This window comes from Heterodontus francisci, chromosome 3 (genome assembly GCF_036365525.1).
Source record: "Heterodontus francisci isolate sHetFra1 chromosome 3, sHetFra1.hap1, whole genome shotgun sequence".
In the NCBI taxonomy this organism is placed as follows: domain Eukaryota; kingdom Metazoa; phylum Chordata; class Chondrichthyes; order Heterodontiformes; family Heterodontidae; genus Heterodontus; species Heterodontus francisci.
Window position 1 is genome coordinate 107,158,856 of NC_090373.1, and position 123,379 is coordinate 107,282,234.

The following is a 123,379-nucleotide window of genomic DNA, read 5'->3' on the forward strand; positions in this document are numbered from 1 at the left end:
GATGATTGTCCCACCAAAAATGTAATCTATCTTTTCCCTTTCAGACGTTGACCAATATTTGCATTTGCAGCACTTTACTTATTTCAAATTTGCAGTTTTACTTTAGGTCCCTACAATTTTAGGAATTCCTTTTGTTCTTGTAAATTACATTTTAGCACAGATTTAGGGCTGGATTTTAAGAGCCCGCCGCCAATCTCGGTGGGGAACTCAAAAAATCTGCCAAAGAGCCGCCACAATCTTAAGTGCGCCAGCTCATTTAAATAGCCATGGCGGCCCATTCCCCTTCCCCTCCCAATCCTGTGGAGGGGTGCAGGCTGTCAGTCCCCGGCAATGACGTAAGCTGCCTGTGCGGCAGGCGCTGGCACCATTTTTAAAGGGCAGCCAGCCCTCCCGACATATTTAAATTTTTAAAGAAAGATCCCCCAAAATTAAATAAATACACTTCTTATGCCCCTTTCCCATCCCCCAATACCAATTACAATAACTATTTTCCCTTTGCCCCCCCCAAAACAATTACCTTTTACATCTGACCTTCCACCCCAAACTGCACAAAGTTTAAGGTTCAACCCTTCCCACCATCCCCTACACCCATTCTGTGTATTTGACCCCATTCCCTCCCTCCACTTCCGGCACCGACAACCTTACCTCCTCGCCGCTTTCCACCAGTGTGGCACTGCATTTCCCCGGATGGGGATCTTCGGCACGGGAGTGCTGACCACTGCGCCGAAGATCTCAGCGGGCCCTCAAGATTGTAGGTAAGTGTATTTAAATTGATTAATTTTATTGATTTGCATATTTAAATTATGGTCCCTTCACCCAGTGGACGGGGGCCGCCACGATGCCTCGCCGTCGGCGGGAGTATTCAGCTGTGTCCTGCCAGCATCGAGGTCTGTGGCAGGCCTCATCTGGAGTCATCTTCAGGACCTCCCCCCCTCCCGCCACAGATCACGACATCGAGGGCTTGTTAAAATCCAGCCCTTAAAACCAGTGCAGAAAACAGAAATTAATTACATTTACTCTTCTTTCTGTTGCGATGTTTTCCCTTTGTTTACTTTGTCTGCTAAAAAAAAGCCTGCTCTGGTGTTTCCATATCTAAATAAATTATGCAAAAATAAAATCAGAGTCAAATAAACATAATTTTTATAAAGTGATGCTTTAATGATTTCCCAGCCATTGTAATGTTTTAAATTTACAAAGTATTTATTCCAAAGTCTTAACCAGTAAGAAATACGTTGTCCAAGTCATTCCAAATGGATAGGCCTGTGTGTTTCACTACAGTGCTATCTTAGAGATGTGTTCATTAGAATGCAACCCATGTACAAAGCAGTCTCAAAGTTGCCGAGACTGCATTTTTCCCAGGCTTCCTCAGCGCTAATCGTAAAGAATAAAGAGGTGGCAACTACTGTGTAGCATCCATCGTCTGATGGTGATGTAACTGGCAAACTACATACTGAGTGGCTGCAACCAAACTGGTCATGCTCAGTCCACTTGAGGCACAATCCGCTTAGGACTAAATCAGAACCCAGCTAAAGGCCTTGCACACAAAGCCAGCTGAAGGAAGGTATTCATGGACTGTCAGATCTGCAGTGAAGCATGAGACTTAAGGATATCCCACCAAGTGTGCAGTCTTTGCCCACTCTTCAATGACATCATGTGGGAAACAGATCAACAATCCTTGTGTACATAGTTACAATAGACTGAATCATTCAATTCATCACACTGTTTTCACTTCTTAGGCTGGCAAGGAATAGTGTAAAACAATACTGAGGGAAACAAGACGCACATTAGAATAATTCTGATAGTCCAGATTTTGGCTGGTTAATGTGTGCTCAGTCCTTTTACTGATGTTTCCCTGAACAATACTGAGTTATCCAAATTTAAAATAGGAATCAGAATTTGACTCTTCAGCATTTAATTAATCAGGATTTACAGCAGAACAAATCTACAGCAATCTTTGTTAATGAGGATTACCATACTTGGTCAGGTGGGGTTATATTAGTTCATTGACAGCATCAAGCTGGGATTTGAAGCAGTGAGCAAGGAGACCAAAGTGGGTTGGGGTGCGGGGAGATTTTATTTCTCTGCTGTTGATATTTCACTAACATTTTGTATAACTTGATGAATAAAATATTCAGCGTCCTTCAGCTCAGCACAATGAACCTGTGACTAGAGTGCCCCAGCATCAAAATGTTTGACCTGCTCTTGGCTTCTCAACATGCAGATATTAGTTTTTTCATTCTTATAAACAATTGTCTTCTTGAATGATGTATTTTTTGACTTTCAGATCCATGTACTGCAATAGTCCCTTTTGTTTGGCTTTAAGATTTTCAAAAGAAAATATTTATTCACGCTTCTATATTTGTACAATTTTTTTGTATGTAAGTTATTTAAAAATGTCATTTCACAGAATGTGCTTTTCGTATCTCTGATTATTGACTTGCAAAGTACTTGGAATTGAAGGTGTTCTGTAAGATTGATTAAAGCAAAAGTTCTCCAGAAGAACCAAAAACAAAAATGAAATTAATTTTATAACCTAAGTATCAAGATGTTAATATTTGAAACTCAAATTTGCTGTAATAACTGGTGGTAAAAATTACATAAGCAACATCAAGACAGTTACTTTGAGCAAATCTCACAACATCTTTTGTAAGCTACAATGAAACAACTACAAAAATCCATTCAGACTGCTATTTGCTCACTTTGTCTTTTGATATGAAATGGACTTTGAGCAAAATAGTGACTACATTTAAAATTAAAAGCATTGTTAAACTAACTACTAAGTAAAATTTAAATAATAAGTACCAAAAAGATATAATTCTGTGATTGAATGAAGTGAGCAACGGGGGGATGAATGGACACCCCGGGGGCTAAATTGGATAGTCACCAAAAAGGGGTGCGGAGGATCGCAATGTGCAATTAACCGTTGATTGCAAAGCAAGCAGCACGGCAACTTTGTGCTGCCTGCTCATTTCATGATTTCAGCATCAAGATAGTGCTCACTATGCTGTTAATTGGCTGCATGGATAGGCAAGGGCCCAATATCATGTGGCTAGCACTACTTAAAGCCAGTCTGCACTGCTTAAAGTTAGACTGCACCCCTTAAAGGGGAGATACATTGTGACTAGAGCAGGTGCTAGCAGTCGTGCAGGAAATGAACCTGACCGGGAAAACATTGACTAACGGCATAACATGGGAGAGCATGGACACCCAGGTTTTCAGATACTGCATGGGAGACCTTGGATGAGGAGGTGGAAAGTAGGAGCGATATCCTGCATCCTCAGGGCACTAGGAGGCCCAACAGACAGATGCTGAGAAGGCAGTGGGAGTAGAAGGCTTTGGAGGGCAATGCCAGGAGTCAAGTCCCAAGGACTTAGTTGCAGTGCTGTAAGAAGTTCAATGATCTCACACGAGAGGTCAAGGTCAGTGAATGCATCTTCAAATGCCATATCCTACCAACTGTGCTACTAACCTCAGACACTGCTCAATTCATCACAAACCTGTCACTCACCTACCAACAATCAGAACTCATTACTGATGTTCGCCACACTCTCAAATACTTAGCATTGCTGCAAATCTCATACCCACATCTCAAAGCTTGAACACATGGCTAGCTATTCTACCATGACAGCCACATCACCCAGATTACATGACACTCACAAGACAAGGTGGGGCACAACCAGAGGTAGCAGGAACAAATCAGAGGGGGACAGGCATTCCCGCATGTCTTTAACTTCCCAAAGTTGATGGTGCCGGCTATAATTGGGATGGCCGTTGCTAAGGTATCTGGCTGAAACTATCAATGATGGCGGTATCCTCATCCATTGTCCTCCTTCTTATATTCCACCTCCCCCCCATCACACACTCACTTCTGATTTACAAGCTTTAGATGGTGTAAACGTGCATCTCTTATTTTCCACCCTCCCCGCACCTTAACCTTAATTTTTTATCATTTATGTTTTCAGACAACCAATATCTGCAACCTGACCAGGCAGTGGAGGATCAGCAAGAAGACAGTGATAAGGAGGATGCACTGTCACTCGATCTGATACTCGTAGCCACCAGCTCAGATACTGACATTGCATAGAAACATAGAAACATAGAAAACAGGAGCAGGAGTAGGTCATTCGGCCCTTCTGGCCTGCTCCGCCATTCAAAAAAGATCACGGTTGATCGTCTAATTCAGTACCCTGTTCCCACTTACTCCCCATATCCCTTGATCCCTTTAGCATTAAGAAATATATCTATCTCCTTCTTGAATATTTTTCATGACATTTGCGGTAGAGAATTTCACAGGTTCACCACCCTCTGAGTGAAGAAATTTCTCCTCATCTCGGTTCTAAATGGTATACCCAGTATCCTGAGACTGTGACCCCTGGATCTGGACTCCCCAGCCATCGGGAACATCCTCTCTGCATTTAGCCTGTCTAGTTCTGTTAGAATTTTATAGGTTTCTATGAGATCCCCTCTCATTCTTCTAAATTCTAGTGAATATAGGCCTAGTCAATCCAATCTCCTTATACGTCAATCCTGCCATCCCAGGAATCAGTCTAGTAAATGTTCTTTGCGCTCCCTCCATGGCAAGAATATCCTTCCTCAGAAAAGGAGACAAAAACTGCACACAATACTCCAGATGTGGTCTCACCAAGGCCTTGTATTACTGCAGTAAGACATCCTTGCTCCTGTACTCAAATCCTCTTACAATGAAGGCCAACACACCATTCGCCTTCCTAACTGTTTTCTGCACCTGAATGCTCGCTTTCAGCGACTGGTTTACAAGGACATCCAGGTCTCGTTGCACCTCCCCCTTTCCCAATCTATCACCATTCAGATAATAATCTGCCTTTCTGTTCTTATAACCAAAGTGGATAACCTCACATTTATCCACGTTATACTACATCTGCCATGCATTTGCCCACTCACCCAACTTGTCCAAATCACATTGGTGCCTCTTTGCATCATCCTCACAGCTCACATTCCCCCCACCCCCCAGCTTTGTGTCATCTGCAAGCTTGGAAATGTTATATTTAGTTCCCTCACCCAAGTCATTAATATATATTGTGAATAGCTGGGGCCCAAGCACTGATCCCTGCGGTACCCCACTAGTCACTGCATGCCACCTCAAAAAGACCCATTTTTATTCCTAATCTCTGTTTCCTGTCTGTCAACCAATTCTCAACCCATGCCAGTATATTACCCGCAATCCCATGTGCTTTAATTTTGCACACTAACCTCTTTTGTGGGACCTTATCAAAAGCGTTCTGATGATCCAAATACACCACATCCACTGGTTCTCTTTATCTATTCTACTAATTTATGCTTTCCAGGTGTTCTGCTATCACATCCTTTATATTAGACTCTAGCATTTTCCCCACTACTGATGTAAGGCTAACTGGGCTGTAATTCCCTGTTTTTCCTCTTCCTCTTTTTTTAAATAGTGGGGTTACATTTGCCACCCTCCAATCTGTAGGAATTGCTCCAGAGTCTACAGAATCTGCGTATAATATAGAAGATAGCTTAGAGTCTGGACCTGCATGTGGTGAGGCACTGGACATGAGTGGCTGAAGTCAGGGCAGGGGGCAAGGGTAGCACAGGTGACAGCTCACCACAAGGTGAGGCAACACATGGATTCTGCTGCAGAGGACTCAGATGAGCACCTCAATGGGGCAGCCTACAGAAGAACACTGATATGTATACACGACAAAATGCTTGGTGTATTGGGAAACCTGCCAGAAAGCTAATGACAAGAAGCTTGGAGGAGTCCAGCACCAACTTGGCACAGGACTCTGCCAAGAGCTTGCAGCCCATCTTCTCCAGCATGGAAGTGGCCATCAGCTCCATTACTACACTTGTGGACCCAACCATGATGTAGCGTCAGGTGACCGATGCCACAGCTTCCATTGCAGCCCAAGCAGTTTCGACCAAAAGTCTGAGTGTTGCAGTGGGAGCTCAGACTGCTGTCATGCAAAGACAGCTTCCTACCATGCCACAATTCTGCCATCATGGCTATGGATTACATTGTATAAAGGGGCTTGCAGGGTGTCACAGCAGTGTAGAAATCTGTCCTGCAACAGGGGGAGTGGCAGTGGCTCCATCGAGCACAAACCTGCTGCCCTTTCTCAGGATCCATGTTTCCACCACTGCCACTCTGCCAGGGGTCTTGCTTGGCCTGTTAGCCTGCCATTGCTCATGCCAAGATGATGCAGTTTGAAGCAGGGCCTTCTTGGCCCTGAGCTGCACAAGGTTGTCCTCCAAAGCCATCTCCACCACTGAAAGTCAGGCGCCTTCCTTCAGCCTTGCTGCAGCCTCTGGGGAAGCACTGCATAGGAGCATTAGGACAGGCAAAGGCGCATGAAACACAGGCAACAAGTGAATGCACAAAGGTAATTAATTTTATATGCAATATGGCATAACTTAGTGCATCAGTTTGGTTTGGAATGTGCAATTTGTGTTGGCTCTCTGGGGTAGAGAATGCTAAAGATTCACAACCCTTTGAGTGAAGGAATTTCTCCTCATCTCAATTCTAAATGGCCGACCCCTTATTCTGAGGCTGTGACCCCTAGTTCGAGACTCCCCAACCAGGGGAAACATTGTCCCAACATCTATCCTGTCAAACCCATTAAGAATTTTAGATATTTCAATTAGAACATCTTGTATTCTTCAAAACTACAGAGAATGGATGCCTAGTCTACTCGATATCTCCTCATAGAACAATCCCCTGATCTCAGTAATCAGTCTAGTAAGACTACGCTGCATTCCCTCTAAAGTGAGTATATCTCACTGTAAATTTCCACAGATCTATGAAGGAGCAGGACAGGACAACAAGATGGTTAAGAAGGCAATGGAATAATTGCCTTTATTAGCCTAGGTATAGAATATAAGAGCAGGGAGGTTAGGCTGAAACTGTATAAAACATTAGTTAGGCCACAACTTTTTACTGTGTGCAGTTCTGGTCACCTCATTACAGAATGGATGTAGTTGCACTAGAGAGGGTTCCAGAGGAGATTTATGAGGATATTGCCAGGACTGGAAAAATGCAGCTATAAGAAAAGATTGGAGAGACTGGGGTTGTTCTCCTTGAAACAGAGGAGGCTGAGGGGAGATTTGATTGAAATGGATAAAATTTTGAGGGGCCTGGATAGAGTGGATGTGAAGGGCCTATTTGCCTTCGCAGAGGGGTCAGTAACTAGCGGGCATAGATTTAAAGTGACTGGTAGAAAGATTAGAGGGGAGATGAAGACATTTTTATTTCACCCAGAGGGTGGTGGGGGTCTGGAATTCACCGCTCAAAGGGTAGTAGAGGCAGAAACCCGCAACTCATTTGAAAGGTGTCTGGATATGCACCTCAGGTGCCATGACCTGCAGGGCTATTGACCAAATGCTGGAAGGTGGGATTAGGCTGGATGGCTCGTTTCTTGGCCGGGGCAGACATGATGGGCCAAGTGGCCTCTTCCTGTGCCATAAACATTCTATGATTCTATGATCTTTCCTTTGGTAAGGAGACCAGAACTGTACACAGTACCCCAGGTGTAGTCTCACCAAGGACCTATACAATTATCGTGAGACTACTTTACTCTTATACTCTAATCCCTTTATAATTAAAGCTAACATACTATTTACCCTCCTAATTGCTTGCTGTACCTAGAATCATAGCATGGTTACAACATAGGAGGTCATTCCCCCTGTAGTGTCCATGCTGGATCTCTGGAACAGCAACTCAGCTAGTCCCATTCCTCAACCCTTTCTCCGCAGACCTGCAAAATTTCTCTCTTCAGGTACTTATCCAATTCCCTTTTAAAAGCCACAAGTGAATCTTCCTGCACCACACTCTTAGGCAGTACATTCCAGATCCTAACCGTAAAAGAAGATTTTCGTCATGTTGCCTTTGGTTCATTTGACAACCACTTTAAATCTGTGTCCTCTGGGTCCTGGTCCTTCTGCCAATGGAAACAGTTTCTCACTATCTACTCTGTCTAGACCCCTCTTGATTTTGAACACCTCTATCAAAGCTCCTCTCAATCTTCTCTTCTCTAAAGAGAAAAGCTCCAGCTTCTCCAATCTATTCACATAATTGAAGTCCCTCATCCCTGGAACCTTTCTCGTAAATCTTTTCTGCCCTCTTCCTAAAGCTTTCATATCCTTCTTAAAATGCGGTGTCCAGAATTGGACACAATAGTCCAGTTGAGGACAAATCAGTATTTTATAAAAGCTGGTCATAACTTCCTTTCTTTTATACTCTATGCCTCTATTTATATAGTCCAGCTTCCTTTATGCCTTTTTGACCACTTTCTCAAACTGCCCTGTCATCTTATACTCCCAGGTCTCTCTGTTCCTGCACCCCCTTTAGACTTACACCCTTTGGCTGGAATTTTACAGGAACAGACTGGGAGGTGGGGAAGGGCATAACAACAGGTGGAAGGTGGGTGGGTGCCCAGCCCATCCAAAAGACTTTTGGATTGCCTCTTATGTTAGCTGCCAGTCTTTTCTCATATTCTCTCTTTGCCTCTCTTATTTCCTTTTTCACCTTTTTCTTTTTTGGGGGGAGATGGTGATGTAACAGTATTGTCACTGGACTAGTAATCCAGAGGCCCAGACTAATACCCTGGGGACATGGATTCAAATCCTAACATAGCAAATGTGGAAGTTAACTTCAACTAATTAATAAAAAAATCCAGAATTGAAAGATAGTCTCAGTAATGGTTCCACAAAACTATCATCGACAAATGTAAAAACCCATCTGGTTCACTAATATCCTTTAGGGAAGGGATCTGCTGTCCTTACCTGGTCGGCCTACATGTGACACTAGACCCACAGCAATATGGTTGACTCTTAATTACCCTAGCAAGGCACTCAGTTATCAAGGGCAATTAGGGATGAGCAACAAATGCTGGCCTTGCCAGTGACACTCAAATCCCATGCAAGAATGAAATAAAATCCCCTCTGAACTTTCTATATTCATCCAGGTTCTCACTTGTATTATCAACTTGACGTTTGTCATACATGCCCTTTTGCTGCTTCATCTTTCTATCTTTTTCATCATCCAGGGAGCTCTGACTTTTTTTTGCCCGACCTTCCCTCTTGTAAGAATGTACCTCGACTGTACCCGCTTGTTAACTTGCTGTGATTCGTGCACAAATACGTCCAGCTTCCTCTGAATCCCAACATTTCCCAGTCTCTCACGGTTGAAAAATATTTTTTTTTCCTATTTTTCTTCCCAAAGTGGATAACTTCACACTTCACAACATTATATTCTATCTACCATGTTCATGCCCATTCACTTAACCTATTTGTATCCTTTTTCAGCCTCTTTGGGTCCTCCATGCAGTTTACTTTCTCATCTATCTTTGTATTGTCAGTAAACTTAGATACATTACACTCAGTACCTTTATCTAAGTCATTGATAGAGATTGTAAATAACTGAGACCCTAAGCACTGATCCTTGTGGTGTCTCACTAGTTGCAGCCTGCCACCCAAAAATTACTAGTTTGTTCCTACTCTCTGCCTTCTTTCCATTAACCAATCCTCAATCCATGCTAATATAATTATTCCCAATCCAAGGAGTCCTAATTTTGTGTAATAACCTCTTGTCTGCCACTTTATTGAATGCCTTTTGAAAATCTAAATACACTCCTTCCACTTATCTACCCTGCTGGTTACAACCTCAAAGCAAATTTGTCAAACACAATTTCTGTTTCATAAATCTGTGTTGACTCTACAAAATTATATTTCTAATTTTTCAATGGCTCTGTTATCATGTCCCTAATAAGAGATTCTAGCTTTTTCCCTATTACTGATGTTAGGCTAACTGGCTCATAGTTCCCCGTTTTCTCTCTTACTCCCTGCTTGAATAGCAGGGTTACATTTGTTACCTTCCAATCCACAGGGATCATTCTAAAAGTTAGGGAATTCTGTAAGATTAAAACTAATACATGCACTATCTCTGTAGCCACTTCTTTTAAAACCCTAGGGTGTAGGTCATCAGATCCAGCAGATTTGTTGGCTTTCAGTCCCGTTAATTTCTCCAGTACTATTTATTTACTGATACTAATTTCTTGAAGTTCCTTGTTCTCACTCGGCCTTTGATTTCCCACTATTTCCAGAATGTTTTTTGTGTGTTCTACAGTAACAGATACAAAGTTTCAATTTTAACCTAAAAAATGGGTGAGTTTTGGCCAGGTGGTGGAGGGAGGCAATTAAAGTCTGAAAAATCTGTTTGCCGACTCAAACACACCTCCAACCCACCCATTTCATGCTTTAACTGAGGCTGGAACTTGGGCAGCAGCCAACCTGCTCCATGGAGGTGGGCTTGAACTTTAAATATGATAATGAGCCTGTCAGCTGTCATTCAGGTTTTCAGCTTTAACTGTTATCGGCCAGGCTTCTCGAGCGTGGGGAAACCTGGCAGCTTCACTGAGGTGAGGACTCAGTGGATTCAGGAGTTAAGTGCTTTCACATTTACCATGACTGTTGTCTGGTTACTTCGCATTGAGCTACATGATTCTCTGCCTATGGTCACACACCAGCTGGCCGCTAAAGGAGTGGAATCCCTTTTGGTTGGGGTACAGGGCAGAGTTGGCATGCAACACCCCAAAAACAATGTGCGTGCAGGTAATTGTACCCTGCACCATGGAGAAGCCTGCAATCCTAGTGAAGCCACATGCTCGCTCTGCTTGCTTCTCTCTGCCAAGACAGAATGAAGTGCAGTTAGCTCTCAATGAATAGAGAGCCTCAGTGCTCCTTTTCACAATTGTTGACAGCAAACTGCAAGATGTTGTAAATATCTTCAGCTCAAGCCTGGAAGCAGCCAGGCACATAAAAGTTAATTGCTAAGATCACCTTCATGGCCACTGGCAATGCAGTCCTTGCCCTACCTTACAATTGTTGTGCCTTCTGCAGGTGGCAGATTTCAGTGAGAATATCCTTACTAAAGCGCAGATATTGCATACTTTGTTCCTCACTGAGGTTTACGTAGGAGAATTGCTCTCTGAACACCCTGGATGGATATGGCCTCCTGCTGAAAGCCCTTCTCTTACTCCTCCTCTTCCTCCCTCCTCCAGGAACTTGTCCTGCTCTGTGTGGCCTCAGTTCATTCCCTATGCTGTACTCCAAGGGGAATGGTTACTATTGCACAGGTGTCTGGGAGCCTTGAAGTCAGGATAAAGTCCTTCAACATCTGCCACACCATTCCCTATAGACGTTTTCACCATTTAACAATTATAGAAAGCAACAAACACTTGTAGAATCGAAGCAACAGCCCAATAAAATCAACCAGCAACAACCTGGTAAGTAGTTGGTGGGTGGGGTGGGGTTGGGGGAGGTGGGTTGCTTCCTGCTGCTGAATGCGTGTTCAGTTGTGTGAGGTTAAAAGAGGGCATAACTGGAGCACTGAGCTCCAAAATGGCACGCTGGCATCAAATCAACGTTGTACACTGATTGACGTCATGATCTGCCTGCTTTGCATACCTCTGACAGCTAATCATTGTGCGCACGCACTAACACCCTCACTAGCATGGCATCTGGTGCAACCCATTCCCAAAAATATTTTCACATGCTACGAGTGCCATTTTAGAGGTCTAAGGGCTTTTGTAGCAACCCCCCCCAAAAACAAAAGATGCAAATGATCCCAATTTCGCACTCCTCATATTTTATGCAGATTTCCAATAAACCATAATCAATATTAAGTTAGTGGCAATCTGCAGTTTCTTCAATAAGATAACTATACCAGTTCTGTGAGCACCTAGTGTTGGGAACTCAACAGGCAGGTGGAGAAGAAGTGGAACAGTAAATGAAGATACACAAGAGTTTAAGTTGAAGTGATGAAGAAGCTTTGTTCTAGAGTAAAAATCTTTTTATCAGCAATGTTTTATAATTTATGACTGCTGACTACAACCATCTCCATCCCCATTAGTAACCAAGCTTACTTAGCTGACCAAGAGGTTATTTTCGTTCAATCTGTCTCATTAAGAGCATTGTGAATTTCTTAGGCTGACTTGAATGAAGATTAATCAGTTTGCAGCACAACAGGCAGCTGTTATTCATACTTCAATAGTTACTTTTTGGCCCAAAGTGAGGACAATAGGAATATTGTATTTTGGAACTAATGGTGCTAAATGAGGATAACTTCCTATTCCAAATAGTAAAATATCAAATAAAATTATATTTTTGTCTAAAATACTAATTATAGATTAAATAAACTACTCTTTCCTTTTAATAATGTTCTTAAAGTGTTTGATGTTAAGGGTGACACCAAAATAATTAGGTGATTGAATGTGTGGTAAAGTTAGTTACTGTTATATTTATTCTAGTTTCCAGAATAATCTGTTTAATTTGACAAAAGAATGTTGCTCTGCTAAGCTTCTTCAAGTGATATGATATTAGTTAATAGATGGGATAGACCAACATTAGACCGCATTTAAATACCCACATCAAGATACTAATTGAATAGTAGTTTGTTCTGCAATTTACAGTCTGCCCATGACTATGTGGCCTGTTTAATCATATCCTCTCTAATTCTATGTCTGGGAATACTGTAGCTCCGATTAAACATTTTCTCCACAACAGTATCAAAATGCATAATGGAGGGAATTTTCTTTGTTCGGTTGCTATGGGTTTTTCCTTGCCACTGTAATGATATTTCTTGGCTCAGTGTATATTTTAATTCCTTAAGAAAACTAGCTGCCCTATATTAAGTTCTGATCTGTTCAGCTTCAGCTTCAACTTACCAATTTATACTGAAATTGTGACATAGAGACTTTCTTTTAAAATAAGGAAATGACTTTATTCCTTGTAGACAGAAGACATGAAGACATTTGTGTTTGTTTGAGTGAAGAACTCAGTTGCCCTGTCTGCAGGGCAGTGGGAGTAGTGGGATTTGCACAGTTTTGTGACATTTTCTTTTGTCAAAGGTCTCGGTCTAACCTCTCCCACAGCTTAATCTTTATAAAGCTCAGACAGAAGCCAGTGCCGTGCATACAAATTAAATGCAGAGCTACTTGGCTGTGAAAATGACTGTACTTCACCAAATTGTTGCTATTGAGAATTTGTACGAGCTATTTAATAATTGTAGCAATGAAAATAGAAAAATAACCAGATCTTTATTAGATTTAATAAACAGATCATCTTGCTACAACATATACTTATTGTTTTCTCTTTTGCCCAAATTCAGAAAAGATAAAATGAAATAGCATTGATTTGGAAGCTGATGAAGTGCCCAATACATTAATATGGAAGTGAAGTGGTAATGACGCATACGAAGCATGAATGAATGTTTGCATTATGGCCCACAATTACCAGAGAATCCAGAATCACAAGACAGAATAGCATTGTTCCATCATAAACATCACCCAGCTTTGGTTCATTGCTGAGATTGAAAACCTTTTTATATGGATTTCAGTTTTTTGTACTGCCAGGTTGAAAAAGACAGGATGAATGTGACAGCAAAAGGCTGGTTACTATTTGCAGTGGGAGAATTAATGTATGGGAGAGATGAGATCAGTAGGTCTGATAGTCTTTTCCTCAACTTTTCTTAAATTCTATTTGGACTACCAGAGCCCTGTGATAGGGTTTGGGTTGCCACACATGAAAGTCCATATGCTCCGTTACTGTTATCAGCTGTACTACAATGTACCACAACCTCACCTTGCTGAATATTACTGGACCAATTACCCCACTCCCAGCACAAAGTGGCACTCACAAGTAGCAGCACATCATTCTAGCAATTCCTTGTGATGCAGGCCTGTGCACACTCCTCTCTGCTGGCCCATATGTTTTTATCCATGTCTATTTGTTTCTTTTTGTCAAGAAAATAACACCAAGTTCTAACAAAAGTGCTAGAGCAGCCCTAGAACAGTATATGCCCAAAAATATCTATTATATAAACTGCATTTGGTTTATGAGCATATGAATCTCTACTTTTTGTTTTCCTTTTCACCATTCAGCTGAAGCCAAGGTGAGTGAATTACATAGTCCCACGGCTCCTTGAAACTAGCACTAAAACACCCACCAGAAGGCATATAAACCAATGCAGCCATGATGCCTCCTCTACATTTCTCTACTGTAAGAAATGTAAGAATGTAAGGAAGCATGGAACAAGATCATGTTCAACCTGCTCCATCTTGAATTTAACCCAGTTAATTTCCTGAGAAAAGATCCAGTTTTTCTCTTCTTCTAAAGTTAAGTGAAATAAAATTCCAGAATCCTTGCTTGGCCTTGCAATCTACATTATTCATCATAAACCACTTGCTACCCAGGAGTGATTTTCTTTGGATCCACTAACTCAGCAGCCACCACATTCCACACAGAATTAAATATCTCCATTATTAAAAAAGATTGAATGTTACATTTTTTCTTCAATGCTCACTCAACATACAAATAAAATGGGAGAGCATTGTAACATTGTGTCCTTGTTGGTTATCATACGATCATGTACAGAGGTATGACATGAATATATATCTGTTTTAGTGTATTAATATGTAGGCATAGCAGACAACTGTGGTAGAATCTTCATAAGATACTTGATATCTTCTACTCCTTAAATCGATGAGATGGGAACCAGGAATCACAATTTGCAGAACTGGTAGGTCATTTTGTATGCATCATCATTTCAAACGAATTGTTTAAAGAAGCATATTCATTCCTTCTGCTAAACTTTTAAAATAATTATTCTGCATGACCTTTTTTTTTCAAGGAAAAATGTAAGTGGCAGAAAAGTGTTACAAAAAGATTAGAAATGTTAATCCCTCAAACAAGATTACTAATCATGGGTGTTCTCTCCAATACAATCAGAACCTGGAAAATCCATTGATGTCCTAAAACATTCAGGATAGGTTTTTTGACATTAACATGGTTTTCCTTTATGGTTTCAAACAAGACATTTCCTATTTTAATAAATAAGCTGGGTAAACTTTTCAGTGAGATAAAATACTGAAATCCCAAGTAAAAAGATAAAATGGAAAATACCTCTCCATTCTTGTGTAGATGGTTAGAAAATCTCCTTGGTGATGAAATTAAGTCTTCATTTTTAATACACTGGAAAATGCAGGAAGCACACGAGAGATTTACTAATTAGTTTTTTCATTACCATGGGGATTTTCCTAGCAGCATGTATAGAACATATAAAGGCTCTGTTTTAAATTTGTTCATGGATGAATTCCTATCTAGCACTGTCTGAATAATGAGTAAGTTCCTTACTACTATTGTGATTGTGGGTAACAGAGTGTTAAGCAGTAAGGTCTTATTTTATGACCTGAACTTGGGTTGTTCTTGTATTGTTGCTAGGGTTGTCAAAGGTTTAAAATACAGGACTGCCTAGTTTCAGACACAGGAAATATTCAGAAGCTTACTACTTTCTTACAAAATCCATCTTGCAGACTTACTCACATGCCCACTCTTAACCTAATTAGTTGTTTAACTGCAGCACTGATAAAGTACGAGCCATGGTAGGTTTTAATTTTAATACACATGGCACAAAGCTGTGTTTGTTGGGTGGGCATACCAAAAATTTTGGCATGTACCCCCCACAATTTTCCATCCATTAAAAAATAACATAAATTGCTGATATGTGCTTCTGGTCATATAGACCTCTGTGTCAGAACCACTAAAGACAATATTTACCCCACTGAAGCTAAAGGAATATCTCCAAATTTTAAAACAGATGTTCATGTCATGTTTTCCTTCATTAAGACAAATGAACATCTACACTCTTTTTAAAGTAAATGATTCCTTCATTATTTTTCCATTCACATACATTATTAGCAGTCCTGTAATATGATTACACTGTAATGCCAACTCTCTTCACTTCCTAAAACTAATTAATATTCATACATAGTTGTATCCAGAAACTTTAATCTCTTAACATGAGGCTTTCTGAGGTTTTAGTCTCCTGCTTAGATCTTACTCTAGCAATTTTGCTTTTGTATCCCCTAGGAAAATAGAAAATTTACGGCACAGGAGGCTATTCAACCCAGCATGTCTATGCCAGCCGAGAAAGACCTATCCAGCCTAATCCCACGGTCCAGCTCTTGGTTTGTAGCCCTGTAGGTTATGGCACTTTAAGTGCATATCTAATTTTTTTTATGCGATTCGGGCTTCTGCCTCTACTATCTTTGCAGGCAGTGAGTTGGAGACCCCTAACACCCTTTGGGTAAAATAAATTCTCCTCAGCTCCCTTCTAATCATTCTACCAATTACTTTCAATCTATACACCCTGGTTACTGAACTCTCTGCTAAGAGAAATAGATACTTCTTATACACTGTATTTAAGCTCCTCATCTTTTTATTTACCTCAATTAAATCTTTCCTCTCCCTCCGATGATCAAAGAAAACAACCCCAGCATATCCAATCTTTCCTCATAGTCAAAATTCTCCATTGTTAGCAACATCCTCATAAATCCCCTCTGCGTCCTTCTCTGTTGGTCTTTAATCTGGCAGGTAGTGTAAAGGAAGCAGTTGAGTCAGATTCTTTGCAACTCCTGTTTAAAAAAAAAGCTCTTTCTATATGCACTTTCCTGAGAGGAGCAAGTGTCCACCATGGGTTTCCCATGACTTGCCTGTGGTGAATGCTTCATTTCTGCTGGGCCGTGAGATGGCCCTGCCACCACTGCCAGAATTCTGGGGTCTAACTTAGCTGGACAGTTACCACTGTCCTTTATTTGTCTCTATTGTGGCCCTCTGAGGTGCCTAACTGAAAAGAGATGATGAAAGATCTCAATCCTCATTCAACTCTTCTTCAGCCATATTTCAGGCTACCTCTAGTGCATGATCAGGGAGCTGTGTAGTGACAGACCCTTAACCATCACTGCTGCTGACCCAGCCAGAGTATTCAGGATACAATGGGATTTTTTGACTTGAATACTGCCAGTGGACACCAATATTATCTTGGGTTTCCTTCAGGTGAGGGAGTAAGAAATGGGTTGATTGATGAACATGTCGGGGGTGGTGGGAGGCACTGCTGGAAAGGCAGATCAGCCCCCTTGATAGAAGGCCATTCCAGGCTGTAACTATTAGTGTTTCTGGGTTTATCAGGCCATCAACCACATCGGGTTCATGCTGACATCCATGTGGCTAGACGGTAGGCAGGCCGGGGTGAGTAAATCCCTGGCATGGTTATGTCCTTCCAATTGACACCTCAGGCTGGATTTGACGCGTGTTTTGAAGTCGGCGGTCCGCCCGCAGGGAACGGCTGCCGCTGAGAATCCGCGATATTTCACGCGGGGGCTCATTTAAATGGGGGGGCGGAATGGCATAGAGGGGGCGACCATTCCATACCTGGGAATGGCATTGGGTGCCACCGCGCAGGCATGGGCGCCATTTGTACTAGCAATTTTAATTTTTAAAGGGAACATAACCTTTAATTTAAATACGAATAGTAAAGTACACATCAAAGCCCATCTTCCACCCCCCCCCCCCCCAATCATCAACCAATAAATTTATTTCCCTTCCCTTCCCCCCCGAAAATCCATTTTTGTCGGTCCTGAACTTTATGATCTTTGCCTTCAACCCCTTCCCACCATCCCCTCAGACAATGGAATAAGTTTCTTCTGTTCCCCCCACCGACCTGAAAATTAAATTCCTCCCCCCTCCCCACCAGTGTCTTGCCTTGAATCCCCAAACAGGGATCAGAAGGCAGGGGACTTCTGGCCACCGGCCGGAAAATCAGTGTGGGACGGCCGCCCGGTCCAGGTAAGTTAACTAACATGTATTTGCATAAATTTTATTAGGCGGTGTGGAGGGGTGGGGGGAGGGCCGCTCCGAGCCCTCACCGCAGCCGGTAAAATGCAGCGGGGTCTTCTTGGCCTTGGGGATTGTGGCGGGCCTCTCCCGGTAGAGTTTTCCGGGCTTCTCCACCACTTGCTAGTAAAATTCAGCCTGGTGTTACAGGCCAAGTCTGCAGTGAATTGAAGGCCTACCTGTCTCAAGCCTCATCAGAAACTCATCAGCAAGTGAGATTCTGAGTAGTGACCTGAATTCCTGGCTCTGCTGGACCTCTTGTTCCTGACTTGCATTCCACGATCACTAACTGTGGTGAGTATTTTTGGTCCTAATATGATTTTGATTTTTTTTGTTCATTACACAAGTATTTTACACAGTCATTTTTTTTTTGAAAATGGGCAGTAGAATGTAAGAGTATAGAAAAATTGGAAACAACCTCAAAGATATGGGATTCACACAGACAAAAAAATGTGATGCAATTCATAGCATCAGCCATGTAGACACAACAATGATGAAACCCTCACTAAAACACAACTTTTAACAGCATAGTAGTTCCATTTTAGCCAAGTTTTCGAAGACAGATGCTGTTCTCTAGACTTTGTTTAATTCTTATTCAACTTTACCAGGACACCATTTGATTTCTATTTTTATCTGAGTTGACTCAGAAAGTATGCTGTATTTGGTGTTTTGTTTTATTTGTATCTAGGTTTATCAGGACAATATGCTAATCCCCATGTTTTGCACAAGATAGAGCAAAACGGGAATGTTTTTGTGCCTTTCTGCATTGTAGTGTAGGTAAATAATGTCAGTAAATAACATGTGTTTTCATATTTTTTCTCCTTTCATTTTTAATTTGAAATATTAGATAATGTGCTGACTGATTAGATCGGAGATAGGGACATGAGTAAAGGCTAAAGATGAAACAAGAGGTTTTATGCTGGGTTATTGAAAATTATGAGGGTGTGTATGTCTGTCTGGTAGGCCATGTGGAATTTTGAATAGGCCACATACACAGGAAAAACTTGCCCAAGGTGCTTGGTCTCAGCACTCATGGCTGAAGAATCACAAAATTTGGCAGGGGGTAGGACTTAAAAAGCGGCACCTCACTGCTAAGTAAAAGTTGAGGTTCGAACAGTAAAGTTCCCTAATTATGATGAGAAACAACACATACTAAGGGCTGAATTGTATTCGGGCCCTGCGCTGTGCAGCGGTGCCCTTTAAACTCAGTGGGGTGCCCGCATTTAGTGGCCGCTGCAGAGCCCCCACGATATTACGCACAGGGGCTCATTGCATCACTGTGCTGAGTCACCCACCCGCCCCCCCCCCTCATATTACGTGGGGAGAGGCGGGACATTCGGCGCTGTGTAGCAGCCGTTGGGGCCCTATTTAAAGCCCCCCAGCACCTGCTTCAAAACAGCTGTCAAAGAAATGCTTACCTGACTGCTGAAGAGTGGGGCTGCTGTCAATCTGGCAGCAAAGCAGAAAGTGCTGGGGAAACTCTGCAGGTCAGGCAGCATCTGTGGAGAGAGAAGCAGAGTTAACTTGACCAAGTTCACAGACCTGAAAGTTAACTCTGCTTCTCTCTTCACAGATGCTGCCTGACCTGCTGAGTTACCTCAGCACTTTCGACTTTACTGCCACATACTTACCCTGCTGTGTCCCAACGTCCTGTGAAGTTGCGATCCTCTTCTTCCACTCAACTATAACATTCCTTCTTGTAGGCATGCCGCACCTGGGTGAATCATCTTAATTTTGCACATTCCAGGATGTGAGACTTAAATATACCATAAAAGGCAAATACACAAGAGAAATAAAGCCATAATTGAAGAATAATTATGAGCTTCTAATCATCTGACTGTGAAAAGCTGCAGACTAATATGCATTTGGAATCTGCATTTTTTTCTCTGCTAACTGTTATGTGAAAATACATGTAACTGCAATTGAACAATCGCTGTTAAAAACAGGAAAATATGTTCATATTCTAGCAGCATTGCAAACTAGAAATATAACACCAATAATTATGATCAGCTGCTGCAGAAGCAAAATGTTCGTGAACATGTGTCAATGTGTAATAGTTGAAAAACCATGACAATAGCACAGATTTCCTCACTAGTCCTGCATTGGTTTTCAAACATGTGCAAGACAAACCTTGCAGCCAGAAGTTAGAGCAGTTACACGGTGGAGTCACCTTTGCATTTAAAGGACCACACCAAAAGCCGAGAATGGAAGAGGAGTGCTCTCGGGTGGCCCCACAGTTCATCGATGCCTCCCTGCTCACTCTCCTCCAGGCAGTGCAGGCAGGATGGGAGGTCCTTTTCGCAAGTGATGGTAAGAAGAGGCCCTCCTGCCTGAACAAGGAGATGGCAGAGAAGGTGAATTGCCATAGGGCCATCCACCATCACAGGGTTCAATGCTGGAAGGGGATGAATGAGCACTCCTCCAGCCAGCCGGGGCCCGCTCGGCCTCGTGTGCACAGGGTATGAGCGCCAAAGTCATCCACAGCCAAAGGGCAATCAGATCAGCAGCCTTCCTCCAGTCAGGCTGCTAACGCAGAGGTTGCACCAAGAAGACACAACCTCTCTGTTTACAGAGATCACACTGACACAAATGAGAATGCACGGGTATCACAGCAATGTAAATACATCTTTCACTAAATGTTCTTCACCAACATGTGTCCTTTTCTCTGTGAATGGTGTGCGCCAGCATGTAGTGCCAATGTCACATCCCTTTACACCGTTGGCCCTTCAGGAGAGCCAATGTATGCAATAACATCATTGCCATCCACCATTACGGATGCAGTGATATGGACATTGGCTCAGTCAGCTGCTGCCTCTAATGGTTTACACAGGGATGCTGTAGATGTGGACTGGTGCACAGCAGGTGAGCGAGGGTGATGTGTGGCTTGCAGAGCTCATGTCGGTTCCTATGGAACAGAAAGCCTTTGTCTGATAAGCCACAGCCATACATCCCTAGCTCACTGCTAGCCTTGCGTGCAGAGCCTGGGTGCATCTGCCCTCCCATGAGTCTTTCATGTTGAAGGTCCTCAGCGTCCTCATAGTCCGAGGAGGAATCCTGTTGATGTCTCTCCTCATCATGCCAGGCCTGGCCCCTGTTGGGTGCGTAGATTTGCAGAGCAGCAAAGAAAGGAGCTGGCCTTTTCGGCCCGTAGTACAGGGCATCACCCTATCCATACAGGCATTGGGAGCGCTCTTTCAGCATGCTGATCTCCTGCTCAATGGTAGTTCTTGTAGCTCAGTGGCTGGCGTTGTATCTCTTCTCTGCAGCAGTGGTGGGGTCTCTCACTGGTGTCAGGAGCCATGTCTTCAATGGATCGCTCTTATCTCCAAGAAGCCACCCCTCCATCTGAGCCAGTTCAGTGAACAGCGCTGGTAGCTGGGATTGGCGCAAGGCCCAAGTGTCATGGCAGTTGCCTCAGAAGCGGTCACAGATTTGCATGAGGCATCTGCGGTGAACACATAACAGCTGCACATAGATTGAGAGGATTCCTTTAATGGTAACATCTGCAGGTGGTAGCCTGGCGGGAGGCCTGATGGCCACACGGGTGCAGTCTATGAACATTAAAACCTATGGTTCTCCGGCAATTATGCCAAAACCGACGGCCCTCTGGGCCTGGCTGTGAGAATCCATCCTGAAGCAGACATACTCACTGGCCCTCTGGTACAGGGCATCCCTGATGCAGCAGTGCACTGCTGACTGTGTGACCCCATGAAGGTCTCTGAAATGCTGCATAGGCGTCAAGCTTGAGAACCGTTGCCACTATGAGGACCAAAGGCATAGGATGTCCACCGAAGCCCATGGGCAGCAGGTCGTTGTTGAGCAGAACACAGAGATGTGTCACCACCCTCTCTATATGCGCAATTGCCTCTGAAACTGGTGCTCTGACATCCAATAGCATATCATGTGGGGCCTATAGATGCACGGCAATCGTAATGGCGAGCTCCCCTTGGGGGCTGCTGCTCATAACCGGGGGCCTCTACGTGGATTGCACCTGCCTGTTGATATTGCCTCTGGCGTATACTGATCCTTACGAGCAGAGGATCACACAATGTAGGATGAGCCATACCTATTTCTATGCGATAAATAAAGTTGAACCCTTCATGTATTCGAAGGTTCCTAACAGGGCAGGGATTGGGGCTTTCCTGGATTAACTATGTGGCGTGCCTTGGCATTGCCCATCTTGGCTAACACTCCGAATGGCACAGCATGACCACATCGAGATCCTACTAACTGAATCGATTGCCCCCACCATCCATATAACCTTGATGCTCCTACCCTTTCTGGAACCCTCCCCACACACAGAGAGCCGTTGCTCCTTCACAAACACAAACAAATGCAGAGCGTACATTGTTTACGGAGGGAGGGTACACAGTCCCTCCTTTCATGCCTGCAGAGCTTTCCCACCAGATCCCCTCCCTCCTCCCTTTAAGAATGCAGAGTGAGACCCCTGTAATCCGCCCCTCCTTCCTCCCTTGCAGTAGGTAGACACCCCTGCATTCCCACCTCCCTCCTCCCTTGCAGTATGCAGAGTGAGACCCCTGTAAACCCCCCCTCCTTCCTCCCTTTAAGAATGCAGAGTGAGACCCTGAAAACGGAATTTACCTTCTGTAGCGAAACCTTCTGCCTCTGAAGACCCATCGGCTTTTCTGTTCATAAACAGGACGGCACGTGGCGGCCTCACTTTCAAAGTAAAATCAGGAAGTGTGCAGGACAGGTGGCGGGCTGCATAATCTGCACAGGTAAGTGTCGTTTTACATATGTTAATTAGAGTGGCACCGCAAAGGGATTGGGGGGCCGCACCAAGGTCCCTTCACTGCTGGTAATATGCGGCGGGCCCTTCTCGATGTTGCGGGTCGAGGTGGGCCTTTTCCCGCAGAATTTTACCGGCTCCCGTGCCGCAACGCATGGCATCAAGGGGCCTGTAAAATTCAGCCTTAAGGGTTAGATTAATCATGGAGGTGGTGACAAGCATTTTTCTACATGCTTCAAACTGAGCTCCAGCCAAATTCCAGTGGACATCAAGGTCAGTTCAGCCCAGAATTTTATCACCTCTGCTCTTTCCAGACTGCGACAATAGTTATTAGCAACATCAGTTAGCCTGCAGTCCACAGCTGCTTTAAGCAAGTGACTTGTGTATTGCCTTTGCAAAGTACCACCCCATCTCCAACCTCTCCTTCTTGAACGTATTGTCACCTCCCAAATCCATAACTTCAATTTTCCCACAATTCCATGTGTTACGACCGAGGCGTATTATTATTATTATTACTCCACTTACAATTGCACGTCGTGAGCTTTGGGTTATCCCGCACAGAGCCCCAATTATATGTTCTAACCGAGGCGGGAGGAATGCACAGTCTTTTCTACTTCCACTTCTCCACAGGTCCCAACATATATTTAAATGTTTACCCCGTTACCGATAGGGTCAATCGCATACTCTACTCTTTATCCCCAAATATGAAAGTTTCTTTTTTATCTTAGCCCCTCACACACATACACACACATATATCTTGCCCCTCTCCCACCCCCCCAATAACCACAGAATTAATTAATTGCACTCTCCCCCCCCTAGACATTTACCTTGTCTACCTGACCTTCCCCACCCCCATCAAAGCGCATAAACGTTACATTATAACCCTTCCCATCATTCCCTACACCATAAATTCTATCCTTTGACCCCGCTCCCCCCCCACCCACCCTGCACTGAGAAACTTACCTCCTTCCCCTCCCCACCAGTTCCACCTCAGTTCCCCTGATCGGGATCTGAAGCCACGGGAGTGCTGGACAGTGGCACAAAGATTGCACTGGGACAGCCGGTGGGAGTGTAAGGGTAATTAATTCATTGATTTTAATTAATTTGTATATTTAAATGGGGCTCCTGTCACCGAGCGGCAGAGGGGCCGACATGAGGCCTCGCCGCCGCTGGCAATATCGAGCCAGGCCTTCCTGGTGTCGGGGTGCATGGCGGCCCTCTCTCAGAGGCACTGTCCGGCCACCCACCCCACCACGGATCATGACGTCGGGGGGTGGGGGGGGGGGGATGGTTCTGTAAAATACAACCCATCGAGTCTTGGATGAGCCAACATTTTCTCCAATTAAACATTGGGAAGACCAAGACCTTTGGCCCCCACTATATACTCACTTCCCTCGCCTCAAATTCTTTCCTCCTCTCTGGCTTCTGTCTTAGGCTGAACCATATTGTTTGCAACCTCAGCATCCTATTTGATCCTGAACAGAACTTTCAATCCTCTCCATCACAAAGACTGCCTACTCTAATCTCTGTAACATTGCCTGTCTCCATTCCTGCCTATGTTTATCTGCTGCTCAACCCACATCCATGCTTTTGTTACCTCCAAACTTGACTATTCCAATACTCTCCTGGCCAGTCTCCCATCTTTCACCATCCAAAACACTGCTGCCTACATTCTAACCTGCCCTAAATCCTATTCACCCATGTGCTCACTGACCTACATAGGCTTCTAGTCCACCAATGCTTCAATTTTGAAATCTTCATTCTCGTGTTCGAATCCCATCCCAGACTTCTTGCTCTCTACCTCTGTAAATTCCTCCAGCCCTACATCCCTTCAAGAATCCTGCGTTCTTCCAACTCTCTGGCATTCTCCACTCTCTTTGCCTTATCACGGGTGGCCATGCCTTCAAAGTTTTGGGCTATGCCACTCCTTCAATATTCAGATGGTGTGGGAATTTCGGCAGTGAATCATGCAGGTCAATGCCCAATATACTGGCATCAGTCATGATGGCTTCATTCTGCTGTAGTCAGCTGTGCTATCTGCATTTGAGTCAATGGCAAGCCAAAGGGAGGCTACTGGACAACAAAGGCTATCTGCTGACCACATGGCTCAAGACTCAGTGTGCAACCCTCGCACACTGTGCAGCATTCGTACAATGAAATCCATGCTGCCACTGGAAATGAGATAGACCAGACCGTTGACAATTCCGCTGCCTGGATCTCTCTAGAAGAGCCCTACAATACTCAGCACAGCAGGTGTCAAGATTCCTGGTGGTTTGCTGCATGCTGCACAACCTCGGCATCATGAGCAGACAGCCCTTGCCACCAACTATACACCATGCAGCTAAACAGGAGGAAAAGGAAGAAGCAGAGGAAAAGGGAGGAGACAACCTGCACAGCCCCTTTTTGGCTCGGCTGCCTGTGAACAACTCATTTGACTCTTCTTCTCAGGCAGTCCCTTGGGAACAAGGATTACTTTCTTCCACTCCAGGGTTGTGATTCCTTAGGTGACTGAATAGTCCAATTCTGGATCCGCACACTCTGCAACATGTGGGGCAGGTGGTATTTGATAAGGTGAGTGAATGGGATGCTCGAATTTCCGAATGTTCCTTCCGCTGTTTGCACTTGGTTGCTGCCTGGGCATGCTGACATTGTTCGAACTGGCTGGCACCTTCGCGGATGCTTCATCTCCAGTTTGGGCAGTCTCAGGCAAGAGATTCCCACGAATCAGTGGAAATGTCACAATTTTTCAGAGAGGCTTTAAGGACATCCTTATAGCATTTCCTCTGCCCTCCTGGTAGCCTCTTGTCATGTTGGAGTTCTGAGTAGAAAGCTTGTTTTGGGAGTCTTGTATCAGGCATGCGGATGATGTGGCTTGCCCAACATAACTGACAAGCCATGACCAGTGTCTCGATACTGCGGGTGTTGGCCTGAGAGAGGACACTGATATTGGAGTCCCGCCACAGAATTTGCAGGATCTTGCGGAGGCACCACTTGTGATATCTCTCCAGGGCTTTGAGATGTCTGCTGTACAGTGTCCATGTTTCCGATGCATACAGGAGGGCAGGTAACACTGCGGCCCTGTAGACCATGAACTTGGTGCAAGGTTTGAGGTCTTTGTCACCAAACACTCTTTTCCTCAAATGACCGAAGGTTGCGCTGGCACAGTGGAAGCGATGCTGAGTTTCATCGTCGATGTCTGCCCTTGCTGAGAGGAAGCTCCCAAGGTATGAGAAGTGATCCACGTTGTCCAGTGTTTTGCCATGGATCTTGATAGTCGAGTGGCAGTGTTGTGCTGTGGGAGTAGGCTAGTAGAGGACCTGTGTCTTCCGGATGTTTAGCTTAAGGGCCATTCTTTCATATGTCTCCGTGAATGTATCAACGAGGGTTTGAAGCTCGGTTTCTGAGTGTGCGCATACGCAAACATCGTTAGCATACTGAAGCTCGATGACAGAAGTTGGAGTGGCCTTGGTTCTAGACTGGAGGCGACATAAGTTAAATAGTTTCCCGTTCGTCCTGTAGAGTAGATCTACTCTGGCAGGGAGCCTCATGGAGTTGAGGTGGAATGTTGCGACAAGGAAGATGGAAAAGAAAGTTGGTGCGATGACACAGCCTTGCTTGATCCCAGTTTGTACTCAGATTGGGTCAGTGGCAGATCCTTTGGCAAGGATGCATGTCGTCGTGCAGCAGGCAGAGGATGGTGACGAATTTCTTCGGGCAGCCAAATTTGCGGAGAATGATCCGTAATCCCTCCTGGTTGATAGAGTCGAAGGCCTTTGTGAGGTCAAAGAAGGCCATGTATAAAGGTTGCTGCTGCTCCCTACATTTTTCTTGGGGTTGTCTGTATACATACTTTTTTTCCCCTTGCATTTTGCTGATGCTTCCAATTCAGGAACGCCTTGTACTTGCAATTTAGTAGCTCCTGGTTTTTCTCATCAAACCAGTCTAGATGTTTCCTGGTCGAGAAACCAAGAATATCTTCGCAAGTGCTGATTATCATAGCTTTGAGAGCAGGCCAGACATTGTAGACATTTTTTGACTCCTGTTCATTGAGCATCGCCAGGTTGCTTGTAAGACGCTGTCTGAGTAGGTCTTTCTTCGTAGAGTCTTTGATACCATTGACATTGATTTTCCTGCGGCAGTGCTTCTGCTGCTGTTTTTGGACTGGGTTTATGGAGATAGTAGCGCAGATTAGACGATGGTCTCAGTACCTTGCTCTACGACAGCGAGGCCTGGACAATGTATGTCAGCCAAGAGTGACATCTCAATTCATTCCATCTTTGATGCCTCCGGAGAATCCTTGGCATCAGGTGGCAGGACCATATCTCCAACGCAGAAGTCCTCGAGGCGGCCAACATCCCCAAAATCATAACAAACACCCTATTTTGTCAGACAGACAAATACAAGACTTCATGGCAGCGCCCTCACTCCAGGCATTGGCATTTTCTTGACTATATCATCGTCTGAATGGGCCAAATTTGGCCCTTAGTACACCCTACTGAGCTAGCGGCACTTGAGATGGCTTGGCCATGTGAGCCGTATGGAAGATGGCGGGATCCCCAAGGACACATTGTACAGTGAGCTCGTCACTGGTATCAGACCCACCGGCCATCCATATCTCCGCTTTAAAGACGTCTGCAAACGCGACATGAAGTCCTGTGACATTGATCACAAGTCGTGGGAGCCAGCGATCGCCAGAGCTGGCGGACAACCATAAAGGCGGGGCTAAAGACTGAAGAGACTTAGCTGTTGGCAGGAAAAAAGACAGAAGTGCAAGGAGAGAGCCAACTGTGTAACAGCCCCGTGAACCAACTTTATCTGCAGCATCTGTGGAAGAGTCTGTCACTCTAGAATTGGCCTTTATAGCCACTCCAGGTGCTGCTGTCTCTTGAGACAAGGAGGCCAAAGAAGAAGAAGAAGAAAAAGCGCGGATTAGGCGCAATGCCTGGAGCGAGGGTGCTGCCATGAGGTCTTGTATTTGTCTGTCTGACAAAATAGGGTGTTTGTTATGATCAGGCCATGTTCAAGGCATTTCGTATGAAGAAGGACTCCATTGGTGTTAGCCCTTCCAACACCTTCCTTGCCAATCACACCTTTCCAAAGGTTTATGTCCCTCCCAACTCTGGCATTGAAATCTCCGAGGAGGATCAGCTTGTCTTCCTTGGGAACGCGGGACAGCAAGTGATCAAGGCTGGAACAGAATTCCTCTTTGGCCTCATCGGTTGCTTCTAGGTTTGGGGCGTACGCGCTGATAACTGTGATGTGCTGTTTCTGGGTTAGGGTGAGCCAGAGGGTCATGAGACATTCGTTTATCCCACAAGGGGGCTCGCTGATGCGGTCGGCAAGTTCATTTTTTATGTCGAAGCCAACCCCGTGGAGTCAGAGCTCTTCTGGTTTATGTTTCCAGAAGAAGGCGTATCCACCATCTTGTTCCTGGAGCTGGCCTTCTCCTGCCCACCATGTTCTACTCAGGGCAGCGATATCAATGTTGTAGCAGCAGAGTTCTTGGGCTATGATAGTAGTGTGACGTTCAGGTCTGCAGCTGCTGGGGTTGTCCATAAGAATCCTGATATTCCAGGTCCCAAAGTTCATTTTGAGTGGGTGGAAGATGCCTGTGCGTGGATTCTTTTAATGCCATTAATAGCCATTGCACACTGACTACCGCATGGTCCAAGCGAAGCAAGGTCTTTGTCCAATGGCAGAGATGGCTGATAAGATTAGAGACCAGGCTCCGCTACACAGACAAAGACTAATACATATACATAGCCAGCATGTCCAGTTGGCAAGTCCGGATGCAGGCCATGTGGGTCTGTATCAGGGTGTTCTTGAAGGGGCAGCTGAAAGCCTGCTCTACGTCTACCAGCTCCATGAGGGGTCCCGGGGGACCCTCGTCACTGGCTTCGGGGCCTTTGTCTTCCTAATGCTCCGATATGTACGACAGGACCATGATGGATCTTTGTCACACCCTGCTCCTCACTGTCGCTCTCTGTCCTGCTCTGCTCCTGACCCCTTGCTCTTCGTCCCCATTCCACCACTAATGACCAAACCATCAGGTAAAGATCCACTGACCCGTCACAAAGGTAAAGACTCTTCCTTTACAAAGGTGGCAGCTGTTATCTGGGGCATGATATAGGGCTTTGGTTTTAAAGGGATAAAGCCTCTGAGCTGCAAACGAGGGACCTGGAGCTTCGGTTGCAGCCGAGCGGAAGCTAGGGGTCACCAGGCTACTCAAGCCTGAAGGTAAATCAGTCGACGGCTGTGCAGGTCTAAGAGCCCTCAGCACATTCTCTCCACTCCAGAGGTCCGGTGCGGCTCTCTCCCCTAAGGTAGGCCCGAAGCCTGTGGCTTGCATATCCTGACTCGCACCGCTCTGACCATTAGGAGCAGCAGCGAGGACCCCGCTTCATTCGACTACATTACCAGTAAAAACAACCCCAATTTCCATACACCAACAGTCTCAGCATTTACTTTCCTTCTCTGCATTAACCATCACAATGTCCTTTTTCAAAAAAAAAATCATTCACAGGATGTGGATGCTGCTGGCAAGACTAGCATTCACTGTCCCCAGTAGCTGCAGCAAGGCTACTGGAAAGCTGCTGAATTTCACTGGAGAAAACTGCGGATGGCTTTGGAGGACGACCTCCAAGCCCAGCTTCCGACTGCATCATCTCAGCATGGCTGGCAGTGGTCTGCGCAGGCTGGATAAGAGGTAACAACAAGGGCACTGATGGAGTGGTAATGTTGGGAGGACAAATGCCATCATATTTGTTGCGTTATTGCTTTTATGTAGCAATGAGTAACCAAACAATCTTGAGTGGATTATAAACTGTGGATTTTTTATTTACATAGCAACACATTTACAAGAGAGCTGTCTCTCAGGTATGACTAGGTGTCTTGCTCAACTCCAAATAACTGATCACATGCTGAATGACATCACTTCCCATGATGCTGTGTGGAGTACTTACACTGTTAAAGTGATATCAGAACATCCCCCTTTCCTAAAACGGAAATACACAAAAATTAACTATGTACATAATGCAATGAAAAATATTTACACATGCATTGACTGTAGTGTTCTTTAATTGAGAGTCTCTGAACCATACCGGTGATCAACTGACTCAACCTGAAGTTGTCACTGTGTAGCTTAACGGAGAACTAGATTTATCAGCTTTCTTTACTTGACTTTTGTGTGTATTCTGACAGTCATCCTGTGCTCGATTGTTACGTTGGTCATTTTCTCTTGCTATGACCTGCAGATCTGAGTGTGACCATGTTCTTGATGCAATCGGATCGTCAGCGATAGTGTTATTAGCTAGTTCTTTTAGTGGTTGCGATTCCTTCTTAGCACTGCTCTCGTTGGGGGTAGTTACTTCATAAGATCACAGTTCGTTGCAGACTTTGGACACTTCTGCAGGGAACCACAGTTTTTCTAATGGCTTTTCTACCCTATCTGTAATGGTGGTAATTCTACACTCACGTGTTTATCGTGTGTCATCTTCACTTCTTGTTTTGTTATGAGTCTATCTTGTATTGAGGAGGATTTCATGACATAATGACTTGGAAGTGTTCTCTTAACCTTTCTTCCAAATATGATTTCTGCAGGGGATGGTAGTCCTGTGCCAATTGGTGTTGTCCTCAGGTGTAACATGGCTACATGTAGATCCTGCTTCATCTCACAGCATTTTATAATCAACAATTTAACTGTATATACCATTCTCTTTGCTTGGCCATTTGACCTCGGGTAAAATGGAAAAGAAGTGATATGGTTTACAGCTCATCTCCTGCATGTGTCGTGGAATGTTTTGGCAATGTATTGCAGACAATTGTCCCGTACTATCTCTTCTGGGGCACCAAAAAATTGCACTGATGGTGTTGGCAACTGATATGCTTGAAGAGTGCCTTAATTGATGTATTACCAGAGATTTAGAGTAGTAATCGGTGACCAACAACCAATCGTCACCTTTGATTGTGAAGAGATCGATGGTTATCCTTAACCAAGGATGTGACTGAATGTCGTGAGGAAGGAGTGGCTCTTTATGCTGGCATGGTTAGTGCTGCTGGCAAGCATCACATGACTTTACCACTTGCTCAATGTCACTGTTCATACCCGGCCAGTAAATAGTTGTAGGTGGGTGTAGAAATTATAGGGTTGTAATAGTAGGTGATTTTAACTTCCCTAATATTGATTGGGACTGCCTTAGTGCTCAGGGATCAGATGGGGAAGAATTTGTTCAGTGTGTCCAGGATAGTTTTCTGAAGCAGTATGTGGATGGCCCTACTAGAGAAGGGGCTATACTCGACCTCCTCTTAGGAAATGAGGCTGGGCAGGTGGTTAATGTGTCAGTGGAGGAGCATTTTGGGACCAGTGACCATAACTCTATTAGCTTCAAGGTAATTATGGAAAAGGATAGGACTGGTCCTCAGGTTGAAGTCCTAAATTGGGGGAAGACTAATTTCGATGGCATCAGACAGGAACTCTCAAAAGTTGAATGAGAGAGGCTGTTTTCAGGTAAAAGGACGTCTGGCAAGTGGGAGGCTTTTAAAAATGAGATAGCAAGAGTTCAGGGCCGGCATGTTCCTGTTAGATGGAAGGGCAAGGAGGGCAAGTTTAGGGAACCTTGGTTGACGAGGGATATTGAAGGTCTGGTCAGGACAAAGAAGGAGGCATATGTCAGGTATAGGCAGCTGGGATCAAGCGAGTCCTTCGAGGAGTATAGGGGATGTAGGACTACACTTAAGAAGGAAATTAGGAGGGCGAAAAGGGGCTGTGAGATTTCCCTGGCAGATAAGATAAAGGAGAATCCTAAAAGATTCTATAAGTATATTAAGAGTAAAAGGGTAGCTAGGGAGAGAGTAGGTCCCTTTAAGGATCAGTGTGGCAATCTATGTGTGGAGCCACGGGAAATGGGCAAGGTCTTAAATGAATATTTCTCGTCCGTATTTACCGTGAAGAAGGTCATGGAAGCTAGTGAGTTCAAGGGAGCTTATCAACATTACAAAGGAGGAGGTGTTGGAGGTTTTGAAGCGCATTAAGGTGGATAAATCCCCAGGGCCTGACAAGGTGTATTCTAGGATGCTATGGGAATCAAGGGAGGAGATTGCTGGGGCCCTGGCAGAGATTTTTGTATCATCGTTAGCCACGGGTGAGGTACCGGAAGACTGGAGGATAGCTAATGTTGTGCCTTTATTTAAGAAGGGCAGCAGGGATAAGCCAGGGAACTACAAGCCGGTGAGCCTAACTTCAGTGGTGGGAAAGTTATTGGAAGGGATTCTGAGAGACAGGATTTATATGCATCTGGAAAGGCATGGTCTGATTGGGGATAGTCAGCATGGCTTTGTGCGTGGGAAATCATGTCTCACGAATTTGATTAAGTTTTTCGAGGAGGTGACGAAGAGGATTGACAAGGGCAGGGCGATGGACATTGTCTACATGGACTTTAGCAAGGCCTTTGGCAAGGTCCCGCATGGTAGGCTGGTCCAGAAGGTTCGAACACATGGGATCCAGGGTGAGCTAGCAAATTGGATACAAAATTGGCTTGGTGATAGGAGGCAGAGGGTGGTAGTGGAGGGCTGGTTTTCAGATTGGAGGTCGGAGACCAGTGGTGTGCTGCAGGGATCGGTGCTGAGCCCTCTGTTGTTTGTCCTATATATTAATGACTTGGATGTGAATGTAAGGGGCATGATTAGTAAGTTTGCAGATGACACCGAAATTGGTAGTATAGTGGACAGTGAAGAAGGTTGTGTAAGGTTACAACAGGATACAGATCAACTGGGAAAGTGGGCAAGGGAGTGGCAAATGGAATTTAACGCAGACCAGTATGAAGTGATGCATTTTGGAAAGTTAAACCAGGGCAGGACATATACAGTGAATGGCAGGGCCCTGGGGAGTGTTGTTGAGCAGAGAGACCTTGGGGTGCAAGTACACAGTTCCCTGAAATTGGCAACACAGGTAGACAGGGTGGTGAAGAAGGCGTCTGGCATGCTTGCCTTCATCGGCCGAGGCACTGAGTACAAGAGTTGGGACGTCATGTTATAGTTGTACATCACGTTGGTTAGGCCGCATTTGGAGTACTGTGTGCAGTTCTGGTCGCCGCACTACAGGAAAGATGTGATTAAGCTAGAGAGGGTGCAGTAAAGATTCACAAAGATGTTGCCTGGTTTGGAGGGCTTGAGTTATAAAAAGAGATTGGATAGGCTGGGTCTGTTTTCCCTGGAGCGAAGAAGGCTGAGAGGGGACATGATAGAGGTATATAAAATTATGAGAGGCATAGATAGGGTAGATAGCCAGAGTCTGTTTCCCATGGTAGGGGTGACTAAAACTAGAGGGCATAGATTTAAGGTGAGAGGGAGGTTTAAAAGGGATCAAAGGGGTAAATTTTGCACACAAAGCATAGTGGGGATCTGGAATGAGCTGCCAGAGGAGGTGGTGGAGGCAGGAACAGTAGCAATATTTAAGAGGCATCTGGACAGGTACTTGAATGAGCAAGGCATAGAGGGATATGGAATTAATGCAGGCAGGTGAGTTTAGTATTCTTAGGCATTATGGTCGGCATGGACGCGGTGGGCCGAAGGGCCTGTTTCTATGCTGTACAACTCTATGACTCTGTGACTCTATAGATGTGTGCGCAAGTTTTCTAGACTTCTCAACACCCATAGGGCCTATTTGTAACTGTGAGAGGATGTCAGGGCGAAGCATCTGCGGAATTATTGCCTGCCTGCCTTTGAAGATAACACTGCTAGAAATTCCCAACTCATCTCGGTATGGCCAGAAAGATCTGAGCTCCGCAGGAACCTCTTGCATGCTGTCAGGCCATCCTTTGATAATGAGTTGCCATAGTGTCTTCAAGACTGGGTCTTTTGAGGTTTCTTCCCATAATTCTTCATACTTCTTCTGCCTGAAAAACATCAAATTGATCTGGTATATATCCTACAGCTCGATGTCAACCTCATTAACCTTGATGTCTAGTGGAACATCTTCGCACTTTCTGGGATTAGGTAGTCTACATAAAGCATCAGAGGTCACTGAAGAGATAAGTGTGAATAAGTGTGAAACCTTGTGATGTGCTAATGTTTCTCTTTCAATATTGGAACGGTTGGCCTGTGTGGGGGATAGGCTTTTTGAACCGAAAGCGATTGGACGTCCGTCCTGCAAAAAACGTGCTCCCAGGCCTTCTTGCGAGGTATCTACTTTGAGAATGATATCCTTGTTGGGATCTTGTTACTGCAAACATACATCCATCATGATTTCTTCAGAAAATTGAGTGTGTGCTGGTAGTCCTCATGTCACAGAAATGGTGTTTCCTTTCTGAGGAGTTCCCGTAGAATCGAAGACTTCACAGAGAAATTTGAAATGTAAGGAGTTAAGAAATTGAAGAAACTGAGACATCTTTGCAGGTCTTCTTTGTTTTGTGGGCTTGGCATGGACTGGATATCCTCTATCTTGCTGGGATCCAGTCTAATGTCTGTGTCTGAATAAATGGAGGCAAAAGAAGTTAATGTGTCTTGTGTTTATGGCACATTTCTTACTCTTAAATATGAGGCCTTCTTTCCTGGCTCGCTCCATGAGTATGTGTAAATTCCAGTCATATTCTTCTTTTGCAATGCCCACGACTGCGATATCAGCGATACACATACACCCTGGCACATTCTCTGCAATGTGATCCATGCATTGCTGAAACAAATCCTGGCTTACAAATATGCCAAAAGGCCTATGCAAGAAGCAATATCACCCAAATGGAGTCCTGAAAATCGTCAATTCTTGCGAGCTTTTGGAGGGAAGAACCACCCAGTACCAATGCTTTGCAACTAATTTTGAAAAAAACTTGGCCCTTGCAAATTTCCGATTCAGCTCTTCTAGTGTGGGGATTTTGTGAGGACAGCATTTCAATGCCTTGGTTAGGCTTCTGGGGTCCAAACAAACCTGGATGGTGCCATCCTTTTTAACTACAGCTGTTATCCAGCTACACCAATCTGTGCGCTGTGGAACACGCCAAATGATTCCCTCCCTCTTCATAGTATCCAGCTGTTTTCAGCTTGTCCATAAGATGGACGCTATCTTTCCTTGGCCGACCTATAGAAGGGACCATGTCATCCCTCACATGTAGAACAGCTTCTCCTTTGAAACTTCCCACTCTGTCGAAACGGTCTGGGTCCATTCTTTGTAAATCCTGGATGGACTTGATAGGATTGATCCTGACTTGGTCATGTGTCTTCAGTACACTACTGATCCCATGGATCATCACAATTTGGAGCTCACTACATGTCAATTGTTGGACCATCTGTGTCGACAATGTAGAAAACTTGTTGTAACCAAACCGAGGTTCCAGACTTGCACTTCAGCTCTCGAGTGCCTATGTATTGTACGCAGTGAGTCTTGTCTTTGTTAGTTTGCCAGGTACATGCCCTTCATAATTCACAGCTGCAAAATGTTTGTATTTGCCCCTGTATGAACCTCAAGCCTTAACGTGTGTGGACCACTTTCCTCTAGGCACACTATGTCAATGGTTGTGAATGGTTCCATCTGTGTGACCACATCCATTTGGTGCGTAAGGGTTACTGTGTGGAAGGCTGGCTCACATTCAGCATCATGCTATTCACAATACTGTCAATCTCATGGACATTTCTGCATTTGATTTAGCTTTTTGAAGATGTATCCCTGTTTCTTCCAGTAGGTGGTGGTTGCTTCTTATCAGTTCTTGGTCTGCTGTGACTCCTGGCCAGTCTTATATTATTGAAACTCTTACACAGCCTTGCCCAATGCTCTTTCTTGCCACACACCTTGCAGTTGTCCATGAAGATGAGACAATTCTTTGGTTGGTGCATCAGGTCACACTTGCCACATATCTTGCCTGGCTGAGGTGGCCTGGTTACCTCACCTATAGCTGTAGTACCAAGAACTCGTATGCACTAACTGCTTGCAAGAATTGCTTCAAACTTGCTGCCTTTCTCCATCGTTCCCTTTTTCCTTATCCAGTAGCTCTTTTTGAAAAGTTTCTATCAGGATAGATGCAATTACCAACTCCAATGCACTCTGATAATTCCACCTCTGAGAAGTCACAGAGCTTACCCTTTCTCAGCACCAGCTCACGAACTGATCAATAGTCTCTCTTGATTGCTGCCTGTATGACATCAGCTCCAAGTGATGAATTCTGAAATTAACCCTGACCTTGAGCTGGTCCTCTAACCTACACCATAGTTTTGCTGGGTCCTTCTGCTCAGCTTCAGAGAATCCCAAGGTATTAATCCGGTATAGCCTGTCGTTACCTATTTTGATCTTGAAGGCTTGTTTTTCCAAATCCGTGACAGACAGATCCAAAAAACACAACTTAATTCTTTATTTAAAAAGTTGAAACTCGTGGAGGTGGTTTTGAGCTTTCCAGTTCATGGTAGGTTATTTAGTGGGCACTGTGCTAAATTCCCAGTATCAAAATAGCAGTTGGAGCTTTCCCTATTAAATTGCAGCCTCTACTGCATTTGATTTTTTTTTCCCTAGGCCTTTCCCTGGAGGAAAAAAACTTGCAGGTCTACTGTATCTGTAGCATCAAGTTTTGGCCATAGCCAGAACCTGTGCCTGCTGTGTGGGCTTTCTGCCTGCGATTGGGGAGGCCCCGCCAACGAAGCATTAACGGGGGGAAACGCCCGGCGCGTAACGGCATTGCCAATCCGCAGCCTCGACGAGAACCGATCTTGCTTGCTGTTTCCAAGCACAATTCCACCCGATTCCTGCTGGTTTTTCCAGCCACCATCGATGTGAACAATCCCCTTTGTGTATTTACTCTGTCCTGAGCACCCAATACATGGAAGGTTGTCAAACCTGTCCGTGCCGAATCGCTGCCGCCGACCCCGAGGAAAAGTTACACTGCCCTGTCCATGCTGGATCACAACATGAGAAGTCGCTGGTCTCAACATCATGCTCAAGAAACCGAAACACTGGTATCTGCAGCCATGGTGGCAGCAGTCTGAGACTGAATGGCAGCAAGCTGAGCTTGTTTGACAGCAGTCTGAGCTTCCATTGCAGCACCCAGCCTAGACATTGGGTAGTTTCTGCTTTTACTGCAATGGATGCTGAGACATTTTAAGATGCTGTTATGACCAGGAAAGAAAGGGGTCTAGGGGTTCCCTCTCAGCCTTTGCCTGGTTTGACCATAACACGGTTTAATTTTTGAAACACCATGTTTTTATCTCCCCCTCAGTGAATTCTTGGTCACTGCTCTCCGACTGTAAGGCCAAGAAATCAATGAGACAGGTTTTCTTAGATTTAAACAAGAAAGGTGGAAGTTTATTCACCTTAAAACTCTAATTTGGTTAAAACGAATATGAATGTGCAACACAACCATGCTAGCATGCATACGGCATATGCAATAAACACACACACAGATAAAGACAAAAAAGTAGAAAGAATAAAAGGGAAAAGTTTGAAGCAATAGCTGGGATTTATTTACTGTCCTTTGAGTTCAATGTAGACTCTTTGATTGCAGTTAAATCTTGCCGTTTCATTGGGGTCCAGTGGACACTTTCAAACTTGTTTTGATGTAGGAGTCTTCTCTCTTGAGGTTTAAGTGTCTTCAGAGGATCTGGAAATTCATGAGAGAGAGAAAGAACCAGGCAGGAGAGAGGCTCTTTCTTCAAGTTCAGTTGCAGTCTGACCCAAACTCTTCTGTGAGCAGTTCAAAACCAAACCTAACCAGCAGGTTAGTCATGTGACAAGCTGTTTTTTTAAACAAACTCTCCTGTGGTTTTGTGGATTCCTTTCATCTTAGCAGACACCGACAGTGGGGTGTGGGGTGTGGGGGTAATGGAATGCTGGCTTGTTCCACATTCAATGTCTGGTGATCAAAATCCATTTGGGTTAATTGGATCAGGGAGCCATTCTATCGTCTCTCCAGGCAACTGACTCTTGGTATCCAAATTTTTCCAGCCACTGCTGATCTCTTGAAACAATTCATCTCTTCAGTCCAGCAACAGTTTAAAATTAATGTTTCATATGATGAAATTGATATGCCTCATTCTTGGCCGGTGGGGTCTTCATGACAGCTCCACACCCACCGGAATGTAATGCAATTTTTAGAAGAGCATTTCATTAATAGGGACGAGAGAGAAGAGTAGGTACAGAAAAACATGCATGCATCTCTCTCATTCATTCAGAAATCCTAAAAAGTGTTACTGCCAGTCCTTTCTTGGTAGCAATGCTGCTTTAAACTGCCTTTTTTGGCATCCCAATAAACATGTGATTTTTGGGGAAGTTTTTCAGTTTACACATTTCCATGACTGCCTAGGGCGAGTTTGTTCCTGTTGAGGTCTGCACGGGGATGGTTAAATGTAATTAGCCCTAGATTGGAGTTCTGCTCATGGGAGTCGGCAGTGGGTGGATCCAATCTGAACTCTCTTTCAGTGCTTTGATGAATCACGCTAGGGCTTTCCACCTTAGGGGATGGTTGGTTCCCTTTTTTCCTGACTGTGGGGGGATGGATTCCTTGATAATCTTCCCTTTGTCCTCTGGGACACTCCTCTTGCAGGTATTTGTCCAGATTCTACTACACCCCCCTGCAGCACTTCAACTAGGTGGGGCATCACCCACACAGTTTCTCTGCCTTCTTGAGGACATTGTTTGTCTCTGCAGGTTCCTGTAAATACTGTTAGCAACTCTGGTGGGGTGCTTCCGATGTCTGCATTTACATAGGAAGATGTGGGGTCTAGCTTTTCAAACATTTCGGGGTTCGTTGGCCAGACAGTAGGGGTTTTAATTTGAGATTCCTCCCGGACTTCCTTTGACCTGCCCCCTTTATCCCTTTTCTGCTTTTCTCTCTAACCCTTTGCCAGCCTTGTGCCTGCCTGTCCCCTTTTGTTCTCAGCAGGGGTCCCTTACAATTCACCAGCCATCTGCTGGAGGGTCCTCCAACACCGGTACAGGACCTAGGTGTGCAGATTTCACTGTAGGTTGGGGTTTCCCCTCAACCTGGCACATGTGGTAACTCCTACACTAGTCCACCATATCTTTGTGGAGGTTTGGCCAGTCAAACTGCTGTCTTATGCGGGCTTTGGTTTTTCGTATACCGCCATGTACAACCACTGTAATCTCATGGTTTTTAATATTTCTCTCCGGTACCTCTGCGGCAACAGTAACTGGTGAACCGATGTCCATTCCTTGCTCTCAGGTCTATGAGGAGAACTTCACTTCCTCATCAGTACCTCATTCTTTAATTAGCAGCAACCAGGGACTCCCTCTGCTTCAATTTCAGACTGGGCACATTATGCTAACCCTCTCAATACTGGATCGGCTCGCTGAGCCTCAGCTAGAATTCATCTAATTCATTCCCTGGATCTTCTAACTTTCCAAAGAAAGTCTCAGACAGACATACCTCATGGTCATCTACCTGCAGTGCCAATTCAGTCTCCTCTGGGGGAACTGGTTTGATCATGGCCTGATTCACGGCACATTCAGGGAAACTGCAGGGGACCATCTCCTGCCACTGCCCTGTCTCTCTGACCACCTGCGGTCTCTCTTTCACTACTGGGGAGGCTACCACCTTCGCCCCTGCCAGATCATTACCTAGGAGCAGGTCAACCCCGTCCACAGGCAAACTAGGGACAATCCCGACAGTCACCGGTCCCGAAACTAGGTCGCACTCCAAGTGCACTTGGTGTAAAGGCACAGGCATACACTGCTCTCCAATACCATTCACTGTACTCTCTGGGGGCAAGGTCAGGCCTTTTTCCAGTAAAAGGGAACTAGTAGCCCCTGTGTCCCTAAGGATTACTATGGGCTTGTTTGCCCCACTCGAGGGGATTACTCCCGCTTCAGACACAAAATCCTGATAACATTCAGGAATCCTATTAAATTTTCCTGCACTTGCAGCCGTGAGCTTCCTGGGTCATATTATTACTTTAGTTAAAGTCACAGCTTGTTCTGCTGTGCTTTCCATCAGGGTCCTTTCTCCTTTGTTGAGCGGGTGTGTCTGATTAACCCTACAGGTTTTCCCTTTAGTTTCCAGCAGTCAGCTCTTAAATGCCGTGCTTTATTACAATGGAAGCACACAGGTCTCCGGGTCTCAGTCCTACTTATAGCATCTTCCCTTTTGGCTGGAGGGCCCCCTGTGGCTCCTGCTTTTCTTTCCCTCCCAGATCTGTTTGAGCTTCTATCACCTTCCCACCCTCTGTCCTTTTCAAATTTGTGGTGGTGACTGGGAAAGGTTTTCCCCTGGGGAACCGACTTATAAATGAGAGCAGCACTTCAAGAGCCCTCAGCCACTGGTCAAAAGCCAGCTGCTTATTTCTCTCAAACTCCAGGTAGGTTTGATCAGCTTGCTTCTAGAGGGTTCTAAACTTGTGGCGATAGGCTTCCACTACAAATTCATATGCCCTGAGGATAGCATTTTTGTCAGTTCATAATTTGTTGAACTCTCATCTGGCAACATGGAATAAACCTCATGGGCTTTTCTTATTAGCTTGCTTTGGAACAGGTGAGTCCAACCTCAGCTGGCCACTTTAACTGCCTTGCAAGTTTTTCAAAAGATACAAAAAAAGGCTTCCACGTCTCCCTCATTGAATTTTGAAATTAAATTTTAACAATTCGATACCCAGCCCTGAATTACGATCCTCCATATTGGCTATGCTTTCACTGGGGTTACTCTGTTGCCCCCTAGTTAACTCAAACCACCTCAGCTCTTTCTCTTTGCATTCCTTTTGGAAGGCTCTCTTTCCCTCTCTCCTCTTTCTTTCTCTCTCCTCTTTCTCTTTCCCTGTCTTCGAATTCAAATTCCCTCTGCTCCAATTGTAGCTTTGCTAGCAATACCCTGTCGAAGTCTATTTCTAACCCTGTTTCTGCTTCTTCAGATTCAAGGGAACAATAATTGGCCACTGGTCTTCGGAGTTCAGACTTTCTAGCATTGGCACGGACAGTGACCCACACTGCTCAGCCATTTTTCTCAACTCCTCCAGAGACAGTGCTTTTAACTTATGCCAAGTTACTTCGCCCTGGCTTGGAGAGTTACTGACTTCAGTCGCAGACATGTTAGTATTCTAGCACATACAACCCCCCCCCCCCCAGAAAAGCTGTATTGAAATCTTTTCTCTTTTTTGATTGAGATCAATTTGGCTTCCTGCTTCCAATTTTCTCGATTGTCTGTGGGTCAAATCCTGGAAGCTAGCCCACAAATTTCTGTTACAACCAGGTGAGAAAGGGGTCTAGGGGTTCCCTCTCAGCCTTTGCCTGATTTAACCGTAACAGGGTTTAATTTTTAAAACACCATGTTTTTAGCTCCCCCTCAGTGAATCCTTGTTCACTGATTTCTTTGCCATTACAATTATAGAGCAATCAGACAGGTTTTCTTAGAGTTAAACAAGAAAGGTGGAAATTTATTAACCTTAAAACTCTAATTCAGTTAAAACGACTACGAATACGCGATGCGACCATGCTAGCGTGCACACGCGATAAACTCACACACAGATAGAGACTGAAAAGTAGAAAGAATAAAGGGGAAAAATTTGAAGCAATAGCTGGGGTTTATTTACTGTCCTTAGAGTTCAATGTAGAGTCTTTGACTGCAGTTAAATCTTGCCATTTCATTGGGGCCCAGTGGACGCTTTCAAACTTGTTTTGATGTAGGAATATTCTCTCTTGAGGTTTAAGTGTCTTTAATGGATCTGGAAATTCATGAGAGAGCGAGAGCGAGAGAGCCAGGCAGGAGAGAGGCTCTTTCCTCAAGCTCAGTTGTACTCTGACCCCAACTCCTCTGTGAGCAGTTCAAAACCAAACCTGGGCCAGCAGGTTAGTCACGTGACAAGCTGTTTTTTAACAAACTCTCCTGCGTTTTTTGTGGATTCCTTTCATCTTAGAAGACACCTGCAGTGGGGGTGGGGTGGGGGGGGGAATGGATTGCTGGCTTGTTCCACATTCAATGTCTGGTGATCAAAATCCATTTGAGTTAATTGGATCATCTCTCCAGGCAACTGTCTTAGTATGCAAATTTTTCCAGCCACTGCTGATCTCTTTAAACAATTCATCTCTTCGGTCTAGCAGCTGTTTAAAATTAATGTTTCATATGACAAAATTAATATGCCTCATTCTTGGCAGGTGGGATCTTCATGACAATGCCTTCATTGATCTTGATCAGTGTGAGGTCAATGAACTTTTTGTGACACTGTATCCAGCTCCTCAGAGCTGGATTCCTGGTATTGACCACCATGACTATCTGGACCCCTGCCTTCTGTGCATTTGTCTCTAGGGCCTCTTATGGATATAGAGTTCTCTCCTTCTTTCCACCTCCTCGACAAAGCCCTCCACTGTAGCATCTGAGAACTTTGGAGCACGCTCTCAAGTTGTGCCATGATTCAATCTTTTTCCATGTCAGACTGACCTGTAAGAGGACTTCCACCACCTGCTCCAGCCACAATGCACATCGCCTTTAAGAGGTGCAGGCCACAATTAACTCGTGCTAGCCAGCCCTCCCAATTTTGGGCCCCCTATTAAGCCACTCAAAAGCACAGTTAGGACTGACTGCTCTACCATCAGGTTATTGTGCATCATGTAAGATTCTGGGAATTGGCCAATTTAGCACCTTGGTGTCTCAGGAGTCTTCAATGTGATTGAACACAAGCTGTTACTTACCCCACCCACACCGTTCCCAGGACCTTTGTAGAAGGCACTGTGCTGAAATGACTCTCTAATGCACGTTGCTGCACAAAAGTCCACTAAATGTCAGGGCAGCTGCATGTTTAATGAAGGGCAAGAGCAAGAGCAATTTAGCTAGTCCTATTCCCCCTTTCCGCATAACCCTGCAATTTTTTTCCCCTTCAGGTACACATCCATTTTCCCTTTGAAAAAGGCATGTTTGAATCTGTATCCACCACCCTTTCAGGCAGTGCATTCCAGATCGTAACCAATCAGAAGATCTTCGGAAAATCATACCATGAGTAAAAGATAAATGTTCGTTCCCCACTTACTGTGCAGAAATTAGAACATCACATCCCACAGTGAGCAGAGTAAAGGCAGCCTCCATTCCCTTCTCTGTCCCAAATAAGCAAAGATTCAGACTATTCCAAACTAAGCGGAAATAACATCTCTTCCCCACCACTGACAATAGTACAATTCTAGACTGAACAAGGAAGCAACTTCCAAAATTATGGAAGCTAGGGTTTGGTGTGTAATGGTTATACTACAGGATTAGTAATTCAGAGAACACAACTTCAAATCCCATCATGGCAATTATGAAACTTTGAACTCAGTTTAAAATAAAGAAACTAAAACTCTGTATCAGTGAAAGTGACCATAAATCTGTAGGATTGATGTAAAAACCCAACCAGTGAAAATAATTTCTCTTTATCTACCCTATATGTTCCCCTTGATACTTTAAAACTTCTATCAAATCACCACTTAAACTTCTAAACGTCAGTGAATACAACCCATTATGTAACACCATTCCTGTCTAAGTTCTCATACAATTGCCAATCTTCAATTTCAAGAGGTGAAAGTTGACCAAAATTGAAAAGGAATCATAGAACTAGTAAATCATTGAATCATTGACACTAGTAAAACTATTTCAGCTTCACACAGGAGAAAGTTGTTCATAATGTACAAATAGAAGACATCAGTGTTTTAACCCTTTACAGGGATGAGGCAACTCCTCTGAATCTGCCACAGGTGGAGAAGTTGGTGGCCCTGTAGCTGCAGTGGGTTCGTTCACAGCAAATTAATTTGTTGCAGTTGTAACCAACTTCATGTGCATCATATCTGTTGCTATTATTGTTTGTGACCCCAAATGGATCAGAAAAGGAAACGGATACCATCATTTTAATGTGATTCTTTATTTAAAGTACCACAAATGGAACAAAATACGAACGACTGCTAAAGGCGGCAAAAATGATAAGCCACCTGGACCTGCAACAGCAGGCAAGACCACAAAACAATCTCCTCACTTGGTCATTCATCCCCTCACCAGTGCTCACCAGCCCAAAGAGAAACTCTTGGGATAAATTAGATAGTATGGATGAAGAATTGTCAGAGTGTGACACAGAACAAAAGAAAGCCAACAGTGGAAGGGGAACCCAAGTTCCTGAGTGGAGGCCACAAACAGTCAGCCCCTGCTCTGGAGCATGCAGACAATAACCTCAGAGGTCCTGCAAAGAAGAGAAGCAGATCATCACACAGGGATGAATGCTCTGCATTCTGTCTCATACAATGTATGGCATATGGCTGCGGTCAAAGCTAATTCATTTCTGTTCTCTGTTGATATGAGATGCCTGAGGCAATGCATCCTGGACCAACTGGCAACTGCAGGAACCTTTGTATCCATTCCTATAGTCTCCAAAACCACTAACCCTAATATGGAAGCATTTACTAAAGCTTTGGGAGCCCAAATAGCCATTGACGAATACTAGATTTCACCATATAACATCGCAGAAGGCTTAGGGGATATCAAACACACATCTCAGGGATTTAAGGATCTGAGTGATTCCATTAGGTCTGCTTTCCCACAGATCAGTGAAACTGATTTTGCATCCTGTATGGTAGCAGGAACCTAAATCTGAGGAACCTGCTCTCCTTCACGACAGTGACACAAGGAGAGCTCTTTGGGCTGTTCCTTCACAAGTGGGAGTAATTATGCAGACATAGGCTGCTGAATAACCAAGCCCAGAAAGGCATTCTGCCATGGGTCCATCTTAGGATTCAGCAGACCTGAAAGGAGGGCCAACTCTGTCCAAAGGGGCTCCCCGTAAATGTAAGCTGTTATCCATATAATACTCCCCAGTCCCTGAGCTGGCACTAAGAAATAGTATGCAAATAGGGCAAAGGAAAGACCATAATCTTTACAGCATCCAACTTCTATCCTTCCCCTTAAATTTTGGGGCCTATATATTTGAAAAACTATTAATGAGATATGGTGGGTTAATTTAAATATAATTCCTACATGATTGATGAGAATTTCTCAACCGCTAGTGTTTCTGCTGACTTGTTTTCTCTGTTGAAGAGAATACACATTGCTGTCCGAGATGCAGATGAACCCTGCCACCTAGATAGATAGATTCTATTCAGAGCCTTTAATATGCACTCTGGAGGCAAGGCATTATTCATATGATAATACTTCTTGATTGCAAATCAAGTAGAAGCCGCTTAACATGACCGCCCCAATAGCAAACTACTGCAAATGCTGGATATACTCAGGTGGTCAGACAGCATCTGTGGGCAGAGAAACATAGATGACATTTCAGGTCAATGACTTTTCAAGTGGAAGAAGTTAGAGATGCAAGAGGTTTATGCAAATAGAGAGGCAGGGAAGTGGGTGAGGGAAGGAAAAAACACAAGGGTAGGTCTGTGATAGAGCGGAAGGCAGGAGAGGTTAAATGATGAAAGGGATGATTGTGCAAGACAAAAGGAGATGGTAATCGGATAAAAGCAAAATACTGGAGATGTTGGAAATCTGAAATAAAAACAGAAAGTGCTGGAAATGCTCAGCAGCTCCGGCAGCATCTGTGGAGAGAGAAACAGAGTCAAATTTTCAGAACACTGATGATAGGTGTCATGAACACATGCTATGCTGAATGATTTTTTTTAAGCCATCGGCTGGAAACCTGCATTAAATTTTTTTAAAAAGGAAAAAAAGAAAAAAAAAAAATGACTGCTAGCAGCTAAAATGGCCACCAAATTTGCATCAAAATCCCTCGATTCCACTGCACTGAGAGGGAATTGGAATGTCTGGCCAGTTCACCCCACCACCGACCCCAGAACAATAACTTGAGAAGTTTGGAGTACCTCACCTGGCCAGTCTCCATTAACAAGACATTAAAGGCAATCTTGGGACATTAAACAAGTGGAAATGGACCACTCAAAGGTAATCACTTGAACAATCGGACCCTATGGAGAGAAGGGAAGTCCTAGACATGAACTAATTAAGTTGCAAGAGGAAATATATATTGAGCCATCATGTGACAGGCCCACCAATGTGTTTTAGGCTTGCTTTTCTCCCTCTGCAGCAGACAAGCAACTGGGGATGCTGAACAGAGTAGATCCAAGTGGGGTCTCCCTCTCTCCCCACCTCTCCCCCAACCCAGTCCTCCTGGCAAGTTTCGAATCCTGCCTGCTGGCCGTGACCACCTAAGTCTATCACTGCTGCAGACAGAGACCCCGTGAAGGAACTCATCCACATTCCTGTTTTCCAGGAGGACTAGCAAACCTGCTGGCTACATCTACCAGTTGGAAGCCTCAGGACGACCGAGTTCATCCGGAAGACAACCGAGTCACCAAACCCTGTACACCCCTTTTTATTGCTCTGGACTCCTTCCCCACTCTGAAACCAATTTGTGTATGTGTCTGAAAGTTTATTTATTTATTTATTTATTTGAAACAGGCCATTCGGCCCACCGAGTCTGTGCCGACCAACAACCACCCATTTATACTAACCTTACAGTAATCCCATATTCCCTACCACCTACCTACATTAGGGACAATTTATAATGGCCAATTTACCTATCAACCTGCAAGTTTTTGGCTGTGGGAGGAAACCGGAGCACCCGGCGAAAACCCACGCGGTCACAGGGAGAACTTGCAAAATCCGCACAGGCTGTATCCAGAATTGAACCCGGGTCCCTGGAGCTGTGAGGCTGCGGTGCTAACCACTGCGGCATAGTTTATTATTTTACTTAGATCAGTTTAGGTACAATAAAGCTAACCTCTTTCTTTCTTAAACTCAATTGGTTATTTTATGCTCATAGCACGGAAATAGTGAAAAACTTGCTGAATTGGCAAGTACGTTCACTTTTAAAAAGAAATAAACCCCGTTGCGGTCAAACAAGGAGAGGGAAAAGAGGGGAGCCCTTCCACCCCTCCTCACCTGATCATAACAAAGGTCACAGATCTGAAACGTTGACTCTGTTTCTTTCTCCACAGATGCTGCCAGACCTGAGATGGTAATGAGACAAGTAAACAAACAAAAGATGTATCTAGAGGTTGCATCTCTAACCTTCCCCAGTTCTGCTGAAAGGTCATCGACCTGAAATGCTAACTTTGTCTCTTTCTCCACAGATGCTGAGCTACTGAGAATCTCCGGCATTTTCTGTTTTTAATAACATGACTGTCTGTTTTGGACTGAAATCAAATCAATGGAAGATAAAATTTGAGTTAATGTACAAAGGGATTTAAGTCTAGCATCTGGGTGGAGTTCAGGAAACCAGCATTTCAACTTAATAAGCCTTGTTTAACAAAAGGCACCAATTTTTTGTATCTCAGTTTTGAACTTGAATGGGTGTATATTGCTAGATCTTCAGTTCCTCTAAGCCCCATGAGTTAAAGGCTGAGTTACATTAAGGACAGTGATTCAGGGTGAGCATTACAAAAAGGGTTAGTGAAATGTAAGGCTTTATTGTTATTATTGTATTCGAGGAAGTTAATTTCCTGATTTCCTGCTAGTCTACTTTTTACTTTTGTTAAACCTGTTTGTACTTTATAGCCAACGTCTCGCAGTCAGATAATGCTACTATCTAAAGGTTATATGCACAAAAGACAGCTCTCATTATTTCAATGAGCACTCATTACAGTAAGAAGGGCTTCTGCTTGCCTGATGGGCAATGTTAATACTGTGCATATAATGTCAGAATCCCATTCCTAAGGAAGAAGGCTTGCTTAAAGGTGCGCTCTTTGGGCCACAGCACAAGTGAAATACCTGTTGAAACCTTAAAAAGACAAAAGAAAGAATTTGCATTTATATAGTGCCTTTTCCCAGCCTCAGGACATCCTAAACAGCGAATGGACTATATTTATGTATGGTATTGAAGGGTTTTTGTATTTATGTATAGTCATTGTTGTAATGTAGGAAATTGTACAGCCAAATGCACACTGCAAGGTCCCACAAACAGCAAGGTGATAATCACTAGATAATTTGTTTTAGAAATGTTGTTTGAGGGATAGATGCTGGCCAGGACACATTGGGAGCACTTCTTCCTATAATGCTATGGATCTTTTACGTCCAGTTGAGAGGGCAGACAATACCTCAGTTTTAAAGCTCACCTAAAAGGTGGCAGCTCTAACTGTACAGTACTTCCCGAGTACTATGCTGAACAGAGATTAACTGCGCAAGTCTCTGGAGTGGGACTTGAACCCATGGCCTTCTGACTCAGAGGTGAGAGTGCTACTGAGCCAAGACTGACACTTCATTCGTGTATCAGGAAAAGAAGGCTTCCTTGCAGATGTTGAGAATACTTTTAAAAAGGGATGCAAGATTCTTGGTCTTATAAATAGAAGCATAAGAGTATAAAAGCAAGGCAGGTATGCCAAATATTTATAAAGCAGTAGTTAGGACCCAGCTACAGTACGGTGTTCAATTCTTGGCACCACACTTTAGGAAGGATATCAAAGCCTTGGAGAGGGTGAAAAGGAGATTTACTAGACTGGTAGCATGTTTGAAGGATGTCAGTTATGTGGAGAGACAGGAGGAACTGGGGTCGTTCTCCTTAGAGCAGAGATGGATAAGGGGAGAACTGACTTTGGTGTTCAAACTAATTGAAGGGTTTTAGTAGAGTAAATAAGGATACACCGTTTCCGATGGCAGAACAGTCAGTAATCAGAAGACACAGATTTGAGGTAACTGCCAACATGAGGAAAAAAGAATTTAGGTAGCAAGTTATGGTTATCTGGAATGCATTGCCTGAAAGAGTGGTGGAAGCAGATTCAATAGTAAATTTTAAAAGAGAATTTAGATAAATACTTGAAGTGGAATAATTTTCAGAGCTTTGGGAAAAGATTGGGGGAGTGGGACTAATTGGGTGGTTCTTTCTAAGAGGTGGCACAGGCATTATGGATGGAATGACCTCTTTCTGTGCTGTATGATTCTTTAGTCTTTGATCCTCAGAATAGGGAATAACCACTGAAGTGCTTAAAACATAGCATTTTACAGTAATAGAGAAAAAATGTTGCAGTAAAACAGGAAGAAGGAAAGCAGAATGATGGAAAAATAAAAGCAAAACAGAATCAGCAGAATACAACAAAAAACAGGGAGGAAGAAATGATAAGTAGGGAAAATCAATTTTAAAAAGAGCAAAAAAGTAGTCTGCCAGGAAATAAAAGAAATAAAGTTTTTTTTAAAAATTGAAATAGAGAAGGAATACAGTTCTCTTAGGGTTCAACACAATCTTTTTCCTTGAAACAGTCCTACTTTAGTCCCCTTAAAATGCAGTTATTATATGAAGTGTGATCTAAATATCTTATAGCACATATCTGTTTCACCTTACAAAAGTCTACACATTCCACGCTGGTATTATAACTGACTAAGTAATGATTATAATACATTTGGAATTTCTCACGGTGTGACGCTATGAACTGATTAGTTAAATTGTACAAACATTGTGGTTGTATATCTTTTATGCCATAGGCTACTGTCATGATGTATTCCAGCTTCCAGTCAGGCTGCTTCTCCTCATTGGCTTCGGTAAGGTTCAAGTAATACTGCCAGAAATCCTGCAAGAAAAAGAATATTTTCTCCATTATATTACCCGATACATGTCTGATTTAATAACTGCTTTTATTTGAAAAGTTAGTTTAGATCAGACTCCTGACTATGTGGACAGACTATTTGAACTAAGGAAAATAAGAGGTCATGGGTATAAGTTATGTAAGCACAGGAGTAGGCTTTTCTTTATGCCAAGGGATACTGACAATTGGAATAAGTTACCAGCTCACGTGGTTAGTGTGGATTTGTTGCAAAAGTTCAAAAAAAGGAGCGGCATGAATTCCTTGCTGTAGTATATATCACTTTGTACAAAATGTACACGGGATGTAGGGTATATAGCTCATGGTCACTGATCTCCTGGAAATTATTTTGAATATTTTTTGAGAAAGGGAGATAGGAGAAGGAATTTCCCAGACTTTATTCCCTGAATTGGCCTAGATTTGTTTAAAATCTTTTTTTTTGCAACTCCCACCAGAATACCCGATTATATGGGAATTATATTAAAAACAAGAAATGCTGGAAATACTCAGCAGCTCTGGCAGCATCTGTGGAGAGGGAAGTAGAGTTAACATTTCAGATCAGTGACCCTTCTTCAAAACTGACAAATATTAGAAATGTGAAAGATTTTAAGCAAGTAAAGCAGGGGGTGGGGCAAGAGGTAACAAAAGAGGTGTTGATAGGACAAGGTCACAGAGAATAACAGACCAGAAGGTCATGGAACAAAACCAAACGGTATGTTAATGGTGTGCTGAAAGACAAAGCGTTTGTACAGAGAGGGTGTGAATTGACTGTAAAGCACAAAGCACTCCAAGCACAAACATTAAAATTAAAAAAGAAAAATAGAAACAGTGGGTAGGCACAGTAGAAACAAACAAAATAATCACATGGTCCATCTCCGACACTTCTCTTCCCTTCCTCAACTTCTCAGTCTCCACCTCTGGGGATAGGCTGTCTACTAATATTCATTATAAGCCCACCGACTCCCACAGCTATCGCGACTACACTTCTTCACACCCTGCCTCCTGTAAGGACTCCATTCCATTCTTCCAGTTTCTCCATCTTCGATGCATCTGCTCTGATGATGCAACCTTCCATGACAGTGCTTCTGATAGGTCTTCCTTTTTCCTCAACCGAGGATTCCCCCCCACTGTGGTCAGCAGGGCCCTCAACCGTGTCCGGCCCATTTCCCGCACCTCTACCCTCACCTCTTCCCCTCCCTCCCAGAACTGTGACAGCATTCCCATTGTCCTCACTTTCTACCCCACAGCCTACACATCCAAAGGATTATCCTCCGTCACATCCAGTGTGATGCCACTACCAAATGCATCTTCCTCTTCTTTCCCCTGTCAGCATTCCGAAGGGATCATTCCCTCCGCAACATTCTCGTCCACTCCTCCATTATCCCCACCACCTTCCCACAGCACCTTCCCCTGCAATCACAGGAGGGTGTAATACCTGCCCATTTACCTCATCTCTCCTCACTTTCCAAGACTCCAAACTCTCCTTTCAGGTGAAGCAGCGATTTACTTGAACTTCTTTCAATTCAGTATACTGTATTCGCTGCTCACAATATGGTCTCCTCTACATTGGGGAGACAAAACGCAGATTGGGTGACCTCTTTGCGGAACACCTCCGCTCCGTACGTAAGCATGACCCCGAGCTTCCAGTTGCTGGCCATTTCAAACCACCCTACCCGCACCCCATTAAATGCTCACATCTCTTTCCAGGGATTGCTGCAGTGTTCCAGCAAACATCAACGCAAGCTCGAGGAACAGCATCTAATTTACCGATTAGACAGGCTACAGCCTGCCGGAGTGAACAATGAATTCAATAATTGCAGAGCATGATGCCCCCACCCCCCCCCCCCCCATTTTTATGTTTAGTTATTTTTTCTTTGGTTATTTTATTTGAGTTTTTTTTTAGTTTGGTTAGTTGTTTCTACTGTGCCTACCCACTGTTACCATTTTTATTTAAAACATTTTAATGGTAGTGCTTGGAGTGCTTTGTGCTTTACAGTCAATTCATACCCTCTCTGTACTAACGCTTTGTCTTTCAGCACACCATTAACATTGCGTTTGCCTTCTGGACAGTTATTCTCTGTTACCTTGTCCTATCAACACCTTCTCTTTTGTTACCTCTTGCCCCACCCCCTGCTTTACTTGCTTAAAATCTTTCACATTTCTAATATTTGTCAGTTTTGAAGAAGCGCCACTGACCTAAAACGTTAACTCTGCTTCTCTCTCCACAGATGCTGCCAGACCTGCTGAGTATTTCCAGCATTTCTTGTTTTTATTTCAGATTTCCAGCATCTGCATTATTTTGCTTTTATTATATGGGAATTATGATGCTTAGCTGTGTCATGACTGTTTGTGACAGACTTGAAGGACCAGCTGGTCTTGTCCAGTCTGAGTTTGCATGTTAGTAGGTTGGATGCAGACGGTGAAATAAAAGGAAGTAAATGCAAGCTCGAGAGGAAAGAAACAGAAACAGACAAGCAACACAAAGATGACAGAAACACCTAAGAGGCATCATATATTCTGACTTACTGGTCCTTAAAGTGCTCCAGTTGTGATGTGGCAGATCGTGGGTCAATGGAGGGAACATAATTGCATGAGGTGGATGTGCAAAAGCACCGCTGTGAGTGCACTTCCTCAACCTCCCCTGATTTTTGCCATGTTCCTCGTGCCCTCATGTATAAGGGAGCCAATAAGAATTTTTCTTTTTTTAAATACCATCTTTCTTCAATGGTCATTGGCCTGGCTTCGACCAGTAAGGCCCATTTTTGTCCACCTGGAGGCTGATGCACTTCAAACCAATAGCCATAGAGAGATATGCTGAATCCTGACTGCGTTACTCTGGCAAGAACTCACAGTGTAGGGATGCCTCTCCCCTTACTCTATCCCACCACACCCACAACATTTTTCTTGTAATGGAAGGCAGAGGTGGTGCTATTGTGTGGCCCTGGGAACTCAAAAATCTTCTACTGGCATGTAAATAGCAAGTGAGCAGAAGGAGGTGGGTGGGGCCTATTAGGGACAAAAGATTAATGTATGCTTAGAGGTGCAAGGCAAGACTAGAATATTTAATGAGTATTTTGTTGGTGGCGCTGCTCCACACACCACTGACCACCTCCAGGCGCTTACCCATTGTCTCTCGAGATAAAGAGGCCAAAGAAGTTGTATTGGTGTTTATTACGGCAGAGGATGCTGACAAACTTTCATTTGAAGCAGAGATGGTAGAGGTAATGGATGGCATGAAAATTGATAGGAAGAATAAACTGGAAAGGCTGGCTATGTTTAGGATGGATCAGTCGCCTGGTCCGGATGGCTTGCATCCCAGGTTGCTAAAGGAAGCCCGAGTTTAGATAGTGGAAGGGCTCTTCCAATTTCCCCTAGATATGGGTGGGGGGAAGGGGGCGCAGGTGCCAGAGGATAGGAAAGTGGCAAATGTGACAACCTTGATTAAGAAAGGGTGTAAGGGCATTCGTATTAACTATAGACTGGTCAGTTTTTAACATCAGTGGTCGGTAAAGTTTTTGAAAATATAATCAGGGAAGAAAATCAACAGGCACTTGGAGAGATCTGAGTTAATCAAGGAGAGCCAGCACAGATTTGTAAAAGGTAGATCATGCATGACTAAAATTCAATTTTTGATGAAGTAATGGAGAAGACTGATGAAGGGAAATCAATGGATATTGTCTTGATGGATTTTAAGAAAGCGTTTGACAAAGTACCACATAAAATGCTGCTTAACAAAACTGATGATCATGGAATCAGAGGGTCGGGCTCAGATTGGATAAAAATTGGCCTAAGGAGAGAAAACAGAAAATCATGGTAAATGATTGTTTTTGAGACTGGAAGATGGTAGACAGTGGTGATCTCCAAGATTCAATGCTAGGATCACTGATTTTTTTTGATATATACACAATTGATTTGGATATTGGAATAGAGTAAAGGTTCAAAATTTGCTGATAATACCAAAATTGAAGGCTAGGCTGACAGTGAGGATGATACCAATCCACCGCAACAGGATACTGATAGGCTAGCAGAATGGGCAGCCAAGTGGCAGATGGAATTTAATACAGAGAAATGTGATGTGATAGAAGAAGGGATAGGAAGAGGCAATACAGACTAAATGGCATTTAAGAGTGTACAGGGACACCGGGATCTGAGGGTTCATGTGCTTAGATCTTTGAAGGCAGGACATACTGAGAGAGTAGTTAGAAAAGCATATGGGATCTTGGGGTTCACAAATAGTGGTACTGAGTATAAAAGCAGGGAAGTTATGCTGAACTTATATAAAGCTCTGGGTAGGCAACAAAAAGAGTATTGCGCCCAGTCCTGATCACCACACTTTAGGAAGGAAGTGAGTGTCCTTGAGTGGATTCAGGGGAGATTTACCAGAATGGTTCCAAGGATGAAGGTATTTAGCTACAAGGTTAAGTTGGAGAAGCTGGGATTGCTCTCCTTAGGGCAAAAGAGGTTGAAGGGAGATTTGGTAGGTGTGTACAAGATTATGACAGATTTAGATAAGGTAGACACTGAAAAACTGTTCCCATTTGCTGATGGTACAAGGACTAGGTGACACAGATTTAAGGTTTTGGGCAAGAGATGCAGGGGCGATGTGAGGAATAACATTTTTTACACAGCGAGTAGCAATGACCTGGAACTCGCTGCCTATGAGGGTGGAGGAAGTGGAGACAATGAATGATTTCAAAAGGAAATAAACTTACATGGCTATGGGAATAGAGTGGGGGAATGGGACCAATTAGAATGCTCTACAGAAAGCCAGCATGAACTTGGTGGGATGAATGGCCTCCTTCTGTGCTTTAATTACTCCATGACTCTGTCACGCTAACAGAGGGAACAATGGTGAAATATGAAAAGAACTGGAGGAATCATGAAATAAAAGTAAACTGTTGAACTAAGCTACAAGAAAATGGACACTTTTCAACCGGCAACATGGAGGGAGAAGTCCCCCTGCCATGACCCCCGATGTCAGAAGACTGGTAAAATTCAGCCCAATATATTGCCATGTAACATAGTTTGAATTGGCTTCTTGCAGTCAGCATTGCAACAGGTGTTCCATTTCTGTTTCTTTAAGCTTGATCTAAGAGCATGAAGAGGAACAAAAGTGGAATGTTGGAACTTGCTGGCTGGACATGCTACCTAGCTTTTTTCCTTACCTTCAGGGCCTTCTTAAAAAAAAAAACATCCTTCAATGTGTGGCATAAGTGTCTCCATCCACTTAAGAGCTAGGACCTTGCTTTAATATTCCATCCAAAGGTGGCAACTTTGGCCATACAGCAGTCTCAGTACTACTGTACCTGCCTAGATTATGTAGTCAAATCCATAATGCTTTGAATCCACGACCTACTGCCTCAGAGGTGCTACCAAATGAGCCAAGCTGACACTATAGGACCGGATATCAATAAAGTTTCTGTTCAATAGTATCTAGTATAACGTCTGTAAACCTATATAAGTATCTTAGCCTATAACATTAGATTAGATTAGATTAGATTAGAGATACAGCACTGAAACAGGCCCTTCGGCCCACCGAGTCTGTGCCGAACATCAACCACCCATTTATACTAATCCTACACTAATCCCATATTCCTACCAAACATCCCCACCTGTCCCTATATTTCCCTACCACCTACCTATACTAGTGACAATTTATAATGGCCAATTTACCTATCAACCTGCAAGTCTTTTGGCTTGTGGGAGGAAACCGGAGCACCCGGAGAAAACCCACGCAGACATAGGGTGAACTTGCAAACTCCACACAGGCAGTACCCCGGAATCGAACCCGGGTCCCTGGAGCTGTGAGGCTGCGGTGCTAACCACTGCGCCACTGTGCTGCCCTTGGCAATTAAGCAGTAAAACATATTTTGCTGATAAACGACTTTGTTTTAAAAAAAATTAAGATCGAGACAGCAATTAGGGTTTAAATTCTGGAGGAAGCTAGAAGACATTGTTCAAGTCATATAAAGTGACCCTGTGATGTGGGGAAGTGTGGCATGTTCTTTACTTTGTATCATTACATGAAGATAAGTTGTACTGATTGAACTCAGTGAAATTGATTGTAACTGTTGTACTGTTACGTCATGTGAATTGAAGCAGCTTAACAATTTGTGTCAAGCCTCACTTCAAGTGTTTACTTGTTCTGCCTTCCATGAGATTAAAGAGGCATTTGTGCAAGAAACATGACCACACAGCCCAAATACAAGGGGGTTCTTTTGCTATGCCCCTTGGTTGTGCCATCAACCAAAGAAAGATAGTGCAGTGTGACTAATTGCCATAAAAGTAAGATGCTCAAGCCACTTTCTGGATCAGCCGACACCACCGAATCAGGAAGCAGACCCAAATTTGCAACAGTGCCTCTATAAGTACAGTGACAGCAAAAAGCAACATTTAAAAATCTGGATATGTCCTGAGGCCGAAATTGAGAGATTCTACTGATTCATTGTTTCGGGAAGGCTCTTCAAATTGTGTTTATTTTCTTTAGTGCAGAGGCATATTTTAAAAGCATTTCCATCAAAAAATTATTTAATTTGTCAAGGCAGTAACTACTGTACACCAATAAACTGTTAAATGGTTCAGTAGAGTTTCACAGTGCCATTTTCAGTGATTTTAAATCAGGTTACTCACAGGTGGAGAACTGGATACTCTTATTATAATGCTTATTTTTGTTGATAAACTCATTTTCAGCTGGATTAAAAAAAAACTGTGCTAGGTTACCACTCAAATACGAAGAACACTATTTAATGGAAAGCAAAAGAAACAATTATGTTCTATTACACTGCCCAATTGTGCTGGTACATGGAAGATTTGACCTTTGTATTTATGCAAATTAATATTGGCAGAAACTTGAAGCCTAATCCAAACAACTCAATCTCAAGCAGATTTTGGGAACAATTTCTTGATTGTGCCCAAAGCAGAAACACTGATGTCTTAAGTTCTTGCAACCAACACTTACCAGCAAGCTGTAGTCATTTACGTCATACTTGTACAAGCGTAATCCTGGGTTATTGGTTACACCGATCAAAACACTTCTGTGTGGAGTAATAGCTGGTCCCACAAATAAAGAGCTAATAGGATTCCCTGGTGAAGAACAAAGAGCAGAAAATAAAAGAATTGAATTGTTAAAAAATTTTGCAACATTAATACTTATACTTCTAAAATATACTCTTTAGGTTATTAGCATACTTTGAGATCTAAAACAATGCAGCAACTAAATTGGATAGCTCCCGAAAATGGGAAAGGGGATAGTGATGCATCATTAACTCACACTCATTGATTGAAATATAGGAAACACCTCAACTTCATGTTGCCTGCTCATTAGAATGATTGCAGCTAGCCATGCTGCTCATTGGGTGCTGCATCAGCAGGGTGTCCGAAATTGTAACTTGCCAGCACCACTTAAAACTAGCCTGCACCTCTTAAAAGCGAAGATGCATTTCAGCTGCAGCAGTCATGCAGGAAGTGAATCTGATCTGGGAAACAATTAAATATGGCACAACATGGGAGAGACCAGGCTCCAAGGTTTTTGGTGGCTGCCCTGTAGCTGTTGGTGGAGGAGGTGGAAAGTAGGAGAGGTAGTGTGTATCCGGGGGGGGGCCAGGAGGCCTTCCAGAAACATGCTCTAAAGGCATTGGGTGCAGTTAGCCATGGAGGTTAATGTCAGCATTCAAGCTGAGGACCTGGATGCAGTGCCACAAGAAGTTCTTTGATCTCACACAAGTAGTCAAAGTCATTGAATGCATCTTTAAATGCCATATTCTACCAACTGCACCACTAGCCTCAGCTACTCAATTCACCACATTCTCATCACTCAACTACCAACAATTTCGATCAATCAGGACTCATACCTAACATTCATATGCTCTACTGCACTCTCACACACTTAGCACAGCTGGAAGCATCACACCCACATCTCACAGCTTATGCACAGTCAGCTTTTAAAAAAAATTTGTTCATGGGATGTGGATATCGCTGGCAAGGCCAGCATTTATTGCCCAACCCTAATGGTCTTGAGAGAGCATTGGTGGTGAGCCACCTTCTTGAACCACTGCAATCCATGTGGTGTAGGTACACCAACACTGCTGTTAGAATTTTGACCAAGTGACAGTAAAGGAACAGCAATATATTTCCAAGTCAGGATGGTATACGACTTGGAGGGGAACCTTAAGGTGGTGGTGTTCCCATACACCTGCTGCTCGCCGACTCGGAGGGTGCTGTCGATGGAGCCTTGGTGAGTTGCTGCAGTATATCTTGTACATGGTACACACTGCTGCCATTGTGCACAAGTGGTGGAAGGAGTGAATGTTTAAAATGCTGGATGGGGTGCCAATCAAGCGGGCTTCTTTGTACTGGATGGTGTTGAGCTTCTTGAGTGTTGTTGGAGCCGCACTCATTGAGACAAGTGGGAAGTATTCGAGCACACTCCTGACATGTGCCTTGTGGATGGTGGACAGATTTTGAGGAGTCAGGAGGCGAGTTACTCACCGTATAATTCCCAGCCTCTGAGCTGTTCTTGTAGCAGTAGTCATATGGCTGCTCCTGTTCAGCTTCTGGTCAATGGTAACCCCCAGGAAGTGATTAAGGATGATTCAGCAATGGTAATAACATTGAATGTCCCAAGGAGATGTTTAGATTCCCTCTTGTTGGAGAGAGTCATTGCTTGGCACTTATGTGGCGTGAATGTTACTTGCCACTTATCAGCCCAAGTCTGAATGTTTTCTAGGTCTTTCTGCATGGAGGTACAGACTCCTTCAGTATCTGAGGAGTTACAAATAGGACTGAACACTATGCAACCATCAGCAGACATTGCCATTTCTGACCTTACGTTGGCAGGAATGTCATTGATGAAGCAGCTGAAGATGGTTGGGCCTAGGACACTAGCCTGAGGAACACATGCAATGATGTCCTGGGATTGAAATGATTGGCCTCCAACAACCACAACAATCTTCCTTTGCGCTCAGTATGAGCCCAGCAAGTGGAGAGCTTTTCCCTCAATTCCCATTATATTTTATTTCATTCAGGCCCCTGGATGCCACAGTCAGTCAAATCCTGCCTTGCTGTCAAGGTAAGTCACTCACCTCACCTCTGGAGTTCAACTTTTTTGTCCTTGTTTAAACCAAAGCTTTAATGAGGTCTGGTGCCGAGTGTTCCTGGCAGAACCCAAACTGAGCATCGGTAAGTGGGTTATTGGTAAGTGCCACTTGACAGCACTGTCAATGACACTTTCCACCACTTTGCTGATGACTGAGAGTAGACTGACAAGGCAGTAATTGGCCAGATTGGATTTGTCCTACTTTTCATGGGGACAGGACATACCTGGGCAGCTTTGCACATTGTTGGGTAGATGCCAGTGTTGTAGCTATGATGGAACAACTTGACTAGGGACGTGGCTAGTTCTGGAGCACAAGTCTTCAGGACGACAGCTGGGATATTGTTGGGTCCATAGCTTTCACTGCATTCAGTGCACTCAGCCATTTCTTGATATCATGTAGAGTGAATTGAATTGGCTGAAGACTGGTATCTGTGATGCTGGGGACCTCAGGAGGCTGAGATGGATCATCCACCCTGAAGATGCAAATGCTTTAGCTTTGTCTTTCACACTGATGTGCTCTGCTCCCCCATCATTGAGGATGGGGATGTTTTTGGAGCCTCCTCCTCCAGTTAGTTGTTTAATTGTCCACCACCATTCACAACTGGATGTGGCAGGACTGCAGAACTATGATATGCCATGTTGCTTGTAGGAGCTTAGCTGAGTCTATAGCAAGCTGTTTCTGCTATTTAGCATGCATATAGTCTTGTGTTGTAGCTTCAGCAGATGTAGATATGCCTGGTGCTGCTCTTCAACCATGACAGCCATGTCACGCAAACAGACTGCACGACACTCACATATACCTCCTTATCTTGCAGGTCGAGGTGGTGCATAACTAGAGACAGCCAGGGCTACCTGTAGAGTGACAGGTACGCCAGCATGTCCTAACCCCCTTGGAGGAAGCGGTGCTGGTCACTATTGAAATAACAATTGCTGAACCCATGGCCACTGGTGGGACTGAATACCTGAAGATGACAGTATTCTCATACTTAATCCTCCTCTTCACAACCAATTTCTTCCTCGTCTCACAATCTATTGATTTACAAGCTGCAGGTGCTGTAAGTATACTCCTTTACTTTCCACCCCAACTCCAACTCCCTTAATATATTACCCTTGTGCATTTCTCCTTTCAGATACACATGTGCAATCTGGCCAGGCAGTGGAGGAACAGAAAGAAGCTGATGGGTATGCACATTGAAATTCTTGGTGCACTGGGAAGATTGCCAGAAAGCCTGTGGTCAACGTCCAGGAGCATGGAGGAGCTTCGTACTAAATTGGCACAGGGCTTTGCATAAAGATTGGGGCCAGTCATTTCCAGAATGGATCTGATGATCAACTCCATCCACTACCTTGTGGATCCAACCATGATGCAGCATCTAATGGTCTATGTCTCAGCTTCCACTGCAGCACAGGCAGCTTCCACCAGGAGTCTCAGATTGAAGTCACGGAGGCTTAGCTTTCTGCCAATGCAAGCTCAAGACTGCAGCCAACATGGCTATGGCTCCTCAGCAATCTTAGTTATTTGTTGGAGGACAGACTGCTGTGAGACCCTGTAAGTTCCCTTTGAACACTGGTTTGCATAGCCATGACAGCAGTCGAGTGCACATTCTTCCACTGCAGTATTCAGACTTTTGATGGAAGCTGCATCTGCTGCAATAGAAGCTGAGACATCAGCCATCAGATGCTGTATCATGTTTGGTTCCACAAGTTTTTAATGGAGTTGGCCAACAGTTCAATTTTGGGGAGGGCAGCTCCAAGCGCTGCACAAAGTTCTGTGCCAAGTTGGTGCCAGACTCCTCCATGCTCCTTATTATTGAAAGCAGGCTTTCTGGCAGGCTTCCCAATGCACCAAGCATTTTGTTGTGTACACCCATCAACCTTCTTCTGTAACCTGCCAGAAATTCCTCGTCCGAGTCCTCTGCAGCAGAACTCTTTTGCAACCTCACCCTCTGGCGAGCTGGCACATGAGCTTTCCCTGCCCCCGTCCTGACTGCAGCACAATTGTGCCCGGTGCCTCACCACATACAGGTACCACCTCTATACTATACTGTAAGATATGCTCAGTGTCAGTATCTGAGCTGGTGGCTGCGAGTGTGAAATCAAGTGATAGTGTGTCTTCATCACCACTGTTTTCGCAGTCTTCCTCCACTGTCTGGGCAAGTTGCAGAGGGGATGGACACAAAGATCCAGTTCCAAGGAGGTAAGACCCGCAAAACAGGATTGACAGACAAAGCATCTGATCTCTCGAATAAAAACAGAAAGTGCTGGAAATACTCAAAAAATCAGGTAGCATCTGTGGGGAGAGAAAAAGAGTTAACGTTTCAGGTCTGTGACCTTTCATCAGAACTGGCAAAAGTTAGAAAGGTAATAGGCTTTGAGCAGGTGAGAGGGGACAGCGGGAAAGAAAAAGAAAAGGGAAGGTGTGTGACAGGGCAGAGGGCAGGAGAGATTAAATGACAGAGATGTCATGGAATAAAAGGCAAAGTGAGCACTAATAGTAGTAGAAAAAGACAAAGCATAAGTCCAGAGTGTTAACAGCTGAATAATGAACAGCTCTGTCCAAAAGAAAAACATGAAAAAACAAGTTTAAGACAGGCAATGGTTAAAAAATTAAATTAAATTAAAAAGTAAATAAAAATAATTTTTTTTAAAAAAAGGCAGTCCTGCTCTGAAATTGTTGAATTCAATGTTGCGTTCTGAAGGCTGTAGAATGCCTAATCGGAAGATGAGCTGCTGTTCCTCAAGACCCACTTCCCGCACTTCTACCCCCCACCCCTTCCCCCCCCCTCCCAGAACCGCAACAGGACTCCCCTTGTCCTCACTTTCCACCCCACCAGCCTCAAGATCAAAAGGATCATCCTCCACCATTTCCACCACCTCCAGCATGATGCCACCACCAAACACATTTTCCCCTCCCCTTTCATCATTCCAAAGGGGCTATTCCTTCCGCAACACCCTGGTCCACTCCTCCATCACCCCCGACACCTCGTCCCCTTCCCACGCACCTTCCCATGCAATCGCGGGAGGTGCAACACCTGCCCCTTTACTTCCTCTCTCTTCACCATCCAAGGCCCCAAACACTCCTTCCAGGTGATGCAGTGATCTACTTGTACTTCTTTCAATTTAGTATACTGTATTCGCTGCTCACAATGCAGTATCCTCTACAATGGGAAGATCAAACGCAGATTGGGTGACCACTTTGGGACAAACCTCTGCTCAGTTTGCAAGCATGACCCCAAGCTCCCAGTCTCTTTCCATTTTAATTCACCACCCTGCTCTCATGCCCACATTTCTGTTCTTGGCCTGCTACAGTGTTCTAATGAACAGCAGCTCATCTTCCGATTAGGCACTCTACAGCCTTCTGGACTCAACATTGAGTTCAACAATTTCAGAACATAATTGCCACTTCATTTTTTTCAATTTTTATTTTATTTTTTAACCACGTGCCTGTCATAAACTTTTTTTCATGTTTTTGCTTTTGGACAGAGCTGTTCATTATTCTGCCATAAACATTCTTTCTGGACTCATGCTTTGTGTTTTACTATGACTATTAGTGCTCCATTGGCGTTTTATTCTGTGACATCTCTGTCATTTAACCTCACCTACACTCTGCCCGATCACACACCTTCCCTTTTGTTCTTCTTCCCCCTCCCGCCTTTCACTTGCTCAAAGCCTATTACATTTAAAACTTTAACCAGTTCTGATGAAAGGTCACAGACCTGAAATGTTAACTGTTTCTTCTCCACAAATGCTGCTAGAATTGCTGAGCATCTCCAGCACTTTCTGTTCTTATTTCAAACTTCTAGCATCTGCAGTATTTTGCTTTTATTTATCAGATCTCTCGACATGTGTACCAGGAGGCTCATATTTTCATGACAGGTTGTTGCTGACATCTGCAACATCCTAGAACAAGATGTCCTTCACAGTGGGCAGGCATTGTCAGCGGCTGTCAAAAAGTCTGTCACTGGAGGCCCCCCCACCGACTCCCCCACCTCACCAAGTCTCTGTCTCTCCTGAGATTGTACACGCTCTTCCCCTGCAAAGAGAGAAAGCAGAGTTATGAGCTTTAGAAATGGCTTGGGTGGATAGGATGTAATGACAACATTCGTGGAGGGTGACTATGAGACATGGGTGCAAGAGGACATTAGGATGATGATGAGTGTTGGCTGTTCAAATAGGAATGCGAGATGCGTGAAGAGAAAGGAATGAGTGGAGCTGCAAGGTGTGTTGTTCTGAGGAGTGTTGTGCAGGAGAATGCTGGGAAAATCAGAGTATGGTGCTTGGTATCTGAAAGTGTTATACCACTCACCTTTCTTGCCCTCCTGGTGCTGACTTCCTCAGTGACTTCCATCCATGCCTGCTTGGTTGGAGACTGTCTTCTTCCTCCCATCGTTGGCAGAACTCACTTCACTGCAGTCCTTCAGATCTCACAGCAGGACCTCCAGCTAAAAGTGGTACCTTCCCAGGTCTCCTCTTCATTCCTGTCATTGATGCAACCTCAAAGATCCATGTGAAATTAAGCCTCTGACATCTGCCGGGGTCCCTTTAATTAGAAATCTTTCATTTGACAGAACCAGCACCCTCTCTGATGGGCCAGGGAACCCAGAAATGGGATGCTAATGCCATAGTTCAGTCAAAACACCATGGCAAAGTTCGCTCCTTCACCATTTGGGCTCCCAATATACGACTGGTCCCACCGTTTCGGCAGGGACTAAGTTGTGAAAATTCCACCTTTGATCTCTATCACCAGAAACCTTTGAGGCAAGTTTGTGGATGCCAAATATGACATGATTGAATACAGCTTTATTGTTCTCCACTGTCTGATATTCCATTTTCTGGGCTTAAAGAATAGCCAAATGAACAAGTTAACAGAGAATCAGCAGACCCACAGAACCTATATTCCAGCAAGGAATCGATGCTTTCCTTAGAGGAGGAGAAGGGGACTGGGAGAAAATTGGCAGCAACAGGGGGAAGGAAAAAAATAATCTATTACCTTGATTATCGAGAAGGACCATTATGCTGTCCCTGTGAGTGTGACCAAAAAACTGTCCAACAATGATATCACTGTATTTGCGAAGAATTTGTACCAGCCTCTCATTGTCCTTCTCCCTTATTGCAGTGGTGCTCACTGAATCTGGTAAGTAGCCTGGAGGAACATGTGCTATGAGATAAACCTGGGGAAAAAGTATATTAATTGATGAGAAATGGAATCCTGTTTGGCACAATGTCTTTATTTAATACTCCTCATTCAAAGCTCCTGCTTATCCCCAATACATAGGAGGCATTTCTAGCCCAAGCATTAAAGAGTTGGATCTTTAAAGCATTTGTGTTCTCCAGTTCTCCTCCTCCACCCACCATACAACCAAGAGAAGCCAAAATGTTTCTGGTTGTATCTGTATTTGTTTTGTATGATTCTTTTTGATAAATTTCAATATAAATTTGACCCCATTGTATAAATGGTATCCAATATTCTGTTAATACAAATATTTAATTAGCTAATCTGTTTTTAAAAAATTTACAATTGCCTGGAATTTATATAGGGATTCTCCCAATATCAAGCCTTTACTTTAGTGGAACCCAGGAGAAAATGTATATCACTAAACATGACAGATAATACTGTTTTTCCAGATTTTTGACCAATATTCCATTGAAGTTAGGGCACGACATCAGAAGAACTTTGTAGAAATCCTCCCTAATGACGTATTTGTACAAACTTGTGATTTATGGCCAAGCCAAATACTTTGCCCTCAAGTAGCTTGCTGTATTTACAAGGGCAGCTCATTAAAGGAAGCATCCACTATTACAGATGATGATGCATTCATGTATGATAGTGGTGTCATCAGTTCTCTTGCCCCAATTTCATTTGGGAAGAGAAACCTCCATCTGCGCTAATTTCCCATCAGAGCCAAGTGTGTTATACGTGTCTACAGATGTGGTTTGTGGGTAATAGTGAATTGGCAAAGCATTATTTATGAAGTCAAATTAGCAGGTATCACTCCACGTCTTCATTTCTGCCATCAAGTAGGAGGTGTCCCATTGATGACAATAACTGTGTGTGCAAGTGTATGCGTGCGCGAGTGTGAGAGAGGGCGAGAGAGTTGGGATGGGCGGTGAAAGAGTGCAGAGAGGCATGCAGGAAGGATGTACTTCCAAATGAATAGTTAACTGAAATGTCCACCAGATTGAGATGGGTTATTTGCCACCGCTGCTCCAGTTTAATGCACACAAAGTGGGTGGTGGGAACATCAGCCCATTCTTCTCAATTTAGCCACCTAATTTACACCACAATAGCAGGTGGTGACTATCAGAAAAGCCAGATTGGTATACCAAAGTTGAATCAAGATTTGACTGTCTAAACAGGTAGAAATACCATGTCAGTTTTTAAGGTTAACTTTCTGATTATGCATTGCCAATGGGCAACTTCACCTGCCTGTTAACACACATCAGAAATTCAGGCAAGCACTGTACATGATGTTCCAATATGTACTCTCAGTAGGTACAGTTCTTCACTGACAGTGCAAAGTTGGAAAATTACCCCTTTGTGGTTCCTATTGCTGATAAACTCTTATTCTCATTCAGCTCCTATTTTGCGACCAATGCTTGCAATTGACAAGAATGGCAACAACAACAAAAATAAGTTGCATTTATATCATGCCTTTAACAGAGTAAAACATCCCAAGGTGCTTCACAGGAGCGTTATCAAACAAAAACTGACACCGAGTCACGTAAAGGGATATCAGGGCAATGACAAAAAGCTTGATCAAAGAGGTAGATTTAAAGAATACCTTAAAGGAGGAAAGAGAGGCAGAGGGGTTTAGAGCAGCAATTCCAGAGCATAGGGCCTAGGCAGCTGAAGGCAGAGTGGCCAATAGTAAAGCTAATAATATTGCTGATCTCAAGAGCCCAGAACTAGAAGATCACAAATATTGGCAGGTTATCGAGCTGAAGGAGAATATAGAGATAGGGATGGATGGGCCATGGATGGATTTGAAAACAAGCATGAGATTTTAAAATCAACGCGTTGCTTAGCTGGGAGCCAATATAGATCAGCAAACACAAGGGTGATGCGACAATGGGACCTGGTGTGAATTAAGATATGGACAGTAGATTAATTTGATATGTTCATGGGATATAAATGTCACAAGGCCAGCATTCATTGTCCACCCCTAACTGCCCTCAAGAAGGTGGTAGTGAGCCACGTTCTCGAAACGTTGCAGTCCACGTGATGTAGGTACAGCTACAGTGCTGTTAGAGAAGGAGTTCCAGGTTATTGACCCAGCAACAGTGAAGGAACAGCAATATAATTCCAGGTTAGGATCGCAAAGGACTTGGAGGGGAATTTGCAGGTGGTGATGTTCCCATGCGTCTGCTGCCCTTGCCCTTCAAGATGGTAGAAGTCATGAGTTTAGAAGGTGTTGTCGAAGGAGCCTTGGTGAGTTGCTGCAGTGCATCTTGTAGATGGTACACACTGCTACTACTGTGCGCCAGTGTGGAGGGAGTCAATGTTTAAGGTGGTGAATGGGGTACTGATCATGAGGGCTGCTTTGTCCAGGATGGTGTTGAGCTGCTTCAGTGTTGTTGGAGTTGCACCCATCCAGGCAAGTGGACAGTATTCCAGCACACCCCTGACTAGTGCCTTGTAAATGATGGACAGACTTTGGGGAGCCAAGAGGCGAGTTACTTGCTGCAGAATTCCCAGCCTTTGACCTGCTCTTGTAGCTACAGTATTTATATGGCTTTCTAAAGACACATTGTACAGCGAGCTCGCCACTGGTATCAGACCCACCGGCCGTCCATGTCTCCGCTTTAAAGACGTCTGCAAACGCAACATGAAATCCTGTGACATTGATCACAAGTCATGGGAGTCAGTTGCCAGCGTTCGCCAGAGCTGGCGGGCAGCCATAAAGACAGGGCTAAAATGTGGCGAGTCGAAGAGACTTAGTAGTTGGCAGGAAAAAAGACAGAGGCGCAAGGGGAGAGCCAACTGTGCAACAGCCCCGACAAACAAATTTCTCTGCAGCACCTGTGGAAGAGCCTGTCACTCTAGAATTGGCCTTTATAGCCACTCCAGGCGCTGCTTCACAAACCACTGACCACCTCCAGGCGCATATCCATTGTCTCTCGAGATAAGGAGGCCCAAAGAAGAAGATGATTTATATGGCTGGTCCAGTTAAGTTTCTAGTCAATAGGGGAAATACATCGATGGCAATGCCATCAAATGTCAAAGGGAGATGGTTTGATTCTCTTGTAAAATGGTTGCAGCACAGACGGAGGCCATTTGTCCCATCACTTTGTGCTGGCTCTCTGAAAGAGCAACTCAGCTAGTCCCACTCCCCTGCTTTTTCCCCGTAGCCCTGCAAATGTTTTCTATTCAGATAATTATCCACGATGGAAAGTGACGATTGAATCTGCCGCCATCACACTCTCAGGCGCTGCATTCCAGATCCTAACCACTCACTGTGTAAAGACATTTTTCCTCATGTCATCCTTGGTTCTTTTGTCATTCACCGTAAATCTGTGTCCTCTGGTTCTTGACTCGTTTACTAACGTGAACAGTTTCTCTCGATCTACTCTGTCCAGACCCCTCATGATTTTGAACAGTTCCAACAAATCTCCTCTCAACCTTCTCTTCCCTAAGAAACAGTCCCAGCTTCTCCAATCTATCCAGATAACTGAAGTCCCTCATCCCTGGAAACATTCACATAAATCTTTTCTGCACCCACGCTAAAGACTTCACATCCTTCCTACATGGTGGTGACCAGAATTGGATACAATATTCCAGCAGAGGCCGAATCAGTGTTTTATAAAGGTTCGCCATAACATCCTTGCTTCTGTGCTCTATGCCTCTATTTATAAAGCCCAGGATCCCCTATGCCTTATTATCTGCTTTCTCAACCTGCCCTGCAACCTTCAACAATTTGTGCACATAAACCCCCAGGACCCTCTGCTCCTGTGCCTCCTTAAGAATTGTATCCTTTATTTTATATTGCCTTTCTTAATTCTTCCAACCAAAATGTATCATTTCACACTTCTCTTCATTAAATTTCATCTGCCACGTGTCCACCCATTCCACCAGCCTGTCCACATCCTCTAGAAGTCTATCACTATCCTCCTCACAATTCACTATACTTCCAAGTTTTGTGTCAACTGCAAATTTTGAAATTGTGCCCTGTATACAGAAATCTAGGTCGCTAATATATCAAGAAAAGCAGTGGTTCTAATACCGAACCCTAGGGAACACCTTCCTCCAGTCCAAAAAGCAACAGTTCACCACTACTCCCTGTTTGTCACTCAGCCAACTTTGTATCCATGCTGCCACTGTCTCTTTTATTCCATGGGCTTCAGCTTTACTGGCAAGCCTGTTATGTGGCACTTTATCAAACGCCTTTTTGAAGTCCATCTACGCCACATCAACCACATTACTCTCAGCAACCCTCTGTTTCTTCATCAAAAAGCTAAATTAAGTTAGTTTATCACAATTTGCTTTTAACAAATCCTTGCTGACTTTTGCTAATTATCCACATTAGTGGAGATAGTCATTGCCTGTCACAAGTGTGGCGTTAATGTTAATTGTCACTTAACAGCCGAAGCTTGAATGTTGCCCAGGTCTTGCTGCATGCAGGCACTAACTGCTTCAATATCTGAGGAGTTGCAAAGGGAACTGAACACTGTGCAGTAATCAGTGAAGATCCTCACTTCTGATTTTACAATGGAGGGAAGTCATTAATGAATCAGCTGAAAATAGTTGGGCTTAGGACACTACCCTGTGGAATTCCTGCAACAAAGTCTCAGGGCTGAGATGACTGGCCTCCAACTATCACAACCATCTTCCTTTTCGCTCGGTATGACTCCAACCAGTGGAGAGTTTTCTCCCCAATTCCCATTGATTTCAATTTTGCTAGGGATTCATGATGACACACTTGGTCAAGTGTTGCCTTGATGTCAATGGCAGGCACTCTCACCTCATCTCTGGAATTAAGCTCTTTTATGCATATTTGGACCAAAGCTGTATTGAGGGCTGCAGCCTAGTGGCCCTGGCAAAAACCAAACTGAGCATCAGTGAGCAGGTTATTGGTGAATAAGTGCCACTTGATAGCACTGTCAATGACATTGTCCATCATTTTGCTGATGATTGAAAGTAGACTGGTGGCAGTAATTGGCCAGATTGGATTTGTCCTGCTTTTTGTGGACAGGATATGGCTGGGCCATTTTCCACATTGTCAGGTAGATGCCAATATTATCACTGTACTGAAACAGCTTGGCGAGGGGTGCACTTAGAGCTGGAGCACAAGTCTTCAGTACTGCAGCTGGGATGTTGTCAGGGCCGACAGCCTTCGCTGTGTCCAGTGCGGTCAGACATTTCTTGATATCATGTGAAGTGAATCGAATTGGCTGTAGACTGGCATTTGTGATGCTGGGGACCTCAGAAGGATGCAGAGATTAATCAACCACTCGACACTTCTGGGTGAAGATGGTTGCAAGTGCTTCAGCCTTGTCTTTTGCACTGATGTACTGGGCACCCCCAGCATTGAGGATGGGGATGTTTGTGGCGTCTAGAGCTGGATGAACTTAAGTTTATGGAGGGTGGAAGATGGAAGACTAGCCAGGAGTGTGTTGGAACGGTCAAGTCCAGGCCTGGATGAGTGTTTCAGTGGCAGTTGAGCTGGGGAAAGACAAAGTCAGGCAACAGTACAGTGATGGAAATAGACAGTCTTAATGATGGTGCAGACATGTGGTCGGAATTGCATCTCAGGGTCAAATATGACACTAAAGTTGCTAACAGTCTGCAAATTTAATGCAGTAACCATATCTTGTAGAAGATGGTGAAATAGACAATTCAGTTTTCATTCAGTAGGATAGACAGGGTAGATGCAGCTAACATGTTTCCCCTGGTTGTGGAGTCTAGAACCAGGGGACACAATTTCAAAATAAGGGGGAAGTCACTTAGGACAGAGATGAGGAGAAATTTCTTTACTCAGAGGGTTGTGAATTTTTGGAATTCTCTACCACAGAGAGCTGTGTAAGTTCAGTCATTGAGTTTGTTTATAGCAGAAATTGACAGATTTCTAAATATAAATGACATAGAGGATATGGGGAAACTGTGGGAAAAAAGGCATTGAAGTGGATGATCAGCCATGATCATATTGAATGGCGGGGCAGGCTCCGTGGGCTGAATGGCCTATTCCTGTTCCTATGTTCCTATCATCATCACTTCCCAGAGTGATAAAGTTCTATTTCTCAGCAACAGATAGAAATGTTAGCCCAATTTGCAACATGTTTAATTCCTCCCCAGAAGAAACTTTTTCCAGGTCATTTGACTTAAAAAATATATATATTTCATCAAATAGATGCCAAAATTTGATGCCGATGTCAAATCCACTTCAGGCTACTTCTGATCAGATTTGTTCCTGAGCAAGGATTATTGGATTTTTGTTGTTGTCTGTCTTTATACTTTCAAGGTAAGTGTTACTCATTTTAGCCAGTAAGGTATCCGTGAAATTCATTCTTTAACACATTTTGCAAATTGTGCAAACTTCCAACATTCCCTGACTGCTATTCGAAAAAGGCATTGTATAAATTATTTTACAAATAATTAATACAATTAGAAATACTTTCAAAAACTTGAAGAAATTGTGGAAATTTACAAAACAAATATAGGAATGCAGTGTTTTTGGAAAGTTTATTTCTCTCATGCTGTGGAACATCTTGTGTTGTGACTCATTTGCAATGCAAAAGAAATGAACGGAAGCTCATGCACGAAGGCCATGCATTATAGACACAATATGGGAGATCATGTGGACTCCCCGGCTGCAAAGGTTTCTTAGAAAAAGTAATAGACTTGCTTTTCCCAGCAAACTGATGGTATATGGATACTTTCAAACAAAAAAAAATTGTTGCAAGCTTAATTTGTACCTTTTAATGTGCAAAAATGGTAAAAAAAACAAACAAACTTGTATTTGTTTAGTGCCTTATCATGTCCTCACAACATTCCAAAGTAGTGCACAACTAATTGATAACTTTCTGAAGAGTATACTGTTCTTATTACATGGGATCATTCACATTCATCTCAACAAGCAGACAGGACCTCAATTGAAGTCTCATCTGAAAGACAGAATTTCCAACAATGTAACGCTTGCTCAGCACGGCAATGAAATGTCAACAGTAGGCTATATGCTAAAATTCTTAATGGATCTTGACGCCACAACCTTCTGAGAAGTCAGTGCCATTAACTGAGCGAAGCTGTTAAATATTTATAGTGAGTTAATTTACAAATAAATTTAATATTTATGATTATGATATTAAAATAGCAATGAAATCACAGGAGAATTGTCAGATTGTGAGTATTTTTTGGCCTCAATATATAATCTGCCTCAAATATTTGAAATTCATATCTTGTTTGAAGATTGTTAAATCGATTTACCTTCTCTTTGTTTTGTTGAGCTTTCTCCAATGTATCTTCAAGCCACACAAACTGCCCTGCAGGGTCTGGAATTCTCTCAGTCACTTTATTGGGACTATAGTACAAGTTTGTGTTTAGGCTGATTATCCTGAGGGTCTGCTGGGTAACACTACAATTAAAGACCTGGGTGTAGAACCCACCTATAGTAAAGAATGTACAGTTTATATAACAAAAGGATTTAGATTAAAAAACCTCCAAAAAACTAAATCAATTGACAGACGAAGCATTATTTTAATAGAAAAAACAGAAACCTCACTAATGCTGGACTTTGAACACAAAAAAAAATGGGAGAGTGGAATGCACAGTGACGCAGTGGTTAGCACCACAGCCTCACAGCTCCAGCGACCTGGGTTCTGTTCTGGGTACTGCCTGTGTGGAGTTTGCAAGTTCTCCCTGTGACCGCGTGGGTTTCCGCCGGGTGCTCCAGTTTCCTCCCACAGCCAAAGGCTTGCAGGTTGATAGGTAAATTGGCCATTGTAAATTGCCCTTAGTATAGGTAGGTGGTAGGAGAATTGAGAGAAGGTGGGGCTATGGTAGGGAATATGGGATTAATGTAGGATTAGTATAAATGGGAGGCTGATGGTCGGCACCGACTCGGTGGGCCGAAGGGCCTGTTTCAGGCTGTATCTCTATGACCATTATTGTGATTTTGATTAAATTAATTCAGAATGGGGAAATATTGTGCATTAGGAAACAAACTGGAGGAACTGGAAGAAAGATTACATACAGATACAATTAATTTTGAAGTATTCCCTCTCCCCTTTTACGATGTTGTTTCTAGGAGTCAAACCAATAACCTTCTGCTAAGGCATTTTGTATCAGTTTGCTATTAAAGTAATAGAATTGATGAACTTCTAAGACAGACAATACAACAGAGGAGAACTAAAGGGGTAAAGGAACTGTTTTTAACCAATAGCCAGCTTAGAGTAAACTTAACATACTTTTGACTTTGGTCCAGAAATGTTACTATTTCTGAAAGATCAATTCTGAAAAAGGGTTTTCATGCACTGCTTTAAGCAGCACATTTTTAAAAAAATTCTTTCATGGGATGTGGGCATCACTGGCAAGGCCAGCATTTGTTGCCCATCCCTAATTGCCCTTGAACAACTGAGTGGCTTTTGCATGATATGATTTGATTAACTGTGGTATTTATGTTGCACTGAATGGAAATGAGTTGGTCCACTATAAACAGTTTGATTCTACATTTTAACGAACATGGGTGGGGGGGGGGGGGGGGGGGGGGTCGTGTGCAGGGGGAGCGGTTACTGAATTCAGCATGACTGGGTTTAGATTCTATACTCTAACTTGTTCACAGAGACTGTTGGCTTGGGCACTTTTAAACTGCATTCATACCACACTACTATTTCTACACAAAGTGGTTTTGAGTGTACATCAATACAAAAGTGGGATATAATTCAGAATAGAATCAAGTGCATTAAAGCCCTCAGGTGAGACACCCCTCCACTATGACTTCTCAGCCAGTTAGGAGGTTCCCAAGCATACAATATAAATTCAAAGTAATTCATGACAACGCTACTTCATCGGAGAACGTCATCAGGATGCGCCGCGTTCCGCACATGCGCAGACGGTTTCATGCCCGTTGCGCATGCGCAGCGGTCCGACTCTCCAGGACTGATTTGCGCATGCGCAAAGGACGCGGTACGCGCATGCGCACACATTCTATTCATCTCTGCGCATGCGCTGCGGTCCAACCTGCCGGTCAGGTTGTGCGCATGCGCAGATGACGTCATCGCGTTATTTCGTCAACCTCCCGACGCGCCAGTTTGGCCTCTGCGCATGCGTCAAAGCTTCGGCGCGGCTTTTTGAAAGTGGAAGGAGCGGAGGTTTCGTCGGGCACCTTATCTGAATTATTTATTCGTTTTGGAGACTTGCTTCATTTTTATTTGACACAGGAGATTGTTCCAAGGTAAGTTGCTCTGCCTTTGTAAGTTGCTCTGAAAACATTTCCATTGTCTGGGCCACCGCATGTTCTCCAGTCCCTGTTGTGAGTTGCTCTGAAAACATTTCCATTGTCTGGGCCACCGCATGTTCTCCAGTCCCTGTTGTGAGTTGCTCTGAAAACATTTCCATTGTCTGGGCCACCGCATGTAGCAGGATGAAGGCACAGTGACTGTGATTTCTGGCGCCAAACAGTACACACTGCAGATACATGATGGCCAGGCTACCTGCAGCTGCATCTTCTCCATTCAGATTTTGTTGCCCTGCAAACGTGCTGTTGTTGTGCAGAGGCATCTGGGTCTGCCTTTGGACAGGCTCGCCCCCAATTGTCGCTGGCGTGCATCTCAGACACCAACGACGACAGGCATGGCTGCTGCCATTGTGATTACAGAGGAACAGCCAAGGCCCCTCAGCCACAATGAAAAATACCGCTTGCTTTCAGATCAATTGTACCAGCTGCAACAGGCCGTTCTGCAGAGTGGAACGGCAGCATTCATGAGGAGACTGGACTGGCTGCGGCAACAGACTCTCCGCTGGCAGCAAGGACTGGCTGATGAGATGGAGCCATTTACTATGCCCAACAATTGCCCGGAAGCACCTTCGGATGGAGGTGGCCGCGCGCTGGACATCAGTCACGTGTCACAAACCCTGGATCCTGAGCGTCTCACCCCCTGGCCTAATGATCTGATGGACCATACATGTGCCTACCTGTCCAAATCTCCACTTCCCCTACCTGCGGTACCCTCTCCTTGCTGCTCAGTTACACAGTCACCTGCTCCTACACCCATCAGGGCAGTGCACATGGACACACAGTTACCTGCTCCTACACCCATCAGGGCAGTGCACATGGGCACACAGTTACCTGCTCCTACACCCATCAGGGCAGTGCTCATGGGCACACAGCCACCTGTTACCCCATCCGACGTTGAAACAACCATGCAGAGCCTTGTGAGACTCCGCAATTGCCAGTTGCTGCCTGTCAAGCAGAGAGGGCGTCCAAAGGGGTCAAGCACTTGGGGAACATTCAGCAAGAAGAGACTGAGCACTAAAAGAAACAAGCATGCCGTGTCCAGTGGTAGCAGAAATGTGAATGCTCTTGCTGTGAACACAACTGGTGATAGTCGTAGGCAGGATTAAATGGGAATGGATGGAAAGACGCACGAGTAACATAACCACTGGCAGGGAACTGCTGGGCTAAATGGCCAGCTTTATGTTCATAGCCCAAAAGAAATGTGCTTCTTTTCCAGCACCCTCACATCATTCATGTTTTCCCTGAGAGCAGCATTGAACCATCACGAGATAGGGGCAGTAACATCATCCTGCCTCCGACAGCTGAGGTGGGTACTAATTGATTCATTGGCGGTGTTATCAGTACATGCCTTTACCGCAGAACACAAAGCATGCTCAACAGTAATTTCATTGGAGGGAGGGAAGCTCTGACACTGATGTTCTTTCCTTATTTTCTTTCATGTAAAACGTGCCCTTGAGAAAACAATCCTTGACATTTAAGGACGGCATTCAAGCAAAGGAGGCAGTGCGGGAGAGGACGCAAGGATGTGCTGATTCCTGCATCTGAGGTGGGTAATAAGTGCTTCATTGGCGACGTTATCAATTGGTGCCTTCACTGCAGAACTTAAAAAGGTGTGCACAACAGTAATTTCAGTGGATGGAGGGAGGCAAGCTCTGACTCTGATTTGCTTTATTTCTTTTCATGTAAAACATGCCGTCGAGAAAACAATCCTTGAGACTTAAGGTCAGCATTCAAGCAACGAAGGCAACTAGATCATGCTGCGGAGCTCATCACGATGTGGAAAGGAACATTGCATTTATGGATGAATTGGGAATGCACATTGGGATGCACTTGGGGAACATTCACCAAGAATAGACTGAGCTCAGACTCTTGTGACTTTGCCTTCTTCACATGGACAATACAGTAGTGGAATAGAGAGCCAAGCTTTTATTCACCACAAGGCTCTCCAGGAACAATCTCTTCAGCTGTGCATAGCAGAGAATCGGCCTGTCTAACGGGAATGCTGGACACAACACTCATGTATCCATGCACAGCAGTTCCTCGGATACTTAATGAACTTAATAAAACTTTTCAATAATTAAACCCAGAATTGTTGAGGTTTTGTTTTGCATGCTATTTCCCCGACTTTGCAACTGCACTTCAGATATTCAACTATGGTAGGGGGGCAGAGGGAGGGGTGTTTGAAGAGGGAGAGTGCGGGGAGGGGTGGGGAGAGGGAGCATGCAAAATGCAGGGACCAAACAGTTGCAATGCCTGAAGTACTGAGGAGAAGTAGAGAAAGCAACTGGGTAGGGGAGAAAGCAACTGGATTGGGCATCCGCAGCTGGAGGGAACGGCTGAATGGAGAGGGCCGGAAGCGAGAGGCCGTAGAGAGCCGCGGGGAGCGAGCGTGCGAAGACCTTGGTGTCACCGGGTCCAGGGACTGGCCAGTAAGTCTTTTGCTGCACTCCTCTTCCGTTCCGCTGCTCCCCCCCCACTCTCTCCCCTTCCTCCCTCTCCCCCCAGCTCTCCCCCTCCCCCCTTCCTTACCCCTCCCTCTCCCTCATTCTCCCCCCCTCCCTCTTTCTCCCCCTCCCTCTCCCTCTTTCTCCCCCTCCCTCTCCCTCTTTCTCCCCCTCTCCCCTCCCTCTTTCTCCCCCTCCCCCCTCCCTCTTTCTCCCCCTCCCCCCTCCCTCTTTCTCCCCCTCCCCCTCCCTCTTTCTCCCCCTCCCCCCTCCCTCTTTCTCCCCCTTCCCCCCTCCCTCTTTCTCCCCCTTCCCCCCTCCCTCTTTCTCCCCCTTCCCCCCTCCCTCTTTCTCCCCCTTCCCCCCTCCCTCTTTCTCCCCCTTCCCCCCTCCCTCTTTCTCCCCCCCTCCCTCTCCCTCTTTCTCCCCCCCCCCCTCCCCGGCACCGCTACCGCTGGTCTCCCAGCGCTGCTCTCCCCGGCCCCCGCGCTGATCTCCCCGGCCCCCGCGCTGCTCTCCACGGCCCCCGCGCTGCCTTTCCCGGCCCCCGCGCTGATCTCCCCGGTCCCCGCGCTGATCTGCCCGGCCCCCGCGCTGATCTGCCCGGCCCCCGCGCTGATCTGCCCGGCCCCCGCGCTGATCTCCCCGGCCCCCGCGCTGATCTCCCCGGCCCCCGCGCTGCTCTCCACGGCCCCCGCGCTGATCTCCACGGCCCGCTCCACTCTCTCACTCCGGCCATTGTATTCTGCCACGTGTTTGTTAGGTTTCATCTCTGTGATTTTTTGAATAGCGCCATCTTTAGTCCTGGCAGCTGCAACAGTCGCAGGCTGTGACGTTTTCGTGGCACATGCTGTATCTGCGCATGTGCCAAAACAGCGCCACCTACCGATCGCGTTGTCAACAATTGCGGTCATATAAATTACACACATATGAATCAATCAGATGACTGTAGAGGGAGGTGAAAATGGTTATCCTATCGATTCAGTGTCTTGTTACTAACAGTACTCACACATCCGAGGACCATTACAAATGTAAGCTCCACTGTACACTGAGACAAAGCACCTAAACCCCACTTCACTAAGGCACGTACATCATTGGTACAAATAAACTGATTTGAACTTGTAATGTAGTTTGTTTTTTGTGGTTTTGTTTTAAAAAATTAACCTGAATTTAGATCCTCGACTTCATAAATAGAAGTATTGAGTACAAAAGCAGAAAAGTTATGCTGAACTTTTATAAAGGTGGCAAGGGAGTTATCCCTGGTGTTCTGGACAATATTTATCCCTCAAACAACAAAAACAACTTATATTTATGGGGCACCTTTAACATAATAAAACGTCCCAAGCCACTTCACAGGAACATTATATAACAAAATGTGACACTGAGCCACATAAAGAGATATTAGGTCAGATGACCAAAAGCTTGATCAAAGAGGTAGGTTTTAAGAAGTGTCTTAAAGGAGGAAAAATGAGGTAGCGAGACAGAGTGGTGTAAGGAGGGTATTCCAGAGCTAAGGCCCTAGGCAGCTGAAGGCCCGGCCACCAATAGTGGAGCGATAAAAGTCAGGGATCTCAAGAGGCCAGAAATAGATGAGTGCAGATATCCCGGAGGGTTGTGGGGCTGGAAGAGATTGCAGAGATAGGGAGGGTTGAGACCATGGAGGGATTTGAAAACAAGGATGAGGAATTTAAAATCAAGACCTTGCTTGACTGGAAGCAAATGCAGGTCAACAAGCACAGAGTGATAGGTGAATGGTACTTGATGCGGATTTAGACATGGGTAGCAGTGTTTTAGATGACCTTAAGTTTACAGAGGGTAAAATGTGGGAGACCTGCCAGGAGTTGATCAAATCTAGAGATAGCAAAGGCATAAACGAGAGTTTCAGCAGATGAGCTGAAACGTGGCAAAGTCGGGCGATGTCAGAGGTGGAAATAGGTGGTCTTAGTGATGGCGTGAATGTGTGTTTGGAAGCTCATCTCTGGGTCAAATGAGTCACCAAGAACAGACGGGCTTAATCTCAAACTGTTGCCACAAAGGGTTGGAGTCAGTAGCTAGGGAGCAGAATTTGCAGCAGGGACCGTAAATGATGGCTTCAGTCTTCCTAATATTTAATTGGAGGAAATTTCTGCTCATCCATTACTGGATGTTGGATAAGCAGTCTGATAATTTAGCAACAGTGGAGTCGTCGAGTGAGGTGGTGGTGAGATAGAGTTGGGTGTGAAAACTAACGTTGTGCTTTTGGATGATGTCACTGAGGAACAGCATGTAGATGAGAAATAGGAGGGGCCAAGGATAGATCCATCAGAAAAACATATTTGGTCATTATCACATAGTTTTTGTGGGAGTTTGCTGTGTGCAAAATTGGCTACCATGTTTTCTGCATTACCACAGTGATTACACTTCAAAAAAGTTCTTAACTGACTGTAAAGTGCTTTGAGACATCTGGTGGTTGTGAAAGATATAAATGCAAGTCGGAGTGCAGACTGCAAGCTGAGTGTGCAGATTCGAGTTTGGTGAGTGGGGACTTTAAATGTTGTTATCTTTATAAAAGTCTAGTCTGCAGTTAGCATTTAACTGGGATTTACTCTCCAGATAAAGTAGGGTTAAGAAAGTAAAGTAAGTTTCTTACAGTCTTAGGCAGGGATTAACAGGCTCTACTGCAGAGTAGCTGATTAGTTAAGTAGCTGACCAGTCATATCTGGTTGCTGCAATTTTAGCTTCAAAAGGGATAAATACAGAGGTCTTGGTACAACCTGCAAATGGTGTGCAGATTGCAAGCTGAATGCGGAGATTCGAGTTTGGTGAAGGGGGAGGAGGTGCTTCACTTTTCTACTTTTTTCATACATTTCTAACCCTCTAGTATTTGGTTCCCACTTCGGTGCAGTGGAAGGAGCTGTTTGGTGGTAATAGAGCATGGCTACCCGACCCGAACGCAACCAGACCCAACGACATAAATTGGGTTCAGGTTGGCTCGGGTCTCTCGTCCGGGTCCGGCATTTGGGCTGGGTCGGACACAGTGCTGTCTTTTGCTCAGGGAGGGAAAGGGAAGTAAGCTTCAAAATTTGAACAGCCGGGACGTCAAGGCGGGAAACGTGGATCTGGACTCCGCACTAATCTGCCTCCATCTGCACGAATAGCCTGCTGTTGGAACGCAGGATCACAACATTTGGACAAGGCAGAGCACAACCTCTTTGATATAATTAACTTCATTCTGGTAGTCGGGTCGGGTCAGGCATGGGAAAAAAAAAAATCAAAGGACTCAGGCCCGGGTCGGGTTCGGGTTGGATATGGTCGGGTCGGGTCGGGCCTGGCCCGTGTCGGGTTTCAATTGTATATGCGAGCAGGCCTTTACCTGCTAAGCTATTCTACTTACAATAAATAGACTGTAAAGTTAAAGTATGGCAGGGCAGCTCTACCGAGTGCAATGTATATTCTGCTATACGTGGAAAGACATGGCCGCACCACGTGTCCTAGACGAACACATCTGCAGGAAGTGTCACTGGCTGCAGAAGCTTGAGCTCCGGGTTTTGGAACTCGAGCGGCGGCTGGAGTCACTGTTGTGCATCCGCGAGGCGGAGGACTACGTGGATAGGACGTTTAGGGAGGTGGTCACACCACAGGTTAGAAGTATGCAGGCAGATTGGGAATGTGTGACTGCCAGGCAGTCTAAGAGAACCAGGCAGATAGTGCAGGAGTCCCCTGAGATGATCTCACTCGCTAATCGGTTTTCCATTTTGGATACAGCTGAGAGTGATGGTTCCTCAGAGGAGTGCAGTCACAGCCAAGTTTGTGGCACCACAGGTGGCTCAGCTGCACAGGAGGGAAGAGGAGTGGAAGAGCAGTAGTGACAGGGGACTCGTGAGTTAGGGGAACAGACAGGTGTTTATGCAGCAGTAACCGTGACTCCAGGATGGTGTGTTGCCTCCCTGGTGCCAGGGTCAAGGATGTCATGGAGCAGCTGCAGCACATTCTTCTGGGGGAAGGGAACAGCAAGAGGTCGTGGTCCACATCGGTACCAATGACATAGGCAAGAAGGGGGATGAAGTCCTGAAAGCAAATTTTAGGGAGCTAGGAAGGAGATTAAAAAGCAGGACCTCAAAAGCAGTAATCTTAGGATTATTCCCAGTCCCACATGCAAGTGAGCATAAGAATATGAGAACCGAGCGATTGAACATATGACTGGAGAACTGGGGTAAGAGGGAGGGCGTCAGATTTCTGAGACATTGGGACCGGTCCTGGGGCAGGTGGGACCTGTACAAGATGGAGGGGTTGCATCTTAGCAGGACTGGGACGAATATCCTTGCAGGGAGATTTGCTAGTGCTGTTGGGGAGGGTTTAAACTAAATTGTCAGGGGGATGGGAACCTGAGAGGGAGCTCAGATTGGAGAGAAGCAAAACTGGTAACTTGTCAGGGGTGTGGGAACCAGGAGCAAGTATTAGAGAGGAATACCAAGATGCACAGAACACTCGGGGAGATGGATAGCACAAGAGTAGGGAATAGTACATTATTAGGTGGGGTCAGAGTAAGGGAGAAAGCAATAAAGTCTAAATCAGGGTTAATGTGCATGTATGTGAATGCACAGAGTGTGGTTAATAAGACTGGTGAGGTACAGGCACAGATTGCCATGTGGAAATATGATGTTGTGGCTATAACAGAGACCTGGCTCAAAGAATGGCAGGACTGGGTGTTAAATATTCCTGGATACAAGGTGTTCAGGAAAGATAGGAAAGGGATGGGATAGGGCGGGGTGGCAGTATTGATTAAGGAGAGGATTGCAGTGCTGGAGAAAGAGCATGTCCTAGAGGGTCAAGGACAGAATCAATTTGGCTAGAGCTAAGGAACAAAAAGGTGCAGTTACATTGCTCGGTGTTGTCTATAGGCCACCAGCTAGTGGGAAGGACGTGGAGGAACAAATTTGCAAGGAAATTCTAGAAAGGTGCAAAAATTATAGGGTAGTTATAATGGGGGACTTGAATTATCCAAACATAGACTGGGATAATAGTAGTGTAAAGGGCAGTGAGAGGCAAGAGGTCATAAAGTGTGTTCAGGAAAATTTCCTACAACAGTATGTTGCTAGTCCAACGAGAAAGGAGGCACTACTAGACCTGGTTCTTGGGAATGAGGTGGGCCAAGTGGATCAAGTATCAGTAGGAGAGCATTTAGCGATAGCGATCATTGTAACATAAGGTATAGGCTGACTAGCAAAGAGCAATCCAGGGTAAGAATAATGAAATGGGGGAAGACTAACTTCAATTGGGTAAGAATGGAGCTGGGGCGAATAAATTGGAGTCAAAGGCTGGCAGGAAAACCAGTAGAACAATGGGCTACCTTCAAAGAAGAGATAGTTCGGGCACAGTCAAGGTATGTTCCCTCGAAAGGGAAAGGTAAGACAAACAAATCCAGAGCTCCCTGACAAAGGAGGTAGCGATTAAGATAAAGAAGAAAAAGTGCGTTTATGACAGATGCCAGGTAGAAAATATTATTGAGAACCAGGATGAATACAGAAGGTCCAGAGGGGAAGTGAAAAAGCAAATAAGAGAAGGAAAGAGAGAGCATGAAGAGAGACTAGCAGCTAGCATTAAAGAAAATCCCAAATTTTTCTGTAGGCATATAAATAGGATAAGGGTGGTAAAAGGAGGATTAGGGACCAGAAAGGGGATTTACACATGGAGGCAGAAGGCATAGCCGAAGTATTTAAATGAATACTTTGCATCTGCCTTTACCAAGGAAGAAGATGCAACCCAGGCAATTTATTTTTATTTTTTATTTAGAGATACAACACTGAAACAGGCCCTTCGGCCCACCGAGTCTGTGCCGACCATCAACCACCCATTTATACTAATCCTACACTAATCCCATGTTCCTACCACATCCCTACCTGTCCCTATATTTCCCTACCACCTACCTATACTAAGGGCAATTTATAATGGCCAATTTACCTATCAACCTGCAAGTCTTTGGCATGTGGGAGGAAACCGGAGCACCCGGAGGAAACCCACGCAGACACAGGGAGAACTTGCAAACTCCACACAGGCAGTACCCAGAATTGAACCCGGGTCGCTGGAGCTGTGAGGCTGCGGTGCTAACCACTGCGCCACTGTGCCGCCCCAATGTTGAAAGAGGAGTTAAGTCAGACACAGCAGGGATTTAAACTGATAAAAAAAATTAGATAGGCTGTCTGTACTTAAAGTGGATAAAACACCAGGGCCGGATGAGATGCATCCAAGGATACTGAGGGAAGTGAGGGTGGAAATCGCAGAGGCACTGGCCATCATTTTTCAGTCTTCCTTAGACTTGGGGGTGGTGCCAGAGGACTGGAGAATTGCAAATGTTACACCCTTGTTCAAAAAAGGGTGTAACGATAAGCCCAGCAATTACTGGCCAGTCAGTTTAACTTCGGTGGTGGGAAAACCTCTCAAAAATAATTCCGGACAAAATCAATAGTCACATGGACAAATGCGAGTTAATTAAGGAAAGCCAGCATGGATTTCTTAAGGGAAAATCATGTTTAACTAACTTGCTGGAGTCTTTTGAGGAGGTAACAGAGAGGCTTGATGAGGGCAATGCTGTTGATGTGGTGTACATGGACTTTCAAAAGGCATTTGATACAGTGCCACACAACAGACTTGTGAGCAAATTTGTAGCTCGTGGGAAAAAAAAAAAGGGATGGTAGCAACATGGATACGAAATTGGCTGAGAGACAGGAAACAAAGAGTAGTGATTAATGAATGTTTTTCGGGCTGGAGGAAGGTTTGTAGTGGAGTTCCCGAGGGATCAGTGTTGGGACCCTTGCTTTTCCTGGTCTATATTAATGACCTGGACCTTGGTGCACAGGGCACAATTTCAAATTTTACAGATGATACGAAACTTGTAAGCATTGTGAACTGTGAGGAGCATAGTGTAGAACTTCAAAAGGACACAGACAAGTTAGTGGAATGGGCAGATAGGTGCCAGATGAAGTTCAATGCAGAGAAATATGAAGTGATTCATTTTGGTAGGAAGAACATGGAGAGACAATATAGAATAAAGGGTACAATTCTAAAGGGGGTGCAAGAGCAGAGGGACCTAGGTGTATATGTGCATAAGTCATTGAAGGTGGCAGGACAGGTTGAGAGAGTGGTTAATAAAGCATATAGTCTCCTGGGCTTTATTAATAGGGGCATACAGTACAAGAGCAAGGAGGTTATGTTGAACTTGTATAAGACACTAGTCTGGCCTCAGCTGGGCTTTGGCCAAGTAATACAGGGGCGGGACGTGAGGAAGAACTTTTTAATGCAGTGAGTAGAACTGCTGCCTACGAAGATGGTGGGAGTAGACACTATCAATGATTTCAAAACAATATTAGATGGGCACTTGAGGGAAATAAACTTGCAAGGCTACGGGAATGACTGGATTGCTCTACAGAGAGCCAGCATAGACTCTGTGGGCCGAAAGGCCTCCTGTGCCATTACAACTCTATGACACTTTATTGGGATGGCGCTGCAAGTATGTGTGATCAAGTTACATTTGGCAAGATATTTTGAAGAAGGAAATACACATAGGTAACTTTAAAAAGCAATTATGAATGACATTTTACAGTTAAATAGGATTTCCCTTTTCAATTATAACCACAATACAAGCAACAATAATCAAATTTTAACCTTTTAGCAAGGTCCTACGTGCATCACGTGTCAACCACTGTTTCCACATGTCAGCTGCAGCATTGTAAACGTCACTCATATTAACAGGAAGCTGGTCCTAACAAAATAAAGGAAAACAGACAATTTTAATGTAAATATTATAGGGGTTCTTGTTTTATTTTCTCTTCTGTTCCTCAGCTCTTCTGCTGAAGATGCCGACATTTGCTGGGATATAAAAACAAGAAATGCTGGAATCACTCAGCAGGTCTGGCAGCATCTGTGGAAAGAGAAGCAGAGTTAACGTTTCGGGTCAGTGACCCTTCTTCGGAACTGACAAATATTAGAAAAGTCACAGATTATAAACAAGTGAGGTGGGGGTGGGGCAAGAGATAACAAAGGAGAAGGTGCAGATTGGACCAGGCCACATAGCTGACCAAAAGGTCACGGAGAAAAGGCAAACAATATGTTAATGGTGTGTTGAAAGACAAAGCATTAGTACAGATTAGGTGTGAATACACTGAATATTGAACAGCAGCAAGTGCAAACCTGAAGAAAAACAACCTGAAAAAAAACAGTGGGTAAGCAAACTGAACAAACTAAGATGAAATGAAATAAATGCAAAAAAAGATTGTAAAAAATGTAAAAAGGAATGTAAAAAAAAAAGGAAGAAAAAATAGCTAAAAATGAAAGTAAAATGGGGGGCTGTCATGCTCTGAAATTATTGAACTCAATGTTCAGTCCGGCAGGCTGTAGTGTGCCTAATCGGTAGATGAGATGCTGTTCCTACATCAACGCAAGCTCGAGGAACAGCATCTCATCTACCAATTAGGCACACTACAGCCTGCCGGACTGAACATTGAGTTCAATAACTTCAGAGCATGACAGCCCCCCATTTTACTTTCATTTTTAGTTATTTTTTCTTTTTTTTTTACTTTTTTACATTTTTTACTATCTTTATTTGCATTTATTTCATTTCATCTTAGTTTGTTCAGTTTGCTTACCCACTGTTTTTTTCAGGTTGTTTTTCTTCAGGTTTGCACTTGCTGCTGTTCAATATTCAGTGTATTTACACCTAATCTGTACTAATGCTTTGTCTTTCAACACACCATTAACATATTGTTTGCCTTTTCTCCGTGACCTTTTGGTCAGCTATGTGGCCTGGTCCAATCTGCACCTTCTCCTTTGTTATCTCTTGCCCCACCCCCACCTCACTTGTTTATAATCTGTGACTTTTCTAATATTTGTCAGTTCCGAAGAAGGGTCACTGACCCGAAACGTTAACTCTGCTTCTCTTTCCACAGATGCTGCCAGACCTGCTGAGTGATTCCAGCATTTCTTGTTTTTGTTTCAGATTTCCAGCATCCGCAGTATTTTGCTGGGATATAGTTCTGTCAAATGGCCATTCTGCTCGTGAGCTGAGATAAGGTGCGTGAACAGCATCACAGCCAAGCACTATTTTCAACTAATGACTGCACATCTGTGCTTTTCAGCAGGAGTCATTGAATAGGAATCAGTGGAGGAAATTCCAACTTGTATTTATCCCAGCATAAAGGTTTGCCTAAGTCAATTGCAGTATTCCAACTCTTGTCCCAACTGGAACAGTCCAAGACTACCTTACTGAGGCACAAATTAGTGAAACCTGGGACCTTCTGGTCTGTAGGGATCGTCAGTCAATTGACCATCAGGAAAACCAATACCATTGTGATTCAAACCAATAATTACAAGAAGAATTGTTTTCTGCTACTCCAACAAGTGCATTTTTCTCATCAGTTGTCTAATTTTCTCATCAAAGCAAAGGATGATAGCATTAGGGAATGGAACACTTCTCTATTTCAAATATCTAGTTTTAGCATCAAACACAATCAGCTCAGATAAAGCACACCTGGAAGCAGAGTAAATCACCCTTTATTTTGATGAACAATGTGCCTTACCCTCAATAGCAGAACCACCAGCATGTGTAAAGATTGCCCAATCAACAGCCTGCTTGATAGGGGTGTGGACTGGAGAAATCAGACTTTACAACATCTTTGTTTTTTTTTTAAGTGATTCATCTTAAATCAGCAGAGAATTGGAAGCACTGTGAATTGGACACACTGACCTCTTTGACCAATTTCCTGATCTACACTGCTGTTTTTCACTGGAAGTTTCACCCTTCAATATTTACCATATTGAATAATCCTTGTTGGCAGAGAAGTTGGAACATTTGCTACATAAAAGTCTGGCTAATTATTTTTCTCCCAAAAATGTATATTTTTACTTTATCAAAGTTCCTGAATTTTAGCAACTTGTTCAAAATCAGGCATTAAAAAAATCATCCTTGAAAGCTGTTAATAATGAATCCAAAATGACCTGCTCAGTAATCTCAGTTGTAAATTTTGTTGATTTGTAACAAAACATATAAATTGAACAGTGACATTATTTTCCATTCTTAATACTTTTTTTTTTGTTCCAACACATTCTGCCTAATGATATTTGGTAATTTTAAGTAGCTGGGCTGGACCATGCATTTGTTTTTACCCAAAACAGCTGCTAAGGCTTTCAATATCCTTCTTATGTATATAAATACAAGTATATAACACCCATATAAAATAGCTGTATATGTTTATGTAAAGCACTATATTGTATTATATGTTATACTATGTTCCTTTCATAACAATATTGAACTAAGCTACTACCTGTGGCCAGTAGTCATGGTTTCCCAATGCAGGAAAAACCTGTAGATCTTCAAAGCATTCATGGATAGTCTGTGTCATATTATGGAGGATGTCAATCACAATTTTTGTAGAAAGCTTTGCTTCTGGTACATGGGGAGGACTATCTCTACAATAGCAAAAGAAAACCAAAAACAACAATGATAGAAAGTGTCCATGGAATTGGAGTGCTCAATATTTTGATAATCAAACTGCAGCAACAGTTAACCATTTACAGGACCAATTTATAACATATTGAAAATGCTGAGTAGGTCACAACATTCCATTTCAAAATGCATTCCAAATTCAGGCTCTGTTAACGGTAAAGTTCATTTTCCAAAGTAATTAAGTGGTCCTATTGCAAAGTAATGCCAGCCTTGTCTCAGTGGTAGCAATCACACCTCTGAGTCAGAAGGTTGTGGGATCCAGTACCACTGGAGAGACTTGAACACATAATCTGAGCTGACACTTCAGTGAAGTACTGAGCAAGTGCTGGAGAGGTCATCAATCAGATGAGGTGTTAAATCAAGGCTCCATCTGCTTGCTCAGGTGAACATCAAAGATCTCATGGCATTAATCAAACAAGAGTAGGGGAGTTCTCCTTGGTGACCTGGTCAATATTTATCCTTCAACCAACATCACTAAAAGCAGGTTAACTGGTCATTATATCATTGTGGTGTGGAACCATGCCGTGTGCAAATTGGCTGCCACATTCCCGACATTCCAACAGTGATCGGACTTTAGAAGTATTTCACTAATGTCCTTTAGGGAAGGAAATTTGCTGTCCTTACCTGGTCTGGCCTACATCTGACACCAGAACCACAGCAATGTGGCTGACTCTTATATGCCCTCTGAAATGGCCTAGCAAGCCACTCAGTTGTATCTAACTGCCACAAAGTCAATAAAAAAGAATGAAACTGGATGCACCACCCGGCATCGACCTAGGCACCGGAAACGGAAAAGGCAAATGGTCTTTGTCGACTCTGCAAAGTCCTCCTTACTAACATCTGGGGGCTCGTGCAAAAGTTGGGAGAGCTGTCCCGCAGACTAGTCAAGCAGCAGCCTGACTTAGTCTCACATCAAGCGGCACTTGTTCAGCAATAACCTGCTCGGTGATGCTCAGTTTGGGTTCCGCCAGGGCCACTTAGCTCCTGACCTCATTACAGCCTTGGTTCAAACATGGACAAAAGAGCTGAACTCAAGAGGTGAGGTGAGGTGAGAGTGACTGCCCCTGACATCAAGGCAGCATTTGACCGAATATGGGTATCAAGGAGCCCTAGCAAAACTGAAGTTAATGAGAATCAGGGGGAAAACTCTCCGCTGGTTAGAGTCATAGCTAGCGCAAAGGGAGATGGTTGTGGTTGTTGGAGGTCAATCATCTGAGCTCCAGAACATCACTGCAGGAGTTCCTCAGGGTAGTGTCCTAGGCCTAACCATCTTCAGCTGCTTCTTCAATGGCCTTCCTTCAATCATAAGATCAGAAGTGGGAATGCTCGCAGATGATTGCACAATGTTCAGCACCATTCGCAACTCCTCAGATACTGAAGCAGTCCGTGTAGAAATGCAGCAAGACCTGGACAATTTCCAGGTTTGGGCTGATAGGTGGCAAGTAACATTTGTGCCACACAGCTGTGTCAGGCAATGACCATCTCCAACAAGAGAGAATCTAACCATCTCCCCTTGACATTCAATGGCATTACAATCACTGAATCCCCCACTAACAACATCCGAGGGGCTACCATTGACCAGAAACTGAACTGGAGTAGCCATATAAATACCGTGCCTACAAGAGCAGGTCAGAGGCTAGGAATCCTGCAGCAAGTAACTCGCCTCCTGACTCCCCCTGTCCGCTATCTACAAGTCACAAGTCAGGAGTGTGATGGAACACTCTCCACTTGCCTGGATGGGTGCAAGTCCAACAACACTCAAGAAGCTCGACACCATCCAGGACAAAGCAGCCCGCTTGATTGGCACCCCATCAACAAACATTCACTCCTTCCACCACCAACACACAGTGGCAGCACTGTGTACCATCTACAAGATGCACTGCAGCAACGCACCAAGGCTCCTTAGATAGCACCTTCCAAACCCGCAACCTCTACCAATTAGAAGGACAAGGGCAGCAAATGCATGGGAACACCACCACCTGCATGTTCTCCTCCAAGTCACACACCATCCTGACTTGGAACAATATCCCTGTTCCTTAACTGTCGCTGGGTCAAAATCCTGGAACCCCCTTCCTAACAGTACTGTGGGTGTAGCTATCTCCCATGGACTGCAGCAGTTAAATATATATTTTAATTTTTTTCCAACTTTCACCACATGGACAGCTCATTGATTAACCAGCCCCCAGATAGATATTACCTGAAGAAGGGTCACTGACTTGAAACGCTAACTCTGCTTCTCTCATCACAGATGCTGCCAAACCTGCTGAGTATTTCAGCATTTGTTGTTTTTATCCCAGATATATATTCATTAGCTGCAACTTCCCATCATGTATCGGCTCCTACATGTGACACTAGACTTTGCTCCTGACATGCCTAGCCTATCCCCTCCAGCCTTGCATCTTGCTCTCTTCCGAATGAATTAGTTGGCTCTAATTTATACTGTGCCCTAGCACATAAGTAGCCACCTCTAAACACAGCGTCATTGAGCGGAACAATCAAACGGAAACTCCCAGGGGATTGGAACTGGGAAGGGAGATCTTGCATCGATGGCAACCTTCTCACCCAACTGAGCAGCAATATGAGCCACAGAATCCAATGCTCTTCATCCACCCTGCCTCCCCCGCCCCCGAAACACCCCACCCAGAACCCACCACCCCAAGCTGTAAAGTCAGCTATGGGCCAAATCTGAGCCTGTGGTCACAAAGTAAAAGCAAAATACTGCAGATGCTGAAAATATGAAATAAAAACAGAAAGTGCTGGAAATACTCAGCAGGTATGGCAGCATCTGTGGAGAGACAAGCAGAGTTAACGTTTCAGGTCAGTGACCTTTCATCAGAACTGGCAAAGAACAAAGAATAGTACAGCACAGGAACAGGCCATTCGGCCCTCCAAGCCTGCACCGATCTTGATGCCTGCCTAAACTAAAACCTTCTGCACTTCCGGGGCCCATATCCCTCCATTCCCTTCCTATTCATGTATTTGTCAAGATGTCTCTTAAACGTCGCCATCGTATCTGCTTCCACCACCTCCCCTGGCAGCAAGTTCCAGGCACTCACCACCCTCTGTGTAAAAAACTTGCCTCGCACATCCTCTCTAAACTTTGCCCCTCGCACCTTAAACCTATGTCCCCTAGTAACTGACTCTTCCACCCTGGGAAAAAGCTTCTGACTATCCACTCTGTCCATGCCACTCATAACTTTGTAAACCTCTAACATGTCGCCCCTCCACCTCCGTCGTTCCAGTGAAAACAATCAGAGTTTTTCCAACCTCTCCTCATAGCTAATGCCCTCCAGACCAGGCAACATCCTGGTAAACCTCCTCTGTACCCTCTCCAAAGCCTCCACGTCCTTCTGGTAGTGTGGCGACCAGAATTGCACACAATATTCTAAGTGTGGCCTAACTAAAGTTCTGTACAGCTGCAGCATGACTTGCCAATTTTTATACTCCATGCCCCGACCGATGAAGGCAAGCATGCCGTATGCCTTCTTGACTATCTTATCCACCTGCATTGCCACTTTCAGTGACCTGTGGACCTGTACGCCCAGATCTCTCTGCCTGTCAATACTCTTAAGGGTTCTGCCATTTACTGTATACCTCCCACCTGCATTAGACCTTCCAAAATGCATTACCTCACATTTGTCCGGATTAAACTCCATCTGCCATTTCTCCACCCAAGTCTCCAACCGATCAATATCCTGCTGTTTCCTCTGACAATCCTCATCATTATCCGCAACTCCACCAACCTTTGTGTCGTCCGCAAACTTACTCATCAGACCAGCTACATTTTCCTCCAAATCATTTATATATACTACAAACAGCAAAGGTCCCAGCACTGATCCCTGCGGAACACCACTAGTCACATCCCTCCATTCAGAAAAACACCCATCCACTGATACCCTCTGCCTTCTAAGACAGAGCCAGTTCTGTATCCATCTTGCCAGCTCACCTCTGATCCCGTGTGACTTCACCTTTTGTACCAGTCTGCCATGAGGGACCTTGTCAAAGGCTTTACTGAAGTCCATATAGATAACATCCACTGCCCTTCCTTCATCAATCATCCTTGTCACTTCCTCAAAAAACTCAATCAAATTAGTAAGACACGATCTCCCCTTCACAAAACCATGCTGCCTCTCGCTAATAAGTTCGTTTGTTTCCAAATGGGAGTAAATCCTGTGCCGAATAATCCTCTCTAATAGTTTCCCCACCACTGACTTAAGGCTCACCGGCCTATAATTTCCTGGATTATCCTTGCTACCCTTCTTAAACAAAGGAACAACATTGGCTATTCATTAGTCCTCTGGGATCTCACCTGTAGCCAATGAGGATGCAAAGATTTCTGTCAAGGCCCCAGCAATTTCCTCCCTTGCCTGCCTCAGTATTCTAGGGTAGATCCCATCAGGCCTTGGGGACTTATCTACCTTAATGCTTTGCAAGACACCCAACACCTCCTCCTTTTCGATAATGAGATGACTGAGACTATCTGCACTCCCTTCCCTCGGCTCATCATCCACCAAGTCCTTCTCTTTGGTGAATACTGATGCAAAGTACTCATTTAGTACCTCGCCCATTTCCTCTGGCTCCACACATAGATTCCCATCTCTGTCCTAGAGTGGGCCAACCCTTTCCCTGGTTACCCTCTTGTTGCTCTTTATATATGTATAAATAACCTTGGGATTTTCCTTAATCCTGTTTGCCAATTACTTTTCATGATCCCTTTTAGCCCTCCTAACTCCTTGCTTAAGTTCCTTCCTACTGTCTTTATATTCCTCAAGTGCTTCGGCTGTTCCTAGCCTTCCAGCCCTTACAAATGCTTCCTTTTTCTTTTTGATTCGGCTCACAATATCCCGCGTTATCCAAGGTTCCCAAAACTTGCCAAACTTGTCTTTCTCCCTCACAGGAAACATGCTGGTCCTGGATTCTAATCAGCTGATGTTTGAAAGACTCCCACATGTCAGATGTTGATTTACCCTCAAACAGCCGCCCCCAATCTAAATTCTTCAGTTCCTGCCTAATATAATTAGCCTTCCCCCAATTTAGCACCTTCAGCCGAGGACTACTCTTATCCTTATCCACAAGTACCTTAAAACTTATGGAATTAAGGTCACTGCTCCCGAAATGCTACCCCACTGAAACTTCGACCACGTGGCCAGGCTCATTCCCCAATACCAGGTCCAGAATGGCCCCATCCCTGGTTGGACTATCTACATACTGTTTCAAGAAGCCCTCCTGGATGCTCCTTACAAATTCTGCCCCATTCAAGCCCCTAGCACTAAGTGAGTCCCAGTCAATATAGGGGAAGTTAAAATCACCCACCACTACAACCCTGTTACCTTTACATCTTTCCAAAATCTGTCTACATATCTGCTCCTCTACCTCCCGCTGGCTGTTGGGAGGCCTGTAGAAAACCCCCAACATCGTGACTGCACCCTTCCTATTCCTGAGCTCCACCCATATTGCCTCACTGCACGACCCCTCCGAGGTGTCCTCTCGCAGTACAACTGTGATATTCTCCTTAACAAGTAATGCAACTCCCCCACTATTCCGCCTGAAGCTTCTAAATCCTGGAACATTTAGCTGCCAATTCTGTCCTTCCCTCAACCAAGTCTCTGTAATAGCAACAACATCATAGTTCCAAGTACTAATCCAAGCTCAAAGTTCACCTGCCTTACGTGTTATACTTCTCGCATTGAAACAAATGCACTTCAGACCACCAGTCCCGCTGTGCTCAGCAACATCTCCCTGCCTGCTCTTCCGCTTAGTCCTACTGGCCTTATTTACTGTGTCCTCCTCATTTATTTCACTCGTTGTCCTACTGCTCTGGTTCCCACTCCCCTGCCACACTAGTTTAAAGGTTAGAAAAGAACTAGGTTTTCAGCAAGTGAAGTGGGGGAGGGGGCGTGGGGTTGGTGGGGAAGAGAACAAAAGGAGAGGTGTGTGGTAGGGCAGAGGGCAGGAGAGGTTAAATAACAAGCCGTTCTGGGACAAAGGCAAACAGCATGTTAATGCATGTGGTGAAAGACAAAGTATTAGCCCAGAGAGAATGTTAATAGCGGAATAATGAGCAGCTCTGTCTACGTGAAAAACAGGCACAAAAAATAAAATAAATGGCCAAAATGCTCTGAAATTATTGACCTCCATATTCAGTCTGCAAGGCTGTAGAATGCCTAATTGAAAGACCAGGTGCTGCTCCATTAGTTTACTGTGATGTTCACTGGAACATTGCAGCAGACCAAGGACAGACATGTGGGCATGAGAGCAGTGGGGAGATGTTGAAGTGGCCAGCAACCAGAAGCTTGGGGTCATGCTTTCAGACTGAGTGGAGGTGTTCCACAAAGCGGTCACCCAATATGCATTTGGTCTCCCCAATATAGAGGCGATCTCATTATGAGTAACGAATACAGTATACTAAATTGAAGAAAGTACAAGTAAATCACTGCTTCATCTGGAAGGAGTGTTTGGGGCCTTGGATGGTGAGGAGAGAGGCGGTGAAAGGCCAGGTTTTACACCTCCTGTGATTGCATGGGAAGATGCCATGGGAAGGTGACGAGGTGCTGGGGGTGATGGAGGAGTGGATCAGGCTGTTGCGGAGGGAACGATCCCTTCAGAATGCTGACAGGGGAAGGGGGATGTTTGGTGGTGGCATCATGCTGGAGGTGGTGGAAATGGCAGAGGATAATCCTTTGGATGTGGAGGTTGGTGGGGTGAAACGTGAGGACAAGGGGAACCCTGTCGCGGTTCTGGGAGGGAGGGGAAGGGGTGAGGGCAGGAGTGCAGGAGATAGGTGGGACACAGTTCAGGGCCCTGTCAATCACAGTGTGGGGGGGGGAATCCTCAGTTGAGGAAAAAGGAAGACATGTCAGAAGCACTGTTGTGGAAGGTTGCATCATCAGAACAGATGCATTGGAGACAGAGAAACTGGGAGAATGGAATGGAGTCCTTAAAGGAAACAGTATGTGAGGAAGTGCAGTCAAGGTAGCAGTGGGAGTCAGTGGGCTTAAAATGAATACTAGTAGACAGCCTAACCCAGAGATGGAAACAGAGAAGTCGAGGAAGGGAAGGGAAGTGTCGGAAATAGACCACGTAAAGGTGAGAGAAGGGTGGAAATTGGCAGCAAAGTTGATGAAGTTTTCCAGTTTTGTGCGAGAGCAGGAAACGGCACCGATACAGTCATAAATGTACAAATAATGTCAGGGTAAGACCTGAGGGAACAGAGTGCAGCAGGTTCGGAGGGAGACAGGTTAGATTGAGTGAGGGGAGCAGAGAAATTGAGACGGCTGATGTCACACCGAGAGTTCTCAATGAAAAGATCAAGAGTGGGTAACAGGCCAGAGGGAGCGGTCCAGGTGGAGGGAGAATACTGGAGGTGGGTGAAAGGGTCCGCTGGTTTGGGGGAGGACTCCTGGCCAAAGAAGTGGCCCGGAGGCGAAGGCGACAGAAGAAGTGTTCAACGTCATGCTGAGCACGAAATTCATTGAAGTGGGGGCGGAAGGAGATAAAACGGAGTCCTTTGATAAGTACAGAACGTTCAGTATCAGATGGGAAGGTCAAAGGGTATTGTGAATACATGGCAAGGGCTCAGATTAGGAGAAGGGATGGGGTCAGAGGGAAATGAAGGGGAAGAAGGATCTGGAGGGGCATTGGTACCCATGTGTTGCTGAAGCTTGCATTCCTGAACACCTGAAAGGAAGAGAAAGTTTTTTGTTAATGCGTCGGACAAGACGAAGGATGAAATGAAACGGTGGAGCAGAACAGCTTTGAGATAAGGTGAGGCGGGTGCTTCTGGAGAGAGGTCCAGTGTGTACATGTGGCGGCACATGGCACTGAGTGTGGATCTTGGGATGTGGCGAGAACAGCAGTCTGAGGAATGCTGTATTTCTTGTAAATACCTGCAATCCTGGGTGGATTCAAAACATGAAGGATAGAACTTTAGTTAGAATCCTCGTGGAATAAGTCGGAGCTGGAGATAGTCGCTGAGGAAGGAGATGTGGCTGTGAAAATGAGTTTTGGTAGACAATTTATCAACCACCAGGAGGGAAACAGAAAGCAATGAAGGTTAACTAGTTAAGAGACAAATAGAAATCCCTTCGGAGAGAAGAGCAGAACTTCTTCAAGGTAGGCATTCCTGGACGAGAAGTGTCAGTGAATTAAACACTAAAATGAAAGCAAAATACTGTAGATGCTGGAAATCTGAAATAAAAATAGGAAGTGCTAGAAATACTCAGCAGTTCAGGCACCATCTGTGGAGAAAGAAGCAGAGTTAACATTTCAGGTCTGTGACCTTTCATCAGAACTGGCAAAGATTAGAGAAGAATTAGGTGGTCACAAAGCCTGGCTGAGCAATTCTCCCTCACCTGTGACCCCCACCCCTGTTAAATTGTAACACTCAGTTAAAAGAAAAAGTCTGGTGCTATGGTAGGAAAACCATTGACAAAATTCTCTCCCCACACTACTAAGAGGAAAATACAATCCTGTGAGCAACTCACCACATTTCATCCAATCATCTGGTGAGATTAATTTCTTTGAACCCAGGTGAAAGGGTGATAACAACAATTATTCACCCATCCCCTTAGTCTCTTTGAACTAAACACTGCACTTGGTCTTGATTTCCCATATGTAACACCATGGGTGATTAATTCGTAGTCTATAAAAGTAAAAGTCCACAAAATTACAACATGGGAACAGTTCAGCCAAACTAGTCCGTTATTTATCCTCCATATGTGCAGTAGCTTAAACCCATGTGTTTTCATATTCTTCCTGCCCCTTTCTTTCAATCACCGATCTAATCTATTCATTAATGTTGACTTGTTCCCTGCTTCAACCACCAACTCCAGTAATGAACTCTACTGCATTTGTGTAAAAATTTATCCTGCCCTCTGTTCTAACTCTCTCACATTTAATGTTATAACCATGTTCTTTGTACTAAATCCCTTCAACTACTGGTAAGAGTTAATTTATCCCAAACCTTCATAATTTTAAACACCCCTATCAAATGACACCATAATCTCCTCTGTTTTACCAAAAACAGCCTGAATTTCATTTGTATTTCCTCATACAAGGCAGCATCCTTCCTATAGTTGAAGCTCAAACACTGCACTTTACTCCAACTGCGGTTTTACTATTATGTTTTTAAATAGAGATTCGCCATTACATGTTAACACTTATATTCTAGTCCCAGAACAGAATCTTGCGGCACATCTCTACCCACTTCCAATTACTTTTGAGATATTGGCCTTAACCCCTACTCTCTGTTGGCTCCCTTCTAACTGGTTTTTAATACAATTTTCTACCCCACCCCCAATACAAGCCACTTAATCTTCTCCAATAGTTTCTTGTGTTATCTTGTCAAAAGCTTTCTGAAAGTAAAGGCACACCACATCCACTTTTGTCAAGCAAGATCTTCCTTTCTGAAATCCATGTTGATTGTTTCTAATTATTTTCTATATATTTAGTAATTTTATCTCTAAAGAATCCAAAATCCTTCCTACCATCGATGCTAACCTGTACTACGTGGATTAAGACTGGCTCCTTGTTGAAAATGGGTTGTTACATTGTTTGCAGAGACAGGTCATTCACTCTTCCGAGAACCCTGGAATACAATTGCTAGGGCCTCTGACTTCTACCATTTCTCCCGGATAAGGAGAAAAGAAAGGACTTGCATTCATATAGTGCTTTTCATGAGCTCGGGCCATCCCGAAGCATTTCAAAGCCAATTAAGTATTTATAAAGGCTGGTCACTGTTGTGAAACATAGCAGTCAATTTGTGCACAGCAAGGTCCCACTAACAGCAAAAAGATAAATGATCAATTAAACTGTTTTAGTGGTGTTGGGGAAGAGGTAAATATTACCAAGGATATGGTGAGAACTCCATTGCTCTTCTTCAAATAGTTTCATGGAACTATTTGAAGTACAGTTGAGGGCATACAGGGTTTCAGTTTAACGTCTCATCCAAAAGACGGCTGTTCTGACAGTGCGGCATTCCCTCAGTACTGAAATAGATATAATTTTAGATATGACTGAAGGTTTTACATGCTGCTAGTATTTGGCAATAACATTCATTTTGTTCAGTTTGATGTAATGTCAATATTTACCCTGTCCATATCACAAAGGAAGGTTGAACTTTAGCATCTTTCATAAACTTAAAAGCAGACTGGATAAGATTATATGGTGAATCACATAGATAGTCTCCATAAGGTCCTGCATGTATTGCTGGGCGCCCACTTGATGAAAAGCAAACTTTGGTAGGATCATCTGACAAGTGATAGGTAGGGTCCAAATGCAAGTCAGTTACATGCCAGAATTGTCCTAACAGAAAAGAAAATGCAAAGATTAGCAGTTTGTCATAAAAAGTCCTGTCCTGCACAAATGTTAAATTCCAATAAATCAAACAATGAATCAAGCTATAAAAATATTTCATTTTTCACAGAATCGTTATAGCGCAGGAGGCCATTCGGCCCATCGTGTCTACACCGGCTCCCCGAAAGAGCAATTCCCTCAGTTCCATTCCCCTGCCTTCTCCCCATAACCCTGCATATTCTTCCTTTTCATATAACTGTCTAATTCCCTTTTGAATGCTTCATTTGACCCTGCCTCCACCACACTCTCAGGCAGAGCATTCCAAACCTTAACCACTCGCTGCGTGAAAAAGTTTTTCCTCATGTCACTTTTGCTTCTCTGACCAAATACTTTAAATCTGTGCCCTCTCGTTTTCAATCATTTCACGAGTGGGAACAGACTCTCTCTATCTACTCTGTCCAGACCCCTCATGATTTTGAATACCTCTATCAAATCACCACTCAGCCTTCTCTTCTCCAAGGAAAACCATCCTAACATCTCCAATCTATTTTCATAACTGAAATTTCTCATCCCTGGAACCATTCTCGTAAATCTTTTCTGTACTCTGTCCAATGCGCTCACGTCCTTCCTAAAGTGCGGTGCCCAGAACTGGACACAATACTCCAGCTGAGGCCGAACTAATGTCATATAGAAATTCAACATTACCTCCTTGCTCTTGTACTCTATGCCCTTATTAATAAAGCCCAGGATACTGTATGCTTTGTTAACCACTCTCTCAACCTGTCCTGCCAGCTGCAATGACTTATGCACATATACACCTAGGTCCCTCTGCTCTTGCACCCCCTTTAGAATTGTACCCTTTATTCTATATTGTCTCTCCATGTTCTTCCTATCAAAATTAATCACTTCATATTTCTCTGCATTGAACTTCATCTGCCACATGTCTGCCCATTCCACGAACTTGTGTTAAGACCAGGTGAGAAAGGTGTCTAGGGTTCCCTTTCCGCCTTCACCTGGTCTTACTGTAACAGAGTTTAATTTTAAACACACCATGTTTTGAGCTCCCCCTTGGTGAATCCTTGTTTACCACTTTTCAATTATAAGGCAAAGATATGAGCACAAACAGGTTTTCTTAGGTTTAAAGAAGAAAAAAGTAAAATTTATTACTTAAACTCAAATTCGGTTAACGCCGTGACCCACGCTTGCATGCATACGCGATATGCACATGCAAATAGAGACAGAAAAGAGAAGGAAAATAAAGTAAAGTTTGAGGCAATATCTGGAGTTTCTTGTTACTGTGCTTCGAGCTCACAGAGTCCTTTTGTAGGTAATTCTTGCTTTTCATTGGGGCCCAGTATTCTTCTTAAACCTTGTTCACTGTAGGAGACTTTTCTCTCTTGGGGTTCCTGTGTCTTCAATGGATTCCAAAGCTGGTGAGAACGAGATGACAGCAGACAGGAGAGGCTGTGTTGAGCCAGCCGCGAGAGGTCTTTTCAGTCCAGGAGCAAACATTTTCTTTTCTGCCAGTTTAAAACTCTGTAGCAAGCTCAAATTTTAAAAAAACTCAGGTGGCCCAGCAGGTTAGTCATATGACTAGCTAGTGTGACCACATCCGTTTGTGTATTCGGCTATCTTGGCAGTTAACCTGGACTGCGAGCACCTCCACCCTCAACGTCTGGTAATCAAAAGTCCACTGTGGTCTAAATTGGAGCAGGGATTAGTACCTTGTCCTTTCCAAGTACTGTCTCCTAATATGCAAAAATGTCTCTCCAGCCAAAAGATCCATTGTGTTTTTTTTAAAAACCAGTTCTTTCTTCGCTCCAGTAGCAGTTTAAAATTAATGTTCATATGGTGAAATTAATATTCCTGATTTTTGGCAGGTGGGGCCCTACATGACACTTGTCCATGTCCTTATGAAGTTTTACATTATCCTCCTCACTGTTCACAATGCTTCCAAGTTTTTTTATCATCTGCAAATTTTGAAATTGTGCCCTGTACACCAAGGTCTAGGTGATTAATATATATGAGGAAAAGCAAGGGTCCCAACACTGATCCCTGGGGAACTCCACTATAAACCTTCCTCCAGCTCGAAAAACATTCATTAATCACTACTCTTTGTTTCCTGTCACTCAGCTAATTTCATATTCATGTTGCTACCGTCCCTTTTATTGCACGAGCTACAAGTTTGCTCACAAGTCTGTTGTGTGGCACTGTATCAAATGCCTTTTAATTTCCTTTAATGCCAGCTGCCAGTATCTCTTCATGCTCTCTCTTTGCTTCTTTTATTTGCTTTTTCACTTCCCCTCTGGACTTTCTATATTCAGCCTGGTTCTCAATAGTACTTTCTACCTGGCATCTGTCATGAGCACACTTTTTCTTCTTTATCTTAAGTATTTCTAAAAAAAAAATAGAGATTGTGTACGTTTACTTACAGTTGCTTAATGAAGTCTACATTGTTGCTGGACCTATTTTGAAATATTAGAACCCATGCCTCAGCACACTGTGTACCCGTGAGCCACTACCCACTTGCTTTCTGAACATTCTGCTTCTGCTCCAGCTTCTCCCATCCTTCGTACATTTGTCCCTCTCCAACTGCATGCCGTAGCTTTTTCCTCCTTACCTTTCTTAATTAGCTTTCTCTGTTAAGGTGGTACCTCCACTTTTTAAAAAAATAAATGATGATCAAATTCATTTAAAAAAAACTGATCACAGAAATTAGATTTTGTGTCTAGGACAGCATAAGGTTGTGTCTAGATGTTGTTCTCTGCAAGATTACTTTACCTGAATCTAAAATGTAGCTCTGTATTAATAAGAGTGATGGACAGATGGGTTAGTTTCCAGAAGCTCAGTGTAGCATGTTATTTCCAGTCAACATTTCTCATTAAGGTGCTGACCTGTATGACAAATGGACACAAAGATGCTCGGATATCTAACCAGACAACTGAGCACCTTCAAATACTTGAGCTAAAAGTCAGTTGTGCAATATTCTATCACACTTACTCATATCCATAAGAGATGTTAAAGGAATTAGCAAAAAGAAAGGTGTAATGTGCAGAGCTTCATACAAAGTACACTGAAGATCAGACCCAACTGGTCATTCTCCTCCTTGAGTGACAGGAGGTGAGGGGGTGGAAAAAGTATCTTGGATCCAGTTGTCTCCAAGTTGACATGGGGGCAATTAGAAAGAAAAGACTGACCTGCATTTACATAGGGCTTTTTGAGACCACAGGAGATCCCAAAGCACTTTGTTGCACTGTAGGAAATGCAGCAGCCAATTTGTGCACAGCAAGCTCCCACAAACAGCAATGTGATAATGACCAGATAAGCTGTTTTTGTGATGTTGGTTGAGGGATGAATATTGTCTAGGACACTGGGGATAACTCCCCTCCTCTTTTTATTTATTTAGAGATACAGCACTGAAATAGGCCCTTCAGCCCACCGAGTCTGTGCTGACCAGCAACCACCCATTTATACTAACCCTACAGTAATCCCATATTCCCTATCACCTCCCTACACTTGGGGCAATTTACAACAGCCAATTTACCTATCACCTGCAAGTCTTTTGGATGTGGGAGGAAACCGGCGCACCCGGCGAAAACCCACGCAGACACAGGGAGAACTTGCAAACTCCGCACAGACAGTACCCAGAATCGAACCCGGGTCCCTGGAGCTGTGAGGCTGCGGTGCTAACTACTGCGCCACTGTGCCGCTCTTCTTCGAAATAGTGCGATGGGATCTTTTACGTTCAGCTGAGAGGGCCGACGTGGCCTCCGTTTAATGTTTCATCCAAAAGACAGCAACTCTGACAGTGCAGCACTCCCTCATTATTGCACTGGAAGTGATTAGAACTGAAGTGATTCTCTGTGCCAAACTAGTAATCCAATATTTGAGTAAGACAAATCTGCAGTATCCAGGGCACTATTTATCTTTCACTGGAAAGATCGTTCGTGTTCTCCATATAGTCTGTCCTACCACTGTGGCTCTTTTCTCCTTACTATTGATGCATCCCAGAAGAACACACACTTAACTGCACTACAATTTAATCTGTAGTACGCATTCAAATGTCGAAGTCTGACTTAATTACAGATCATGCAGTTTGATAATAGTTATGATTAGATATCCTAGTATCTTTTTGCCCATTTGTCACATAGGAAGTGTTGACAATAAAAATTACCATGCTACACTGAGCTTCTGGAAACGAACCCACCAGCGTGACACACTTAATACTACAAAGCAGCATGTCAACTGCAGAAAAAGTCCTCTCATACAGTCTGATACAAACATAATACTGCAGAGAAAAGCACTGGAGAGAGTTTTGTTTACAGCTTCCTCAACATACAAGTGCACACAATACAATCTTTTTTTTTTTATCTCTTTCTACATAATTTAGTAGCTCTTCTTGCCACTTAATCTAACTCAACAACAAAAAATTGAGCAACTGCAATATAAAACAGGAATTTAATGTAAATAATACAACTCACATTTATATAACACCTTTAATGTAGTGAAACACTTCAAGAGTTTATCAAACAGGACTTTAAAATTATGACATGTGACCAAAAACTTGGCCAGTGAGCTAGGTTTTAAAGAATGTCTTAAAGTAGGAGAGTGAAGTAGAGGTTTAGGGAGGAAATTCCAGGCTTAGAGCCTTGGCAACTGAAGGAATGCTTTTGCTCAAGTGGGCAAAATTGGAGGAGGACATTTAGAGGACGTCTATAGGAGTTTACAGAGATGGGATGGGGCAATGCCATGGAGGGATTTGAAAGCAAGGATGAGAACTTTAAAATCAAGGTATTGCTACACTGGGAGCCAATGCAAGTCAGCGAGCAAAGACATGATCGATGAATGGGATTGGTGTGAGTTAGGATATGGACAGTGGAGTTTTGAAGGAGCTCAAGTTGTATACTGTAGTGTAACACTAAATTCAACACTGGCATTTTATCGGGGATTTATCCATGTTAAGTGCAAAGGAAGAGTGGAAATTAGGACTGTCAAAATTTCAGAAGTGACATCTAACTGGAATTCATCAAATCCTTGTTTAAAAAAAAAAGCAGTGGTTTTCTGTTACGCAATTCCCATTAGCAATCTAATGGCTAATGCTATCAACATCTTACTAAATAATATGCTATCTGCATTTCTTATTTTGCTTGACACCCAGGGCTGAATGTTTTGCCACAGAGGCAGGAAACAGGAGCCGGGTCTGTTTTCGGGTCAGAAACCCATCTCCAGTGCAAAACCGATTTAAAGTTAAGATTGAAGCGTGGGGAAGTCCTTTATTGATATGGCGACAGGTTTCCTGCCCACTTAAAGCCACTGGGAGTGGGAATGGAGGCGTGTCAGATTAAGTGTGGGACTCATTTAGACTCCCCTCAGCAGTCATCATTGAGGCTACTGGTTGTCCTGAGGAAGACATCAGTGGTTTTTGCCAAAGCTTTCCACTGGACCTATGGGAAGCGAGATGTCGTAGGGGAGCCAGAAGCAAGGCACCTTTCTTCATCGATACCAGCCTGGAGCTAATGCTGGAGGCTGTGAGGGTGAAGGGGGAGGTACTTTTCCTGGAGGTAGCTGGAGAAGGCCACTTTAACGTGCAACAAGGGCACACCTTTGTTCAGCCTCATCTACCTCCACCTCCTCCTCTATCACCTCCTGCTCACCATTCTCAACGTCCATAACTCTCTGGACAACCATGTTATGAAGAGCACAGCAGACTACCACAATGACCAAGACCCTTACAGAAGGGTACTGGAATGCACCAACCAACTGGTCCAGGCAGCACAATGGCATCTTCAGAAGGCCACTGGCCTATTCAATGGTTGTCCTACTGAGCAGATGGCATTGGTTATATCACCTCTATGCCTCTATCTGGAGCTCCCGCAGAGGGGTCAGTGGCTATCCCTTCAAGGGATATCCCTTGTCCTCTAGGATTTATCCACGTATCTTGGGGATTGGAATGAAGAACTGAGGCAGCCTGGACTGGCGGGGCTGAATGGGTCATGGCAGTTGTCAGGAAAGTGACCGTACACATGGAGGATGCTCTTGTCGTGGTTGCAGACCAGTTGAATGTTGAGGAAGTGGAAGCCCTTTCTGTTGATGGATCTCACTGGCCTGTCGCTGGGTGTTTTGATGGCCACATAGGTGTAATGGATGATGCCCTGCACCTGGGGGAATCCAGAAAAGGACATGAAACCAAATACCCTCTGTCCCTACGAGGCAGTGTCTGTCACTGAATGAATGTGCTGTCCAGCCGTGGCAAAGAGGGCATCAGTAACCACAGGTGCAGTTTGTGAAATGCCACTAAGGTCCACAGATGATCCTTGATCCTTTAGAAGTGTAACAACCAGGTGAGAAAGGTGTCTAGGGGCCCCTCTCAGCCTTCACCTGGTCTTACTGTAACAAAGTTTAATTTTAAACACACTATGATTTTAGCTCCCAGTTGGTGAATCCTTGTTCACCGCTTTCCAATTATAAGGTAAAGAAACCAGCACAAACAGGCTTTTTTAGGTTTAAAGAAGGTGATATTTATTAAACTTAAACTCTAATTTGGTTGATGTCTATGGATACACGATGCGCCCAAGCTAGCATGCATATGAAAAACGCACATGCCAAAGAGACAGAAGAAAGCAGAAAAAAGATAAAGTGGAAAGATTTGAGGCAACATTAAAGAGTTTGTTATGGGTCTTCGAGCTCACTGTAGAGTCCTTTTGTAGGTTGATCTTGCTTTTCGTTGGGGCCCAGTATTCTTCTTAAACCTTGTTCACCATAGGAGATTTTTCTCTCTTGGGGTTCATGTATCTTCAGTGGGTTTTTGGAGTTCTGTGAGAAAGAGATGGGAGCAGACAGGAGGAGAGGAGGTCTGCTTCAGTCCAGGAGCCTGTCTTCAAACACTGTTTCTCCAACTTAAAATTCTTAGTTCAAAACTCTGCAACGGCCAGTTAGTCATGTGACTAAACTGGTCTGACCACATCTGTTCTGTGTACTGCGGGAGCAGGGACTGGTTCCGGTTCCAACACTGTCTGCTAATATGCAAAAATGTCTTTCCTTGCGGCAATTCCTTGTAGCGGGCTCTCTTTTTTCTTCCCAGCAACAATTTGAAGTTTAATGTCCATGTAGATGAACTTCCAATAAGAAGTTTGTAGATGATGCAAAAATTGGTCGTGTGATTGATAGTGAGGAAGAAAGTTGCAGACTGCAGGAAGATATCAAGTGGCCAGAAAAATGGCAAATGAAATTCAATCTGGAGAACTATGTGGTAATGCATTTGGAGAGGAGTACATGTCCACAGATGCCTGAAGGTAGCAAGACAAGTATAGAAGGTGGTTAAAAAGGCATAAGAGATACTTTCCTTTTATTAGTCCCGGCACAGAATATAACAGCAGGGAGGTTATGTATAAAAGGCTAGTTAGCCCAAAGCTGGAATAACAGTTCTGGTTACCACATTACAGGAAGGACGTGGTCACACTAGAGAGGGAACATAGGATATTTACAAAGATATTGCCAAGAATGGAGAATTTTAGCCATGAGGAAAGACGGGACAGGCTGGGGTTGTTATCTTTGGAACAGAGGGGGCTGAAGGGAGATTTAATTGTGGTGTATAAAATTGAGGGGCTTAGATACTTCGATATAGTGGAAAGGAAGGAGCTATTTCCACTAGCAGAGGGGCAATTATCAGGGGGCACAGATTAGATAAGTGGCAGAAGGATTAGAGGGAAGTTGAGAGGTTTTTCACCCAAAGGGTGCTGTGGGTCTGGAAGTCACTGCCTGAAAAGGTGGTACAGGTAGAAACCCTCATTGCATTTAAAAAATATTTGGATATGCACTTGAAGCGCCATAACTAAGAGCTGGAAAGTGGGATTCGGCTGGATAGTTCTTTTTTGGCCGGATGGACCAAATGACCTCCTTCTAAGGTAGAAATGTTCTCTGTTTCTATGCCATTTTGTGATGGTAACTATCTTGCGGATTTTTCATCTGCTGCAAATTGAATAAAACTGCCTTGGTTCTTTTGCATTTGTTTATTTAGCCAAGCCAATTTTCTGAAAGTACTTATGCTCATGACAGAAATATTAACAGGACATCCGTGTTTAATTCAAAGCTTGTTCGTAGCCATTCACTAAAATCCTTCCATAACATGGATTGGGACCCGAATATCGAAGGGTACATGGCATTTAAGAAGGATAGGAAGCTAGGAAAAGGTGGAGGGGTATCTCTGTTAATTAATGATAGTATTAGCGCAATAGAGAGGGATGACCTAAGTTCAAGAAAACAGGATGTAGAAGCAGTTTGGGTAGAGATGAGGAATCATAAAGGCAAGAAGTCACTTGTGGGAGCGATGTACACCTAATGTTAACCACATTGTAGGACAGGGTATAAAGGAAGAAATAATGGCAGCTTGTCAGAAAGGTACGGAGATAATCATGGGGGATTTTAACCTACGTATAGACTACAAAAATCAGATGGATAGAGGTAGCCTAGATGAGGAGAACATAGAATGTTTTTGGGATAATTTCTTGGAACAGTACTTTCTGGAGCCAACCAGAGAGCAGGCTATCCTAGACTTAGTATTGAGCAATGAGACAGGATTAATTAATGACCTCATAGTTAAGGTGCCCCTAGGTAGCAGTGATCATAATATGATTGAATTTTACATTCAGTTTGAGGGAGAGAAGAGTGGGTCCAAGACCAGTATTTTAAACTTAAATAAGGGCAATTATGAGGTCATGAAAGCAGAGCTAGCTAAAGTAAACTGGCAAATTAGGTTAAGGGATAGGCCAATAGAGATGCAGTGGCAGACATTTAAGGGGATATTTCAGAATATACAGAATAGATCCATTTCAACAAGAAAGAAAAATTCCAAGGGGGAGAACCGGCATCCATAGTTGACTAAAACAGTTAAAGAGAGTATCAAACTTAAAGAAAAAACATATAATTGCGCAAAGATGGGTGGCAGGTCAGAAGATTGACAGAATATTAAAAAAAGCAAAGATTGACTAAAAGAATGATAAGGTAAAATTCGAGTACAAGAGAAAGCTAGCTAGAAATATAAAGACAGATAGTAAGAGTTTCTATAGATATTTGAAAAAGAGGAGTTAACAAAGTGAATGTTGGTCCTATAGAAAGTGAATCTGGGGAATTAATAATGGATAATAAGGAAATATCAGATGAACTGAACAGATATTTTGCATCGGTCTTCACTGCAGAGGATGTAACATCCCAGAATTAGCTGTAAGTCAGGAAATGGAAGGAAGGGAGGAATTCAAGAAAATTACAATCACCAGGGAAGTGGTACTGAACAAATTGTTGGAGCTGCAGGCTGACAAGTCCCCGGGTCCTAATGGACTTCATCCTAGGGTCTTAAAAAAAAGTGGCTAGTGAGATAGTTGATGTCTTACTTTTAATTTTCCAAAATTCCCTAAATTCAGGTCAGGTTCCACTAGACTGGAAAATAGGAAATGTAACTCCTTTGTTCAAAAAGGAAGGGAGACAGAAATCAGGAAACTACAGGCCAGTTAGCTTAACATCTGTCTTAGGAAAAATGTTTGCAGCTATTATTAAAGACGTTATAACAGGGCACTTAGAAAAATTCAAGGTAATCTGGCAGAGTCAACATGGTTTTGTGAAAGGGAGATCATGATTAACCAATTTATTGGAGTTCTTTTAGGGAGTTGCATGTGCAGTGGATGATGGGGTACCGGTGGATGTATTATACTTAGATTTCCAGAAGGAATTTGATAAGGTGCCGCATCAAAGGTTATTGCAAATAATAAAAGCTCATGGTGTAGGGGGTAACATACTGCCATGGATAGAAGATTGGCTAGCTAACAGGAAACAGAGAGTAGGCATAAATGGGTCATTTTCTGGTTGGCAAGATGTAACGAGTGGTGTGCCACAGGGATCTGTGCTGGGGCCTCAACTTTTTACCATTTTATATAAATGACTTAGATGAAGGGACCGAAGGCATGGTTGCTAAATTTGGTGATGACACAAAGATAGGTAGGAAAGTAGGTTGCGAAGAAGACATAAGGAGGCTACAAAGGGATATAGATAGGTTAAGTGAGTGGGCAAAAACCTGGCAGATGGAGTATAATGTGGGAAAATGCAAAGTTGTCCATTTTGGCAGGAAAAATAACAAAGAAGCATACTATCTAAATGGTGAGAGATTGCGGAGCTCTGAGATGCAGAGGGATCTGGGTGTCCTAGTGCATGAATCGCATGTAATTAGGAAAGTTAATAGAATCTTATCGTTTATCGCAATGGGAATTGAATACAAAGGCAGGGAAGTTATACTTCAATTATACAGGGCATTGGTGAGACCACATCTGGAGTACTGTGTACAGTATTCGTCTCCTTATTTAAGGAAGGATGTAAATGTGTTGGAAGCAGTTCACAGAAGATTTACTAGATTGATACCTGGAATGGGCTGGCTATCTTATGAGGAAAGATTGGACAGGCTAGGCTTGTATCTGCTGGAATTTAGAAGATTAAGAGGCAACTTGATTGAAACATAGAAGATCCTGAGAGGTCTTGACAGGGTGGATGTGGAAAGGATGTTTCCCCTTGTGGGAGAACCTAGAACCAGGGGTCACTGTTTAAAAGTAAGGGGTCACCCATTTAAGACAGAGATGAGGAGAAATTTTTTTCTCTGAGGGTTCTGAGTCTTTGGAACTCTCTTCCTCAAAAGGCGGTGGAAACAGAGTCTTTGAATACGTTTAAGCCGGAGGTAGACTGATTCTTGATAAGCAAGGGGGTGAAAGGTTATCGGGGTTAGGTGGTAATCTGGAGTAAGATCAGCCATGAGCTTACTGAATGTCGGAGCAGGCTCGAGGGGCCGAGTGGCCTACCCCTGCTCCTAATTCGTATGTTCATAACTCCAGATGGTGAATGTGCCTCGGGTTAGTGCTGAGTGCCAGATATGCCACTGATATGCATAGTGTACAGCTGTTCAAGGCTCTATCCCCACCCCCACCCAGCCACCCCAAGTATCGCTCAATCACATGTGTTATGATGCTGCAGGGGACTTACACTGTAAGCCAATACTTTATCTTCAGCCACACAATGTAAATCTGCATGGTCTTCAAAAAGCTGTTACTGAACAGTCCATAACTGTGACAAACATTCACAATTAGACAGACTATATGAGTAAATCCACAATCCAAGCATAGCACTCCTCTAAAATGAAACTGCAGCCTTATCTTTTAATATAATGGTAATAACAAGCAGGCAGGAACAAGTTACCTTGCAACTTCTGTCAATTTTCCTTTACACCCTCCTTCCATCCAGTTGCTAGCTCTTCTAAACATAAAACTAACTTTCTGGGTTCACTTTTAACCAACTATTCCCAATTTTGTGCACTGGGGAATGTCTTTTGAAGAAATGGTTGTATTGGTTTAATTGTAGCTAGTGCTCTTTGTGTTCTATTTTAACATAAATGAGTGCATTAATTTTGTTGTTTTGAGAGGGGTTCCAGCTTGTCAACAATCTTATGATCCTGAGGAAGAACATTTTGTTCACTCATTTTGACCACAATTAAGTTTTATTCCTGCTATGCCTGTCTGATCTTCTGCTCTCTGGACTCCAATATGACTTTCTGGACCTGATTTGTATCAATCATAAATATAAAATAGACACTATCCAATAGAGAATTCAAGAAACTTCTTAACCCAGAAAAATGCGGAACTCGCTGCTACAAGTAGTTGTTGGGGCGGCTAGCAAAGATGAATTTAAGGGCAAACTAGGTAAACATGCAAGGAAGAAAGGAATAGAAAGTTATGCTGATAGGTTTAGAGGGTGGTAGGTGGCTCGTATGGACCATAAACGCTGGCATAGGCCAGATAGCTTATTTCTATGCTGGCAACTCTATACAACTGTCCATTATCCTCAAGATCTGTGCCTTTCAACTTGCTTTATGTCATCTCTTTAAACACTCATGCTTCCACCTTTTTCCATTGCTAAAGCTGCTGTCAACGGGCTCAGTTTCCAATTTCAAGTTAAACACTTCTTTTACAGGCAGCAGCTTTTAACGGAATGCAAATCCATTCAAAACTGGAATCTTCCATTCATATCTAAGGAAGTGCAAATACTTCTGCAACTTCTGTTTGATAGGCAACCTCTGGTTCTTTCCTACCTCTCCTTCCCACCACCATCACAACCTTTCTGGCATAATTTACTGATGTTATAGCTACATAATCAGAGAAGTTCACAGTACAGGAGGATGCCATTCAGCCCATTGTGTGGGTCGGCTCTTGACTAGAGCAATCCAAAAACTAATCCCATTGCCCAAGCTCTCCCCATAGCCCAGGGTCTTCCTCTACTTCAAACAATTAACCACCTTTCACTTAAAATATATACAATGGTCGCTGCATCAACCACTGCCTGCTGCAAAATATTCCATGCTCGAACTCTGCATAAAAAAAAATCTCCTAACCTTCATCTCTGATCATTTTAAATCCACAACCTCTCATTACTGCCTCCACAATTGAAGGAAATAGTCTTTCCCTATTCACCCTAACAAGACGTCCATCATAATTTTAAAAAGCCCGACTAAATCTCCCCTTTGTGTTTATTGCTCCAATGGAGACAGTCCCAGTATGTCCTCATAGTTACAGTTGCCCATCCCTGTCATCATCCTGGTGAATCTATGCTGTATACTTTCTATGGCTTTATTGCCTGTTCTTCAATGTGGTGCCTAAATCTGTGGCCCAACCACTGTGTTGTTTCAATTTAATCTACAGTTTGAATCAGCTGATTGAAGAGAGGATGTCACTGAAAGGGCATGGAGTTGGATGGAGTGCAATATATTGATGAATAAGGTAAGGACTACATTTGGGAGTGTGACTGCTGAAGAATGCATTAAGTTAAATGCAAAAATTCAGAATTTTCCAGGTATGAATTGGCCCCAAAACTGCACTTTAAATTTTATGCCTTCAACATTTGGAATTCCACTCAGATTTTTTCGCTTTTTTTTTGGTGGTTCCCGATATTGGCATACACGATTCTTGCAGTTTCTGACTTCAAAAGTGGAAGAATGGTTTATTCTCCTGGCACCTATACACTGCAGCCGTTCAGTTATCCAATAAATAGGCGAAAGATAGAGACACAGAAAATAGGAGCAGGAGTAGGCCATTCAGCCCTTCAGGTCTGCTCCACTATTCAAAAAAGATCATGGCTGATCATCTTATTTTGTACCCTGTTCCCGCTTTCTCCCCATATCCTTTGATCCCTTTGGCATTAAAAAAATATATCAATCTCCTTCTTGAATATATTTAATGACTTGGCCTCCACTGCCTTCTGCGGTAGAGAATTTCACAGGTTCACCACCCTCTGAGTGAAGAAATTTCTCCTCACCTTGGTTCTAAATGGCATACCCTGTATCCTGAGACTGTGACCCCTGGTTCTGGACTCGCCAGCCATCGGGAACATACTCTCTGCATCTAGCCTGTCTAGTCCTGTTAGAATTTTATAGGTTTCTATGAGATACCCTCTGATTCTTCTAAACACTAATGAATATAGGCCTAGTCGACCCAATCTCTCTTCATACATCAATCCGGTCATCCCAGGAATCAGCCCAGTAAATCTTCTTTGCACTCCTTCCATGGCAAGAACATCCTTCCTCAGATAAGGAGACCAAAACTGCACACAATACTCCAGATGTGGTCTCACCAAGGCCCTGTGTAACTGCAGTAAGACATCCTTGCTCCTGTACTCAAATCCTCTTGCAATGAAGGCCAACATACCTAACTGCTTGCTGCACCTGAATGCTTGCTTTCAGCGACTAGTGTACAAGGACACCCAGGGCTCATTGCACCTCCACCTTTCCCAATCTATCACCATTCAGATAATAATCCGCCTTTCTGTTTTTACAACCAAAGTGGATAACCTCACATTTATCTACGTTATACTGCATCTGCCATACATTTGCCCACTCATCCAACTTGTCAAAATCACACTGGAGCCTCTTTGCATCCTCCTCACAGCTGACATTGCTCTCCAGCTTTGTGTCATCTGAAAAGTTGGAAATGTTACATTTAGTTCCCTCACCCAAGTCATTAGTATATATTGTGAATAGCTGGGGCCCAAGCACTGATATCTGCAGTACCCCATTAGTCACTGCCTACCACCCGGAAAAAGACCCATTTATTCCGACTCTCTGCTTCCTGCCTGTCAACCAATTCTCAATCCATGCCAGTATATTACCCTCAATCCCATGTGCTTTAATTTTGCACACTAACCTCTTTTGCGGGACCTCATCAAAAGCCTTCTGAAAATCCAAATACACCACATCCACTGGTTCTCCCTTATCTATTCTACTAGTTACATCCTCAAAAAACTCCAGTAGATTTGTTAAGCATGATTTCCCTTTCGTAAACCCATGCTGACTTTGTCCAATCCCAGTTATGCTTTCCAGGTGTTCTGCTATCACATCCTTTTTAATAGACTCTAGCATTTTCACCATTACTGATGTAAGGCTATTGGGCTGTAATTGCCTGTTTTTTCTCTTCCTACCTTTTTAAATAGTGGGGTAACATTTGCCATCCTCCAATCTGTAGGAACTGTTCCAGAGTCTATAGAATTTTGGAATATGATCACCAATGCATCCACTATTTCCAGGGCCATTTCCTTTTGTACTCTGGGATGTGGATTATCAGGCCCTGGGGATTTGTCAGCCTTTAACCCATTAATTTTCCTCGCATTTTTTTTTTTATTAATATTGATTTCTTTCAGTTCCTCCCTCTCATTAGACCCTTGGTTCCCTAACATTTCTGGGAAGTTATTTGTGTTTTCTTTTGTGAAGACGGAACCAAAATATGTGTTTAATTCTTCTGCCGTTTCTTTGTTCCCCATTATAAATTGCCCCATTTCTGACTGTAAGGGACCTACATTTGTCTTCATTTTGTTTTCACATATTTATAGAAGCTTTTACAGTCAGTTTTTATGTTCCCCTGCTTAATCAACATCTCTGTCCTCCTTTGCTGAATTCTAAACTGCTCCCAATCCTCAGACTTGCTGCTTTTTCTGGCAATTTTATATGCCTCCTCTTTGGATCTAATACTATCCCAAATTTCTTTTGTAAGTCACGGTTGAGCCACCTATCCGCTTTTATTTTTGCACCAGACAGGAAGAATAATTGTTGTAATTCATGCACACGTTCTTTAATTATTATTAATTGCCTATCCACCGTCAACCCTTTTAGTAAAGTTCCCCAATCTATTAGAGCCAACTTGCGCCTCATACCTTCGTAGTTTCCTTTATTTAGATTCAGGACCCTAGTTTCAGATTCAACTACTTCACTCGCCATCTTAATGAAGAATTTTATCATGTTATGGTCGTTCCAACCCAAGGGACCTCACATAACAAGATTGCACAATACCTGGTCTAGGTGGTGCTATACTGGCTAGTCTGTTGTAGAGGTAGTTCTTTCATATAGAATCTGAAGAAAAACTATGTTGCTGAGTGACTGTCCTGCATATTCCAATTGTGTTGGGTTCAATTCACTTCTCTATAAGCAGGTTTTTCAGTTTTTTGGTCCATATGCAGTGTAACATGTTACATCTTGAAGTACACCCACTTCTACAGAATGTAATATATTTTATTATAAAAACCTGTAAAATGGACCAAACCAGCTGTCAAAAGTGGCTATTTTCTGGGGGAACATTCTCCCTAACCAGATCCCACTTTACAGTATACCCACTTCGAATGGTTATGCATTAAAAGGTCCGTAGTGAACTTAAAGAGTGAGGTAATCCTACCCCCTTATATATCACTGGTGCGACTGCACTTAGAATACTGTGTACAATCATGGATATTGCACCTATTGAAAGGATACAAAACAGAGCAACAAGGAGGATTGAGGGGATGTTTTTCAGTATGTAAATTGGATATATTGTCATTGGAAAAGCAAAGAATGAGATGAAATATGATCAGTGTATAGGATTCTAAAGGGACTATATCAGTGGTTCTCAAATTGGGAGTATTTGGACATTTGGGGGTCCATAGAGTCTTTCCAAGTGGTCTGTGAAATATTGTGAACAGGATCCTTTGTTGCAATGGTGTGGGTTGGGCACACCATGTTGGCTATCCAAGTTACTGGCAGTGTCACGATGGCAGAAATGGTGCACACCAGGTAGCTTGTCAGCAATATTTTAGTGCAGATAGGCTGATAAACAGCAAATGGGGAGGGGAAAAACCCTGAAATACTCAGCAGCTGTGCAATGAGTAGGCAGCCAGTAGAGGGTTACTCCTGAAAGAGTGTCAGTGTTCCCAAAAAGAGCCACCATGCCTAATTTCACTCCAGGACTAGCAGGGAGTTGCCTATTAAATACTTCACCGTATGACATGTTGATGAACCTATAAGATTTCCTTTCTGTTGGAGCACAAATAAAAGTTTCCACATCACTAATTACATCACTGTTCACTGTATTGGACAGTCCTGGGAAAACTTCATGCAAGTCCTTTTGAACAAGACACAAATGAAGTTTACATTCAGAAATGTATATGTGCAATAAGATTACTGCATTATAATTTTTGGGGGGGGGGGGGGGTATCAATGATAATTAATCCATTTAAAAAGGGATCCTTTAACAAAAAAAAAATGAAAAGCACTAGACTAGATGATGAACCCCAGGACAAGCTATTGCACCTTGTCCAGAACAGTAGAACCAGAGGGCACAGACTGCACTTGAAAACTAATCTGTGGCAACATTATTTCAGTGAACAAGTGGTAAATTTATAGAACAGCATCCCTCGGGAGAACAGTGAATTGCATCTAATCAATCAATACTATCTGCTTTCAGATATTTTTCTTTCAGAAAATAACATTTTAGTACACAGTACATAAGTAATTTGACACCTGTAAATATGACATGCTTGGGCAGAACAGATGAATTTGCACCCACGGTTCCCAAAGAATTCCACCACTGGAGTTTTCCGCACCTCATATGAGTCTGTTATAAATGAATGAGGTTGAGATTGATTGCCATGATTAGTAAAAAAAACTTCATTAGCATGTGATTAGAAGGTGCACTATATAGCACTTGGTAGTTTTCCGTCTAGCAATTCCTTGGTTTCAAAATTGCCATGACAATATACCATTGTGGAGTATCCAGAAGATGAGAGAGCAATGCAACACAGAAGTTGAAAGAGTAAAGTGAGACTGAAGTCAGATTAAGTGCTGTGACAAGGAAGCTTTCATTGTGATTAAGTATTGAGGTAAGGATCTAACAGCGGCACAGTGGCGCAGTGGTTAGCACCTCAGCCTCACAGCTCCAGCGACCCGGGTTCAATTCTGGGTACTGCCTGTGTGGAGTTTGCAAGTTCTCCCTGTGTCTGCGTGGGTTTCCTCCGGGTGCTCCGGTTTCCTCCCATATGCCAAAGACTTGCTGGTTGATAGGTTAATTGGCCATTATATATTGCCCCTAGTATAGGTAGGTGGTAGGGAAATATAGGGACAGGTGGGGATGTGGTAGGAATATGGAATTAGTGTAGGATTAGTATAAATGGGTGGTTGATGGTCGGCACAGACTTGGTGGGCCGAAGGGCCTGTTTCAGTGCTGTATCTCTAAACATAACAAACTACAATAATTAAATTGGGTTTAAAAAAAGGTTTTTAAGTGTTAACATTTAAGTTCTTTTTAAAAGTCTTTAAAAGTTTTATTTCTGATAAGTTTAGTTATCCAATAAATAGATGGCTGGCAGGGCACCGCAATCCCGTGGATTGCACATCCTGCTCCACGTGAGAACTCCAAGACAACTATATGTGCAGGAAGGGTTGTCAGTGGGAGCAGCTCAAGCTCCAGGTTGGCGTCACTGTGGTGCATCTGAGACAAAGTTTCATGGATAGCAGATTTCTAGAGATGGTCACCCTGCAATGTGACGGTATGCAGGCACAGAGGAAATGGATGACCTCCAGATAAACACCCAGGATCAGGCAGGGAGTGCAGGAGTCCCGAATGCATCTTGCTCTCCAATTTTATTCAGTTCTGAAAACTGGTGCAAGTGATGGTTCCTCTGAGGAGTGCAGCCAGAGCCAAGTCCACCAGAGATGACTCTGCTGTAGAGGAGGAACAGAGAAAGATTGGGAAATCAATAGTAATAGGGGATTCTTCTTCTTTGGCCTCCTTGTCTCGAGAGACAATGGGTAAGCACCTGGAGGTGGTCAGTGGTTTGTGCAGCAGCGCCTGGAGTGGCTATAAAGGCCAATTCTACAGTGACAGACTCTTCCACAGGTGCTGCAGATAAAATTGGTTGTCGGGGCTGTTACACAGTTGGCTCTCTCCTTGCACTTCTGTCTTTTTTCCTGACAACTGCTAAGTCTCTTCAACTCACCACGCTTTAGCCCCGCCTTTATGGTTGCCCACCAGCTTTGGCGATCGCTGGCAACTGAAACAGACATTTCTTCGGCTGCTGATGAGAGTCCAGGATAGTATTTTGCCTCCCTGGTGACAGGGTCAAAGATGTCAATAAGTGGCTGTAAAGCATTCTGAGGGGGGAGGTTGAACAGCCAGAGGTTCATGGTCCATATTGGTACCAACAATATAAGTAGAAAGAGGGATTAGGTCCTGCAGGCAGATTTTAGGGATCGAGGAAGGAGACTTGCGAGCAGGCCCTCAAGGGTAGTTTCTGGATTACTGCTATGCCATGCACTCGTGAGTATAGAAATAGAAAGAGAGAGCAGAAGAATGCATGGCTGAAGAAATGGTACAAGTGGAAGGGGCTTTAGATTTTTAGCACACTGGCACCGTTTCTTGGGGGAGGTGGGAGCTATACAGGCCGACCAGGTTTCACCAGGACAAATGTCCTCATGGGGTAAACGAAAAAGGAAATATGAGGCAAAGAGAGAGTATGAGAAGAGACTGGCAACTAACATAAAAGGGAATCCTAAGGTATTTTACAGGCACATAAATAGTAAAAGGGTAGAAGGCATGACTGTGTACTAAATTAGTACTTTGCATCTGTCTTTACCAAAGAAAGATGCTGCCACAGTCATGGTGAAATAGGAGGTGGTTGAGACACTGGATGGGCTAAAAATTGACAGAGGAGGTACTAAAAAGGTTGGCTGTACTTAAAGTTGACAAGTCAACAGGACTGGATGCGATGCATATGAGGGATACTGAGTGAAGTAAATGGAGACATTGTGGAGGCACTGGCCATAATCTTCCTAACCTTCTTAGATATGGGGGTGGTGCCAGAGGACTGGAAAACTGCAAATGTTCAAGAAAAGGTGTAAGGATAAACTCAGCAACTCCAGGCCAGTCAGTTTAACCTCAGTGGTGGGAAAGATTTTAGAAATAATAATCCGGGTTGAAACTAACAGTCACTTGGACAAGTGTGGATTAATTGAAGAAAGCAAGCACTGATTTTTTTAAAGGCAAATTGTGCTTAACCAACTTGATTGAGTTTTTTGATGAGGTGACAACAGAGAAGGTTGATGCGGGGTACATGGACTTCCAAAAGGCATTTGATTAATTGCCACATAACAGGCTTGCCAGCAAAGTTGAAGCCCATGGAATAAAAGGGACTGTGGCAGCATCTTCCCCTCCCTTCCCCTGTCAGCATTCCGAAGAGATCGTTCCCTCCGTGACACCCTGGTCCACTCCTCCATTACCCCCACCACCTTGTCCCCGTCCCATGGCACCTTCCCCTGCAATCGCAGGAGGTGTAATACCTGCTCATTTACCTCCTCTCTCCTCACTATCCCAGGCCCCAAACACTCCTTTCAGGTGAAGCAGCGATTTATTTGTACTTCTTTCAATGTAGTATACTGTATTCGCTGCTCACAATGTGGTCTCCTCTACATTGAGGAGACCAAACGCAGACTGGGTGACCGCTTTGCGGAACACCTCCGCTCAGTCCGCAAGCAGGACCCTGAGCTTCCGGTTGCTTGCCATTTCAACACTTCCCCCCTGCTCTCATGCTCACATCTCTATCCTGGGCTTGCTGCAGTGTTCCACTGAACATCAACGCAAGCTCGAGGAACAGCATCTCATTTTCCGATTAGGCACACTACAGCCTGCCGGATTGAACATTGAGTTCAATAATTTCAGAGCATGACGGGCCCCCCATTTTACTTTTATTTTTAGTTATTTTTTCTTTTTTACATTTTTTTTCTTTTGTTTATTTCATTTCATCGTAGTTTGTTCAGTTTGCTTACCCACTTTTTTTTTCATGTTTGTATTTGCTGCTGCTCAATTTTCAGTTCGTTAACACCCTATCTGTACTAATGCTTTGTCTTTCAACACACTATTAACATATTGTTTGCCTTTGCTCCATGACCTCTTGGTCAGCTATGTGGCCTTGTCCAATCTACACCTTCTCCTTTGTTATCTCTTGCCCCACCCCCGGCTCACTTGCTTATAACCTTTGACATTTCTACTATTTGCTAGTTCCGAAGAAGGGTCACTGACCCGAAACGTTAACTCTGCTTCTCTTTCCACAGATGCTGCCAGACCTGCTGAGTGGTTCCAGCATTTCTTGTTTTTAAACTCACATATTCGCGTTCCTCTTTCCCCACTTGTTGTTTCCGGATTAGTTATTGCACAACAAACTTTTACTTTCTGAGGTGGAAACCATTTCGCATGTCAAGGACATCGTGACATCATCTCAAATGATTTTGTAACAAATCGAACTATAATCTGCAAAGTGTCAACTCTTTCCAAAACAAAAGTAGACCTTACCTATATTAACATTACAGAACAAAAAGTCAGCAATGCTCTCCCACCGTAACTTTAGATCCAAACAACAGCAGCTCGGGAGGATTGCTTATTTGATCATTACTGTTCTCGCCACAGTGGGGAAAGAAAAGCAGCAAACTGTTCACCTTCCTTTAAATCGCGGTCCCCAGGGCATCAGCAACTCACCTGCGGCCCTGACTGCTGGACTTTTCCGACGGAGAGCGGCAGTGACAGCAGATGCACTTGCAGGAAATGCACACAAACTGCAGGCAAACCACAAACCTACAACTCCCAACTTCGCCTCCATCGCTGCCTCAATGCGCAGCTGCACAGCTGAGCGGCACCACGTGACCGGCGCATATCCCATCACGTTTTAATGCGGTCATTGAGCAAGTGGGAGATTGTTCGTTAAGCACACTGCGTTAGTGCAATCATATTTCTAATTTTAATGCTATTAACCACCAAAAAGGTGAGTTTCGGGTCCATTGTCGCTATTAAATCTTAAAGAGTTACATGCAGAAGCATAAATTATATTTTGCATTCTAAAATTAGTGAGCTTTTGCTTTCCCTTGTAGTTTTGAATTTGGCACATGCAAAATCCACTGATGCGTAAATGCAACGGATTGTTCTGTTCCTGCAGAGTAGCATTCGTTTTAAATTCAGCTGAAGTGAACTGTAATTGGTTAGATAAACAGCTGTGTTATTTATTGTGCTCCACTGTTCCAGTTCATTCGTTTTGAACACATTTTTCCTACGTGATGTCAAAAATGTATATGTTTTTTTTAAAGTATGGAAAACTAGAAATTGTGGTGTTACTTTGCTTTTTTAAAAAATATACTGATTGAGAGCAAGTTATGTTTCCAGTACTTTACATTGAAAATCACTACCACCCTTCGGGGCTCCACATAACCAAATATTCTCCAGTTAGAATGCTTCCACCCAGAGAGTACTGACCCAAATCAAGCTGCGAGTACAGCTGGACAAGTTATCTCTCTGCAAAACACATTTAAAGTGCGACTTCCTTATGCACATTGGAATTCCAAAAGTCACTGGGAACAATGCATAATCTTCCACAGTTCATTACAGAATCGTCTGAGCAAAATCATTATTTTTCATGTACAAATTGGGAAACTGTTTTCACCACTTCATATTCCTGTTTAACCTACCTTTTTAATTGATGCAGAGCTGAATCGTTATTACTAATATTCTGCCAACGGTTTGTCGAATAATCTTTAAAGAAAACATGTATTCTGCTCCCGCTACCCACTACGGCCATTATATTGAAGTAGATTGATTTAGGACCCACCTGCGCATCGACAACATTCCTTTGGTACACTCAAATAAAAGCAAAATACTGCAGATGCTGGAAATCTGAAATAAAAACAGCAAGTGCTGGAAATACTCAGCAGGTGAGGCAGCATCTGTGGAGAGAGAAGCAGAGTTAATGTTTCAGGGCTGTGAGCTGATGAAAGGTCTAATGAGTATTTCCAACACTTCCTGTTTTTATTCCTCTGGTATAATTGCAGCAGACTATAGATGTAACTTCAGTTGGCCTGAGGATGACAGGAAGTTGAGTGAAGGATACTGGGCTTTCAAACGTATTTTAAGCGCCTAACAGTATGACTTGCGTAATAACTTACTTCATGAAAGAGAAGCGAGAGAACAAAACAAATCGTTGTAATTTAAAGCCACGCGTAGTAGCGGAGTATTGCGCATGATAAAACGACATGACAAATATTTTATATAAAAGCAAATCTATTGTTAGCATAAGAAACACCACAACTGTCAGTTCCAGAGCAACACTTTTATTAACCGTTTCAACTTGTCATTGTGACTAAATCACAAAGCTTCCACAATTGAACTCCGTTTTGTAAAAAATAAAAACATGGATAAGTGATGTACAGATATTACAAAATTGTTATTCTGTTAAACTTGAAAACATAAAATGCAGTATTTCGGATTTTGTTACAAAAAAGTTTCGTGGATTGGTTCCCCCAATGGAAATCCCTGCAAGTTACAGTACTACCAGAGGAAGGACCGCTCCGGATTTCAAAAACTGTCACTGAGTCCAATAAATCGGACCCGATTGTTGTGACAGGGACACGGGACTCCTTCCCCACAGAACGTTATGCCTTCTCGTAGGTACGAACGGCAACAATATCGTCAAATGTGAGAGTCTGTTTAAACATAAAAAGAATTCAATAATATAACTCAAGCCGCTGACACACTGAAAAGAGCAATGCACCAGAAATGTCACTGCACGTACCATAACCATTTTGCCATCCTTGATCTCCCTGGCAAAAGTAGTTTCCTTTCCATCCCATTTCTGGACATGGACAAGCTTGTCACCGTCCAACGTCACCGTTGTCTGTAGACACCAAAAATACGAATTATCGATTGGTAAACCTATATATAATAAACAATTAACTGGTCATCGATTGCCAACCATGACAGTTGTTAATATAGCTGTAAATATGTAAATCCAGGCTACAGCATGAATTCCATTGGAATGTGCAACATTTCACCAACACCTCTTCAGCTGACTTCAGCACCACCTCGCAACCTGGAAAATGGGCAGGGGAAAACAAGTCAAATTATTTGGGGCACTTTTATTATACCCAGCGCCTGCATCTACTCCTAATGCACACCGTGAGAAACAAATGGCACAGCCATTTCCTCAACTTACTTTGCAGTTTCGGTCATCTGGTGTGGTCTCGTCGAACTCTTCCCCAAGTTTGAAACTGATTTCGGTATTCTTAAAGGTACTCAGAGTCTTCAGCACCACTTTATCCTCCTCGTTGCTGATGATAATTGTCGGTTTGGTAACATTCCCAACTTGTCGAGTCGCGAAACTCACACCTGCCAAAAATGCAGAAATTGCATGAGTTGCTGCTGTCTGTTCGAAGCGAGAGATGGAAATAAAGACTAACTTCATACTGGTTCTACTTGCGCAAAAAAATGAGCAATTTTAGCAACATGCCTTTAACTTAGCTGTTAAAATATGGATCACTACACTGTAATCAAAGCCTAAACACGTTTATTTCAAGCATGCATCTGCACACAAGATTTGACCATCCTTTATTTTGGCTCCAACTCCAGATTTAAAGTTTAGATGGAACCCCAGGTACTGAAACAGGTTAGCAATGCGCTGCTTACCCAAAGCTTTCATGTATGCATCGAAATTATCGCTTTCAATGAGCTTCCAGGTTCCAACAAAAGCGTCGACCATGGTGACGGTACCGGAGATTAGAGAAAGTTGGAGAAAGGAAAGGAAGAGATTTTACGTTGAGAACTGGCGTCAAAGTTGGAACTGACGACCCTGTTGACGGTGAAACTGCAAAGCCCGTGGTCCAGCTCGGTGCGATCGCCCCTAAATACAGTCCCTCGGTGGGGAGGAGTCATGGGCGGGGCCTGCCGAAGTGCGGATCAGAAAAATTGCCTCTCACCGACTGTGATTTGAAGAAATGGAAAGTTTCACAGAAAGAAATTCAAGAAAAACGGTAATAAAGAACAAAACACTGAAAGTAGAGAGATTGTAATTCAAATAAGGAACGAAGATCTGCCCCATTGTCTCAGTTGCGTTTACGAATTATAGCGTCTGGTCACCATCGGAAATTTTATTTTTACAGTTCACTAGTTGCCGTTTTAAGTGGAAAACAAAGCAACCAATATAAACTTTTCCGTCCTGCCAGGAAAAACTTATACTTTTTTTCGTGAACATTTTATCACAGTTGCCGTGTGCAAATCTCAGAGTGCTAATATTAAAGACCAGTTTCACATTTCAATTATTGTTTTCTAAAGTAATGCTTTAAATGGCATTTAATTCAATCAGTTAAATGCGATATTTCATAATAGCAACGATAGAATTCGGTTGCTTGTCTCTAAGGAGTTTTTTTTTTTACATTTTGAAAGGAGTGAATCTCAGCAAATTGTGATAAATCAAGTACGGGAAAGGAATGATTACATTTGAGTCCTATAGAGTTGTGATGGTCCAGGCGACACCTGTCGTTTAGTTTAAAGAAAACACACAGATGGAAGGAAGGGGACATTGGACATGCCAATGAGTGGCTATGGTCACGGGCTGTTTCTCATGCAATACATCTGCATTATATTCATTACACAAAAATGGAATCAGGAGTAAGCGTTGTAAAAATGGTTATACTCATAAAATTCCATTGTGGAAAACATTCTTTATGTTAAACATTTCTCAGGATTTTGCTTGCACCAGATTTCCATGCATATACCTATAAGTTTTCCCTTATGTCTTACATGGTAGTTAAGCACTACTTCAGCCTTTTGTAACGCATTGACATCAACATTTCTGATCAGACATAAGGTGGAACAAAAGTAGGGTGATGCAAGAACCTCAACCGCTTCCAGTGCGTCGACCTAACTCTTATTTCCAGGGTCAGCCTCCTTATCGTGGCACGGGTCAGCTTCCGACACGGTAAGTGCCTGTGAATGGGAACTCCCCCATTGCAGAGTGGGGAACCAGGTCCGACAGCAGGATTTAAAAGCCTGCAGCAGCTTAGAGGAACGGGCGTGATCTTCATTTCAATGATGGTCTTAGCTGAACAGACTATTAGCATCTTAAAGCAACAACTCGAATGGCTGGACAGATCAGGGGTGCTGCAATGCAGTCTGCCCAAACTAACGGATTATCGTAATCTGCAGTGTTTCTACAACTTTGCCCCACAGAGAGGCATAGTCAAGGAACAGGGTTCATGCTATCTTTCAGTTACCTCCTTGCCTTCATTTCCTCTCCCCTATCCCCTTCATTACTATCCATTTCTTCCTTCTGCTTTCATTGTGATCCGTTTCCTTCCCATCTCCGGCTTTTTCCTCAGTCTTGTTGCCAATGGAAATGGTTCCAGCCACTGAATACTCATGAGAATGTCTGTCTATTGTATGTGGCAGTAAGAATCACATTGCTGCAGGATTTTAGAAGCAAGAACGAGTGGAGAGGAGCTCAGTTCATGCAATTTTTTTTCATAAAGTGCTGCTGCAAACATTGGCTGCACAATATATTGGTTATCAATATGAAAAAAGAACGGCTTACATTTTATATAAGGCCTTTAATGACCACTAAACATCCCAAAACACTTTATATGCAGTGAAGTACTTTTGAAGTGTAGTCACTGTTGTAATATAGGAAACATGGCAGTCAATTTGCACACAACAAACTCTCAACAAGCAGCAATGTGATAATGACCAGATAATCTGTTTTTGTGATGTTATCACAGAATCACAGAATAATACAGTGCAGAAGAGGCCCTTCGGCCCATCGAGTCTGCACCGATACATTAAAAATGCATTAAATAAAAATAAATATAAATAGGTGGTTGATGGTCGGCACAGACCCGATTGGTCGAAGGGCCTGTTTCAGTGCTGTATCTCTAAATAATTTTTTTTTAAAATAAATTAATTAATTAAAACACCTGACCTGTCTACCTAATCCCATTTACCAGCACTTGGCCCATAGCCTTGAATGTCATGACGTGCCAAGTGCTCATCCAGGTACTTTTTAAAGGATGTGAAGCAACCAGCATCTACCACCCTCCCAGGCAGGGCATTCCAGACCGTCACCACCCTCTGGGTAAAAAAGTTCTTCCTCAAGTCCCCCTTAAACCTCCCGCCCCTCACCTTAAACTTGTGACCCCTTCAACTAAGGGGAACAGCTGCTCCCTATCTACTCTGTCCATGCCCCTTATAATCTTGTATACCTCGATCAGGTCACCCTTCAGTCTTCTCTGCTCCAGCGAAAACAACCCAAGCCTATCCAACCTCACAATGTCTCTTGATCATCACTATTGACAAAATCCATCTGGCTAATTGAATCAGGGAGGCACTCTCATTGTCTTCTTCATGCAACTATCTTTTAGAATGCAAATGGACAGCTATGTTTTCAGCCACTGTTGTGGTCTTTTAAAACAAGTTATTTCAAGTCCAGTAACAGTTCAAAATAATGTTCCATATGACAAAATTAATATGTTTCATTTTGGCAGGTGTGATTTCCGTCACAATGAACACAAATGTACCAAAGGATGCACACACATTGATACAAAAGCATAATACTGCAGATGCTGGAAATCTGAAATAAAAACAGAAAATGCTGGAAATACTCAGCAGGTCTGGCAGCATCTGTGGAGAGAGACGCAGAATTTCTTTGCCTGTAAGTTCAGATGTGGAGATGCCAGATGGTGGATGTGTACATCTCCAATGCAACCTCATCAGCCTAGTCTCACCTCTATACTGCTCCCCCCTTTCTTCTTCCAGGAATGTTCTGTTCTCACTCTCGAGGTGCTGCAAGACCTGCTGGATATTTCCAGCATTTTTTGTTTTTATTGACATACACACCATATTGGTTTTGTTTAAAATAACGATTGCACACAAACATTATTCTGGCATTAGCAGTAATGAGGTATTATGAATGGGAGTTGTGTAAATTGACATATAAATAAGAGGATTCAGCAGATGATGGCACATGGGAAGGACTGGAAGATGGGCACAGGGTTATATGTGCAATGATCAGACATGATAGTCTGCTTTATCAATATGGCACATACCCACCTGGCAGCCTGGTAAAGGCTATCCTCTTCTTCTTCCCCAGAGTGCTGCTGCTCCTCCTTAGACAAATCATGGTCTCTGCCTGTAACTTTAGATGTGGGGATGTCAGTGGGTGGGTTTCATACATCTCCAGTGCAGCCTCACCAGCCTGGCCTCACCTGAGATACCCCTTCTCCTCTTCTTCTTCTGGGAAGCATAGGTAGAGAAGAATCCCCAGTTTTTGACCTGTCAGAATGAAAGGAGGGAGGCCCATAGCAAAGAGCAGGCAGACAGATAGTAAATAGTTGATAGGAGCAAAATGAAGAAATGTTTTTCCCAAAATCAGAAGTGAGATATGAATTCTGCAAATACTTAAAATACCTTTATTTGGCTTCATAAATTATATTTGCAATTTGTTTAGTGACTAGCAACTAGGTGGGCATTTTCATCATCGTGAAAATGGGGGCAAAATTGGGTAGTGATCCATTGAAA

General features: G+C 43.7%; 2 protein-coding genes across 2 annotated transcripts; both read right to left on the bottom strand.

The window, feature by feature from the left end:
* Window positions 1–43,257: 43,257 nt before the first annotated feature.
* On the bottom strand, window positions 43,258–116,658 carry smpdl3a (sphingomyelin phosphodiesterase acid like 3A). The gene is made up of 8 exons (XM_068025377.1): window positions 116,528–116,658; window positions 95,477–95,690; window positions 85,207–85,351; window positions 82,553–82,649; window positions 70,439–70,617; window positions 63,011–63,191; window positions 55,885–56,009; window positions 43,258–48,914 (listed from the first exon to the last, which is right to left on the bottom strand). The coding sequence occupies exons 1-8, from the start codon at window positions 116,646–116,648 to the stop codon at window positions 48,609–48,611; spliced, it is 1,368 nt and encodes a 455-aa protein (XP_067881478.1). The 5' UTR covers window positions 116,649–116,658; the 3' UTR covers window positions 43,258–48,608.
* A 1,801-nt stretch (window positions 116,659–118,459) lies between these two features.
* Window positions 118,460–119,570, bottom strand: fabp7b (fatty acid binding protein 7, brain, b). Its single transcript, XM_068018300.1, has 4 exons — window positions 119,498–119,570; window positions 119,028–119,200; window positions 118,608–118,709; window positions 118,460–118,518 (listed from the first exon to the last, which is right to left on the bottom strand). Exons 1-4 carry the CDS (start codon window positions 119,568–119,570, stop codon window positions 118,468–118,470), a joined length of 399 nt encoding a protein of 132 aa, XP_067874401.1. The 3' UTR covers window positions 118,460–118,467.
* Between the last annotated feature and the right edge of the window lie 3,809 nt (window positions 119,571–123,379).

What these genes read in the sequence shown, in the direction of transcription:
- smpdl3a (XM_068025377.1), bottom strand. Translation starts at nt 116,648, where the DNA reads ATGGAGGCGAAGTTGGGAGTTGTAGGTTTGTGGTTTGCCTGCAGTTTG. An exon ending in ACCATGACTACTGGCCACAG is followed by an intron (nt 82,650 to 85,206) that starts GTAGTAGCTTAG and finishes TTATTTTGTTAG; the next exon opens with GACCAGCTTCCTGTTAATAT. An exon ending in CTCAACAAAACAAAGAGAAG is followed by an intron (nt 63,192 to 70,438) that starts GTAAATCGATTT and finishes CTTTTTCCCCAG; the next exon opens with GTTTATCTCATAGCACATGT.
- fabp7b (XM_068018300.1), bottom strand. Translation starts at nt 119,570, where the DNA reads ATGGTCGACGCTTTTGTTGGAACCTGGAAGCTCATTGAAAGCGATAAT. An exon ending in CAGATGACCGAAACTGCAAA is followed by an intron (nt 118,710 to 119,027) that starts GTAAGTTGAGGA and finishes TGGTGTCTACAG; the next exon opens with ACAACGGTGACGTTGGACGG. An exon ending in AGGATGGCAAAATGGTTATG is followed by an intron (nt 118,519 to 118,607) that starts GTACGTGCAGTG and finishes ATGTTTAAACAG; the next exon opens with ACTCTCACATTTGACGATAT.